Source organism: Ranitomeya imitator, chromosome 1 (genome assembly GCF_032444005.1).
Source record: "Ranitomeya imitator isolate aRanImi1 chromosome 1, aRanImi1.pri, whole genome shotgun sequence".
Taxonomy (NCBI): Eukaryota; Metazoa; Chordata; class Amphibia; order Anura; family Dendrobatidae; genus Ranitomeya; species Ranitomeya imitator.
The window spans coordinates 457,860,842-458,005,020 of record NC_091282.1 but is presented as its reverse complement, the minus strand read 5'-3'; positions in this window follow the sequence as shown (position 1 = coordinate 458,005,020).

The window sequence follows — 144,179 nt, the reverse complement described above, 5'->3', positions numbered from 1 at the left end:
GACATCCATGTTGCACATACCTGTTCTGTCTGTGTTTTTCTCAGATACAACAGGTCCCCATTATATTTTTTTCTAAATCCATTATAGTCTATGGGGCTGTTCACAAGTCTCTGATTTTCACAGACCGGGTGTCTGTGCAAAATTCAGAGACGTATCCATTTTTCTTAGATGACAAACTCCAAATTTGAGGATAGAAAAAGGCTTTGGAGGGATGCATTAATTATTAACAAATTGGGGAGAACCCCAAATAAACACTCACTATCAAGCCCTAAAATGTAACTTTTATTATATTAATGTTAAAAATTGCTTTACGGTCTAAAAATTGAGGTCCCTAGGTGCCTAATTGTGTTGTCATTAAAGTGGTCGTTGCTTGATTTCTTATACTAAATGGGTAACACCGTGGAATGCTAACACTTATTTGGCAGAATAGAACATACAAATTTATTGCACTAGTCCTCCCAACATGTTTCACCACATTTGCGATGACATCAGGGGACAATACACTGTTCCATCCCCAAAGTGGTGGCCATAATACTGTAGGACTATAACGTGGGCTGCAATATATTCTATTGGGGGGGCTGCATTGTGCTATATGAGGGGGCTGCATTATACTCTATGATGGGTCTACATTATGCCCTATGAGGTGGGCTGCATTATACCCTATGAGGGGGCTGCGTTATATTCGATGAGATGAACTGCATTATATTCTATGAGGTGGGCTGCATTATATTTTATGGGGGGCTGCATTATATTCTATAGGGACTACAATATATTTTATGGAGAGGGCTGTATACTATATGAGGGGGCTGCATTACATTCTATGGGGGGCTACATTATACTCTATTGTGGGGCTACATTATACCCTATGAGGTTGGCTGCATTATACCCTATGAAGGGGGCTGCATTATACCCTATGAGGGGGCTGTGTTTCATTCTATGAGGTGGGCTACATTATATTCTATGTGGTGGGCTGCATTACATTCTATGAGTTCGGTTGCATTATCTTCTATGAGCTGGTCTGCATGATATTCTATGTGGGGCTACATTATACTCTATGAGGTGGGCTGCATTACATTCTATAAGGTGGGCTGCATTATATTCTATGAGGGGGCTACATAATATTCCATGTGGGAGGCTACCCCAACCCCTGCTATATCATTCAGACGTGTACTACCTTATATTATAGCATAATATTAGCGTGTTTTACGGCACAATTGGTGGTCTTGCATATAGTTGCATGAAGCTACATAGTGGGCCCCAAGAATGATTTTCTCTGGTCGGCCCAAGGTGCTCTAGTCAGCTTCCTAATATAGTCATTACTTACTGTGTGTGCCACAGGTGGGGTAGTTGGCCCTGCAAGATCTGGAGTTGCAGCTGCTTTAATTCCAGATAATCAATGTTAGAGCGAGAAACTGTAATTTTGCACCATTTTGGGTATTTTGCTGGGACTGTTCTATATGTTATCATCTGTTTTGTGGTTCAGTAAAGTATGATCACACTGTTTTATCCTCATATTGTGTTGTCTTAGTAGTATTATACCTAAGGTAAAAGGAGACCTGGCATTCAGAAGGATGAGCCCTGGTCCATGCATTTTCAAGCTAGGGAGCGAGAGTACTCACTGACCCTCCAATGTCTACACATTTTGGTGGCAGCAGTGGGATACTGCTCAGCCCGGCAGATCTGGGTGAACGGCAGGGGACTGGTGTTCGTAGACACTGCCCAGGTCTCCACAACCCAGAAGGCATATAGATTGACCTAGCAGACCATAGGTGAAAGATGCATAGCAGGTTTCGGACTCCACTATGTCCAACCCCACAAACTCGGCCTTGGAAAGATGGCCAGAGTGGATTTATAACCTCAACAAGAAATGGCAACTACAAGAGCTGTGCCAGCTTCAATGAATTGAATACCAGGCCACTGACAATCAGATTTAATCCAGTAACCTCAGGATCATGTCTCTGTTTTAAGACATGTTGATGGACTGCCTCCAATAAGTGGAGAAGGATGATTGGAAGCCTATCATGACTGGCTAATTAAGATGAGGGACCAATGTGAAGACACATAAGTTAATCTTAATTATCCAGATGTCTATTTTGAGTTGGTCAATAATTATAGACTGTTGTCATATGTGTTTTAAAAGTTGATTCTTGATATGTTTGAATGGCTGCAGTTCGCCTCATATCAGCTCCAACAGCTGAATGTCTGCAAGACAAGGACACAGGATCATTGAACAATCAATGTTTGATAACATGTTGATTGACCATTGTGTGAGATCCTGTGGCTTGTTGAGTTGCAAAACAGAAGACAAACAAACTATCAAATTGATTAAATAATCAATCAATGAGAGTTAAACTCATCTCACCTTCCCCTTGACCTGTGGATGATGACCTGAAACACAGATGTGGGTATAAAAAAAGGATTTCTCTTGTTCTGCATGGAGAACCAGACAGACTTTGCAAAATCACAGCCAGGAACACTCTACAGGATAGCAGCCAGAACATCATGGTTCCATCACGAGGAACGCAGATTTGAAATTATACAGGATTCCAGCTTAGCAGATCACATCCCTGGCTGAAACATCTGCTCCATTGACCATAACTGAACCCATGAAATCGTTTGGGAAAGCCAGGATTATATTTATGTTTTTCAATCATTTTTCAAACATATTTGCTCATCTCTAGCTGTGATCCTCCAGTCACCTGGCCACGTATCTCAATAGACTGCCAGCTTCCTAAGCTTGTCATTACTTCCTTTCTGTGTGTGCCACAGATTTGGGTAGTTGGCCCTGGAAGCTTTGGAGTCTCAACTGCTTTAATCCCGGTGAATCAGCAAAAGGGTGAGACTTTGTAATTTTGCACCATCTTGGATATTTTGCTGGGACTGTTCTATATGTTATCATCTGTTTTTTGGTTCAATATAGTATTGCCACACTGTTTTACCTTCATCCTGTGTACTTATTAGTATTGTGCCCACAGTAAAAGGAGAGCTGGCATTCAGTGGGATGAGCCCTTGCCCATGCTTTTTCCGGCCAGGGATCTTTCACTGACTCCCAGTGTCTCCATTGTGGTTATAATGATTTTGGGTAGGCCTGAGTTTGGGAGAGGAAGTTGGACCCTAAAAATTCTACACAAGAGTGGCAGAAAACCTTTTCATAAAAATGTCAAGCTCTTACTAAGTACAAGAGAAAAACGCAAAAATAGTAGATGGAACCTTTAATCCTCACTATTGCATGCAATCTTTCTTTTCAGTTCCGTCTCTCTACTATGTGTCCATTCAATCTTTGACATGCAGAGCAAATTAATTCTTTATCAGAATATAATAGAGTCTGAGCATAACAATTTGTGCTAATATAGAAAGATAATTTTATTATGCCCAAGTGTTATGATATTTTGTTTTTACTGCATTGTGTCTTCTATTTTGTTTTCTTTCTTTGTTTTTACTTATTTATATGTATTTTCTGGCCTTAAGAGTAGTGTTGAGCATTTCGATAATGCAATATCGGGTATCGGCCAATTTTCGCTGTATCGGAGTTCCGATACTGAGTTCCGATACTTTTACAATATCGAATACTGGAATCGGAAGTTCCCATAATGCAATGAACAAGTTTTATTCTATTCAGCCAATGAGGATCCTAAGAAGTGTGGGCACATCCTGTTAGGCATGTTAGCCATGTTAACTAATGGCATGGCTGTGATTGGCTGCTCAAATGATGTCATGATGCACTATAATGGAGTGAGGGTGGTGCGTGGGTGGAGACTGCATGTCTGTGTGTGCAGGCGGGGTCTGTACGGGCCTCTCGGGGGTCTGTGTGGGCCTGCCAGGTGTCTGTACGGGTCTCTCGGGGGTCTGTGCGGGCCTGCTGGGGGTCTGTACGGGCCTCTCGGGGGTCTGTGCGGGCCTTCCTGGGGTCTGTATGGGCCTCTCGGGGGTCTGTGTGGGCCTGCCGGGGTTTGTACGGAACTCTCGGGGATCTGTGAGGGCCTGCCGGGGGTCTTTGTGTCTGTGTGCAGGCAAGTCCCATCGTTCTATGCCTGCTACAATGACAGTGATTGAGACATTAGCCAATGATGGGACAGTAGTAGACCCATCATCCGGTTAATGTGTTGAATGTAAAGAAAAAAAACACAAACATACATACTACATACTACTTACATACTACATACATACAACATACATACTACATACATGCATACAACATACATACTACATACATACATACAACATACTACATACATACAACATACTATATACTACATACATTCTACATACATACTACATACATACATTCATACATACTACATACATACATACAACATACATACAACATACTACAAATTTTGTTTAAATGCAGATTGCACATTTTCTGTTAGTACAATAAACCTCATTTCATGGCAGAAACATTACTGTGTCCAACAGTTATTAGCTATATGAAACTGAAATAGCTGTTGCAAAAAACAATTTTTATAAAACATTAAGCTTAAGATTAATAGGGGTGCCCAAACTTTTTCATATAACTGTACATACAACATACATACAGCATACATACTACATACATACTACATACAGTACATATTACATACATACTACATACATACTACAGACAATGGATATATGGATAGACATATGGCAAAAAACGGATGAAACATGTGCCCATCAGGCGCAATCCGGCGCTAATACAACTCTATGAGAAAAAACGGATCCAGCAGAAAAATAAAACAGATTTTTTTTTTAAAACTCGCCGGATTGTGCCTGACGGCAAAAACCTGATGTGTGAAATTAGCCAGATAGATATATGGATAGAAACATCTATGTATTTATAGATATATCTATAGATAGATATATCCATAGATAGGCCGATGTTGATAAATGAACATAAAGAAAAAAACTGGAAAAAAAGCGACATGGGCTCATGTGCAATTTTCTGCACCAGGGGGGGAAAGCCAACGGCCGGGGGCCAATATCTGTAGCCTGGGGAGAGGGTAATACCCATGGCTCCTCCCAGGCTATGATTATCAACCCGCAGCTGTCTGGTAGCCTTTACTGGCTATTAAAATAGGGGGAGCCCCAAAAAATGATGTTGGGTCCCCCTATATTTTATAGCCAGAAAGGCTACGCAGACAGCTGCAGGCTGATATTCATAGCCTAGAGAGGGGCCATGGATATTGCCCCCCCCTACAAATACCAGTCCGCAGCCACCCCAGAAATGGCGCATCTGTATGATGCGCCAATTCCGGCACTTAGCCCCTCTCTTCCCACTCCTATGTAGCGGTGGGATATGGGGTACCCTTATTAATGTCACCTTGCTATTTTAAAGTGACATTAAGCCGTGTTAATAATGGAGAGGCGTCAATAAGACGCCTATTCATTATTAATCCTACAGTAGTGAAAGAGTTAAAAAAATAAAGACACAGAAAGAAAAAAGTATTTTAATATTCTTAATTTAACCATACTTACCATACTTCAGCGCCTGCAAAAAACATAAAATAATAAACCGTATACTCCCTGTCCGACGCAGTCCAATTAATAACGAGTGTACCACGGCGATCCCCCCTATAGAACAGTGATATCGGGTGATGTCACTGCTCTATAGGACCTTCATTGACACACTGACAGGAGACAATGGCTCCTGCAGTGCATCACTGAGAGGTTACCTTAGTTCACTGGTCTCACTTTATGGCAAAAGCTGCATGGGAACTTTCTCACACAGCAATGCCAAAAGTGAGATTAGGGACTATTTTTTTACAGTGGCGGAAGAATACAGTGCGGAAGTAACTACCTCCCGTCATTGTATTCCTGGTGTCCCTAGAGAGCGGTCGCATCAGCTGATGCTGCTGTTCTCCACGGGAGATCGTCATGGGACACTGGTGGATTTCTGCAGATCAGGGCGTGTTTTGTTTGTTTGTTATTTTAATATTTTTTACAGATGACACTGGCTTCAGGGAACAAAGTGACAAGTGATGGTGAGTATGTACTCTTTATTATATGTACTGTATGTCTATATGTATGTATTGCATGTAATGCATGAATTTATTGTATGCATGTAACAACTCTGCTGGCATCACGGCATGGCCTCACCATGATGTGGTTTCTGTTTCATGCCAGCTCCATGTTCTGTGTCTCTGCTCTGTGCATGCTTCATGGCTATGTGTATAGGGGGCCGGCGCCTGAACTCTCTGGTTCTTATAGGAATCGGGTGCATCTGTCTAATCAGTTCCTGACCAATTACCAAGAGGCCTCCTGTATATAGTGCAGCTCCACCCTGTGGTCTGGGCTTGTGCAACTTACTCCCTCAGTCAGTTCTTAGCTGCTGTGGTGCCAAGTCCTGTCTCGGTTACTCTCTCTTGTCTGCCACCCAGGGGGGCGTTGTACCCTGGTCTGTGTCCTGTGTAGCCACCCAGTGGGGCTTCGTACCCTGGCCTATGTCTGCCACCCAGAGGGGCATCATACCCTGGCTTGTGTCTATGTCTCTGTGTCTTGTCTCGTTCCTGACTCTGTCTTAGTCTAGTCCTATTCCACTGTCTGTTTTTATCTGTCTTGGTTTTCCTTTTCTGCTCTGTTCGCCACTGTCTGTGGCTCTGCTTCTCTTTGCTCAGTTCTACCACAACCTGTGCTTCTGTGTCTCTCAGCTTTTCCCTCAGCTCTGCTCTCTGTAACTTTGCTCTGCACTCTGACCTTGCTTTACAATCTGTGACTTTGCTCTCAGCTCTGCACTCAGACCTTGCTCCGCACTCTGTGGCTTTGCTCTGTGGCTCCGCTCTTTGCGGTTCTACCTGGCTCCGCTCTTTGCGGTTCTACCTGGCTCCGCTCTTTGCAGTTCTACCTGGCTCCGCTCTTTGCGGTTCTACCTGGCTCCGCCTCCTGCACTTGGCTCCATCTCCGCTCTTGGCGTTGCCTCCAGCGTCTCCGCTCTTGGCGTTACCTCCAGCGTCTCCGCTCTTGGCTCCGCCTCCAGCATCTCCGATCTTGGCTCCGCCTCCAGCGTCTTGGCTCCATCATCGCTCTTGGCTCTGCCTCTTGCGGCTCCGTCCTTGGCTCTGCCTTCTCCTTCTCTTCTCTTAGTTCCACCTTCTACTCGTACTCAGCCTCCTGCGTTTCTGTTCTTGGTTCTAGCTCTTGTGCTTTCGCTCTGCATCCGCTCTTGCGGTCTTTCTCTACTTGTTACTTAGTCCTCCTGTCTGAACAGGTTCCTACCTGTTTCACATACCTGCCTGCAGACCGGTCCCTACCGGTTCTTCCTATGTTCCAGTGTCTGTGTTGTACCCGTCTGCCTGCCTGTGTCCCAGCCGTGCCCGCCTGTCAGCCAGAGTGCCAGCCGTGCCCGCTCCGTTCCTTAGTGGGATCAGCAGCCACAGCCAGACATCACCCTGGAGTGGCACCTGGTAGCTTCCTATTGCACAAGTCTGACCTCACCATCACAGGCTCCAGCGAACACTTAGGAAGCTACTTAGTTACACCCCTTCCAGGGAAGTTTGGTCTGTGGTCCAGTGGGGCCACACCCCCGTATGCCCGCGCCAACCAGTCTGGGCGCGTGCGTGACAATGCAGTATGTATGTAGTATGTATGTAGTATTTTGTATGTATGTAGTATGTATGCAGTATGTATGCAGTATGTATGTAGTATGTTGTATGGTGTATGTATGTATGTTGTAAGTATGTAGTATGTATGTAGTATGTTGTATGCATGTTGTATGTATGTAGTATGTTGTATGTTGTATGTACGTTGTATGTACGTAGTATGTACGTATTATGTTGTGTGTATGTATGTAGTATGTATGTATGTATGTAGTATGCATGTATGTAGTATGTATGTATTATGTAGGTTGTATGTATGTTGTATGCATGTAGTATGTTGTATGTATGTAGTATGTATGTTATATGTATGTAGTATGTTGTATGTTGTATGTAGCATGTATGTTTGTGTTTTGTTTTTTTACATTCAACACATTAGCTGGATGATGGGACTACTACAGTGCCATCATTGGCTAATGTGTCAATCACTGTCATTGTAGCAGGCATAGCACGATGGGACTTGTAGTCCCATCGAATGATGCCTGCACACAGACACAAAGACCCCCGAGAGGCCCGCACAGACCCCCGGCAGGCCCGCACAGACCCCCGAGAGGCACGTACAGACCTTCGGCAGGCCCGCACAGACCCCCGAGGGGCCCGTACAGACCCTCGGCAGGCCCGCACAGACCCCCGAGAGGCCCGTACAGGCCCCAGCAGGCCCACACAGACCCCCGAGAGGCACGTACAGACCCCCGGCAGGCCCACACAGACCCCCGAGGGGCCAGTACAGATCCTCGGCAGGCCCACACAGACCCCCGAGAGGCCCGTACAAGCCCCAGCAGGCCCGCACAGACCCCCGAGAGGCCCATACAGACCCCCAGCAGGCCCACACAGACCCCCGAGAGGCCCGTACAGACCTCCGGCAGGCCCGCTCTGATCCCGAGAGGCCCGTACAGGCCCCAGCAGGCCCGCACAGACCCCCGAGGGGCCCGTACACCCCCCCAGCAGGCCCGCACAGACCTCCGAGAGGCCCGTACAGACCCCGCCCACACACACAGACAAGCACAGTCTCCGCCAATGCACTGCCCACACTCTTCCCCCCTCCCGACCTAGATGTGCAAGGAAAGAAAGGGAATATTTTCATTCCAATATTTGTGTCCCTTTGACTTGCATTGGTTTCCGGTATCGGAATCGGCGATATCCGATATTTTTGGGGTATCAGTCCGATCCAATCCGATCCAATATTTCCCGATATCGGAAGGTATTGCTCAACACTACTTAAGAGAAATGTAAAAGTGTGTTTTTATTTTAAAAATCATTCAATAAAACCTGAGTTACCATAACAATAAGATTGTTTTCATTTCAGGAAAATTGTGGATAAATAATAAAAATAGCAAGTGCAACAAAATAGCATTTTCTTTAGCTTTAAATTCATGAAGACAATATGGTTTAGTTTTCGCAAAATGATTGAGCCTGCCTTATCAGATGTTGCAATGTGATAAATAGCTTTTGAATTTTGTAACTTAAAGAACTGTTGGGAGAATTTCATGCTTCCGTTTTAAGTTGAGGGCAATTGAGAAAATTCTCTAGAGTTTAAAAGGAGGATAATGGACAGTTAATTTTAGGTTAGATCCTGATAATAGGCTAATTAAACATATGTGTAGGTAATCCATCTTTTGCTGAAGATTATCTTTATTCTTCACTTAAAGAATTCCCCTCAGTTTAACTTTCTTTCATTTGTATTTTTCTTATCACCTCCAAGCAGATAACATGCATGTGCAATTCATCTTCTGCATCCAGCTTCTTCAAATCTGCAAAATTGTTGAATTCAGTAGCATCTGCAGGCAACTTTGCATTAATGAGATTGATTTTGCATTTCCATAATGTAAATTATGTTTATTGCTATATTATAAATAATAGCGATAACAACATTATTAATTGTTATTGGTATTATTGATATTACAACTATTGCATTTATATAGTGCCAACATATTCAACAGCACAGGCAGAAGTACCGGTATGTACAAAAGAATAGTTCACAGTTTAATATGTCAAGAAAGAGGCATTAGGGGCCCTGCTTGCAAGAGCTTACGATGTATAAACGTATATGGGTAACAGAAAAGTAAAAAGTGATTGTAATAGGTAGACAGGTGCAGAGCAGGACCTGGACCTGACTGTGTTGTACTTGTCTGTAGAAAGCTAAATAGACATGGTGCACAGCCCAAAGCGGAGGTTCATGCCCCCATATGTAAAAAGTGAAAGGTAATAAAGCAAACCTGACAAAAAAAGTTGGTAGAAGTGCAATATGCAGGTGTGTATTCATACTTTGGCTGCTGACAGACAAACACAACCTAGAATAAAAACAGTGAGTAGATACCATGCAGTAGCAATAAAACATGTAAAAAAACATAGGATACTAAGTTGATGCTCTTTTGATTAAGAAAGATTAAATTCACCCCATCGTGGCAAAGTGTACCCAATCAGGATGGTAATGAACTCTAGAATCTATTCTCTGGCTTACTCTCCCACAGACTGATCCACAGGGTAGATATACACACGTGGTCAAAATTGTTGGTACCCCTCGTTTAATAACAGAAAAACCCACAATAGTCACATGAATAAGTTGAATCTGACAAAAGTAATAATAACTAAAAAATGTATGAGAATGAACAAATGAAAGTCAGACCTTGCTTGTCATCCAGGCTTCCACACAATTCAAAAAAATAAAACTCATGAAATAGGCATGGACAGTTATGCATAGATGAAAAACATTCAAGCCCATTCATTTCTCCCTGGAAGGTCAACCCTTACATTCTAGCAACCCCTCAAAATATTGATTACCTGAAAGATAGTCTACAGGATTTCTTCCAGATGGAATTCCCACAAAGCATATATACAAGGTATATTTATATAACTTGGACATAGGGTCAAATAGGAGAGAGAGAGGAAATTCAGTGATTGATTGGCCCTATTTGAGTTATGTAAAATAACCTATAAGATAAAAATAAGTTAGAAGACATCAATATTAAATGAAATATTCTATAACAATCTTCCATGAAGCCCATTAAATACTGTAATCCAGGCTTACCTCTCATCTTCAAACAAGTCCGATGTAGGTTTCCTATCTTTCCCTGGAATTTTATGTTATTTTAGACATTTATAGCTGTTTGCTGGATCTTGAATTATATTTGCTTTTCCATTGGTGAAAAAAATAAATTTTGTAGGGGAACCCCATTTATATGGGATGTTGTTATGTCTTAGGATTGTAGTGAGTTCCACAAAGGATTTCTTAGCTCTTAATGTCTCCCTTAAAAAGTCTACGAACACTTTAATGGTTTCAAGAAGGCAGATTTTTGTTTCCTAAGTTAATCCAGCATTCAATCTTTATTATGTAAAAAGGGAGTGATGGCTTCTCTCTGGGATCCTTTCTGTAGGAGCTTCAATTTCTAGAGCCTGTGGGCTCTGACAATTGTCAAGTCCAAATTGTTAGACATTGAGAGGGTTTTGTGAAGTGGATCCTTAATATACGTAATTAAATCCAAAGGTGAAACACTCTTTCATATTCCTCTAAATTTTTAGTTATTGTGCCTATTACAATCTTCTTGATGAGTAAGTTTAGCTCTTAGAAATTTTACTTAGTTTTTAGCCCCTTCCCAACATGTGCTGTACATATACAGCACTGCAGGAGCTGTGTTCACTGTTATGGCTGGCAATCAGGCAACACAGCGTGCAGTAATCAGCGCACATACAGAGATCTGGCAATAACCAAAAACAATAGGACGAGCTCTGAGACGTGGAATCTCTGTAGACTGCAGTACCTGATCTATCCTCACACAACTATAAGCAGCAGTGGATTGCGCCTAACAACTACCTATGCAACTCGGCACTGCCTGAGGAGCTGACTAGCCTGAAGATAGAAATACAAGCCTGACTTACCTCAGAGAAATACCCCAAAGGAATAGGCAGCCCCCCACATATAATGACTGTTAGCAAGATGAAAAGACAAACGTAGGAATGAAATAGATTCAGCAAAGTGAGGCCCGATATTCTAGACAGAGCGAGGATAGCAAAGAGAACTATGCAGTCTACAAAAAACCCTAAAACGAAAACCACGCAAAGGGGCAAAAAGACCCACCGTGCCGAACTAACAGCACGGCAGTGCACCCCTCTGCTTCTCAGAGCTTCCAGCAAAAGACAATAGCAAGCTGGACAGAAAAAAACAGAAAACAAACTAGAAGCACTTATCTAGCAGAGCAGCAGGCCCAAGGAAAGATGCAGTAGCTCAGATCCAACACTGGAACATTGACAAGGAGCAAGGAAGACAGACTCAGGTGGAGCTAAATAGCAAGGCAGCCAACGAGCTCACCAAAACACCTGAGGGAGGAAGCCCAGAGACTGCAATACCACTTGTGACCACAGAAGTGAACTCAGCCACAGAATTCACAACAGTACCCCCCCCTTGAGGAGGGGTCACCGAACCCTCACCAGAACCCCCAGGCCGACCAGGATGAGCCACATGAAAGGCACGAACAAGATCTGGGGCATGGACATCAGAGGCAAAAACCCAGGAATTATCTTCCTGAGCATAACCCTTCCATTTGACCAGATACTGGAGTTTCCGTCTAGAGACACGAGAATCCAAAATCTTCTCCACAATATACTCCAATTCCCCCTCCACCAAAACAGGGGCAGGAGGCTCCACAGATGGAACCATAGGTGCCACGTATCTCCTCAACAACGACCTATGGAATACATTATGTATGGAAAAGGAGTCTGGGAGGGTCAGACGAAAAGACACCGGATTGAGAATCTCAGAAATCCTATACGGACCAATAAAACGAGGTTTAAATTTAGGAGAGGAAACCTTCATAGGAATATGACGAGAAGATAACCAAACCAAATCCCCAACACGAAGTCGGGGTCCCACACGGCGTCTGCGATTAGCGAAAAGCTGAGCCTTCTCCTGGGACAAGGTCAAATTGTCCACTACCTGAGTCCAGATCTGCTGCAACCTGTCCACCACAGAATCCACACCAGGACAGTCCGAAGACTCAACCTGTCCTGAAGAGAAACGAGGATGGAACCCAGAATTGCAGAAAAATGGAGAGACCAAGGTAGCCGAGCTGGCCCGATTATTAAGGGCGAACTCAGCCAACGGCAAAAATGACACCCAATCATCCTGGTCAGCGGAAACAAAACATCTCAGATATGTTTCCAAGGTCTGATTGGTTCGTTCGGTCTGGCCATTAGTCTGAGGATGGAAGGCCGAGGAGAAAGATAGGTCAATGCCCATCCTACCACAAAAGGCTCGCCAGAACCTCGAGACAAACTGGGAACCTCTGTCAGAAACAATATTCTCAGGAATGCCATGTAAACGAACCACATGCTGGAAGAACAAAGGCACCAAATCAGAGGAGGAAGGCAATTTAACCAAGGGCACCAGATGGACCATTTTAGAAAAGCGATCACAGACCACCCAAATGACCGACATTTTTTGAGAAACGGGAAGGTCAGAAATGAAATCCATCGAAATATGTGTCCAAGGCCTCTTCGGGACCGGCAAGGGCAAAAGCAACCAACTGGCACGTGAACAGCAGGGCTTAGCCCTAGCACAAATTCCACAGGACTGCACAAAAGCACGCACATCCCGTGACAGAGATGGCCACCAGAAGGATCTAGCAACCAAATCCCTGGTACCAAAGATTCCTGGATGACCGGCCAGCACCGAACAATGAAGTTCAGAGATAACTTTACTAGTCCACCTATCAGGGACGAACAGTTTCTCGGCCGGACAACGATCAGGTTTATTAGCCTGAAATTTCTGCAACACTCTCCGCAAATCAGGGGAGATGGCAGACACAATGACTCCTTCCTTGAGGATACTCGCCGGCTCAGATAACCCCGGAGAGTCGGGCACAAAACTCCTAGACAGAGCATCCGCCTTCACATTTTTAGAGCCCGGAAGGTATGAAATCACAAAATCAAAACGAGCAAAAAATAACGACCAACGGGCCTGTCTAGGATTCAAGCGCTTGGCAGACTCGAGATAAGTCAAGTTCTTATGATCAGTCAATACCACCACGCGATGCTTAGCACCCTCAAGCCAATGACGCCACTCCTCGAATGCCCACTTCATGGCCAGCAACTCTCGGTTGCCCACATCATAATTACGCTCAGCAGCAGAAAATTTCCTGGAAAAGAAAGCACATGGTTTGAACACTGAGCAACCAGAACCTCTCTGTGACAAAACCGCCCCTGCACCAATCTCAGAAGCATCAACCTCGACCTGGAACGGAAGAGAAACATCAGGTTGACACAACACAGGGGCACAGCAAAAACGACGCTTCAACTCCTGAAAAGCTTCCACGGCAGCAGAAGACCAATTAACCAAATCAGCACCCTTCTTGGTCAAATCGGTCAATGGTCTGGCAATGCTAGAAAAATTACAGATGAAGCGACGATAAAAATTAGCAAAGCCCAGGAATTTCTGCAGACTTTTTAGAGATGTCGGCTGAGTCCAATCCTGGATGGCCTGAACCTTAACCGGATCCATCTCGATAGTAGAAGGGGAAAAGATGAACCCCAAAAATGAAACTTTCTGCACACCGAAGAGACACTTTGATCCCTTCACGAACAAGGAATTAGCACGCAGTACCTGGAAAACCATTCTGACTTGCTTCACATGAGACTCCCAATCATCTGAGAAGATCAAAATGTCATCCAAGTAAACAATCAAGAATTTATCCAGATACTCACGGAAAATGTCATGCATAAAAGACTGAAAAACAGATGGAGCATTGGCAAGTCCGAACGGCATCACCAGATACTCAAAATGACCCTCGGGCGTATTAAATGCCGTTTTCCATTCATCTCCCTGCCTGATTCTCACCAGATTATACGCACCACGAAGATCAATCTTAGTAAACCAACTAGCCCCCTTAATCCGAGCAAACAAGTCAGAAATCAATGGCAAGGGATACTGAAACTTAACAGTGATCTTATTAAGAAGGCGGTAATCAATACACGGTCTTAGCGAACCATCCTTCTTGGCTACAAAAAAGAACCCTGCTCCCAATGGTGACGACGATGGGCGAATATGTCCCTTCTCCAGGGACTCCTTCACATAACTTCGCATAGCGGTGTGTTCAGGTACGGACAAATTAAATAAACGACCCTTAGGGAATTTACTACCAGGAATCAAATCGATAGCACAATCACAATTCCTATGCGGAGGTAGGGCATCAGACTTGGACTCTTCAAATACATCCTGAAAGTCCGACAAGAACTCTGGGATGTCAGAAGGAATGGATGACGAAATAGACAAAAATGGAACATCACCATGTACTCCCTGACAACCCCAGCTGGTTACCGACATAGAGTTCCAATCCAATACTGGATTATGGGTTTGTAGCCATGGCAACCCCAACACGACCACATCATGCAAATTATGCAGTACCAGAAAGCGAATAACTTCCTGATGTGCAGGAGCCATGCACATGGTCAGCTGGGCCCAGTACTGAGGCTTATTCTTGGCCAAAGGTGTAGCATCAATTCCTCTCAACGGAATAGGACACCGCAAAGGCTCCAAGAAAAATCCACAACGTTTAGCATAATCCAAATCCATCAGATTCAGGGCAGCGCCTGAATCCACAAACGCCATGACAGAATACGATGACAAAGAGCACATTAAGGTAATGGACAAAAGGAATTTGGACTGTACAGTACCAATAACGGCAGAGCTATCGAACCGCCTAGTGCGTTTAGGAAAATTAGAAATAGCATGAGTAGAATCACCACAATAGAAACACAGTCTGTTCAGACGTCTGTGTTCTTGCCGTTCTACTTTAGTCATAGTCCTGTCGCACTGCATAGGCTCAGGTTTACTCTCAGGCAGTACCGCCAGATGGTGCACAGATTTACGCTCGCGCAAGCGACGACCGATCTGAATGGCCAAGGACATAGACTCATTCAAACCAGCAGGCATAGGAAATCCCACCATTACATCCTTAAGAGCTTCAGAGAGACCCTTTCTGAACAAAGCCGCTAGTGCAGATTCATTCCACAGAGTGAGTACTGACCATTTCCTAAATTTCTGACAATATACTTCTACATCATCCTGACCCTGGCATAAAGCCAGCAGATTTTGCTCAGCCTGATCCACTGAATTAGGCTCATCGTAAAGCAATCCCAGCGCCTGGAAAAATGCATCAACATTACTCAATGCAGAATCTCATGGTGCAAGAGAAAACGCCCAGTCCTGTGGGTCGCCGCGCAAAAAAGAAATAATAATCAAAACCTGTTGAATAGGATTACCAGAAGAATGAGGTTTCAAGGCCAAAAATAGCTTACAATTATTTCTGAAGCTCAGGAACTTAGTTCTGTCACCAAAAAACAAATCAGGAATCGGAATTCTTGGTTCTAGCATCGATTTCTGATCAATAGTATCTTGAATCTTTTGTACATTTACAACGAGATTATCCATTGAGGAGCACAGAGCCTGAATATCCATGTCCACAGCTGTGTCCTGAAGCACTCTAATGTCTAGGGGAAAAAAAAAGACTGAAGACAGAGCTAAGAAAAAAAAATGATGTCAGGATTTCTTTTTTCCCTCTATTGGGAATCATTGGTGTGGCTCCTTGTACTGTTATGGCTGGCAATCAGGCAACACAGCGTGCAGTAATCAGCGCACATACAGAGATCTGGCAATAACCAAAAACAATAGGACGAGCTCCGAGACGTGGAATCTCTGTAGACTGCAGTACCTGATCTATCCTCACACAACTATAAGCAGCAGTGGATTGCGCCTAACAACTACCTATGCAACTCGGCACTGCCTGAGGAGCTGACTAGCCTGAAGATAGAAATACAAGCCTGACTTACCTCAGAGAAATACCCCAAAGGAATAGGCAGCCCCCCACATATAATGACTGTTAGCAAGATGAAAAGACAAACGTAGGAATGAAATAGATTCAGCAAAGTGAGGCCCGATATTCTAGACAGAGCGAGGATAGCAAAGAGAACTATGCAGTCTACAAAAAACCCTAAAACGAAAACCACGCAAAGGGGCAAAAAGACCCACCGTGCCGAACTAACAGCACGGCGGTGCACCCCTCTGCTTCTCAGAGCTTCCAGCAAAAGACAATAGCAAGCTGGACAGAAAAAAACAGAAAACAAACTAGAAGCACTTATCTAGCAGAGCAGCAGGCCCAAGGAAAGATGCAGTAGCTCAGATCCAACACTGGAACATTGACAAGGAGCAAGGAAGACAGACTCAGGTGGAGCTAAATAGCAAGGCAGCCAACGAGCTCACCAAAACACCTGAGGGAGGAAGCCCAGAGACTGCAATACCACTTGTGACCACAGAAGTGAACTCAGCCACAGAATTCACAACAGTTCACACAATCTGCAGTATATGTATGGTTTTGCGATCATGGAGACTTACACTGAGGGCCTCCGCAATCGAGTATGGGTGTCAGCTCTATGTGAGAGCTGATACCGTGCAGCAATGCCCATGATTGGTGCTAGCACCAATGGTCGGCGTTTAACCCCTCTGATGATGCAGTAAATAGTGACTGCAACATCGAGGACCATCGTACTGAAAGTGAGCTCCCTCTGTGCTTTCATCAGCACAATGCCGATGGTCTCCATGATAACCCTCGACCACAAGGTGGCCTCTGGATCTTTCAGGGTCCTTCAGGGAAGGTGGCTTTTGAGTGCCTACTAAGAGCAGGAGTTGACATGCCTCCTCCACTGCCTAGTAGACGCTGTTCTGATGCTCTGCAGTACAGAAGCATTGCACAGTATCAGATCAGCGATATGTCAATGTAAAAATGATGTCCCATTCTTAGACAATTTAAACAAGTTAAAAAAGTTATTAAACGTTTAACACTATGTTAGAACTGGCGGAATGCACCAAATAATAATTAGAGATGATATAAGGTCCATTCGCAGTCTGGGGTCCACCGTGCAGCTAAGACACCTGCTGCTTGGTAATGACGGACTATATGGCAGTATAATGTACACACACGGGTTAGCTTCACCCGGTATTAAGGAAGCGAACCTGTTGCATCACAGGGCCGCGATACCGCACAGAGAGCCAAAGCTACACAGAACTCTTCCCCCAGACTCAGGGTAAGAGATCCTCTAGATCTCTTGTGCTCGACACCGCTATTGTGGTGCCATGGGATCAACTAAAGTAAACATTTACCGCACCAGAGTGCGTGCAGTGCTGCTCTGGCGGACGCCACTAACCAACCTAACTAGGGTCAGGAAATAGCACTATCTGCGCACGGCGCCGCTCTGGCTGTTGCAACTAACTAGAATAAGTAACTTGTGCTAATGTACTAATGTGCTAGGTAGCTCTACCATTCGCAAGCAGGCAACAACACTGGGGATGGGAATGATTCAGAGCTTTCATCAATCGACAGGCATTCATCCACACACACAAGTTAACAAGTTTACACTAGTGCATGGCTGAGCAGTCAAACCTTTTATAGTAGTAGAGCTCCTGGACCTTTCTGATTGTCCAATAGGAGCCGCAACAGGACCTAAGCATTTGACCCCCGAGCCCAAAGCGAAGTCATCCTGTGGGCATGCTCAGTGTGGGAAAAGCAGGACTTAGTCCCTGAAATGCCTGCTCACTGCTGATAAGGGCTGGCTATAAAGGCAGAGCCTGGAAAGGCAGCAGTACCCAAGAGCACAGTATCAGCTTGAGCCAGAAGCTGAGACTGATGACTCTGCTGAGCAGGTTCCACTGCAGCTGGAGGAGAATGGGAGACCGCAGTGGACATGGTTCAAGATTGCCTCTGTGCAGCGGCGGGAATTCGGACAGCAGTGGCGGGAACTTATAACACATGGAAAAAAAAAGTCCACATACATTTTAAACCAGAAGTTTAACCCCTTTCTGACATTGGACGTACTATCCCGTCGAGGTGGGGTGGACCCGTATGACCACCGACAGGATAGTACATCATAGCAATCGGCCGCACTCACAGGGGGTGTGCGGCCGATCACAGCCAGGTGTCAGCTGCCTATCGCAGCTGACATCCGGCACTATGTGCCAGGAATGGTCACGGACGGCCCCCGGCACACTGCGATCAAACATGATTGCAGTGTGCCGGCGGTATAGTGAAGCATCGCGCAGGGAGGGGGCTCCCTGCAGGCTTAGCTGAGACCCCCCCAGCAACGCGATGTGATTGCGTTGCTGCGAGGGTCTCTTACCTCCTCCTCTCCCTTGCAGGCCCAGATCCAAGATGGCCACTGAATCCGGGTCCTGTAGGGAGGTGGCTTCACTGCGACTGCTAAATACATTTCTTTATCTAAATAAAAAAAAAACAATAAAAGTAAACAGATTTAGTATCGCCGTGTCCGTAACGACCACACCTATAAAACTATATCACTAGTTAACCACTTCAGTGAATACCGTAAAAAAAAAAAACGAGGCAAAAAACAACGCTTTATTCTCATACCTCCAAACAAAAAGTGGAATAACACGCGATCAAAAAGACAGATATAAATAACCATGGTACCGCTGAAAACGTGATCCTGTCCCGCAAAAAACGAGCTGCCATACAGCATAATCAGTGAAAAAAAATTCAGAATAAAGCGATGCAAAAATAATTTTTTTCTATAAAATAGTTTTTATCGTATAACAGCGCCAAAACATAAAAAAAGATATAAATGAGGTATTGCTGTAATCGTACTGACCCGAAGAATAAAACTGCTTTTTCAATTTTTCCAAACGCGGAACGGTATAAATGCCTCCCCCAAAAGAAATTCATGAATAGCTGGTTTTTGGTCATTCTGCCTCACAAAAATCGGAATAAAAAGCGATCAAAAAATGTCACGTGCCCGAGTATGTTACTAATAAAAACGTCAACTCGTCCCGCAAAAAACAAGACCTCACATGACTCTGTGGACTCAAATATGGAAAAATTATAGCTCTCAAAATGTGGTAACGCAAAAAATATTTTTTGCAATAAAAAGCGTCTTTAAGAGTGTGACAGCTGCCAATCATAAAAATCCGCTAAGAAACCCACTATAAAAGTAAATCAAACCCGCCTTCATCACCCCCTTAGTTAGGGAAAAATTAAAAAATTTAAAAAATGTATTTATTTCCATTTTCCCATTAGGGTTAGGGTTAGGGCTAGGGTTAGGGTTAGGGCTAGGGTTAGGGTTAGCGTTAAGACTAGGGTTAGGGTAAGAGCTAGGGTTAGGGCTAGGGTTAGGGTTAGGGCTAGGGTTAGGGTTAGGGCTAGGGTTAGGGCTAGGGTTAGGGCTAGGGTTGGGGCTAGGGTTAAGGCTACAGTTAGGGTTGGGGTTAAAGTTAGGGTTAGGGTTTGGATTACATTTACGGTTGGGAATAGGGTTGGGATTAGGGTTAGGGGTGTGTCTGGGTTAGAGGTGTGGTTATTGTTACCGTTGGGATTAGGGTTAGGGGTGTGTTTGGATTAGGGTTTCAGTTATAATTGGGGGGTTTCCACTGTTTAGGCACATCAGGGGCTCTCCAAACGCGACATGGCGTCCGATCTCAATTCCAGCCAATTCTGCGTTGAAAAAGTAAAACAGTGCTCCTTCCCTTCCGAGCTCTCCCGTGTGCCCAAACAGGGGTTTACCCCAACATATGGGGTATCAGCGTACTCAGGAAAAATTGGACAACAACATTTGGGGTCCAATTTCTCCTGTTACCCTTGGGAAAATACAAAACTGGGGACTAAAAAATAATTTTTGTGAGAAAAAAAGATTTTTTTATTTTCACAGCTCTGCGTTATAAACTGTAGTGAAACACTTGGGGGTTCAAAGTTCTCACAACACATCTAGATAAGTTCCTTGGGGGGTCTAGTTTCCAATATAGGGTTACTTGTGGGGGGTTTCTACTGTTTAGGTACAGTAGGGGCTCTGCAAACGCAATGTGACTTCTGCAGACCATTCCATCTAAGTCTGCATTCCAAATGGTGCTCCTTCACTTCCGAGCCCTCCCATGCACCCAAACGGTGGTTCCCCCCACATATGGGGTAGCAGCGTACTCAGGACAATATGGACAACAACATTTTGGGTCCAATTTCTCCTGTTACCCTTGGAAAAATACAAAACTAAGGGCTAAAATATAATTTTTGTGGAAAAAAATATTTTGTATTTGCACGGCTCTGCGTTATAAACTGTAGTGAAACACTTGGGGGTTCAAAGCTCTCACAACACATCTAGATGAGTTCCTTAGGGGGTTTACTTTAAAAATAGTGTCACTTGTGGGGGGTTTCTACTGTTTAGGTACATTAGGGGCTCTGCAAATGCAATGTGACTCCTGCAGACCATTCCATCTAAGTCTGCATTCCAAATGGTGCTCCTTCCCTTCCGAGCCCTCCCATGCACCCAAACGGTGGTTCCCCCCCACATATGGGGTATCAGTGTACTCAGGACAAATTGTACAACAACTTTTGGGGTCCAATTTCTTCTCTTACGCTTGGGAAAATAAAAAATTGTGGGCGAAAAAATAATTTTTGTGAAAAAATATGATTTTTTTATTTTTACGGTTCGGCATTATAAACTTCTATGAAGCACTTGGTGGGTCAAAGTTCTCACCACACCACTAGATAAGTGCCTTATGGGGTCTACTTTCCAAAATGATGTCACTTGTGGGGGGTTTCAATGTTTAGGCACATCAATGGCTCTCCAAACGCAACATGGCATCCCATCTCAATTCCTGTCCATTTTGCATTGAAAAGTCAAACTGCGCTACTTCCCTTACGAGCTCTCCCAGGCGCCCAAATAGTAGTTTACCCCCACAGATGGGGTATCAGCATACGCAGGACAAATTGTAGAACAACTTTTGGGGTCCAATTTTTTCTCTTACCCTTGGGAAAATAAAACATTGGGGGTGAAAAATCATTTTGTGAAAAAATATGATTTTTTATTTTTACGGCTCTGCATTATAAACTTCTGTGAAGCACTTGGTGGGTCAAAGTGCTCAACACACATCTAGATAAGTGCCTTAGGGGGTCTACTTTCCAAAATGGTATCAGTTGTGGGGGGTTTCAATGTTTAGGCACATCAGTGGCTCTCCAAACGCAACATGGCGTCCCATCTCAATTCCTGTCAATTTTGCATTGAAAAATCAAACGGCGCTCATTCCCTTCCGAGCTCTCCCTTGCGCCCAAACAGTGGTTTACCCCCACATATGGGGTATCACTGTACTCAGGACAAATTGTACAACAACTTTTGGGGTCCAATTTCTTCTCTTACCCTTGGAAAAATAAAAAATTGGGGGCGAAAACATCATTTTTGTGAAAAAATATGATTTTTATTTTTACGGCTCTGCATTATAAAATTCTGTGAATCACTTAATGGGTCAAAGTGCTCACCACACATCTAGATAAGTTCCTTAGGGGGTCTACTTTCCAAAATGGTGTCACTTGTGGGGGGTTTTCAATGTTTACGCACATCAGTGGCTCTCCAAACGCAACATGGCGTCCCTTCTCAAATTGTACAACAACTTTTGGGGTCCATTTTCTCCTGTTACCCTTGGTAAAATAAAACAAATTGGAGCTGAAATAAATTTTCTGTGAAAAAAAGTTAAATGTTCATTTTTATTTAAACATTCCAAAAATTCCTGTGAAACACCTGAAGGATTAATAAACTTCTTGAATGTGGTTTTGAGCACCTTGAGGGGTGCAGTTTTTAGAATGGTGTCACACAATGGTGTTATTTGCTATCATATAGACCCCTAAAAATGACTTCAAATGAGATGTGGTCCCTAAAAAAAATGGTGTTGTAAAAATGAGAAATTGTTGGTCAAATTTTAACCCTTATAACTCCCTAACAAAAAAATTTTTCCAAAATTCTGCTGATATAAAGTAGACATGTGGGAAATGTTACTTATTAAGTATTTTGTGTGACATATCTCTGTGATTTAATTGCATAAAAATTCAAAGTTGGAAAATTGCGAAATTTTCAAAACTTTTGGGAAAATTTCCTTTTTTTTCACAAATAAATGCAGGTAATATTAAATAAATTTTACTACTGTCATGAAGTACAATATGTCATGAGAAAACATTGTTAGAATCACCAGGATCCGTTGGAGCGATCCAGAGTTGTAACCTCATAAAGGGACAGTGGTCAGAATTGTTAAAATTGGCCTGGTCATTAACGTGCAAACCACCCTTGGGGTAAAGGGGTTAAAAACAGCCAGTGAAATATTTAACCTGACAAAAGTAATCTGTGATCCCCTGCTGTAATTTCAGCATTGTCTTTTGCTTCCTCCCCTGCCAAGGCGATGTGTAATGCTCCGTACACTGTCAAACACAGACAATTTTAAAATGAACTTTCATTCGTGGGAAAACTCCTTTAATATTACTGACTTCCTCTACCTGTAGACACATCTGCTGCTGGCATCAGCTAAATGATTTACTGCGCCTGCGTGGAATTCACACATGCACAGTAAATCAGACCACCGTCATCTTTGTGCAGACAGATAGCAGTGGTCACTTTAAAACTGCGCTTGCGCTCCTCCTGTACAAAGATGTCGTCGGTCAGTGAATTATTCGGCTGATCCCAGCATCGGCGTGTTCGCGACGGTGTTCTGCTGCTGGTACCGTGCAAGAGGCTGCATATGGCGTATACAGTGTGTATTGTGCACACGGTGTATAGTGTGTGTGTGTGTGTGTGTGTGTGGTGCATACGATATACACAGTGTGTGTTTGTGCGTGTGTGGTGAGTACGGCGTATACAGTGTGTGTTTTTGGTGCGACGGTGTTCCCCTGGTGGTACCAGGCAAGAGGCTAGTACCACCAGCAGTTTCCATATTAAGACACCCATCACTTGGGTGTCCCAATATAGCGGTCGATGAACTTCTGTCGCTTGGAATTTTGGGATCCAGACACATCTGGACAGAACAGGATGTGAAGACATTGCAAGGTAAGTATATATTAAGATTTTGTGTGACATGACTTTCTGACTTAAGAAAATAAAAATTAAAAGTTTAAAAATTGTTTTATTTTTAAAATTTCCCATTTTCTCACAAATAAACGTAAGTCATATCAAAGAAATATTAAAACTACCATGAAGTACAATATGTCACGAAAAAATATTCTCAGAATCATTAGAATCATTTGAGGCATTCTAGAGTGTGCTTTGGGTCATTGTCCATTTGGAAGACCCATTCCCTCCTAAACTTTAACTTACCGGCTGGTGTCTTGAGATGTTGATTCATTATTGCCACATAATCTTCTCATGATGGCATCAATTTTGTGACAGTGGTCGGAATGGAAAAAACTGGCTTGGTCAGGAAGGTGAAAACAGGGTTTGGGTTGAAGTGGTAAAGAGATGTATCATCCTTTTCCTGAGAGTTTTGTTTTAAGGAAACAGCTTCCACATTTTTATCAGTAGCACTTATTTTGTGGTTCATTTTTTCATGAAGTTTGCAGGTTATCAAACCTTTTATTGATATTAATGTCCAATTGTTGGATTGAAGAGATGAATAATTCAGATAATATTTCTCAGATGCTGTCAGATTTCCTGTTTGCCAAGCTAAATTAGCATAAGATATGTCCATATCCATTAGATTTGGTCTCTGTAAGGGTACCGTCACACAGTGGCACTTTGATCGCTAGGACTGCACGATCCGTGACGTTCCAGCGATATCGTTATGATCTCGCTGTGTCTGACACGCTACTGCGATCAGGGACCCCACTGAGAATTCGACGTCGTAGCAGATCGTCTGAAACTTTATTTCGTCGCTGGATCTCCCGCTGACATTGCTGAATCGGCGTGTGTGTGTGTAATCCGATATTTACCCTGGTTACCAGTGTAAACATAAAAAAAACAAACACTACATACTTACCTTCAGCTGCGATGTGCTTCTCTGCACTCCTCCTGCATCCTGTGTCAGCGCCAGCCAGCCAGAAAGCACAGCGGTGACGTCACCGCTCTGCTTTCCGGCTGACCGGCGCTGACAGTGCAGAGGAAAGCAGAGCGCCGAAGGACAGACACGGAATGTAAGTATGTAATGTTTGTTTTTTTTACGTTTACGCTGGTAACCAGGGTAAACATCGGGTTACTAAGCGCGGCCCTGCGCTTAGTAACCTGATGTTTACCCTGGTTACCCGGGGACTTCGGGATCGTTGGTCGCTGGAGAGCTGTCTGTGTGACAGCTCTCCAGCGACCAAACAGCGACGCCGCAGTGATCGACATCGTTGTCGTATCGCTGCAGCATCGTTTCAGTGTGACGGTACCCTTAGGGAAGACTCAAAACTCCAGTCTGGGTTGTTGTTTGTGAAGGGTTAATTTAGGTGAATAGTCATTTGAGACTTCATCTGACTCAGACTGAAAAGATGCTGCAGCCTCTGTAACATCCTGTTATTAGCTAGACTCTTCCTATTGTTTTGCATAGTGGGTTATTCATGTAAAATGGATGATCTATTGGAATCCATATCTTTAGGTGCCTCGTTAGGAGCCTTCTTTGTATATGAAGGCATTTAATCTAGCCCTGGTATTATCCTCTATGTCACTATGTGCTCGGGGATCTGCTGCAGTCTGTGTCAGTGAGGTATAGCACTTGCGAATCACTGAGTCCTTTCTGCTTAACGGTATTTCCCAGAAACAGGGAATTTTCCAAACACTGAGGGGATTCCTTCTTGTGAGAGACAGAAGAGCCACCGGTATGAAACCCAGGACATCACTCTGTCTCACTGCCAGTGCGAGCGGAGCTGCTTTGAGGCAAAACAATTTTATGTATGTTTGCGGCGTCTTCAGCTCCTCCGGCAGTTACAGGATATTTCTTCTGAGGTAATGACTCTTTCTACCTGACAACTGCAGGAGTAAGTGGCCACTGGGTAAGTTGCTGAATATTCCTGGCTGTCTGAACATCTTTTTGAAGATGTCGCAGGCTTGAGAGGAGAGGTGGCTCTTGCGTAACTGCGCTCCTTCAGCGGCGATGTCTGCCGGGAACCAGGCTCATCTTCTTTTTTCCTATTATTAGGCATTATTGTGAAATTGATCCAAAGAAGTTCTTGAAAGCTTCCAAGAAGAAAATTTGCTTCCAAGACTTCCTTTTTCTTCTATAAATCTTTTTACAAACTCAAGCAGGTAGAGCTTCAGAAGGATGTGACCATCATGCTACTACTTCAGGCCATGCCCTCTATTCTCTTTTAGAAGCTAATCAAATTAGTCTAACAGGATTGATCCCTCATAAACCCATGTTGATGTTTTGTCATTAAGTTAATATTTATTTACACACTTCAAGATAGCTACTCATAGAAAAACCTCAATGATTTTTCCCACAATAGTGACTAAACTTACCTGCCTAACTCTTCCATGCTCAGTTTTTGCCTCATTTTTGAATACTGTTAGCACATTTATTATATCAGTCCTGTGATATGGACCCTATTGTTAAGGAATCCTTGAATTTTAGAAATAATGGTGCCTACGTACTGCACTACTATGGGGTTTATGCAATCCAGGAATGTTGATTTAGCTATTTGTGCTTTTGATGTGACACTAATTATTGCTAGAAAGAGATGGGCGGATACCTGGATGTTCGGGTCCAGTGGGTTCACCTGAACAGTTACAAAAAGTTCTGGTTCAGGTCCCAGAACAGTACCCGGACCCAAACCTGAACACGGACCCCATTCACTTGATGGGGAGGCCCGAACATCCAGTGTTTGCTGCGCTGTCATTTGCATGACAGAGTGGCAAACACCGCTTCTGATCAGGGGTGAAACCATCCCCGCTGGTCAGAGAGCCATGGTCCTCATGCTGTCGAAAAGGGCTCAACTGTAATTGGAGGTATAAAGTTTACCTCCGGTCACTGGTGTCAGCTGATGGGACAACTGCTTCCATCATCTGACACCTGCTGATGCTAATAACAGCAAGAGCAGGAGTGGCTGATAAGAGTATTCATTAGCCTGCTCTTGCACTGTAAATAAATAATTTTTAAAAAACCTGGCATGGTTTTCCCTATATTTTTGTTATTCAGCCAGGCAAAACTTACAGCTGGGTGCTGCAACCCTCAGCTATCAGCTTCAGCAAGGCTAGTTATCAAGAAAAGAAGGGTCCCCACGTCATATTTTTTAATTATTTAAATAAATAATTAAAAAAATAGCGTTGGGTGTCCCCCATTTTTGACAACCAGCCTTGCTAAATCAGACAGATGGGGACTGATATTCACAGGCTGGTAAGGGGCTATGGATATTTCCCCCATCCTAAAATTACAAGCCCACTGCTGCCCAGAAAAGGCACATCTACTAGATGTGCCAATTCTGGTGCTTTGTCCGGCTCTTCTCACTTGCCCTGTATTGGTGGCAAGTGGGGTTAATATTTGTGAGGTTGATGTCACCTTTGTATTTTCAAACTGTATTGGAAAACTGTGTTTTGCTTTATTTCCAATAAAGGACTTTATTGTCTGTGTATTGGCTGTGTATTTATTTGCCATGTAACTATAAGATTAGTAATGGATAGGTGTCTTGCAGACGCCTCTCCATTAATAAGCCGAGGGCTTGATGACACCTGACAATGCAAAGGTGACATCAAAGGTGACATCAACCCCAAAAATATTAACCTCACTTGCCAGCACTACAGGGCAAGTGGGAAGACATGGACAAAGTGCCAGAATTGGCGCATCTCATAGAAGTGCCTTTTCTGGGCAGCTGCAGGCTGCTAGTTGTAGCCTGGGGGGGGAAGCAATATCCATGGCTCCTTAGCAGCCTGAGAATACCAGCCCCCTGCTGTCTAATTTAACAAGGCTGGTTGTAAAAAATTAGGGGAACAAATTCCATTTTTTAATTATTTAAATAATTAAAAAGTACGTCGGGGGACCGCTCTTGTCTTGATAACTAGCCTTGCTGAAGTTGGCAGCTGAGGGTTGCAGCCCTTAGCTGTGAGTTTTGCTTGGCTGGTTTGCAAAAATATAGGAACTCATTCTATTTTTTTAAATTATTTACGGCACAGGTGCCGGCTAATGAATACTCTCATCAGCTGCTCCTGCTCTTGTTGTTATCAGTGTCAGCAGATGTCGGATGATGGTAGTAGTTCCAACAGCTGACACCAGTGAATGGAGGTAAACTTAATACCTCTCAACTTAATACCTCTGATCACAGTTCAAATGACAGCATGGGAACTGTGTCTCTCTGACAGGCAGGGATGGTTTCACCACTGATCAGAAGTGGTGTTTGCCACGCTGCCATGCACAGACAGTGCAACAAACACCCAGTGTTCGGGCAGCCAAACCCGAACAGTAACACAGACTTCCGGATGAAGTCCGTGTTCAGTATCCGTGCCCTAATAGTCAAACTTTACTATTCAGATTCGACCATCTCTAATGCTGGGTTAAGAATGTGACATGTATTGGAAAATGTATTGTATTTCTTATACTGTATATAGTATCCCATATAGTAAAAAAAGAAAGTGGTTAGTAAATTAGCCTTTCCTTTATTCTCTTCCACCATTTCATCCAGATTATTTTTGAGGAGTACTACTACATAATTTTTGAATTTCCTATTATTTATGTAAATTAAGAATATGTTTTTATTATTTTGACTTTCATGAGCAATTAGTCTATCTACCTCAGTCTTTGCTGTATTGATTTGTATTTTTTTATATATACAGTGAGTACGGAGAGTATTCAAACCCTTTTAAATGTTTCACTCTTTGTTTCATTGCAGCCATTTGGTAAATTGAAAAATGTTCATTTTTTTACATTAATGTACACTCTGCACCGCATCTTGACTGAAAAAAAAGTAGTAATTTTTGCAAATTTATTAAAAAAGAAAAACTGAAATTTCACATGGTCATAAGTATTCAGACCCTTTGCTCAGTATTGAGTAGAAGCACCTATTTGACCTAGTACAGCCATGAGTCTTCTATGGAATGATGCAACAAATTTTTCACACCCGGATTTGGGGATCCTCTTCCATTCTTCCTTGCAGATTTTCTCCAGTTCCGTCAGGTTGGATGGTGAACGTTGGTGGACAGACATTTTCAGGTCTCTCTAGAGATGCTCAACTGGGTATAGGCCAGGATTCTGGCTGGACCAGTCAAGAATGGTCACGGAGTTGTTCAGAAGCCACTGCTTTATTATTTTAGCAGCGTGCTTAGGGTCATTGTCTTGTTGGAAGGTGAACCTTCAGCCAAGTCTGAGGTCCAGAGCACTCTGGAAGAGGTTTTGATCCAGGCCATATCTGTACCTGGCCACATTCATGTTTCCTTCAATGACAACCAGTCATCCTGTCCCTGCAGCTGAAAAACACCCCCATAGCATGATGCTGCCACCACCATTTTTCACTGTTGTGATTGTATTGGAAAGAAGATGGGCAGGGCCTGGTTTTCTCCACACATACCGCTTAGAATTATCACCAAAAAGGTCTATATTCATCTTATTAGACCAGAGAATCTTATTTCTCATAGTCTGGGAGTCCTTCATGTGTTTTTTAGCAAACTCTATGTGGACTTTCATATGTCTTGCACTGAGGATAGGTTTCCATCAGGCCAATTTGCCATAAAGGCCCAACTGGTGGAGGGCTGCAGTGATTGTTGACTTTGTGGTACTTTCTCCCATCTCCCTACTGCATCTCTAGAGCTCAGCCTTAGTTATCTTAGGGTTTTCTTTACCTTTCTCACCAAGGCTCTTCTTCTACGATTGCTCCGTTTAGCTGGATGGCTAGGTCTAGGAAGACTTCTGGTGGTCCAAAACTTCTTGCATTTAAGGATTATGGAGGACCCTGTGCTCTTAGGAACCTTGAGTACTGCAGAAATTCTGTTGTAACCTTGGCCAGATTTGTGTCTTGCCACAATTCTGTCTCTGAGCTCCTTGGCCAGTTCCTTTGACCTCATGATTCTCATTTGGTCTAACATGCACTGTGAGCTGTGAGCTCAAGTTCTATTAGTTTAAATAAACACAGCTGGACTTCAATGAAGGAGTAGAACCATCTCAAGGAGGATCACAAGGAAATGGAAGGCATGAAACTTAAATATGAGTGTCTGAGCAAAGGGTCTGAATACATATGACCATGTGATATTTCAGTTTTTCTTTTTTAATAAATTTGCAAAAAATTCAACATTTCTGGGCTTTTTTTCAGTCAAGATGGCATGCAGAGTGTACATTAATGTGAAAAAAAATTAACTTTTTTGAATTAACCAAATAGCTGCAATGAAACAAAGAGTGAAAAATGTAAATGGGTCTGAATACTGAATACTTTCCATCCCTAATGTACATTTAAAATATGTTTTTACTGGCTTGTCACTGCCTTATTGCTTTAGTTTTCTAATTGTTTTCCTTTTTGACAAATATTGTACCGCTAAGAGCTATTTAGATTTAGATTTGCTGGCTCATCTATTTGCTCTATGAGAATATTTTCTTCTTCTTCCATTACACTTGAAGACATAAACCCCTATCAGTATTTCATTATTCTTTCTCTCTCTGCTTATTTTTGCCCAAAGGGACTTTACATTTTTATCGGACTCACATATATTATCATGTTGGATGGGTTTTAGTGAAGATTTACCACATTTGCAAACCCTTTTCCCTCCCTTACTTGTATGGTCTCCGTTACCTAATTATGTCACCATTTTCTTTTCAAAATTATTAAATCTAATTTCTTCATATTGTTTTTGAAGTTTCTCACAGTAATGTGCAAAAGCTTTTTACTTTTTGCGTAACATAGTAACATAGTAACATAGTTAGTAAGGCCGAAAAAAGACATTTGTCCATCCAGTTCAGCCTATATTCCATCATAATAAATACCCAGATCTACGTCCTTCTACAGAACCTAATAATTGTATGATACAATATTGTTCTGCTCCAGGAAGACATCCAGGCCTCTCTTGAACCCCTCGACTGAGTTCGCCATCACCACCTCCTCAGGCAAGCAATTCCAGATTCTCACTGCCCTAACAGTAAAGAATCCTCTTCTATGTTGGTGGAAAAACCTTCTCTCCTCCAGACGCAAAGAATGCCCCCTTGTGCCCGTCACCTTCCTTGGTATAAACAGATCCTCAGCGAGATATTTGTATTGTCCCCTTATATACTTATACATGGTTATTAGATCGCCCCTCAGTCGTCTTTTTTCTAGACTAAATAATCCTAATTTCGCTAATCTATCTGGGTATTGTAGTTCTCCCATCCCCTTTATTAATTTTGTTGCCCTCCTTTGTACTCTCTCTAGTTCCATTATATCCTTCCTGAGCACCGGTGCCCAAAACTGGACACAGTACTCCATGTGCGGTCTAACTAGGGATTTGTACAGAGGCAGTATAATGCTCTCATCATGTGTATCCAGACCTCTTTTAATGCACCCCATGATCCTGTTTGCCTTGGCAGCTGCTGCCTGGCACTGGCTGCTCCAGGTAAGTTTATCATTAACTAGGATTCCCAAGTCCTTCTCCCTGTCAGATTTACCTAGTGGTTTCCCGTTCAGTGTGTAATGGTGATATTGATTCCCTCTTCCCATGTGTATAACCTTACATTTATCATTGTTAAACCTCATCTGCCACCTTTCAGCCCAAGTTTCCAACTTATCCAGATCCATCTGTAGCAGAATACTATCTTCTCTTGTATTAACTGCTTTACATAGTTTTGTATCATCTGCAAATATCGATATTTTACTGTGTAAACCTTCTACCAGATCATTAATGAATATGTTGAAGAGAACAGGTCCCAATACCGACCCCTGCGGTACCCCACTGGTCACTTCGACCCAGTTAGAGACTATACCATTTATAACCACCCTCTGCTTTCTATCACTAAGCCAGTTACTAACCCATTTACACACATTTTCCCCCAGACCAAGCATTCTCATTTTGTGTACCAACCTCTTGTGCGGCACGGTATCAAACGCTTTGGAAAAATCGAGATATACCACGTCCAATGACTCACCGTGGTCCAGTCTATAGCTTACCTCTTCATAAAAACTGATTAGATTGGTTTGACAGGAGCGATTTCTCATAAACCCATGCTGATATGGAGTTAAACAGTTATTCTCATTGAGATAATCCAGAATAACATCCCTCAGAAACCCTTCAAATATTTTACCAACAATAGAGGTTAGACTTACTGGCCTATAATTTCCAGGTTCACTTTTAGAGCCCTTTTTGAATATTGGCACCACATTTGCTATGCGCCAGTCCTGCGGAACAGACCCTGTTGCTATAGAGTCACTAAAAATAAGAAATAATGGTTTCTTATGGTAGCTCTAGCTATGGTAGCTCTTATGGTAGCTCTAATCCTTTTGTCTGTAATGCATTTTCTAACTCCTCCCTACATGCCACCCCCATTTTCACCTTGGCCCAGATCACTATTTACATTATCTTGACCTCTTGTGCAGTAATTGCCCACTTCACAGCTTAGTTTAAATACCCCTCCAACTTTCTTCTCCAGCCTTAAGGTACCGTCACACTAGACGATATCGCTAGCGATCCGTGACGTTGCAGCGTCCTCGCTAGCGATATCGTCCAGTGTGACAGGCAGCAGCGATCAGGCCCCTGCTGTGCTGTCGCTGGTCGGGGAAGAAAGTCCAGAACTTTATTTGGTCGCTGGACTCCCCGCAGACATCGCTGAATCGGCGTGTGTGACACCGATTCAGTGATGTCTTCACTGGTAACCAGGGTAAACATCGGGTAACTAAGCGCAGGGCCGCGCTTAGTAACCCGATGTTTACCCTGGTTACCATCCTAAAAGTAAAAAAAACCAAACACTACATACTTACCTACAGCCGTCTGAGCTCCAGCGCTGTGCTCTGCACTCCTCCTGCTCTGGCTGTGAGCGTCGGTCAGCCGGAAAGCAGAGCGGTGACGTCACCGCTCTGCTTTCCAGCCGCTGTGCTCACAGTCAGTACAGGAGGAGTGCAGAGCACAGCGCTGGAGGACAGACAGCTGTAGGTAAGTATGTAGTGTTTGTTTTTTTTTACTTTTAGGATGGTAACCAGGGTAAACATCGGGTTACTAAGCGCGGCCCTGCGCTTAGTTACCCGATGTTTACCCTGGGTACCGGCATCGTTGGTCGCTGGAGAGCTGTCTGTGTGACAGCTCTCCAGCGACCAAACAGCGACGCTGCAGCGATCCGGATCGTTGTCGGTATCGCTGCAGCGTCGCTAAGTGTGACGGTACCTTTACTTTTCCACAGAGCAGCTGCCTCTTCACTATTGAGACAAAGACCTAGGACCAAGAACCCACCATACTACATCAATTCTTGAGTCACCTATTTACCTCTCTAGTATTAAGCTGCTTCTCAGGTGTGGCATGTGATAAAGGCAGTGCTAACCTTAAGGTCCCTACCTTAAGCTCATGGACTAATTAGATGTGCCAAATAAGGACCAACCTTTGTGAGACAGTTTCCTCTATCCCCTCTATCCCAACTTCTAACTGTCAATGAGCTAACTGGCTTATTGTGCTAGAGCTCTATATTAGTGTCCTCTTCAATATCTACCCAAGCGATCAACTGCTCATTGAGCAGCAAACTCCTTTCCATATTATCAATAGATCTCAAAGTTGCAAGTTGCTCATTTAGATCCAGTATTTAGGCTTCCAAATGTTCAATCTGCACACATCTAGCACAGCAGTATGCACACTCATTCATCTGATCAAGGATTGCATATATGCGACAAGATGTAAACTGGATGGCCTTGTCAAAAATAGAGCACATTTCACTGATGGGGATTGCACAAACACAGGAATATACACAAGTAAATAGAAACAGTAGATTAGTACAAGATACTCACTTCTGAATTCCCTGAATCAAAAGTCCCTGAATATCAAGTCATGGTAAAAGGAGAAACTCCTTCTCATACCCCATGCTTAGCCTGATATAAAAAAAAATTATACTAACCTTGCATGCCGACACAGTTTCCAAAGTGTTAGCACTTGCTGGCATAGGAGGTGAGTGTAAGCTTTTTTATAAGCGTGGGGTATGACAAGGTGCTATCCAAGTAGTGGACAACTTCTTTAAAGGGAACCTGTCACCTGAATTTGGCGGGACTGGTTTTGGGTCATATGGGCGGAGTTTTCGGGTGTTTGATTCACCCTTTCCTTAGCCGCTGGCTGCATGCTGGCTGCAATATTGGATTGAAGTTCATTCTCTGTCCTCCATAGTACACGCCTGCACAAGGCAAGATTGCCTTGCACAGGCATGTACTATGGAGGACAGAGAATGAACTTCAATCCAATATTGCAGCCAGCATGCAGCCAGCGGGTAAAGAAAGGGTGAATCAAACACCCAAAAACTCCGCCCATATGACCCAAAACCAGTCCCGCCAAATTCAGGTGACAGAGTCCCTTTAAGCCAAACTCATCTGTAATAATTAGCTCTGTCACACACTTGAAGTTGATCCCTCTATAGTAAGTGTTTGTGATAACACCTCTCACTACCTATATATCACTTAAACACTTTCATCAAGATTTACAATGTTCATGCTGTTCTTGATGAACAAGCATGCTGGAGTCAAATGGTCTTTATCAATTAAGAGGCACATTTTGTGCTCTTAGCTACAGTAAAATAAAAGGCTGTTGTGACTTGTAGAGAGAAAAAATAGATAAAAATAAATACCAAAGTACAATTAAATTTAACGGTTACGTAGTTAGAGATGTGCTCATAAATGTGAACAGGTACAGTATTTATTTCAGGATTCACACATATCTCTTTCCTTGAAGTCCACAGAACTTGTTCATAGCTGTCCTTAGAAATAGTTACTAATTATTTTACAGTGCAGTGTGTACTTTTGTATATGTTTATAAATACTTTTACTGTCATTGTTTAATTATGTCTGGCACAGCTATTACTGTATATTCTTTACTTCTGTCTTTTGGTCCTTCTTTTAAGAAAAAATGATAATTGCAAACACACATCTATGAATGTATAGACACATAGACAAAAAGAAAGACAGAGGTCTTTATTTAGTCTTTTATTTGAAGTGGCTTTCATCACATAGCATGTCATTACTTGTGAACTTGCTAAATTGTTTTGTATTCTGATTTAATGCATAACAAATCTGGTTTTCAACTTGTCAACAGTTACAGAAATTCAATACTGAGAATATCATGGCACTAGACTGGATAATTTCCTTTCCATTATGCAAACATTTCTGAATGTTACTACATTAGATCAAAAACACAGAGGGTGTTTTTCATTCACAGCTTTATCACAATCCCAAGACATGTACATGGCAATGGGGCCAAGTATTAAACATTAATGAGATATTTTGAACTTTAACCCCCTCCCGACTAAGCAATTTTCAGGATTTCTGTTTTCATTTTTTTCCTTTCCTTCTTCCAAGAACCATAACGTTTTAATTTCCCATTGATATAGACATATGTGGGCTGGTTTATTATGGGACAAGTTATTCTTTTGAATAATCCTATCCATTTTATCAAGTGATATACTGAAAAGAAGGAAAAAAAGTCACAAAAGTGACCCAAAGTGTCATGACCATGCGGGCCCCCCGAGGAAGCTGTGGACGAAACGCGCGTAGGGACGCGTGTTGGCACTAATGGAGAAAGAGAAGGGTAAGACTACATTATGGGACTATTAGTCCCTTTTGCATTTGTGACTCTTTTGGTCACTGGACCATAGGGTATATCCCTCCTACATCTATGCAATAGTGGGTCTTTGTAGTTGCTTAGGGACTTATTGTGCACTGGCACTTTATCATGTTATAATGGGTGACTACTAGAACTCATTTTTGTCAGAATTTATGCCCCTCTCTGTTTCCATGGTGCAACACTGATTATTTTTGGTGCACCCATATTTGATATTCAAATAACTCTGTATGTTATATCTCTTTTTTTAAAATATTATTGGATTATAGTTTGTACTTTTTAGTGTTAAATAAATATATCTTTTTATACTAATTTTGTGAGCTGCTATACTTCATTTTCTGTGGTTATCACCTAATGGGGATGCTGCATTTTATGTAAGATGCCTCCCAGATATTGGCTGGAGACATTTTTGCAGGTACGCATGGCAGTGTGCGCACTAGGCGTGCCACAGGAAGCCTGTGTGGTGTGCACAGGGGAATGAGGGAGAGGAATACAAGGACACTGCTACGGCCGGGGTGGTGTGTATGTTGGCGTCTCTGCATGGAGAGAGCAGGACAACCATGCGAGTGCGCAGGCAATGGACATTACAGAAAGGGAACACTAAAATACCACATCCTAGATATCAAGGAATTAAAGGGAACCTGTCACCCTCAAAATACCTTTAAATTATCTAGTTGCAAATCTTTATTCATTACATAGAGGAATGTGTTGAGAACAATGCAACATTAAAATTATCATTGTCAATGAAAATTAATATTCCATGGAGGTCTGGATTTGGAATAATGCTCAAAGTCAAAGTGGAAAATCAAATTACAAGCTGATCCAACTTAAGTTTAAATGCCTCATGACAAAAAATGATGCTAAGTAGTGTGCGTGGCCTCCACTTTCTTGCATGACATTCCCTAAAACACCTGGGCATGCTACAGATGATGTGGCAAATGTTCTCCTGAGGGATCTCCTCCAAGACCTGGTTTACAGCATCAGTCAGCTCCTGGACAATCTATGGTGCAACATGGTATTGGTGAATGGACATGATTCAGGTCTGGAGAATGGGCAGGCCAGTCTATAGGTTCAATGTCTTCTTCATGCAAGAACTGCTGACACACTTCAGTCACACGAGGCCTAGCATTGTCAAGCATCAGAAGGAAAGGAACCCAGAGCCCACTGCACCTGTATATGGTCTCACAATGGATATGAGGATCTTACCAAGATACCTAATGGCAGTCATGGTACCTCTGGCTAGCACATGGAGGGTTGTGTGGCCCTCCAAAGAAAAGCCTTCCCATCCCATTGACCCACTGACAAACCGGTCATGTTGGAGGATGTTGCATGCAGCAGAATGCTCTCCATGGCGTCTCCGGACTCTGCTACGTCTGTCACATGTGCTCAGAGTGAACCTGCTCTTATCCATGAAGAGCACAGGGCACCAATGTCGAATCTGCCAATGTTGGTGTTCTCTGGCAAATGCCAATCATGCTGCATGGTTTTGGGCTGTAAGCGTAACACCCACTTGTGGACATCGGGCCCTCATACTACCACAACTGACTCTATTTCTGACAGTTTGAGCAGACATATTAATGTTAGTGGCCTACTAGCAGTCATTTTGCAGGGTTCTGGCACTGGTCCTCCATTTTTGCACAAAGGAGGAGGTAGCAGTCATGCTGCTGGGTTGTTGCCCTCCTACATCCCCCTCCCCATCACGTTACATGTAGGGGAGAGAGCAATGAAAAAATGCAAAAGTGACCAAACCAACAACCAAACAGGATGATAACAGATAAATGGTCTGTGGTCACCATGTGTAGAACCACTCCTTTATATATATATATATATAATATACTAGCTATTGAACCCGTTCTATGCCCGGGTGGCGAGCATTTATAATGGTATATGGTCTCCATCCTGGTATGTGCTGCTCCATCCTGTGTCCCCATCCTGTCATGTGCTGCTCCATCCTGCGTCCCCGTCCTGTCATGTGCTGCTCCATCCTGCGTCCCCATCCTGTCATGTGTTGCACCCATCCTGCGTCCCCATCCTGTCATGTGCTGCACCCATCCTGCGTCCCCATCCTGTCATGTGCTGCACCCATCCTGCGTCCCCATCCTGTCATGTGCTGCACCCATCCTGCGTCCCCATCCTGTCATGTGCTGCTCCCATCCTGTGCCCCCATCCTGTCATGTGTTGCTCCCATCCTGCGCCCCCATTCTGTCATGTACTGCTTCTATCCTGCGCCCCCATTCTGTCATGTGCTGCTCCCATCCTGCGCCCCCGTTCTGTCATGTGCTGCTCCCATCCTGCGCCCCCGTTCTGTCATGTGCTGCTCCCATCCTGCGCCACCGTTCTTTAATTTGTTGCTCCCATTCATATGCCCCATACGCTGCTCCATAAAGGTTTATGGCCCCCATAAAATTCTCCATAGTATATGCCCCGTACACTGCTCCATAAAGGTTGATGGCCCCCATAAGATGCTCCATAGTATATGCCCCCGTACACTGCTCCATAAAGGTTTATGGCCCCCATAAGATGCTCCATAGTGTATGCCCCGTACGCTGTTCCATAAAGGTTTATGGCCCCGATAAGATGCTCCATGGTATATGCCCCCATACACTGCTCCATTATGGTTTATGGCCCCATAAGATGCTCCATTGTATATGCCCCCGTACACTGCTCCATTATGGTTTATGGCCCCCATAAGATGCTCCATAGTGTATGCCCCGTACGCTGTTCCATAAAGGTTTATGGCCCCATAAGATGCTCCATACTATATACCCCGTACACTGCTCCATTATGGTTTATGGCCCCATAAGATGCTCCATACTCTATGCCCCCGTACACTGCCCCATTATGGTTTATGGCCTCATAAGATGCTCCATACTCTATGCCCCCGTGCACTGCTCCATTATGGTTGATGGCCCCCTTAACATGCTCTATTCAATATGCCCCCGTACACTGCTCCATTATGGTTGATGGCCCCCTTAACATGCTCCATTCTATATGCCCTCGTATGCTGCTGCAATATATAAAAAAAAAAAACATACTCACCTATCGTTGCTGGGCGCCTGAGCAGGCGGGGACACCAGCGCGCTGTGGGGGTCAGGTGCCGATATTGCTGCCAGCTCTGGCCCCCCAGCACTTATTATTATTATTATTATTATTATTTATTATTATAACGCCATTTATTCCATGGCGCATTACATGTGAGGAGGGGTATACATAATAAAACAAGTACAATAATCTTGAAAAATACAAGTCACAACTGGTACAGGAGGAGAGAGGACCCTGCCCGCGAGGGCTCACAATCTACAAGGGATGGGTGAGGATACAGTAGGTGAGGGTAGAGCTGGCCGTGCAGCGGTTTGGTCAATCGGTGGTTACTGCAGGTTGTAGGCTATATACTTACTATATTCACCTGTCCTCCATTCCACCGCTGCGCACCGCCATCTTCCCGGTCCTCTGACTGTGACTGGTCAGTCAGAGGGCGGCGCCGGCACGCATTAAGCGCGTCATCGCGCCCTCTGAACTGAAGGTCACAGGCCGACGACCGGGAAGATAGCAGCACGCAGCGGTGGAACGGAGGACAGGTGAATATAGCCGATACTCACCCTCCTGGCGGTCCCTGCTTCTCTGTTGGAGATCGCGGTGTGCGTTCAGTGTTAACGCATACCGCAATCTCCCGGGAGCGTCACTCTGTGAGGCCCAGACTGCGCCGGCGCTTGCGCTTGCACAGTCTATAAAGGCTTCGGACAGAGTGATGCTCCCAGCGTTATATTATAGATATATACTGCTCAAAAAAATAAAGGGAACACTTAGACAACAGAAAATTACTCAAAGCAAGTCAAACTTCTGTGAAATCCAACTGTCCACTTAGGAAGCAACACTGTTTGACAATCAATTTAACATGCTGTTGCATAAATGGAATAGAAAACAGATGGAAATTATTGCCAATTTTCAAGACACACTCAATAAAGGAGTGGTTCTGCAAGTGGGAATTACAGACCACATCTCAGTACCAATGCTTTCTCGCTAATGGTTTGGCCACTTTTGAATGTTGGTTGTTCTTTCACATTCGTGATAGCATGAGATGGACTCTACAAACCACACAAGTGGCTCAGGTAGTGCAGCTCATCCAGGATGGCACATCATTGCGAGCTCTGGCAAGAAGGTTTGCTGTACTTGTCAGCGTAGTGTCCAGAGGCTGGAGGCACTACCAGGAGACAGGCCAGTACACCAGGAGATGTGGAGGGGGCCGTAGGAGGGCAACAACCCAGCAGCAGGACCACTACCTCAACCTTTGTGCGAGGAGGAACAGGAGGAGCTCTGCCAGAGCCCTGCAAAATGAACTCAAGCAGGCCAAAAATGTGCATGTGTCTGCACAAACGGTTAGAAACTGACTCCGTGAGGATGGTCTGAGTGCCCGACATCCACAGATGGGGGTTGTGCCCACAGCCCATTACCGTGCAGGACGATTGGCTTTTACCACAGAACACAAGGATTGGCCAATTTGCCACTGTCACTCTGTGCTCTTCACAGATGAAAGCAGGTTCACATTGAGCACATGTGACAGACGTGACAGAGTCTGGAGACGCCATGGAGAGCGATTTGCTGCCTGCAATATCCTTCAGCATGACCGGTTTGGCAGTGAGTCAGTATTGGTGTAGGGAGGCCTTTCTTTTGAGGGCCGCACAGCGCTCCATGTGCTCGCTGGTGCAGTTGGCCCTGAGTTTCTTCTAATGCAGGACAATGCCAGACCTCCTATAGCTGGAGTCTGTCAGCAGTTCCTGCAAGATGAAGGCATTGAAGCTATGGACTGGCCCACCCGTTCCCCAGACCTGAATCCAATTGAACACATCTGGAACATCATGTCTCGCACCATCCACGAATGTCACGTTGACCAACAGACTTTCTAGGAGTTGGCGGATGCTTTAGTCCAGATCTGAGAGGAGATCCCTTAGGAGACCATCCACCACCTCATTAGCAGCATGCCCAGGAGTTGTAGGGAGATAATACAGGCACATGGAGGCAACACACATAACAGAACATAATTTCCTTGTCTTGAGGCATTTCCACTGAAGATGAATCAGCCAGTAATTTGATTTTCCATTTTGATTTTGAGTATCATTCCAAATCCAGACCTCCAAGGGATATTCATTTTGATCTACATTGATCATTTTTATGTTTTACTGTTCTCAACACATTCCACTATGTAATGAATAGATTTGCAACTTAAATATTTCATTCAGTGTTATCTACAATGTGATATTTTAGTGTCCCCTCTATTTTTAGATTTTTAGAGCAGTGTATATATATATATATATATATATATATATATATATATATATATACATATATACACACACTACTGTTCAAAAGTTTAGGGTCACCCAGACAATTTTGTGTTTTCCATGAAAACTCAAACTTTTATTAATCAAATGAGTTGCCAAATGAATTTAAAATCTAGTCCAGACATTGACAGGGTTTGATAAAAAGATTTTTATTTGAAATAGTAATTTTCTCCTTCAAACGTTGCTTTCGTCAAAGATTGCTCCCTTTGCAGCAATTACAGCATTGCTGACCTTTGGAATTCTAGCAGTTAATTTGCTGAGGTAATCTGGAGAAATTTCACCCCATGCTTCCAGAAGTCACTCCCACAAGTTTGTTTAGCTTGATGGGCATTTTTTGCGTACCATACGGTCAAGCTGCTTTCACAACAGCTCAATGGGGTTGAGATCTGATGACTGTGCTGGCCACTCCATTACAGATAGAATACCAGCTGCCTGCTTTTTCCCTAAATAGTTTTTGCATAATTTGGAGGTGTGAATTGGGTCATTGTCCTGTTGTAGGATGAAATTGGCTCCAATCAAGCGCTGTCCACAGGGTATGGCATGGCGTTGGAAAATGGAGTGACAGCCTTCCCTATTCAATAACCCTTTTACCTTGTACAAATCTCCCACTTTACCAGCACCAATGCAACCCCAGTTCATCACATTACCTCCACCACGCTTGACAGATGGCATCAGACACTCATCTTTTCAGTTGTTCTGCTTCTCACAAATGTTCTTCTGTGTGATCCAAACACATCAAACTTGGATTCGTCTGTCCATAACACTTTTTTCCAATCTTCCTCTATCCAATGTCTATGTGTTCTTTTGCCCAAATTAATATTTTCCTTTTATTAGCCAGTCTCAGATATGACTTTTTCTTTGCCACTCTGCCCTGAAGGCCAGCATCTCGGAGTCGCCTCTTCACTGTAGATGTTGACACTGGCATTTTGCGTGTACTATTTCATGAAGCTGCCAGTTGAGAACCTGTGAGGTGTAGATTTCTCAAACTACATACTCTAATGTACTTGTCTTTTGCTCAGTTGTGTAGCAAGGCCTCCCAATGGTCCTTCTACTCTGGTTAGAGCCTGTTTGTGCTCTCCTCTGAAGGGAGAAGTACACACCATTGTAGAAAATCTTCAGTTTCTTGGCAATTTCTCGCATGGAATAGCCTTCATTTCTAAGAACAAGAATAGACAGTCGAGTTTCACATGAAAGTTCTTTTTTTCTTGCCATTTTGATAGTTTAATGGAACCAATAAATGCCTGGCTCCAGATTCAGATTCACAACTAGCTCAAAGGAAGGTCAGGCTTATAGGTTCTCTAAAAAGCCAAACTGTTTTCAGCTGTGCTAACATACTTGCACAAGGGATTTCAAGGGTATTCTTACCATCCAATAGCCTTCTTACACAGTTAGCAAACACAAAGTACCATAAGAACACTGGAGTGATGGTTCTTGGAAATGGGCCTCTATACACCTATGATGATATTGCATTACAAACCAGACGTTTGCAGCTAGAATAGTTATTTACCACATTAACAATGTATAGAGTGTATTTCTGGTTAAAACCCCACCAAGGACAACATCTGCAAAGAGTTTGTATGTTCTCTCTGTGTTTGCATGGGTTTCCTCCGGGTACTCTAGTTTCCTCCCACATTCCAAAGACATACTGATAGGGAATTTAAATTGTGAGCCCCGTCGGGGACAGCGATGATAATGTGTGCAAACTGTAAAGCGCTGCGGAATATGTTAGCGCTATATAAAAATAAAAATAAAGATTATTAATATTAGTTGTCCTTCGCTGAAAAAAGCTATACCGCCTGTGTACTCCTCTTACCAATTTTGATCTGCATTTAGCCTACTTTTTTATTTTAGGCCTACTAAGTCTGTGTGAGCCTCTCATAACAGTTGTCTTCCGTCTGCTGAAAAAAGCTATGCCACCTGGTTAGTCCTGTTACCAATTTTGAACTGCATTTAGCCTTTTTTTTTATTTTAGGCCTACTAAGTCTGTGTGAGCCTCTCATAACAGTTGTCCTCCTCCACTGAAAAAAGCTATGCCGCCTGTGTACTCCTCTTACCAATTTTGAACTACATTTAGCCTACTTTTTTTATTTTAGGCCTACTAAGTCTGTGTGAGCCTCTCATAACAGTTGTCCTCCTCTGCTGAAAAAAGCTATGCTGCCTGTGTACTCCTCTTACCAATTTTGAACTACATTTAGCCTATTTTTTTTTAGTTTAGGCCTACTAAGTCTGTGTGAGCCTCTCATAACAGTTGTCCTCCTCTGCTGAAAAGAGCTATGCTGCCTGTGTACTCCTCTTACCAATTTTGAACTGCATTTAGCCTACTTTTTTATTTTAGGCCTACTAAGTCTGTCTGCACCACTCATTACATATGTTCTCCATTGAACACAGCTATGCCGCCTGTGTACTCCAGTTACCAATTTTGAACTGCATTTAGCCTACTTACTAATTTAGGCCTAATAACTGTGTCTGCCCCCATTACAGTTGTCCTCCACTGAACAAAGCTGAGCCTCAATTTTCACCATTTCAGATATTAAACTGCATTTGGCCGACTTGTTTGTTTGGGCCTACTAACGGTGTCTGCCGCTCCTTGTTGTTCTCCTCCACTGAACAAAGATGAGCCTCAATTTTCACCGTTTCAGATATTAAACTGCATTTGGCCTACTTGTTTGGTTGGGTCTACTAACGGTGTCTGCTGCTCCTTGCTTTACTCCTCCACTGAACAAAGCTGAGCCTCAATTTTCACCGTTTCAGATACTAAACTGCATTTGGCCTACTTGTTTGGTTAGGCCTACTAACAGTGTCTGCCGCTCCTTGCTTTTCGCCTCCACAGAACAAAGCAATGCCGCCTGTCTACTCCTTTTACCAATTTTGAACTGTATTTAGCCTACTTACTTATTTGGGCCTAGTAACTGTGTCAGCCACTCCTTACAGTTGTCCTCCACTGAACAAAGCAATGCCGCCTGTTTACTCCTGTCACCAATTTTGAACTGCTTTTAGCCTACTTTTTTATTTTGGGCCTATATCTGTGTTTCCTCCTCATCCTGCCCATTGCCCAGCCACTGCTAAATGAGTCTGCTGGTACATTGACCCAGACCACTACATTCCCCTTGCACTCTACACAGCCAGAATCTGACCCTGCTGAAAGTCAGGTTCCCCTTCCCGCATACTATACCACCTTACACGGGGACAAAGAGGAAGGTGCAGATGAAATTGCAGGTTCCTTCATCAGGTGAGGGGCATACTCGTTGGCACTGGCACAGGGCCCCGCATAGTATGCAAAGTGTCTCTGGCAGTGGGAGGCACCGCCTGCCATCAAACACACCGCCGTACTATGAGGGGCCCTGTGCCAGTGCCAACTAGTGCCCCCCCTGCTTGCTCAGGATCGCAGCACTTGCAAAGTTCCAAGGAGACAATGAGGGTCTCTGCCAATGCACATCAGCGCCCCGCTCCGACCTTTGCTCCTGGCGATTTAGTGTGGCTCTCCGCTCGTAACATCAGGCTGCTAGTTGAGTCCACTAAGTTTGCAACTTGCTACTTGGGTCTATTCAAGGTCTTAGAACAGGTTAACCCTGTGGTCTACCATCTGGCCCTTCCTCCACGCCTAGGCATCACCGACACTTTCATGTGTCCCTCTTAAACCCCGTTCACATGTCCAGGTTTTCTGAGTCATCTGCTGGGACATCAGGTTCATCTATGGACAATTATGAGGTGAACGCCATCATTGGGTGTAAGGTAATACGTGGCAAAAAGTACCATCTGGTGGACTGGAAGGGTCATGGCCCAGAGGACTGAACCTGGGAACCTGTGGAGCACATTCGGGCTCTGCAGCTCGTTGCAGCCTTTGAAACTAGCAGGGCCCTAGGAGGGGGGTAATGCTAGGTGTCGAGTTCCCACCACTGCACAGGGGGAATCTCGAACCATGTCTACTGCGGTCTCCAATTCTTCTCCAGCCACAGTGGAGCCTGCTCAGCAGAGACGTCGGTCCCAGCGTCTGGCTCAGGCAGATACTGTGCGCTTAGTTACTGCTGCCTTTCCAGGTCCAGCCATTGTAACCAGCACTGATCAGCGGCCAGCAGATACTCCTGGGATTAAATCCTGCTTTTTCTCTACTGAGCATGCCCAAGGGACGACCTCTCATTGGAGGTCGGGGGTCACATTCTCAGGTTCTGTAGCAGTTCCTATTGGATCACTAGGAAGGTCCCGGAGAGCTTCCGCTATAAAATGTTCACATGGCTGCACAGCCATGCACTAGTATAAACTTGATAACGTGTGTGTGTAGATGAATGACTGTCGATGGATGAAAGCTCCTTAATCATTCCCATTCCTTGTGTTGTTGACTGCTCGCGAATGGTGGAAGCTATCTAGCACCTGACAGTGCTACCTGCACACATAGCACACATTACAGTGCCTTTTTGTAGTGCCCGTCTGTACGGCACCATGCGCAACCAATGCGCTTTCCTGATAGCCTGTCAGTGTAGGGTGGAAATTCCCACTTGGACTCTGCATCTGACTCGGGGCGTCCTCAGGCGTGGGCTCAAAAGCCACCGAGGGTCAGAGCAAGTCCAATCACCAGTTTAGTGGGGGTGATTCATAGGGATCCCACTAGTGTCTTGCAGCTGCACCCTGTGACTGCTAACAGTACGCAGTGTATTTTGGCGAATCTGTGAAGCAACAGAGTTCGCCTCCATTCTCAATGGGTGAAGCCTAACCATCAGCCATTACTCAGCTGCAGGTACCATCTCTGCACGGTGGACCACGGGCTGCGAACGCAGCTCATATCTACTTCTTTACTATTTGGTGCATTTCACTAGCCCTAACAGTGTGGGAATCTCAATGCACTAAAATGCAACTTTCCAACCATCAGCCGTCCCATTAACCACATCTGCTTCTTCCTCCTCAGTCAAAGTACAAATTCTTCCCACAGAGATCTCTGGCCACAGAAACTCTAGCTGAGTACCTTCTACAGTCGATGTAAGTGAGAGCAAAATCAACTGTTATGGATGTGGACATGAATTTTGTGTCACCTAACACAACCCATCTTTCTTAATCCACCATAATATCTCCACCTGCACCTCACTCATAGTCCAGCAGTTTGTCCTGTGTTTCGTACTCCACCCTCTCTCAGCACAGCAGTCAGCCATTGGTTCCCCAGTTGTTGCTAAAAGAATGTTTCCTCCTACACATGAACTCTATTATATCCATTCTGTTGGCCATGGAAATGCTGCCTTTATGCCTAGTGGATATAGACAGCTTTTCCATGAAAAAAATCTATGTCTGCCAGGGTGTATTTCACCACTGACACCTGGACGAGCAAACATGGGCAGGGGCATTGCATCTCATTGACTGGGCACTTAGTGACTCTGGTGGCTGTGGGGGAAGGCGGTCAAGGGGTTGCTCCACAAGTCTTTAAATCTCCAAGGCTTGCTGGATAAACCTAACCTCTGTATCTAACAGTTACTTCACTGCTTCTGGCTCCTCTACCTACTCTAGGGGCTCCACTTGTGCTTTCAACCTGGCCCTTCAACAGACGTGTTCCAAAAGTGCAGATAGAATACCCCACTTTCATACTGTGCAGCCAGGGCTCACTGCAATTAGACAACCAAAAAGAAACGCAATATCCTAAAAAAAAAAATACTTTATTAATAATATCTAAAATTCTACAATTAAATGTACTTAAATGTATGCTACCAACATCAACCACCTGGGTTCGGGTAGGCTAGGAAAAATTCAGGAAGTAGTAACAAATGTATTCCTGACACAGTCCCTGTTAGGTGGCCCTATAATAGCTTTCACCTACCTAGCAGCGGAGGTTGGCACCCTAAATTTCGATGTGGCGCCCCCGCTCCATGTCGACTGTCCCTTCTTGCCCTACTAGGCCCTACCAACTACCCACGCCCAGGTCCCCACAGACGTACACACAAATTGACCAAAAGGTCACACTAACCAAAAACGTGAAAAAAGTGTAAAAAAAGTGAAAAAGTGTAACAAAACATACTAAAAACAACGCAGCAAAAAATAGTGCTGCGTAAAAGTCCACTAAATTACATGTACCCCAAAGCTATATCAGCAAAAAATGGTATAGATATGATGAAAAAATGTTCTTAAAATATGAGTAATGATACACAAGCAATGATCAAAAAATCAAAATTATGGGGTACAGTAGAGTACAGATATAATGTGCTTATAAATACTCAGAGGTCATGAGGAATAGAAACCTCTAGTATATGTACCAATGTGTCACTGTCTTTGTTAGCACATCATTACCTACATGTCATTAAAGGCAGACCTATACATAGGACCCATACAAAAAGCAGATACCTAGACAGGGTGTCTCAAATCCGGAATAGCAGATATATCAGATCACTCAGTAGGTGTTCATATGTTTGGGTGATATATAAGTTTACACCCTGGATACCATACGGATTCAGCATAAGATGTCAAAGATAAAAAATGAGCAGAATATTCAACAAAACAAGAAAAAAATCATAAAACACAACTGAAAGGATGTCTGCTATACCAGGTATCACATATAGTGTCTCTCATTTAGATTGGGCCAATGCACCAAGGAGCCCGATATAGCTGAGGCCAATCCCTCATTACCTTCTCATAAATAAATGCTATGCTCAATCTTATGCGAGCTCGTTTGTCTGGGTGATATATAAGTTTACACCCTAAATACCATACAAATTCAGTATCATGTATCAGAAATAAAAAATAAGCAAAATATTCAACAGAACAAGAAAAAATAAACAAACACAAATGAAAAAATGTTTGCTATATCTGGTATCGCATATGGTGTCTCTCATTTAGATTGGGCCAATACATAACAGATCCCAACACACCTGAGGCCAATCCCTCATTCTTTTCATATATATAAATGCTATGCTTGGTCCTATGAGAGCTCGTTTATATGGGTGATATATAAGTTTACACCCTGAATACCATGCAAGCTCAGCATCAGATATCGGAGATAAAAAATGAGCAAAATATGAAACAAAACAAGAAAAAAATAATAAAAAACAAATGAAAAAATGTCTGCTATATCATGTATCACATATAGCGTCTCTCATTTAGATTGGGCCAATGCATATACGAGCCCAAGGCAGCTGAGGCCAATCCCTCATTACTTTCTTATAGATGAGTGCTATGCTCGGTCTGCCGTGACAGATAAAAAGAAAAACTTATCTGAGTATGTGACATAGTTCGTCCCAGCTCGCCATCCCTACGCGTTTCGCCCCTTCCCAGTATAGGGGCTCATCAGGGGATAAATTAGGGTGTAGCAGCAATGGCTCAGGAAGTTGTTTATTCACTGCAATTAGGCAATGTTCAAATAAATATACCTTGGAGATCGCAGTCACACAGCTCAAGAGGTTTGGACAGATATCCAGGCCAAGTTAGAGCACTTGCTGTCTCCATTGAACCGGGGGCCATAGAAAGCCATGTGCGGTAATGGTGCAAACCTGGGGACGACCCTACTTCGGGGCAACCTCACACATGTGCCTAGCATGGCTCTCATCCTCAACGTGGTAGTAAAGCAATCTCTACACTACAATCCTGGCCTGGATGCCTGCTGTAGAAAGCACAGTTGCTGTATACTGACATCCAACGACCGCACCCTGCAGATCATCTCATCAGCTTGCATCACTACAGAGGTCTTTCGGCCTACCAGTTAATCATTTGATTTGCGTTGTTCCAACACAGTTGAGATCCACTCTGCACATGTTGCAATGACTGTGGCATCAGCGATGATTCCTGGTGCAGTATGTCCTTTGCATAGCCTTGGCCAATGCAGTACGATCGTGGTGCAAATCATGTTTGCGGAGTGGGCACAGATGAAGGACCTCTGCATCCTTCTGTACAGTTTTAAAATGGCTACTAAGTTGGTTAGCACTAACGAAGCCATCAGCTCTGATTACCATGGAATAAAATATGTGAACAGCTCTGCAGAATGGTTTTCCACATTTCATTATTAAGTGGAAATATGACCATCTGATTTGCCACTGAAACACTGTTTTATCACAAATGATTTGAATTAGCTAATTAGCACATCAGGCTGCACCACTATATTAGGCCTAAAGATTTTTAAGTGGAAATCTGGCCTTCTGATTTGCCACTGAAACACAGTTTTAGCACAATTGATTTAGAATAGCTAATTGGGCCTCATGGCTGCACCATTATATTAGCCCTAATGATATTTACATGAAAAATTGAATACACCATAATTTGACACAAAGCACGATGGACCGTATGGATGATTATTTAAATCCATAGAAAAATTTGGAAGGGTTTTTCTGAGTTTTATATACCACCGTAAAGTAATAAGAATGACATTAAACTGTATGAATGACTAAATGAATCCATAATATCTGTGTTATATGAAAATGAAATTTAACACAAAGCACATAATACTGTATGGATGAGTAATTGATTACAGATAAAAATTTTTACACTTTTTTGGAGTATTATATACCATCAAAATTTAACACAAAACACGTCATTGGATGACTAATTCAATCCAGACAAAACTTTCAATGCTTTTTTGGAGTGTTATATAAAAAAAGAAATGTACCACAAAGCACAATTTACTATATGGATGTCTAACTGAATCCAGAAAAATCTTTCAACTCTTTTTTTGGTGATGTATAACACAGAAATGTATCACAAAGCTTGTAATACTGTATGGATGAGAATGAGCTTGTAATACTGTATGGATGAGCTTGTAATAATGTATGGATCCCCTCTTTGCAAATCCTTTCACTGGCTCCCAATTTCCAAGCGTATCCAGTTTAAACTACTAACAATGACCTACAAAGCCATCCATAACCTTTCTCCTCCGTATATTTCCCTCACGTAATCTCCAGTCCTCCCAAGACCTTCTTCTCTCCTCCATACTTATTTGCTCCTCACCCAATCGCATCCAAGACTTCTCCCGAATATCCCCCATCACTGGAATTCTGTGCCCCAACACGTCCAGTTATCTGCCTCATTTCAATCCTTCAAACGGAACCTGAAAACCCATCTCTTCAGAGAAGCTTACAACCTGTAATGACCACACGACCACCTCAACACCATCAAAGCTACCGCAACCCCAACCTACTGTCTCCATCCCCACAATCCTGTAGAATGTAAGCCCGCAAGGGCAGGGTCATCTCCCCTCTGTATCATTCTGTCATTGGTATTTTTGTTTACTGTAAGTGATATTCGTATTTTGATGTAACCCCGTCTCATGTACAGCACCATGAAATTAATGGTGCTATATAAATAAATAATAATAATAATAAATTGAATCCAGAAAAAAAAGTCAACACTTATACTTATATACACCATGTTCCAAATTATTATGCAAATTGGATTTAAGTGTCATAAAGATTTAAGGCTGGACTTTGTAGATGGGTCCTTCAGAACTGACTCACCACGTTACCCGGTATGGTGTTTTCTCCCATTGATAGTCAAGTTTATCTCAGGGGTGCTTCTCTCGTACAGACACCCGGTCTCCAGCCTGTAAAGCTGTCCCTTGTAGAGGAGTTTTCTCAGAATGCTCCAACTCCTGAAACCGGGTCTGCACCAGGCGATGTAGTGTTTGCAGCCAATGGCGATGTTCCCGTACCCAGGTGGACACCCCGTCCATGGGTTGTCCTCCTCTGGGTCCAGCTCAGCTCTGTGATCTCTTTGCCTGGTCTGCCAAAGAGCAGGGGGTGTACCCTGTGGTGCAATGTACGCGGTTCTTGTATACCCACACCAGTTCTGCTATGAATTCAGGCCAGCGCATCTTACGATCTTCCTGCAGCATTCTCAACATCTGACTGAGAGTCCGGTTGAATCGTTCACATGCTCCATTACCCTGTGGATGACAGGGTGTCATTCAAGACTTCCCAATTTGGTACATAAGTTGTAGTTCCGTCATCAATCGTCCAAGAAAACAGGCCCCCTGGTCCAAGTGTATCCTCTTCGGACAGCCGTACACATGGATAAAGTTTTTACAGATGGCATAGGCCACGGACTCCACAGTTTGGTCTCGGGTAGGAGTCACAACAGCAAATTTAGTGAAATGATCCACCATTACCAAGCAGTGTTCATACCCTTGATGGGCCGGCCCAATTGTCACATAGTCAATCATCAAGACCTCCAGTGGGGCCAAGGTCATAATTGTTTGCGTGGGGGCCCTCTGTTCTGGGGGTTTGGACAATTGACAGCTTCTACAATGTTGACACACTTCTTCTACCTTCGCCCTCAATAAGGTATGATAAACTAATTTCTGAAGCCATTGATGAGTCTTATCTTGGCTGAAATGTGCTCCTTTTTTGTGTGCCTCCACGGCCACTTTGTGCAACAGTTAAGTAAATAAGGCAGCACACTGCAGCGCTAGAACATACAAACTTGAAAAACGAAATTTGAACTGCATTACTGCACTAGAAATATGAAAAATGAGAGCGTTTAGCGCATAAAAATGGCCAATTTTATGTGTACCTGGTAGCCCCTTTACGGCATTTCTCTTATACCAGGTCCTACAAATGCCTTACCTCGCTGAGAATAAACGTCTCCATCTGAATGGGTACATGTGAAACCTCTTCCTAGACCAAAATTCTCTCTCTCTGTGGAGGGGTATCGGACCTGCTGTAATTAAAACACCTGTGGCTAGGAGGCGGAGTGCACGATCAGAAGGCTAGAGAATACATTTCAAAAACCTGACCGGCACATCCAAACATAGACTCAGTGTGAACAGGTGCTGAACCTAGAGTCGCCAACTCGTATATAGTTAAGTAAATAAGGCAGCACACTGCAGCGCTAGAACATACAAACTTGAAAAACGAAATTTGAACTGCATTACTGCACTAGAAATATGAAAAATGAGAGCGTTTAGTGCTTAAAAATGGCATATTTTAGAGAGATGCCGTAAAGGGGCTACCAGGTACACATAAAATTGGCCATTTTTATGTGCTAAACGCTCTCATTTTTCATATTTCTATTGCAATAATGCAGTTCAAATTTCGTTTTTCAAGTTTGTATGTTCTAGCGCTGCAGTGTGCTGCCTTATTTACTTAACTATATACGAGTTGGCGACTCTAGGTTCAGCACCTGTTCACACTGAGTCTATGTTTGGATGTGCCGGTCAGGTTTTTGAAATGTATTCTCTAGCCTTCTGATCGTGCACTCCGCCTCCTAGCCACAGGTGTTTTAATTACAGCAGGTCCGATACCCCTCCACAGAGAGAGAGAATTTTGGTCTAGGAAGAGGTTTCACATGTACCCATTCAGATGGAGACGTTTATTCTCAGCGAGGTAAGGCAAGTGTAGGACCTGGTATAAGAGAGATGCCGTAAAGGGGCTACCAGGTACATATAAAATTGGCCATTTTTATGCGCTAAACGCTCTCATTTTTCATATTTCTAGTGCAGTAATGCAGTTAAAATTTCGTTTTTCAAGTTTGTATGTTCTAGCGCTGCAGTGTGCTGCCTTATTTACTTAACTATATACGAGTTGGCGACTCTAGGTTCAGCACCTGTTCACACTGAGTCTATGTTTGGATGTGCCGGTCAAGTTTTTGAAATGTACTTTGTGCAACAGGGCCTCGGGAACCCCCACCTGCCAAGTGATGGATAGGGCTCGCTGTAGTTGAATTTTCCTGTACAACAGCCCATTCTTTAGGTGTAATCTTTCCCATTGTCGAAGAGTTTGTAGGGCCCCAAGAGACAGGGCCTCTCTCTCATTTTTGCTAGGCAGATGTTTGTGGGTCACCCACTGTTAAATTTGTTCAAGCTCTCCATCTTCCTGTTGAATCTGCACCCACTCATCCTGAAGCTGTCCCAATAAATTTTCCTGGGGCTCCGCTTCTGCCAGTTCCTGCATGACTGCCAGTGTACTGGCAGGACTCTGAAACCCAGGGACCTCGTCAGCCTCAAGTTTTTCATCTCAGCTAAGACCATGCTTCTCATATGTCACTCTGGGCAACACATCGGCGTGAGTGTTTTCAGCTCCCGTTCTGTAGGCAATCTTATACCAATATTTAGTCATTCTTGCCACCGACCGTTGTTCCAGGGCCCCTAACTTGGCATTTTCCAGGTGGGCCAGTGGGTTGTTGTCGGTGCGCACTAGAACTTCAGACCCTGACCGGTATTCCACGTACTTCTATGTCATAGCCCACACTAACGCCAGCAGCTCCAACTTGAATAAACTGTAGTTGTCCGTATTCCGTTCGGATTCATGAAGACAATGACTGGCGTAAGCAATCACTTGCTCCTTCCCATCCTGAACCTGGGACAACACAGCTCCTAGTCCATGGAAGCTTCCATCAGTATGTAGAATGAAGGGCCGAGAGAAGTCAGTGTAGGCCAGAGCTTCTGTTATAGCCACTTTCAAGGGTTGAAATGCTTTCTCCTGCCATTCTCTCCACTGGATTTCCTGGTTTTTGGCTGCTGACGGAACTCCTCTCAGTAGCTCCCATAACGGATTTGCGATGCAAGTGAAATCTTTCACGAACCATCGCTAGTACCCGAATATTCCCAGAAAAGCCCGGACATCCTTGCCAGTCTTCGGGGTGGGCCAATATTGCACTGCTGCAATATTTTCACGGGACGGACGTACTCCTTCCGCAGAGACCACATGTCCTAGGTATTCGATTTGGGTGTAGAACAAATGGCACTTGGAAAGTTTTACCTTCAATCCATGTCTCTGGAGCTGGCTCAGTACTTGCTCCAAATTCTGCAGGTGTTCTTCGAAGGTGGCGGCATACACAATTATATCTTCTAGATAGATCAAAGTGGCTTCGAAATTCAGGTCACCCAAGCACCTCTCCATCAGTCGCTGAAAAGTTCCAGGAGGGTTGGCCAGCCCAAACGGCATTCTGTTAAACTCAAACAGGCCCATAGGTAGTATGAAGGCCATCTTTGCTCAGTTGTGTTTGAACATAAGCACTTGCCAATAACAACTGTCCAGATCTAGGGTAGAGAAGTGTCTTGCTTGTCCCAGGGCGGATAAAGATTCTTCAATCCGTGGTACCGGGAATGAATTCCGCACAGTGCAGGCATTTATCTTGCGATAGTCTAGACAAAACCTCAGAGTGACATCTTTTTTTCGTACTAGGACGATAGGAGCAGCCCATGGGCTTTGACTTTCCAGGATGACACCGTTCTGTAACATCTGTGAGAGCATTCCTTCTACCTCCTGGTACTGCTGTGGAGGAATTTGATGGTAGCATTCTCTTATGGGTGCACCATTACCCATTGGGATCTCATGAGCGATTGCAGTGATAGAGCCAAAATTGTCCTCATGATGAGAAAATAGCGTCCGAGTACATCTTCCACCTGCTATATCTGCTGCGGTGTGAGCTCTGTTAGTTCAGCCCACATTTGTTCTAAGATTCTTTGCCCTTTTCTTTTCCGTGGAGGTTCCGACATTGAATCAGTTTCCACTGTTTGAGTCCAAGGGTCTCCTTTTCTTGCCGTCAACTGTGTGGATTGTGATGGTATCAGCACCTCCGGCATGCCCACTGTTTGTGCTATTTCATGCTTGGAGAAAAGTGTCAGTGTGTCCTCTCTTAAATTGACACATCTCACGGGCACATTCCCATCTCATATGGTTGTCAATGTTCGGGCAATTAGGAGTTTGGGTGGTAGATCCTCTATAGCAGCTGGTTCTAGTTGTAGTTACCTGGTAGTTGGAGAGATAGTAGTGAGTCCGTCTATGGGCGTGTATGGCAAAACTGGGATTGCTCGTATGCAGGGACTGGAACCCTGATGAAGGAAACCGAAGCATTTCCGAAACGCGTTGGTTTTGGCTCCCACAGCGCACCGTAGCACCACTAGGGGCACCACGTGACGAACGAGCACGTGACCCGAACGTCACCACAGGTCCTGCACAGCATCGTATAGGACTCTACACAGGCCGCACGAGCGCTCGTCACCGGCCGGGACGGCCCCTGCATTAGCCGCCTGAGGACTTCTAAAGACAACGCTTACCTAAGCTAAGTAAAATGCTTTTGTCTGCTACTATTACCTAGAAGTTACGGACATCTTAAGTGCAACTTTACCTGTTTTCTCCCCAATGGTTATTTACATGACAGGTACTGGATCCTCACTTGCTATGTATCTAATGCACTAACTGGAGACACATATATACAGTATATATATATATATATATATATATATATTACTTATGTCAGGTTGTGCACTGTCCAGGGTGTTAGTTCACTAGCCCCCCCCCCTGTTTTATAGCTCTATATAAGTGATCCACTATATAAGTACTTATTAGTCCCGTATAGTTCACTTTATTTTGCTTTTGCTTTTATTGACATTATTTTATTTCTAGTGGCCCACTACTTGTGATCTTATCTATATATTTTGATATTGTTACCCATTTGTGTACTGTTTCCCATTCCAGTCCCTGCATACGAGCAATCCCAGTTTTGCCATATACGCCCATAGATGGACTCACTACTATCTCTCCACCTACCAGGTAATCACCCATCGTGTATGTTTACTATAGTATCCTGTTAGGCTAAGCGCAGGTACAAATATTGCAATACATATTTTCACTGTCTATAGCTCCTTCTTCTCCTCTGTGTGGTGAGGAGCAGTACCCGCAGCTACCCCATCCATCCCACAAGCGCCGCTAGTTCATATACCAGTGTATCCTGGTTCTAGTTGTACTTCTACTCCTTCCAGAGGGGTGCAGGCCCAGACAGGGACAGAGAGCACGGTCTACCCCAGAGGTATTTCAAGACTTTTTGCAGCCGGAATGACTACTCTGCCCAGCACTTTTCCATCGAAGGAGATTTCTTGCGCCTGAGCCGTCCAAATCAACTGTTGATATACAGTGGGGCAAAAAAGTATTTAGTCAGTCAGCAATAGTGCAAGTTCCACCACTTAAAAAGATGAGAGGCGTCTGTAATTTACATCATAGGTAGACCTCAACTATAGGAGACAAACTGAGAAAAAAAAATCCAGAAAATCACATTGTCTGTTTTTTTAACATTTTATTTGCATATTATGGTGGAAAATAAGTATTTGGTCAGAAACAAAATTTCATCTCAATACTTTGTAATATATCCTTTGTTGGCAATGACAGAGGTCAAACGTTTTCTGTAAGTCTTCACAAGGTTGCCACACACTGTTGTTGGTATGTTGGCCCATTCCTCCATGCAGATCTCCTCTAGAGCAGTGATGTTTTTGGCTTTTCGCTTGGCAACACGGACTTTCAACTCCCTCCAAAGGTTTTCTATAGGGTTGAGATTTGGAGACTGGCTAGGCCACTCCAGGACCTTGAAATGCTTCTTACGAAGCCACTCCTTCGTTGCCCTGGCGGTGTGCTTTGGATCAATGTAATGTTGAAAGACCCAGCCACGTTTCATCTTCAATACCCTTGCTGATGGAAGGAGGTTTGCACTCAAAATCTCACGATACATGGCCCCATTCATTCTTTCATGTACCTGGATCAGTCGTCCTGGCCCCTTTGCAGAGAAACAGCCCCAAAGCATGATGTTTCCACCACCATGCTTTACAGTAGGTATGGTGTTTGATGGATGCAACTCAGTATTCTTTTTCCTCCAAACACAACAAGTTGTGTTTCTACCAAACAGTTCCAGTTTGGTTTCATCAGACCATAGGACATTCTCCCAAAACTCCTCTGGATCATCCAAATGCTCTCTAGCAAACTTCAGATGGGCCTGGACATGTACTGGCTTAAGCAGTGGGACACGTCTGGCACTGCAGGATCTGAGTCCATGGTGGCGTAGTGTGTTACTTATGGTAGGCCTTGTTACATTGGTCCCAGCTCTCTGCATTTCATTCACTAGGTCCCCCCGCGTGGTTCTGGGATTTTTGCTCACCGTTCTTGTGATCATTCTGACCCCATGGGGTGAGATTTTGCGTGGAGCCCCAGATCGAGGGAGATTATCAGTGGTCTTGTATGTCTTCCATTTTCTAATTATTGCTCCCACTGTTGATTTCTTCACTCCAAGCTGGTTGGCTATTGCAGATTCAGTCTTCCCAGCCTGGTGCAGGGCTACAATTTTGTTTCTGGTGTCCTTTGACAGCTCTTTGGTCTTCACCATAGTGGAGTTTGGAGTCAGACTGTTTGAGGGTGTGCCCAGGTGTCTTTTTATACTGATAACAAGTTTAAACAGGTGCCATTACTACAGGTAATGAGTGGAGGAAAGAGGAGACTCTTAAAGAAGAAGTTACAGGTCTGTGAGAGCCAGAAATGTTGATTGTTTGTTTCTGACCAAATACTTATTTTCCACCATAATATGCAAATAAATTGTTAAAAAAACAGACAATGTGATTTTCTGGATTTTTTTTTCTCAGTTTGTCTCCCATAGTTGAGGTCTACCTATGATGTAAATTACAGACGCCTCTCATCTTTTTAAGTGGTGGAACTTGCACTATTGCTGACTGACTAAATACTTTTTTGCCCCACTGTATTTTCCTTTGAGGTGTTCGGGTGCGCCATTGTCTCAGAAACAGGTCTGAGGACTCAATGATAAGCAAACTTCTGAACTCCTTAAGCATATTCATCGTTAGGGTAACAGTATATCCACGCTCAGTGTCACCCGAAGTTAGTACCACACCTCGGTGGCCCAAATCTTTGCAGCAGACTTTAATTTGCATCCATGCCACCCCTGCGACCGGGATGGGGAGCTGACTGGCTGCCGTCAACTTTATAACCTGTCCCCACTCAGGCCTCATCGCTTCAGGGAAATGATTTCTGAAATACTTCTCTGGCATCATGGTTACCTGGGAGTGGGTATCTACCAGACAGTGTATGGCCCATCCATCTATTTCTGCCCAGACTAACGGACACCTTGAAACAAAATTGGTGGGACTTCTTGCTCTTCTTACTGGCTGTTCTGGCTCCGGGCAGTGTTCCCCAGCCTCGGGGCCTCTTAGTTTAATGGGCAATGCTAGAGAGGCTGCCCAAGCTCTCCACAGAGGAAGCAGTTAAGAAGTTCCTCCCGTCTAGACACTCGTCTGTCCCGTTGTGGTTCTGAGAAAGCTCTACTCCCAGATGAGCTCAGCGAGGTCACCTTCTTTTTAGTTTCTGTCAAGTCTTCCGTCATCTCTTGGATTTCCCTCAACAAATATTCCACCCATCCGGGTGCAGCCACTGCATTCATGGCCACCTCTCCGCTCCGGACCTTCACCACCGGAACTGTCACCCCCTGTTCTTGCTCGTGTGTGCATGCCTCACTTCCAACTTCTGCAAAAGTCATGAGTGGGTTTGCACGCAAGCACTCCTGCAGGGCCTATTTCAGCAGCGCTTCTCTCAACCCAGTCATTAACTGATCATGCAGCACCACGTCAATCAACCCTACCTGCACACTGTCTTTCTGGGATATGGCAGTGTGTATTTCCTGCAATACGTTCATGAACTGTGTCACTGTCTCCCATTCTTTTTGAATCTGGCTAAACAGTCGCATGCAAAGCTATCATATATCTGTGGGTTATCCATGTGTTTCCTCCAGTATACATAACACCTTGTCAAGCATATCCTGCTGCCTGGGGGCCGTAGCATCACTGAATTCCTCGCCTCCACTTCCAGTGCCATCATGGCGACCTCCGCCTGTAGGGCAGGTATTATAGAGTGCTTTGTCATCATCCCTTTAGTACAATAAGTCCAGCTCCGCAACATGGTGTTACTCCCATTAAATTTAGGTAGGTTCTTTAACATTGCCCCCCAGGGAAATGCTGGACCTAGGGCTCTCCCCAGATGCTTGGTCTGCCCACTCCGTGCCATTAGACTGCATCCTGCTTCCTACGCCAAGTGTGAGCAGGTAGGAAGATGCAGCAAAGGGTCAGAGGCAGAGCAAGTGTTAATGTGGGATTTAATTTAACAGGTATATACTCCTCGCAGGGAGAAAACAGATAAAACAATAAAATGTAACACAGGGGACGTAACTCAAGGGAAGCGGGTGGGAAGCATAGGGTAGGAAGTTCAAAGATAGCAAACGTATCAGCCTGACGACTTCAGAATGTGGTTAGTTCAGGATTTGAATGTTGGCGGCAAAGCAGTGGTGCATAAGGGGTCCAGTATGGTCCTGAAAAAGATGACGTCCTGGATCCTGGTGGCGACGGTGATTCCTCGTGGTCCAGTGTAGTCCTGGAAAAGATGACATCTTGACTCCTGGCGGCGACAGTGATTCCTTGTGGTCCGGTCAGTGATCGGTGTGTCAGGAAAGGATTAGCTGGACAGAGCACAGGCTTTCCCCCTGTCAGCATACAGGGACAACGAGCAACTCGTTTCAGGTACAAAAGGAAACCCCTCACAGCGGGTGTCCCAATTCTCCCGTCGGTGCATGAGCAGGCTTATGTCCTGACTGAACATCCGGACTCTCATGGTCAGCGATGTCAGCATGGACCAGGTTCATCATTTTTGGCAGTCTCTGTTAACAGCTTTTTGCCTCTGCTGGCTTTTGCCTGCTCTGGCAGTTGGCCCCTCACAGAAGCCCTGACACTGCCCTCCTGCGCAATGCATGTTCCCACGGCAACTAACTGATTTGTCGGGTGCTATGGCCCTTTTATCTTAGCCACACCCCCTACTCCTAGGTGCAGAGGTCAGTTCGGAGCTTTAAGCTTTTCCCCATGAAACCTGGGTGACAGCTGTGACAACTCCGGATCCGTCGCGGAGTATGTAGGCCTGGTCCGGGTCTTCTCCTTACATTTACACCAAGCCATTGTGTAATAGATGCTAAATCATTTAGACAGCCAGAAGCAATTAAACTGAAGTTGTGTTAAGGATGAGAGGACACTACATGTAATGACTTAGTATTTTATTAGTCCTGAGTCAATTTGTTGTAGCATAGGGATGTAAAGAGTGTTTGCAATGGGTTATAGATCAAGATGTGAGATAAGATTCTAGTGTTCATTATTGGAAAGTTAACAATTTTATTATAATAAGACTTTATGCTCCTATTTGCAAAATAATATTTTGTGAATCTGTCATACTGTGTCGTGGTCCAGAGAAATGCTTACCGATGGGTGTACTCATATTCTTTTGTATTGTATCTGAATAGATCCATCTGACGTTTCTGCTTAATCTCTAGTATTGATTCTCTCATTTTGGTTGCTTATATGTGGAGTCTCTGACAGCGGGATATAAGACGCTCAGACAAGCCACCCATCAGCGTTTCTGTCATTTGAAACCTGAGCGCCGATGGGTTGTCTGACTGCTGGGGGTCTGCAGAAGATTTACATGCCTGTCATCAAGATGCAGCTGGAGTTCATAATTTCTGTTATACATTTATAGCACTGCTATGTATAGCACAGGATATTGGGCAACTGCAGCTTACAGTCTCCTAAGTAAAAAGTTAAAAAATATGTTTACAATAAGAAAAAATCTAAAAACCATTACCTTTCAAATCACCCCTCTTTTGCCCCTTAAAAACAGATTAAAGAATACACATATTTGGTATCACTGCATTCAGAAATGTCTGATCTATCAAGATACATTATAAATTAATTAGATTGGTAAACAGCATCACGAGAAAAAAATCAAATTGTTAAATTTACATTTTTTTAGTTGCCTCAATATATAAAAAGTCACTTGAAGGTTCATGGCGTGAAAGAGTTAACCCCTTTAACCCCAAGGGTGGTTTGCACGTTAATGACCGGGCCAATTTTTACAATTCTGACCACTGTCCCTTTATGAGGTTATAACTCTGGAACGCTTCAATGGATCCTGGTGATTCTGACACAGTTTTCTCGTGACATATTGTACTTCATGACAATGGTAAAAATTCTTTGATAGTACCTGCGTTTATTTGTGAAAAAAACAGAAATTTGGCGAAAATTATGAAAATTTCGCAATTTTCCAACTTTGAATTTTTATGCAATTAAATCACAGAGATATGTCACACAAAATACTTAATAAGTAACATTTCCCACATGTCTACTTTACATCAGCACAATTTTGGAACCAAAATTTTTTTTTGTTAGGGAGTTATAAGGGTTAAAAGTTGACCAGCAATTTCTCATTTCTACAACACCATTTTATTTTAGGGACCACATCTCATTTGAAGTCATTTTGAGGGGTCTATATGATAGAAAATACCCAAGTGTGACACCATTCTAAACACTACACCCCTCAAGGTGCTCAAAACAATATTCAAGAAGTTTATTAACCCTTCTGGTGCTTCACAGGAATTTTTTGAATGTTTAAATAAAAATGAACATTTAACTTTTTTTCACAAAAAATTTACTTCAGCTCCAATTTGTTTTATTTTACCAAGGGTAACAGGAGAAAATGGACCCCAAACATTGTTGTACAATTTGTCCTGAGTATGCCAATACCCCACATGTGGGGGTAAACCACTGTTTGGGCGCATGGCAGAGCTCGGAAGCGAAGGAGTGCCATTTGACTTTTCAATGCAAAATTGACTGGAATTGAGATGGGACGCCATGTTTCGTTTGGAGAGCCCCTGATGTGGCTAAACATTGAAACCCCCCACAAGTGACACCATTTTGGAAAATAGACCCCCTAAGGAACTTATCTAGAGGTGTGGTGAGCACTTTGACCCACCAAGTGCTTCACAGAAGTTTATAATGTAGAACCGTAGAAATAAAAAATCATATTTTTTCACAAAAATTATCTTTTCGCCCCCAATTTTTTATTTTCCCAAGGGTAAGAGAAGAAATTGGACCCCAAAAGTTGTTGTACAATTTGTCCTGAGTACGCTGATAGCCCATATGTGGGGGTAAACCACTGTTTGGGCGGATGGGAGAGCTCGGAAGGGAAGGAGCGCCATTTGACTTTTCAATGCAAAATTGACAGGAATTGAGATGGGACGCCATGTTGCGTTTGAAGAGCCACTGATGTGCCTAAACATTGAAACCCCCCACAAGTGACACCATTTTGGAAAGTAGACCCCCTAAGGAACTTATCTAGAGGTGTGGTGAGCACTTTGACCCACCAAGTGCTTCACAGAAGTTTATAATGCAGAGCCGTAAAAATAAAACAAAAATTTTTTCCCACAAAAATTATTTTTTAGCCCCCAGTTTTGTATTTTCCCGAGGGTAACAGGAGAAATTCGACCCCACAATTTGTTGTCCAATTTGTCCTGAGTGCGCTGATACCCCATATGTGGGGGGGAACCACTGTTTGGGCGCATGGGAGGGCTCGGAAGGGAAGGAGCTCCATTTGGTGTCACATTGCATTTGCAGAGCCCCTAATGTACCTAAACAGTAGAAACCTCCCACAAATGACACCATTTTGGAAACTAGACCCCCTAAGGAACTCATCTAGATGTGTTCTGATAGCTTTGAACCCCAAAAGCTATAACTTTCACTACAGTTTGTAACGCAGAGCCGTGAAAATTAAAAAAAAAAATCTTTCCCCCCAAAATTATTTTTTAGCCCCCAGTTTTGTATTTTCCCGAGGGTAAGAGGAGAAATTCGACCCCAAAAGTTGTTGTCCAATTTGTCTTGAGTACGCTGATACCCCATATGTTGGGGGAAACCACCGTTTGAGCGCATGGCAGAGCTCGGAAGGGAAGGAGCGCCATTTGGAATGCAGACTTAGATGGAATGGTCTGCAGACGTCACATTGCGTTTGCAGAACCCCTAATGTACCTAAACAGTAGAAACCCCCCACAAGTGACCCCATATTGGAAACTAGACCCCCCAGGGAACTAATCTAGATGTGTTGTGAGAACTTTGAACCCCCAAGTGTTTCACTACAGTTTATAACGCAGAGCTGTGAAAATAAAAAATCTTTTTTTCCCACAAAAAATATGTTTTAGCCCCGAGTTTTGTATTTTCCCAAGGGTAACAAGAGAAATTGGACCCCAAAAGTTGTTGTCCTATTTGTCCTGAGTACGCTGATACCCCATATGTTGGGGTAAACCCCTGTTTGGGCACACGGGAGAGCTCGGAAGGGAAGAAGCACTGTTTTACTTTTTCAACGCAGAATTGGCTGGAATTGAGATCGGACGCCATGTCGCGTTTGGAGAGCCCCTGATGTGCTTAAACAGTGGAAACCCCACAATTATAACTGAAACCCTAATCCAAACACATCCCTAACCCTAATCCCAACAGTAACCCTAACCACACCTCTAACCCAGACACACCCCTAACCCTAATCCCAACCCTATTCCCAACCGTAAATGTAATCTAAACCCTAACTGTAACTTTAGCCCCAACCCAAACTGTAGCCCTAGCCCTAATCCTAACCCTAGCCCTAACCCTAGCCCTAACCCTAACCCTAACCCTAGCCCTAGCCCTAACCCTAACCCTAGCCCTAACCCTAGCCCTAACCCTAACTCTAGCCCTAACCCTAACCCTAGCCCTAACCCTAACCCTAGCCCTAACCCTAGCCCTAACCCTAACCCTAACCCTAGCCCTAGCCCTAACCCTAGCCCTAACCCTAACCCTAGCCCTAACTCTAACCCTAGCCCTAATGGGAAAATGGAAATAAATACATTTTTTTAATTTTTCCCTAACTAAGGGGGTGATGAAGGGGGGTTTGATTTACTTTTATAGCGGTTTTTTTAGCGGATTTTTATGATTGGCAGCCGTCACACACTGAAAGACGCTTTTTATTGCAAAAAATATTTTTTGCGTTACCATATTTTGAGAGCTATAATTTTTCTATATTTTGGTCCACAGAGTCATGTGAGGTCTTGTTTTTTGCGGGACGAGTTGACGTTTTTATTGGTAACATTTTTGGGCACGTGACATTTTTTGATCGCTTTTTATTCCGATTTTTGTGAGGCAGAATGACCAAAAACCAGCTATTCATGAATTTCTTTTGGGGGAGGCGTTTATACCGTTCCGCGTTTGGTAAAATTGATAAAGCAGTTTTATTCTTCGGGTCAGTATGATTACAGCGACACCTCATTTATATCATTTTTTTATGTTTTGGCGCTTTTATACGATAAAAACTATTTTATAGAAAAAATAATTATTTTGGCATCGCTTTATTCTCAGGACTATAACTTTTTTATTTTTTTGCTGATGATGCTGTATGGCGGCTCGTTTTTTGCGGGACAAGATGACGTTTTCAGCGGTACCATGGTTATTTATATCTGTCTTTTTGATCGCGTGTTATTCCACTTTTTGTTCGGCGGTATGATAATAAAGCGTTGTTTTTTGCCTCGTTTTTTTCTTTTTTTTTCTTACGGTGTTTACTGAAGTGGTTAACTAGTGGGCCAGTTTTATAGGTCGGGCCGTTACGGACGCGGCGATACTAAATATGTGTACTTTTATTGTTTTGTTTTTTTTATTTAGATAAAGAAATGTATTTATGGGAATAATATTTTTTTTTTTTTTCATTATTTTGGAATATTTTTTTTTATTTTTTTTTACACATTTGAAAATTTTTTTTTTACTTTTTTACTTTGTCCCAGTGGGGGGACATCACAGATCGGTGATCTGACAGTTTGCACAGCACTCTGTCAGATCACCGATCTGATATCAGTGCAGGCTGCTTCACAGTGCCTGCTCTGAGCAGGCTTCTGTGAAGCCACCTCCCTCCCTGCAGGACCCGGATCCGCGGCCATCTTGGATCCGGGGCTCGAGCAGGGAGGGAGGGAGGTAAGACCCTCGCAGCAACGCGATCACATCGCGTTGCTGCGGGGGGCTCAGGGAAGCCCGCAGGGAGCCCCCTCCCTGCGCGGTGCTTCCCTGCACCGCCGGCACATCGCGATCATCTTTGATCGCGGTGTGCCAGGGGTTAATGTGCCAGGGGCGGTCCGTGACCGCTCCTGGCACATAGTGCCGGATGTCAGCTGCGATAGGCAGCTGACACCCGGCCGCGATCGGCGGCGCTCCCCCCGTGAGCGCCGCCGATCTCGCTGGACGTACTATCCCGTCCATGGTCATAGGGGCTCACCCCACATGGACGGGATAGTACGTCCGATGTCAGAAAGGGGTTAAGGAGGACCTTTTACCAGTTTAAGCATGGTAAACTTGCCACCTCATGGAATAGTGACTGCAAAGCTGGGTAAAACATAGTTTTTACTGTGTAATTCCTCTTCTCCATCGTGAAGATATTACTTTGTAAACTGTAAGTTATTATTTATGTAATAGCTCAACTAGGTCTCACCAGAGTTTTATCTATGGGGCCGTGTACTATTTTTCCTTGGATGAACCTAACCAGTCATAAGCAGAAGACATTATGCAGGGGAGAAAATAACACCTTCTCTTCTCACTGACCTCTGACCTTATTGTCAAGAGGTACAGAAGATCTCAGTTACGTATTGTTACAATCACTTCCAGATTTCGTCTCACAGTGCAGTAAGCTGTCACCATTTCCCAACATGATGAGATCTGGAAAGTTTTGTAATGACACATAGCACAGCTCTTATGCATCTCTACACAGTAACTGCAGATATCAGTAAGGTGAAGTTGGCTTTTCTTCCCTGGATGATGCTGCCTGCCTATGATTGTTCAACTTAAAAGAAAGAAAATAATTTATCAAATAAAATCACTGCTTTTATACCCTTTGTTTGGGAGTCCCATCCTATTAATATGAAAATTGATCAAATTTTCAAAAACAAATTGGCACATTTTACATCAAGCATATCCCAAGGTGTTTGTTAGGGGCTGGCGGAACGCACCGAGTAAATAGTGAGATGATATTTGGTGCATTCGCAGCCTGGTGTCCACCGTGCAGGAGAGAACCTGCTGCTGGCAAATGGCAGCACTATATGGCGGTACAAGTGAACTCTGTTTCTTCACAGAGTCGGCTATAAAAAAAAGCACAGTGTCCTGTTTAGCTCACAGGAGTACACAGCGACTGCCGAGCAGATAGCAGTCTGTGGTAACACAGTCAAGAGGCACTCATACAATCTCCTCACCGGAGGAGCCGGTATTCTAGTGGCTTATTTCAGCCGGGGCCCTGAATACCCACATATATGACCACATTGGCGCAAAACTCATGACATGAATTGATTCTAGTGCATGGCCGTCCAGTCATGCAAACATTTTATAGCTGCAGCAAGTACAAGACCTTCCCAGAAGGACCAATGGGGGGTTGCCACAGAACTTGAGCAACTTCAGGACCTTCCTAGAGGACCAATGGGATTTGCTGCAGTATCTAAGCATGCGACCCTTGATGTCCAATGAGAGATCTTACCCTGGACATGCTCAGAAGGGGAAAAGTAGGACTTAGTCCCAAAAGCGTCTGCTCATCGCCGCCCAGTACTGGCTACAACGGCAGAAGCTGGAAAGGCAGCAGCAACCCTTTGCACAGTGTCGGGCTGAGCAAGACGCTGGGACTGATGTCTCCGCTGGGCAGGCTCCACTGCAGCAGGAGAAGAATGGGAGACCGCAGCGGAGATGGCCCAAGATTCCCCCTGTGCAGAAGCAGGAACTTGACCCCTAACAGTATTAGAATTTAAAAATCCACCTTTAATATGCATTAAGAAATTACCTAAAAGTAGGATTCAATTAGTACATAGGTAGTGATATTAAGATACTGAGACAGACTTTTTTCCATCACATTTTAAAGAAAAAAGACATACTATTGGCCAATTAAAATATCAAGTACTGGAATAAGTTAAGACTCCGAGGAGGGGATTTTTAAAAAATCCTTCTTCGTAGAGAAGCTTAATGGATACATACCTTGAACACGTTATCCCCGAATAGTCTGAATAAAGACTGTGAGATTAGTTGCATTATTCTTCTATAAATCATGTTTCTTTTATTCTTTAGACATCCCACATTGCATTAATTCCTGAAAAGCCCCTGAAGGGCTAATAAACTATCTGAAAGCAATTTTGAATATGCTGAGGGGTGCTATTTTTCACTTTTATCACTTTTGGGGGATTCCAATATATAGGACCGCCAAAGTCATTTCAAATCTGAATTGGTCCCTAAAAAAGTTTTGTAAACTTCCTTGAAAAAATTAAACATTACTGCTACAATTTTAGACCTTTTAAAATGGCAGCAAAATAAAACAACATTTTTTCAAATTGTGCTGATGTAAATCAGATATGAGGGAAATGTTATTCACTATTGTTTTTCTGTGGAGTTAAAAATTGGCAACCCCCACACTTATGCTGGCTAACAGATGTAGATCATTCAGCTGCGGCAAGAAAAACTAAAACTCTGAGCACTAAAAGATACGATACTCGGAGGACCCCCGAGCATGCTCGGGAAATCTCGAGTGCTGAGTATGTTCACTCATCACTACTTATGATTATTCTGAATAAGTGAAATGAAATGTTTTTTCATTTAGTATTATTCTTTTTTACATAAAAAATTATAGAATTAGGCTAGGTTCACATTGCGTTAGTGCAGTCCATTCAACACATACGTTAAACAGACTGCGCTGACGCAATTGCCGACTTTGCACAGCGCTAGCGCAGATGGAGCATCTGCTAGCTGCATTTGCTCTAGCGGTGACGGACCCGGAAACGCTGCAGCCCACGTCTCGGGTCCGTCACTCAATGTCGAACGCATCGCTAGCGCACGCCCATTGTGGGCGTGCGCTAGCGATGCGTCTGACATTGCATTCAATGGCGCATTTAACGGACTACGTTACACTGCGCTATGCCGCGGTGTAACATAGTCCGTTAAATGGAGACACTGAACGCAATGTGAACCTAGCCTTAGAGAATCATAGTATCCTTTTTAAAAGCATTTTTTATATATTTGGAATAATTTGTAAATAATTGAATTATGGATTGGTTTGGGTATTATTATAACTTGCATTAATTGTATATATTTATAATTTTTATATACATAGTTTTTGCATTATTTTACATGCTAACTATTGTAATGTCATTTTTTTAAGTGCTTCTATATATCAACAACATTGTATGGCTGTTCCATTATTGACAAAAGCCTGGGATGTTTGGATTTCACTGGATTCAATAAGCTATTATTCTACATGTGAGTCTCGGGATTTCTTTTCACATTTCTCCCCTGCATGACGCTGTCTGCCTATGATTGGTCAACTTCATGCAGATGAGAAAATGCATCCTCATAGAAACAAATTTCTGGAAAAATCCATTTAAACTATAACAGAAATTTTAACCTAAGCAACACTAATATCTCTGCAATGGAGATGACAAATGAAAACAAAACAATGTTTTGCAAACCTCTTAATTCATTATAATATGATGTAACCAGTTTAATATGCTCAAACTGGGGAATGGTCTTTTTTTAAGATAAGGTCACAAATTCTGATCTTTAGTTTTTTGCAAGCAAATAAGCCAAGACCCCTCTAGCAATTAAATATCTTAAAGCAAACCTGCCACCAGTTTTATGCAGTACTCCGACTCAGCTTGCAAAAAACTGGTAGAAGAAACCCAGAATGTAGCAATAGATCACCTGGTAGGTTGCATCCAGCTGTTTTTTTTAATAGTTTTCTTCTGAAATATTCAGTTCCACTATTCAAGAGCTGAAGCTTCCCCTGCCCTACTATAGACGATTGACTGTTTTCTCTGCACATTGAGAAACATATGAATTAGAGGTGAATGGGCAGTTTTAGTGCTATTGGTTGAAATCTGGCCCGTAATATAGGGTTATGTGATGGGTCTCTGACATTAGTTTCATGTTACTCTTAGAGATAGCAATGTTAAATGATGGCAAAATGTATTGGCTGCATCGATTAGAACAGATAAATCTGGGAACATTTCACATTGTTTTGTGAAATACTTAAGTACCCTGTGCTCAGCTGTTTTTGTCAATGCCATAGACTTTGAATAGAGCAGTAGGGAGGCTGCGCAGCTGCCAGTGCATTTAACCTCTTAGTGATGGAACTAATTTTGACCTTAATTACCAGACCAAATTTTTGAAATTTGACCAGTTTCACTTTATGAGGTTATAACTCTAGAATACTTCAAGGGATCCCACAATTAAGAGATTGTTTTTTGTATCATATTGTATTTCAAGTTGGTGGTAAATTTTAGTCTACATGATTTGCGCATATTTATGAAAATATCAAAAATTTGGAAAAAAAAAATTGAAAATGTTGCAATTTTCAAACTTTAAATGTGTATGCCCTTCAATCAGAGATATATAGAGCACAAAATAATTAATAAATAACATTTCCCACATGTTTACCTTTACATCAGCACAATTTGTGAAACACAATTTTTTTGTTAGGAAGTAAGAAGGGTTAAAAGTTATCCAGCAATTTCTCAATTTTCCAAAAATGACACCATTCTAACACTTGTACCCCTCAACGTCCTCAAATCCACATTTAAGAACTTTATTAACCCTTCAGGTTCTTGATAGGAATTAACTGAATGTGGAAGGAAAAAATATAGTAAATTTCAAAGTGAAGATTTTTAATCCAATGGTGCTGCACAGAATTTGATAACATTAGGAAGTCATATTGAATATGTCGTCATTAGTGTTGAGTGCTTGATTCTTGAGTTTGCACTTGGGTGCTCAGGTTTGCACCAAGTATCGCAGGTATTCAACTGACCCTGATGCAATCTCGATTAGCAATTGTTTTCAACATTAGTCATCATATCGAGATGATGTTTTTTTTAATTTTTGAAAAATCCTAACCCAATGCTAATTCTTACCCTAGGATTAGCTCAACCATAACTGTAGCCCTAGACTGACTAACCCCAACTCTATCACTATCCTAATTCTAACCCCAACTCTAACCCTAATGGCAAAGAATGAACAAAATAAAAATTCTAAAATAAATAAAATAACCTAAGGGGATGACACAGGGGGGATGACAAACTAATTATTGGCTTTTGATCACTGTGAACAAAATTAACTAAAAATAAAAATTCTTTGCTGTTGCCAGATGGCTAACAGGAGATATCCTGCTATTTTATTTTCTAGAAAAGAGTTGGCCGAGGGCCAGGGATCTAGCTGGAGGAATCAGGGGATGGGGGATGTACCAGGAGGGGGCTTCTTGACCTATTATTCTTTTCTCTGACTTGTATATCAAGTTAGAAGAAAGAGAAATGTTTTTAATAGTGAGCACACTTTTTCTTTACATGAGCTTCGTCAATCATGGTGATCACATGATTGTGGACTGAAAAATCCAGGCCTGATCATGTTCTCCAGGGTCGCAGCTACCTCGGTAATGGAAACCCAGGAGATTTTCCAACGTTGGGGGGCGCTATATTCTTATTATCGACCATCATTATAAAACATCAATGAGGTAATAATGCCCCTTAATGGCCACCGTTTTATTGCATATCAGAGGTGGATATGTGGTTAAATTATTCCTATCCACTGTGTTGCAGTTGTAGTAAATGTCTATTTCAAAATGTGTTGGGACAGGCCAAAGACAATCAATCATTTGCTGCCTCGTATAAGACAACATTGCATTCATTCTCAGTGGGTTCAGATATATTTATTTTTTTCCTAATACAAATTGTAATTTATTAAAGTATAAGAGTAGCTGTCATTAATTGATATACTACCTTGTGAAAACTAGTCAATTTATACAATGCTGGGTAACTTGTACAGACAAAATATATTAAAACCATCTACTTCATCTGTACAAGATGCACTGCCAAAAACTGCATTGCAAAGAAATTGCATTTGCTACAAGGAAAATCGACCATGTGACACACTACCACCCCCACGGACATAATTTTTAAACATAGTTGGGTTAAACATATTTAATCCCTTAAAGACTGCCAATATGCCTTTTAAAGGCGGTAGTTAAGGGTACTTAAACCACAGTGCTGTTAATTAATGGTGCTTTGGAAAAAGAGTATAGCGCTCCCCCAGTGTCAGATTTTCTCCGAGGTCTCAGCTGCCGAAGGTAGCCCAAAGAACATGATTCGGGTCAGTTTTTACCGACCCCGGGTTGTGATCGCCATTATTATCCATATAACGGCAACCGCAAAAAAAGAAAGCGCGATTTGCCATTTAATTTCTCTGTCCTCCGATGTATCCTGTTACCCTTGTGAAAATAAAAAATTGAGGGCTAAAAATCATTTTTGAGGAAAAAAATATTTTTTTATTTTCATGGCTCTATGTTATAAACTTCTGTGAAGCACTTGAGGGTTCAAAGTGCTCACCACACATCGAGATAAGTTCCTTAAGCGGTCTAATTTCCAAAATGGTGTCACTTTTGGGGGGTTTCCACTGTTTAAGCACATCAGGGGCTCTCCAAATGCAACATGGTGTCTGATCTCAATTCCATCTAATTCTGCATTGAAAAAGTCAAACGGCACTACTTCCCTTCCAAGCTTTGGCGTGCGCCCAAACAGTGGTTAACCCCCACATATGGGGTATCAGCATACTCAGAACTAGAATTGAGCGACTTTTACTTTTTTTGGATCGAGTCAGGTTTCGCGAAACCCGACTTTGTCAAAAGTCAGGTCGGGTGAAATCGGCCGATTATTCCGAAAAGACGTTGGCCGATTGAAACACAAAACCCAAAGCAAGTCAATGGGGAATCAAAGTTGGCAGTGAGTGGAGGACAGGAAAACACCTACAGTGCCCATTTTAATGCCAAAAACATCAATTCTTATTACTTAAGCTTGTCAATCTTAATTTACTTTATAATAATAGTTAGGCATTGAAAACTGGGGGTCATTTGGCTAAAGTTATGGGGGGTAGGGCTGGCTCAAGATTTTCGTGGGCCCAGGAAATGCGGAATACATCACGACGGTGGAGCAGGGAGAGGTAAGTATTTCAGCTTTGCAAGTGCTGTGATCCTGAGCAAGCAGGGGGGGGCCCACTCCTTGGCACTGGCACAGGGCCCCTCATAGTATGGCGGCGTGTTTGATGGCGGGTGGCGCCTCCCACTGGCAGAGACACTTTTGCGTAATATGAGGGGCCCTGTGCCAGTGACATCGCCAACGAGTATGCCCCCCACCTGATGAAGGAACCTGCACTTTCATCTGCACCTTCCTCTTTGTCCCCGTGTAAGGTAGTATAGTATGCGGGAAGGGGAACCTGACTTTCAGCAGGGTCAGATTCTGGCTGTGTAGTGTGCAAGGGGAATGTAGTGGTCTGGGTCAGTGTACTAGCAGACTCATCTAGCAGTGGCAGGGCAATGGGCAGAATGAGGATGAAACACAGATATAGGCCCAAATAATAAAGTAGGCTAAGTGCAGTTCAAAATTGGTAACAGGACTAAACAGGCGGCATTGCTTTGTTCAAAGGAGGAAAACTGTAATGAGTGGCAGACACAGTTAGTAGGCCCAAATACTAAAGTAGGCTTAATGCAGTTCAAAATTGGTAACAGGACTAAACAGGCGGCATTGCTTTGTTCAGTGGAGGAAAACTGTAATGAGTGGCAGACACAGTTGGTAGGCCCAAATAATAAAGTGGGCTAAATGTCTGCCAAAAAATTGTTCATAAATAAACAGGCGACATTGCTTTGGTCAGTGTAGGAAAAATGTAATGAGTAGCAGACTAAGTTAGTAGGCCCAAATAATAATGTGGGCTAAATGTCTGCCAAAAAATTGTTCATAAATAAACAGGTGGCATAGCTAGGTACAAGGGTGGGCTCTTCTGCTGAGAAGCAGAGAGTGGTAGTAGGCGCAAAGTACTAACTGGTCTAAATGGAGGCCAGGGCCCATGTATATTTTAACTATCATCTATCATTTCAACAAATTTGTATTGGCAGTGCCATTGAAGGATTTAACAGCACAGACTACACATTGGTGGAGCAGGGAGAGGTAAGTATTGCAAGTGATAGAGCACTGTTCGAGCTGGGGGGAACACTCTCTCGTGGGCGGCGGTACTGGCACAGGGCCCCTCATATTATGACAGTGTGTCTGACATTGGTTGTGCACCACCACTGTCAGAGACACTTCATTGTACTATGAGGTACCCTGTGCCAGTGCCAGTGCCGTCGCCCAAGAGTGGGCCCACCCACCTGTCCAGGCAAACGCCACTCGCACCGGTTCTTGCGTCAGGTGGTGACCACGGCCCTATAAGGGGAGTCAGCCCATTTAGGGAGGTATAAAAATGGCCTATGGTGGACATTCAGCAGCTGCAAATGGAGGAATTGGAGAAGTCAGTAAGAGGAGGCCAAAAGCAAGACATTTTTCAGGCAAGCTATGTGTTAGCAGGGGAAGGTGGGGCAAAATAATTTGAAATCCATGATTGGTTCATTTTAATGAAGGTTAGATCATCAATATTCTGGGTAGCTAGACGTGTCCTTTTTTTGGTCAGTATTGAACCAGCAGCACTGAAGACTCTTTCTGATAGCACACTAGCAGCAGGGAAAGCGAGCTGCTGTAATGTATATTCTGCCAATTCTGGCCAGGTGTCTATTTTAGATGCCCAATAACCAAAGGGGAATGACCTGTGAGGGAGAACATCAATAAGGGAGGAAAAGTAGTTCGCAACCATACTGGACAAATGCTGTCTCCTGTCACTTTGAATCGATGCAGCAGTACCTGTCGTGTCAGCAGTCATTGCGAAATCACTCCACAACCTGGTCATAAAACCCCTCTAACACCTCTGCCATGTTGCCCTATACGGATCGTGTGAGAACCATCACTGTTGTGAATTCTGTTATCGAACTCCCTCCTGTGGTCATGAATGGTACTTTGGCGAGTTCTGTCCATGGACTCCCTCTGGTGGTTGTGAGTGGAGCTGCTAATTCTGAGGTTCCTTCCACAGGTGACGTAGTTTATTCTTTGGCTGGCTGCTCTATTTAACTCCACTCAGATCGTTACTCTATGCCAGCTGTCAATGTTCTTGTACTGGTTCAGTTCGCTCTTGGATCTTTCGGGTGACCTGTCTACTCCAGCAGAAGCTAAGTCCCTGCTAGTTTATTATTTGTTCATTGTTTTCTTGTCCAGCTTGCTATCATGATTTTGCCTTGCTAGCTGGAAGCTCTGGGATGCAGAGTGGCACCTCCGCACCGTGAGTCGGTGCGGAGGTCTTTTTGCACACTCTGCGTGGTCTTTTTGTAGTTTTTTGTGCTGACCGCAAAGATACCTTTCCTATCCTCAGTCTGTTTAGTTAGTCTGGCCTCCCTTTGCTGAAACTTGTTTCATCTTAACTCACAGTCAATATATGTGGGGGGCTGCCTTTTCCTTTGGGGAATTTCTCTGAGGCAAGATAGGCTTTATTTTCTATCTCTAGGGCTAGTTAGCTCTTAGGCTGTGAAGAGGCGTCTAGGCCATGTTAGGTACGCTCCACGGCTATTTCTAGTGTGTGTGATAGCATTAGGGGTTGCGGTCAGCAGAGCTCCCACTTCCCAGAGCTTGTTCTGTGTTAGTTTAATCATCAGGTCGTTCCAGGTGCTCCTAACCACCAGGTCCATAACACATCACCGCCGCTGTGTGCTGGGAATGCCTGAACCAAACGGTCTACAAGAGTTGCTTGTTTGGTAGCCAATGTTTGCTCAAGGTTCTCATGTGGCATGATATTTTGTTATTTTCCTTTATATCGTGGATCCAGGAGGCAGGCCAACCAGTAATCGTCATCGGTCATCATTTTGATACTGCGAGGGTCCCTTTTTAGGATATGCAAGGCATACTCAGCCATGTGGGCCAATGTTCCAGGTGTCAATTCACTGCTTGTGCTGGGTTGAGGAGCACTATCTTGCAAATCAACATCACTTGTGTCCCGCAAAAACCCTGTAACTGAAATTGCAACGCCACCAGCTTCTATTGCCCCCTGAGGAGCATCCTCCTCCCATAAACATTCATCCCCATCGTCCTCCTCCTCCTCCTCTTCTTCCGCCACCTCGTCCAGGAGAGTTCCCTGAGCAGACAATGGCTGACTATTATCAAGGCTTCCCTCCTCCTCGGCTGCAGACGCTAGCTCCTTAATGTGCAACAAACTTTGCATCAGCGGATGCAATAGTGGGATGCTCATGCTTATGATGGCATCATCTGCACTTACCAGCCATGCGCATTCCTCAAAACACTGAAGGACTTGACAGAGGTCTTGTAGCTTTGACCACTGCACACCAGACAACTCCATGTCTGCCATCCAAGTGCCTGCCCGTGTATGTGTATCCTCCCACAAATTAATTACAGCACGCCTCTGTTCGCACAGCCTCTGAGCCATGTGCAGTGTGGAGTTCCACCTTGTTGCAACGTCAATTATTAGGCAGTGCTGGGGAAGATTCAGCGATCGCTGATGGTTCAGCATACAGCTGGAGTGTACGGGTGACCGGCGGATGTGCGAGCAAAGTCTTCGCACCTTCAGGAGCAGGGCTGGTAACTCCGTATAATTTTTGAGGAAGCACTGCACCACCAGGTTCAAGGTGTGAGCCAGGCAAGGTATGTGTTTAAGTTCTGAAAGGGCTATGGCAGCCATAAAATTCCTTCCATTATTACTGACCACCTTGCCTGCCTCAAGATGTACACTGCCCAGCCATGACTGAGTTTGTTGCTGCAAGTACTCGGCCAGTACTTCCGCGGTGTGTCTGTTGTCGCCCAAACACTTCATTTGTAACACAGCCTGCTGATGCTTACCACTAGCTGTTCGATAATGGGACACCTCGTGGGCAACACTGGCAGCTGCGGATGGAGTGGTCGTGCGACTGCGCTCTGTGGATGAGCTTTCGCTTCTGGAGGAGGAGGAAGAGGAGGGTTGGCTAACGCCTACAGCCAACTGTTTCCTAGACCGTGGGCTAGGCAGAACTGTCCCACTATGGCTGTCCCCTGTGAACCCTGGATCCACCACATTAACCCAGTGCGCCCTGATGGACACGTAATGTCCCTGGCCATGCATACTGATCCATGCATCTGATGTGAGGTGCACCTTTCTACTGACTGATTGCCTCAGGTACATGGACAATGCGGTCTTTGACATGCTGGTGGAGGGCTGGGATGGCTTTTCTCGCAAAGAAGTGTCAACTGGGTAGGTCATAGCGTGGTACTGCGTAGGCCATCAGGGCTTTGAAAGCTTCGCTTTCAAACAACCGGTAGGGCATCATCTCTAACGAGATTAGTCTAGCAATGTGGGCGTTCAAACCCTGTGTACGCGGTTGACAGGATGAGTACTTTCTTTTCCTAATGAGAGTCTCTTGTAGGGTAAGCTAAACTGGAGAGCTGCATATGGTGGAACTAGCGGTGGTGGTGGTAAACATGGCGGATTGAGAGAGGGTTGGTGATGGTATTCTTGATGTTAGCCTACATACAATGATTCCTACCAATAAACTTGTGATTCCCTGACTGCTTTGACCTTGCGACGATACCTCCACATTTGCTGCTGGTGGTGTCCTAACCGGGGGGCTTACAGTGAGGGAAGCAATGTTCCGTTGCTGACTACCTTTATTCTGAGCAGGTGCACCAATGGTACGGGACGTTTGGTAGTTAGTCCAGGCTTGCAAGTGCATGCTGGTAAATGTCTAAGCATGCACGTTGTATTTAAATGTTGAAGATTCTTCCCTCTGCTAAAGGTCTTTGAGCATTTCTTACACATAACTTTTGACTGATCATTCGGATCTTGGTTAAAAAATTGCCACACTACATTCTTCCTACTATGGAATACATTTTCAGGCATTGCACGCTGTGCTACTTTCACCAGATAGCCAGGTTGTCCTAAAAGTGTTTTTGTTTTTGACAAACATTTTTGGCCTGATACGGGCCTGCCAGATGACAGCTGTTGCGATGTAGATGGCTGCTGCGCATCATCCTCCTCCACTTCTGAGCTACTGGCAGCGGCACCCTCTTCCCCAATGTCTGCCAATCTGGGTCAACAACTGGGTCATCTATCACCTCCTCTTCAATGTCATGTACACCTTCCTCTGTGTCACCGTTTAAGGTGCTATAACGTTCGGGACGGGGCACCATAGTCTCATCAGGGTCAGATTCTGGCTCAGTTCACTGCAAGGGCAATGTAGTGATCTCAGTCAATGGAACAGCATAATAGTCTAGCTGTGGCTGTGTATCAGTGCACTCCATGTCCGATTCATCTTGTAACGGGCAGTTAATAATTTCCCGTTCTAACCCAGGCACGGTATGTGTAAAGAGCTCCATGGAGTAACCTGTAGTGTCGCCTGACGCATCCTTCACTTTTGGTTTGGGTGAAGGACACAAGAAAATGTCTTGTTCCTGACCGGGAGCATCCACTGTTGACTCGCTACTTTTATATTTGGAACTTTCTGAAGAGGAGGCAAAAGAGCTAGAGGCTGAGTCAGCAAGGAAAGCCAAAACTTTTTCCTGCTGCTCCGGCTTTAAAAGCTGTTTTCCTACTCCCAGATAAGGGAGCCTTCGAGGCCTTGTGTAGCCAGATTATGACACTGGCTCAACACCTTCAGCCTTAGGTGCTATTGTGCTTTTCCCACTACCACCAGATGCACCACCACCACCATCAGTACCAGCTGGCAACCACCGCCCATGGGCTCTTCCACCAGACTTCCTAATTTTTTGGAAAATCTAACCAAAATAACAATCGTTATATGATACTGTAAAACAAGGTAGGAGGTGTATATAAACTTGTTGAGAATTTAAATCTTCCTTTTGTTTTTGGAGACTGAACCAAAACTCAGGCCCAGTGTATATAACAATGCGATCTAAGTGGCAGAAAGTGGCAGTATGTCCAAAGACATACTGATAGGGATTCTAGATTGTGAGCCCCATCGGGAACAGTGATGATAATGTGTGCAAAAATTGTAAAGCGCTGCGGAATATGTTAGCGCTATATAAAAATAAAGATTATTATTATTATTATTATTATTATTATTATTATTATCTAAGTGGCAGAAAGTGGCTGGCTGACATACGACAAACTAACAGGACTGAAGTATATCCACTTTGTGAGAATTTGAATCTCACTTTTTTGGGGGGAGAATGAACCAAAACTCAGGCACTGTGCCTAAAATAACACAATGTAAGTGGCAGAAAGTGGCTGGCTGACATACGACAAACTAACAGGACTGAAGTATATCCACTTTGTGAGAATTTGAATCTCCCTTTTTTTGGAGACTGAAAGAAAACTCAGGCCCAGTGTAAATAACAACACTATCTAAGTGGCAGAAAGTGGCTGGCTGACATATGACAAACTAACAGGACTGAAGTATATCCACTTTGTGAGAATTTGAATCTCACTTTTTTTGGGGAGACTGAACCAAAACTCAGGCCCAGTGCATAAAACAACACAATGTAAGTGGCAGAAAGTGGCTGGCTGATATACGACAATCTAACAGAACTGAAGCATATCCACTTTATGATAATTTGAATCTCCCTTTTTTTGGGGGAGACTGAACCAAAACTCAGGCCCAGTGTATATAACAACACAATTTAAGTGGCAGAAAGTGGCTGGCTGACATACGACTAACTAACAGGACTGAAGTATATCCACTTTGTGAGAATTTGAATCTCCCTTTTTTGGGGGGAGACTGAACCAAAACTCAGGCCGAGTGTATAAAACAACACAATGTAAGTGGCAGGAAGTGGCTGGAAGATATATGAAAAAATACAAGGACTGTAGTACAATTTCAATCTCCCTAAAATAATCTCAGGACAAGTATGGCAGCAATAAAAAGGACTGCTGTACACAAAAGTTTGGACAAATAAACAAGATAACTGTGCAGAAAGGAGCAACAGGATTTTTGCTTTTAAAAAAGCAGTTGGTTTGCACAGCAGTGTGCAAATAGCAATGCAGCTATCAGGGAGCCTTATAAGGCAGCCTAATAAGCTACAGAGCTGATGCACAAAAATATAGCCTCCACTGTCCCTGCAAAAAAATGGTGGTGTTGGACAGTGGAAATTGCTACAGCACAAGCAGTTTCGGGGCTTAATCTTCCCTCCCTAACTATATCCCTTCTTCTGATGAAGCTGCAGCAACCTCTCCCTATGCTAAGATTGGCAGAAGTAAGATGGCGGTCGGCGTGCACGCCCCTTTATAGCCACAGAAAGCAAGCCAATCACTGTCATGCCCTTCTCTAAGATAGTGGGGACCGAGACCTATGTCATCACGCTGCCCAAACTCTGCGTCCTCCTTAATTGGCTGAAAAATGGCCCTGAAAGCGTCATATGAAACGCAACGTTTGCGCGCAGATCGGCGACCTCATGGCCGATCCCACACTAGGATCGGGTCGGGTTTCATGAAACCCGACTTTGCCGAAAGTCGGCGATTTTTGAATTTGTCCGATCTGTTTCGCTCAACCCTACTCAGAACAATTTGCACAGCTTTGGTTAACTAATTTCTCCTTTTACCCTTGTGAAAATAAACATTTTGGGGAAAAATATCATTTGAGTGGAAAAAATACGATTTTTTTATTTTCACGGCTCCACATTATAAACTTCTGTGAAGCACTTGGGGCACTAGTTTCCAAAATGGTGTCACTTGTGGGGGATTTTTACTGTTTAGGCACAACAGGGGCTCTCCTGATGCGGCATGGTGTCCGATCTCAATTCCAGTCAATTCTGCATTGAAAAAGTCAAACTGCACTCCTTCCCTTCCGAGCTCTGCCATGCAACAGTGGATTATCCCCACATATGGGATATCGACATACTCAGGACAAATTGCACAACTACTTTTGGCATCTAATTTCTCCTGTTATCCTTGTGAAAATAAAAATTTGGGGAGAAAAAATAATTTTTGTGGAAAAAACACAATTTTTTATTTTCACAGCTCTACGTTATAAATTTCTGTGAAGCACTTGGTGGTTCAAAGTGCTCAGCACACATCTAGATACGTTCCTTAAGGGGTCTAGTTTCCAAAATGGTGTCATGTGTGAGGGGTTTCCACTGTTTAACCCCTTCACCCCAAAGCCTGTTTTCACCTAAGTGACAGGGCCAATTTTTACAATTCTGACCACTGTCACTTTATGAGGTCATAACTCTGAAACGCTTCAACGGATCCTGGTGATTCTGACACTGTTTTCTCGTGACATATTGTACTTCATGATAGTGGTAAAACTTCTTCGATATGACTTGCATTTATTTGTGAAAAAAACAAAAATTTGTCGGAAATTATGAAAATTTAGCAATTTTTAAACTCTTAGTTTTTATGCCCTTAAATTAGAGAGTTATATCACATAATATAGTTAATAAACAACATTTCCCACATGTCTGCTTTACATCAGCACAATTTTGGAAACATAATTTTTTTTTGTTAGGACGTTATAAGGGTTAAAAGTTGACCAGCAATTTCTCATTTTTGCAACAAAATTTGCAAAACCATTTTTTACGGACCACCTCACACTTGAAGTGACTTTGAAGGGTCTATATGACAGAAAATGCCCAAAAGTGACACCATTCTAAAAACTGCACCCCTCAAGGTACTCAAAACCACATTCAAAAAGTTTATTAACCCTTCAGGTGCTTCACAGGAATTTGTTTCATTTTACCAAGGGTAACAGGAGAAATTGGACCACAAAAGTCGTTGTACAATTTGTCCTGAGTACGCCGATACCCCATATGTGGGGGTAAACCACTGTTTGGGCACATGGCAGAGCTCGGAAGGGAAGGAGCGCCATTTGACTTTTCAATGCAAGATTTGCTGGAATTGAGATCGGAGCCCATGTCACGATTGGAGAGCCCCTGATGTGCCTAAACAGTGGAAACCCCCACAAGTGACACCATTTTGGAAAGTAGACCCCCTAAGGAACTAATCTAGATGTGTGGTGAGCACTTTGAACCTCCAAGTGCTTCACAGAAGTTTATAATGTAGAGCCGTAAAAAAAATTTATATTAATTTTCACAAAAAATGATCTTTTTGCCCCAAATTTTTTATTTTCCCAAGGGTAACAGGATAAATTGGACCCCAATAGTTTTTGTGCAATTTGTCCTGAGTACGTCGATACTTCATATATGGGGATAAACCACTGTTTGAGCGCATGGCAGAGCTCGGAAGGGAAGGAGTGCCATTTGACTTTTCAATGCAAAATTGGCTGGAATTGAGATCGGACGCCATGTCGCATTTGGAGAGCCCCTGACGTGCCTTAACAGTGGAAACCCCCCACAAGTGACCCCATTTTGGAAAGAAGACCCCCTAACGAACTTATCTAGATGAGTGGTGAGCACTTTTAACCCCCAATTGTTTCACTAAAGTTTAGAATGTAGCATTGTGAAAATTAAAAAAATCATTTTTTCTTTCCACAAAATGATGTTTTAGCCCGCAATTTTTTTTCCCAAGGGTAACAGGAGAAGTTGGACCACAAATGTTATTGTCCAATTTGTCCTGAGTACGCTGATACCCCACATGTGGGGGGGAACCACCGTTTGAGTGCATGGCAGAGCTCGGAAGGGAAGGAGCACCGTTTGAAATGCAGACTTAGATGGAATGGACTGCAGGTGTCATGTTGCATTTGCAGAGCCCCTGATGTACCTAAACAGTAGAAACCCACCACAAGTGACCCCATATTGGAAACTAGACCCCCCAAGGAACTTATCTAGATGTGTTGTGAGAGCTTTGAACCAACAAGTGTTTCACTACAGTTTATAACGCAGAGCCGTGAAAATAAAAAATTTTTTTTTCCACGAAAATGATATTTTATCCCCTATGTTTTTATTTTCCCAAGGGTAACAGGACAAATTGGACCCCAAAAGTTGTTGTCCAACTTGTCCTGAGAACGCTGATACCCCATATGTTGGGGGGAACCACTGTTTGGGCACACAGGAGAACTCGGAAGGGAAGGAGCCCTGTTTTACTTTTTCAAAGCAGAATTGGCTGGAATTGAGATCGGACGCCATGTCGCGTTTGGAGAGCCCCTGATGTGCCTAAACAGTGGAAACCCCCAATTATAACTGAAACCCTAACCCCAACCCTAACCCTAGCCCTAACCCTAGCCCTAGCCCTAACCCTAGCCCTAACCCTAATCCCAACCCTAGCCCTAACCCTAGCCCTAACCCTAGCCCTAACCCTAATGGGAAAATGGAAATAAATACATTTTTTTACATTTTATTATTTTTCCCTAACTAAGGGGGTGATGAAGGGGGGTTTGATTTACTTTTATAGGGTTTTTTTGGTGGATTTTTATGATTGGCAGCCGACACACACTAAAAGACGCTTTTTATTGCAAAAAATAGTTTTTGCATCACCACATTTTGAGAGCTATAATTTATCCATATTTTGGCCCACAGAGTCATATGAGGTCTTGTTTTTTGCGGGACGAGTTGACGTTTTTATTGGTAATATTTTCGGGCAGATGACATTTTTTGATCGCTTTTTATTCCGATTTTTGGGAGGCGGAATGAACAAACACCAGCAATTCCTGAATTTCTTTTAGGGGGGGCGTTTAAACCGTTCCACGTGTGGTAAAATGGATAAAGCAGTTTTATTCTTCAGGTCAGTACGATTACAGCGATACCTCATTTATGTAATTTTTTTTATGTTTTGGCGCTTTTACACAATAAAAACTATTTTATATAAAAAAAATAATTGTTTTTGCATCGCATTATTCTGAGAGCTATAACTTTTTTATTTTTCTGCTGATGATGCTGTATGGCGGCTTTTTTTTTGCGGGACAAGATGACGTTTTCAGCGGTGCCATGGTTATTTATATCCGTCGTTTTGATCGCGTGTTATTCCACTTTTTGTTCACCTGTATGATAATAAAGCAATGTTTTTTGCTTTGTTTTTTTTTTTTTTTTTTGCGGTGTTCACTGAAGGGGTTAACTAGTGGGATAGTTTTATAGAGCGGGTCGTTACGGACGCGGCGATACCAAATATGTGTACAATTATAGTTTTTTTTTTTTTACATAAATAAATGGATTTATTGGGAAATGTTTTTTTTTTTTATTTGGGGATTTTTTTATTTTTTTTTTACACATTCTATTTTTTTTTTTGAACTTTCTAACATTGTCCCAGGGTGGGACATCTGTGTATTAGATCAGATCGTTGATCTGACACTGTGCATAGCACTCTGTCAGATCAACGATCTGACATGCAGTTTAGCTGGCTTTCCAGCGCCTGCTCTCAGCAGGCGCCGGCTAGCCAGGTCACTTCATGACCCGGAAGGAGTCCGGCGGCCATCTTGGATCCAGGGACTCCTTCCGGGTCACCGGAGCAACGGGATCTCATTGCGTTGCTCCGGTGGGAGAGCGCAGGGAGCCCCCGTCCCTGCGCGATCCCCCTCTATGCCGCTGTCACTACTGACAGCGGCATCAGAGGGGTTAAATGCCCGCGATCGGCGATAGCGCCGATCGTGGGCATTGCTGCGGGGTGTCAGCTGTCATATACAGCTGACACCCGCACCCGATCACCGCGGCGCTCAGCGCGAGACCGCGGTGATCGGTGCCCCGTACTAGTACTGCTGCTGGCACAAATGCAGTGCCGGCAGCGCAGTACTAGTACGGTGCATGGCGCGAAGGGGTTAATCACATCAGGGGCTCTCCAAATGCAACATTGTGTCCGATCTCAATTCCAGCCAATTCTACATTGAAAAAGTCAAACGGCACTCCTTCTCTTCCAAGCTCTGTCGTGCGACCAAACAATGGTTTACCCCCACATATGGGATATCGACGTATTCAGAAAAAATAGCATAACAAACTTTGTGGTTCATATTCTCTTTTTACACTTGTGAAAATAAAAAAAATGGTTCTGAAGTAAAATGTTTGTAAAAAAAAGTTAACTGTTAACTTTTTCCTTCCACATTGCCTCAGGTCCTATGAAGCAAGTAAAGGGTTAATAAACTTCTTGAATGTGGTATTGAGCACCTTGCGGGGTGCAGTTTTTAGAATGATGTCAATTTTGGGTATTTTCTGTCATGAACACCTGTCAAAGTGACTTTAAATGTGAAATGGTCCCTAAAAAATGGTTTTGTGAATTTTGTTGTAAAAATTAGAAATTGCTGGTCAATTTTTAACCCTTATAACTTCCTAAGAAAATAAAATTGTGTTTCCAAAATTGTGCTGATGTAAAGTAGACATGTGGGAAATGTTATTTATTAACTATTTTGTGTGACATATCTCTCTGATTTAAGGGCATAAAATTTAAAGTTTGAAAATTGCAAAATTTTAAATTTTTTCAGCATATTTCCATTTTTTTAATAAATGCATGTAATATTGTGGACATTTTACCACCATCATGAAGTAAAATATGTCATGAAAAAGCAGTCTCAGAATCAGCATGATCTGTAAAATCGTTCCAGAGTGATAACCTCATAAAGTGACAGTCATCAGAATTGTAAAAATTGGCTTGGTCATTAAGCTGCAAATTGGCTCCGTCACTAAGGGGTTAATATTTGCCAGACCTATAACCTTTATTATTATTTCAGTCTGGAACATTGCTAACTTCAGGCATCTATGCAGGCAGCCCACTTTCTTGTCTCTAGCAATCACAGCATGCAAACATAAGTGTTGTAAACATTCTATAACTTAATTCAGAGCAAGGTCAACCCTTAATCCTCAAAATCCCTAAACTGCTCTTGTTCTGAATTGAACACCTGAACTAAAGAGAATGAGCACAATGAAAGGATGATAATTGTAAACTGTATGTTCCAGGTTTACTTCCATCTGGGCTAGATGTGTCTGCAAGATATTGCTGGTACTTCAGAAAGGCACAAGGGAGTGAATGAGTAAAATGAACTGTGACAACACTATATTCAACAAACACAAGAAACATGAAACAAATTCATTGAATTCTGCAGCCCTAATAAATTTGTTTTCTGAAAACTGCACAGCATTGCCTGCATGTAATGGAATCAAAGGGGTTCAGTTTTCCTTTCATTGGCAAATAAGGCTATGATATTAAAAGGTGTCATCTGTCAAACATAATGCAGATAAAGTAACATATAATGTTAATGGAAATAAATAAATGTCGAACTACATGTTGAAATGCAATTCCTGGAATGATGGGTGTCATGAATATAAAAATACAGTGAAATGCTGCACAAAGCAAAGAGGTATAAATCAATTTGAAATATTATATGAAGAATTTAGCTAGTCCATCATTAATTAGGCTATTCTATCAACAAGAAAGGGAAAAAGTGGTCATTACTAAGGTTGAGCGACTTTTACTTTTTTAGGGTCGAGTCGGGTTTTGCGAAACCCGACTATCTCAAAAGTCGAGTCGAGTGAAATCGGCCGATTATCGCGAAAAGTCGGGGATCGACCGAAACAGTCGGGGATCGACCGAAACAGTCGGGGATCAACCGAAAGACGAAACCCAATGCAAGTCATGGGGGAGCATAGTCGGCAGTGAGTGGAGGCCAGGAAAACACCTACAGTGCCCATTTTAATGGCAAAAACATCCATTCTTGGTACTGAAGCTTGTCAATCTTAATTTACCTTATAATAATAGTTAGGCATTGGACATTTGGGGCCATTTGGCTAAAGTTGTGGGGGGTATGGCTGGGTCAAGAATTTAGTGGGCCCAGGAAATGTGGACCACTTCACGGCAGTGGAGCAGGGAGAGTTAAGTATTTCAACTTTGCAAGTGCTGTGATCCTGAGCAAGCAGGGGTGGCCCACTCGTTCGCATTGGCACTGGCTAATGGCCCCTCAAAGTACGGCGGTGTGTTTGCACGGCGGGGGCGCCTCCCACCGGCAGCGACACTTTTGCGTACTATGAGGGGCCCTGTGCCAGTGACATCGCCAACGAGTTTCCCCCCCACCTGATGAAGGAACCTGCACTTTCATCTGCACCTTCCTCTTTGTCCCTGTGTAAGGTGGTATAGTATGCGAGAAGGGGAACCTCACTTTCAGCAGGGTCAGAATCTGGCTGTGTAGCGTGCAAGGGGAATGTAGCTGTCTGGGTCAATGTACCAGCAGAGTCATCTAGCACTGGCTGGGCAATGGGCAGGATGAGGAGGAAACAAATATAGTCCCAAATACAAAAGTAGGCTAAAAGCAGTTCAAAATTGGTAACAGGACTAAACAGGCGGCATTGCTTTGTTCAGTGGAAAACAACTGTAATGAGAGGCTGACACAGTGAGTAGGCCTAAATCAGTAAGTAGTCTAAATGCAGTTCAAAATTGGTAACAGTAGTAAACAGGCGGCACTGCTTTGTTCAGTGGATAACAGCAAGGAGCGGCAGACACCGTTAGTAGGCCCCAACCAAACTAGTAGGCCAAATGCAGTGTTATATTAACAACTACTTAATGAGAGCATGAAGATCGAAGTTCAGGACAGGAAACCAGGAGAACAGCAAGGAGCGGCAGACACCGTTAGTAGGCCCCAACCAAACTAGTAGCCCCACTGCATTTGTTCCATTAAACAACTATTTAACAAGAGCCTGAAGATAGAAGCTCAGGAAAGGCAACCAGGAGAACACCTTGGAGCGGCAGTAACTGTTAGTAGGCCCCAACCAAACTAGTAGCCCCACTGCAGTTTTAAAATTCCAATAGGCTGAAAACCTGACAATTGCAGGTCATTTTTTTTAAGAGGACAGCTGTATTGAGTGGCACAGACAGACACTGCTAGTAGGCCTTACACCACGAAGTTGGCTCGATGCAGGTTTAAAAAAGGTTACATGGGTACACAGGCAGCATTTGTGTGGTCAGTGGAGGACTATTGGAAAGAGGGACCGCAGACAGACTTAGTAAGCCTAAAATAAAAAAGTAGGCTCTATGCACTTTTAATTAGGTTCCAGGAGTACACAGGCAGCATTGTGGTGGTCAGCGGAGGACTATTGGAAGGAGGGACCGCAGACAGACTTAGTAGGCCTAACATAAAAAAGGTGGCTCTATGCACTTTTAAATAGGTTCCAGGGGTACACAGGCAGCATTGGTGTGGTCAGCGAAGCAATATTGGAAGGAGGGACCGCAGACAGACTTAGTAGGCCTAACATAAAAAAAGTAGGCTCAATGCAGTTTCAATTATCTTGCAGGGGTACACAGGCAGCATTGGTGTGGTCAGTGGAGGACTAATGGAAGGAGGTACCGCAGACAGACTTAGTAGGCCTAAAATAAAAAACTAGGCTCTATGCACTTTTAATTAGGTTCCAGGAGTACACAGGCAGCATTGTTGTGGTCAGCGGAGGACTATTGGAAGGAGGGACCGCAGACAGACTTAGTAGGCCTAAAATAAAAAAAGTAGGCTCTATGCACTTTTAATTAGGTTCCAGGGGTACACAGGCAGAATTGTTGTGGTCAGCGGAGGACTATTGGAAGGAAGGACCGCAGACAGACTTAGTAGGCCTAACATAAAAAAAGGTGGCTCTATGCACTTTTAAATAGGTTCCAGGGGTACACAGGCAGCATTGGTGTGGTCAGCGAAGGAATATTGGAAGGAGGGACCGCAGACAGACTTAGTAGGACTAACATAAAAAAGTAGGCTCAATGCAGTTTCAATTATCTTGCAGGGGTACACAGGCAGCATTGGTGTGGTCAGTGGAGGACAATTGGAAGGAGGGACCGCAGACAGACTTAGTAGGCCTAAAATAAAATAATAGGCTCTATGCACTTTTAAATAGGTTCCAGGGGTACACAGGCAGCATTGGTGTGGTCAGCGGAGAAATATTGGAAGGAGGCACCGCAGACAGACTTAGTAGGCCTAACAAAAAAAGGTGGCTCTATGCACTTTTAAATAGGTTCCAGGGGTACAAAGGCAGCATTGGTGTGGTCAGCGGAGGACTATTGGAAGGAGGGACCACAGACAGACTTAGTAGGCCTAACATAAAAAAGGTGGCTCTATGCACTTTTAAATAGGTTCCAGGGGTACACAAGCAGCATTGGTGTGGCCAGCGGAGGACTATTGGAAGGAGGGACCGCAGACAGACTTAGTAGGCCTAACATAAAAAAGGTGGCTCTATGCACTTTTAAATAGGTTCCAGGAGTACAAAGGCAACATTGGTGTGGTCAGCGGAGGTCTATTGGAAGGAGGGACCGCAGAAAGACTTAGTAGGCCTAACATAAAAAGGTGGCTCTATGCACTTTTAAATAGGTTCCAGGGGTATACAGGCAGCATTGGTGTGGTCAGTGGAGGACTACTAGAAGGAGGGACCGCAGACAGACTTAGTAGGCCTAAAATATAAAAAGTAGGCTCTATTCACTTTTAATTAGGTTCCAGGTGTACACAGGCAGCATTGGTGTGGTCAGCGGAGGACTATTGGAAGGAGGGACCGCAGACAGACATAGTAGACCTAGTATTAAAAAAAGTAGGCTTTATGCACTTTTAATTAGGTTCCAGGGGTACACAGGCAGCATTGGTGTGGTCAGTGGAGGAGTATTGGAAGGAGGGACCGCAGACAGACTTAGTAGGCCTAAAATTAAAAAAAAATTAGGCTCTATGCACTTTTAAATAGGTTCTAGGGGTACACAGGCAGCATTGGTGTTGTCAGCGGAGGACTATTGGAAGGAGGGACCGCAGACAGACTTAGTAGGCCTAACATAAAACAAGTAGTCTCAATGCAGTTTCAATTATCTTGCAGGGGTACACAGGCAGCATTGGTGTGGTCAGCAGAGGACAATTGGAAGGAGTGTCTGACACAGTTAGTACTCCAAAATAATACATAGATGTTAATGTCTAGCAAAAAAATAAAACAAACAAAAGGGTGGCATACTTAGGTACAGGGGTGGGCTCCTCTGATGACTTTCAGACATTGTTATTTGGCACAAAGTATTTACTGGTGTAAATGTAGGACAGGGCCACTGAATATTTTAAGTAGAATCATACATGTCAACAAATTGGTATTGTCAGTGCTAGGCATTGAAGGATTTCACCGCATAGACTAAACAGCGGTGGAGCAGTGACAGATAATTTTGCAAGTGGTAGAGCACAGTTTGAGCTGGGGGGGCACTCTCTCATGCCCGGCGGTACTGGCCCAAGGCCCCTCATGTTACAACGGTGTGTCTGACATTGGGTACTCGCCACCACTGCCAGAGACACTTCATTGTACTATGAGGGTCCCGGTGCCAGTGCCGTCAACCAAAAGTGGGCACACCCACCTCTTCAGAAAAAAAGGCACTCTCATGGGTGCTTCTGCCAAGTGGCGAGACCACGGCCACGTGGGAGGGTCAGCCCATTTAGGGAGGTGTAAACATGTCGTATGCTGGACATACAGCAGCTGCAAATGGAGAAATTGGAACACTCAGTAAGACCCGTCCAAAAGCAAGACCTTTTTAAAGGAAAGCTAGGTGTCTGCCAGGAAAGGTGGGGCAAAATAATTAGAAATTCATGAGTGGTTAATTTTAATGAAGGTTAGATCATCAACATTTTGGGTAGCCAGACGAGTCCATTTTTTGGTCAGTATTGAACCAGCAGCACTGAATACTCTTTCTGATAGCACACTAGCTGCTGGGCAAGCGAGCTCCTGCAATGCATATTTGGACAATTCAGGCCAGGTGTCTATTTTGGATGCCCAGTAATCAAATGGTAATGACGGGTGAGGGAGAACATCGATAGGGGAGGAAAAATAGTTAGTAACCATACTGGACAAATGTTGTCTCCTGTCACTTTGAATTGATGCTGTAACACCTCTGCCCTGTTGCCCACTGCAACTCTTGTGAGAACCATCACCGGCGCTGTGTGCTGGGAATGCCTGAATCAAACGGTCAACAAGAGTTGCTTGTTTGGTTGCCAATATTTGTTCAACGTTCTCATGTGGCATGATGTTTTGCAGTTTCCCCTTATAGCGTGGATCCAGGAGGCAGGCCAACCAGTAATAGTCATCGGTCATCATTTTTATAATGCAGGGGTCCCTTTTTAGGATACGCAAGGCATAATCCGCCATTAGGGCCAATGTTCCAGTTGTCAATTCACTGCTTGTACTGGGTTGAGGAGCACTTTCGGGCAAATCAACATCACTTGACTCCCTCAAAAACCCAGAACCTGGCCTTGCAACGCCACCAGTTTCTATTGCCCCCTGAGAAGCTTCCTCATCCAAAAAATACTCATACCATCATCCTCCTCGTCCTCCTCCTCTTTGCCCGCCACCTAGTCCAGTAGACTTCCCTGACCAGACAATGGCTGACTGTCATCATGGCTTCCTCGTCCTCGGCTGCAGACGCCTGCTCCTTTCTGTGCGTCAAACTTTGCATCAGCAGACGCATTAGGGGGATGCTCATGCTTATTATGGCATTGTCTGCACTAACCAGCCGTGTGCATTCCTCAAAACACTGAAGGACTTGACAGAGGTCTTGTAGCTTCGACCACTGCACACCTGACAACTCCATGTCTGCCATCCAACTGCCTGCCCGTGTTTGTGTATCCTCCCACAAATACATAACAGCACGCCTCTGTTCGCACAGTCTCTGAAGCATGTGCAGTGTGGAGTTCCACCTTGTTTCAACGTCGATGATTAGGCGATGCTGGGGAAGGTTCAAAGATCGCTGATGGTTCTGCATACGGCTGGAGTGTACGGGCGAATGGCGGATGTGCGAGCAAAGTCTGCGCACCTTCAGGAGCAGGTCGGGTAACCCCGCATAACTTTTCAGGAAGCACTGCACCACCAGGTTTAAGGTGTGAGCCAGGCAAGGAATGTGTTTCAGTTGTGAAAGGGCTATGGCAGCCATAAAATTCCTTCCGTTATCACTGACTACCTTGCCTGCCTCAAGATGTACACTGCCCAGCCATGACTGAGTTTCTTGCTGCAAGAACTCGGACAGAACTTCCGCGGTGTGCCTGTTGTCGCCCAAACACTTCATTGCCAATACAGCCTGCTGACGCTTGCCACTAGCTGTTCCATAATGGGACACCTCGTGTGCAACAGTGGCAGCTGTGGATGGAGTGGTCGTGGGACTGCGGTCTGTGGACGAGCTGTCGCTTCTGCTGGAGGACTAGGAGGAGGAGGTGGGGTGGTGAACACCGACAGCCAACTGTTTCCTAGACTGTGGGCTAGGCAGAACTGTCCCAATATTGCTGTCCCCGTGGACCCTGCATCCACCACATTAACCCAGTGTGCCGTGATGGACACGTAACGCCCCTGGCCATGCCTACTGGTCCATGCATCTGTTGTCAGGTGCACCGTTCTACTCACAGATTGCCTGAGTGCATGGAGAATGCGGTCTTTTGCATGCTGGTGGAGGGCTGGGATGGCTTTTCTCGAAAAGAAGTGTCGACTGGGTAGCTCGTAGCGTGGTACAGCGCAGTCCATCAGGGCTTTGAAAGCTTTGCTTTCAACTAACCAGTAGGGCATCATCTCTAACGAGATCAGTCTAGCTATGTGGGCGTTCAAACCCTGTGTACGTGGATGAGACGATGAGTACTTCCTTTTCCTAATGAGAGTCTCTTGTAGGGTGAGCCGGACTGGAGAGCTGCATATGGTGGTACTAGCGGGGGTGCCGGTGGACATGGCAGACTGAGAGAGGGTTGGTGATGGTATTCTTGCTTTTGGCCTGCGTACAGTGTTTCCTACCAAGAACCTGGTGATTCCCTGACTGATTTGGCCTTGCGACGAAACCTCCACATTTGCTGCAGGTTGTGTGGTAAATGTTGGGCTTACAGTGAGGAAAGGGATGCAGCGATGCTGACTAGCTTCATTGTGAGAGGGTGCAACAACGTTAAGGGACGTTTGGTAGTTAGTCCAGGCTTGCAAGTGCATGGTGTTTAAATGTCTACGCCTGCAACTTGTATTTAGATTTTTAACATTCTGACCTCTGCTGAAGGTCCTTGAGCATTTCTTACAGGTGACTTTGCACTGATCATTTGGATGTTGGTTAAAAAAATGCCAGACTGCACTCTTCCTACTATCGGATACCTTTTCAGGCATTGCACACTGAGCTACTTTAACCGGATTAACACGTTGTCCTACAACTGGTTTTGGTTTTGCCACACGTTTTTGGCCAGATACGGGCCTGCCAGATGGAACCTGTTGTGATGTTGATGCCTGCTGCGGCTCCTCCTCCTCCCCTTCAGAGCTACTGCCGGCTGCACCCTGTTCCCCCAATGGCTGCCAATCGGGGTCAACAACTGGGTCATCTATGAGCTCCTCTTCTATGTCCTGTGCACCTTCCTCTGTGTCACCGTGTAAGCCGGTGCTATAGCGTTCGTGACGGGGCTCCATAGTCTCATCTGGGTCAGATTCTGGATCAGTACACTGCGAGGGCAATGTTGTGATCTGAGTCAAAGGTGTTATGAAGGCAATCCAGTAACACAGTGTGCCAGTAATCAGAGCACATACAGTGATCTGACAAGAACCCAAAAACAATAGAACGAGCTCTGAGACGTGGAATCTCTGTAGACCGCAATACCTGAACCTATCCTACACACAACTAAAGGCAGCTGTGGATTGCGCCTGACACTACCTATGCAACTCGGCACAGCCTGAGGAACTGACTAGCCTGAAGATAGAAATACAAGCCTGACTTGCCTCAGAGAAATACCCCAAAGGAAAAGGCAGCCCCCCACATATAATGACTGTTAGCAAGATGAAAAGACAAAACGTAGGGATGAAATAGATTCAGCAAAGTGAGGCCCGATATTCTAGATAGAGCGAGGATAGCAAAGAGAACTTTGCAGTCTACAAAAAACCCTAAAGCAAAAAACCACGCAAAGGGGGCAAAAAGACCCACCGTGCCGAACTAACGGCACGGCGGTACACCCTTTGCGTCTCAGAGCTTCCAGCAAAAACGAATAGACAAGCTGGACAGAAAAAACAGCAACAAAAGCAAAGAAGCACTTATCTAAGCAGAGCAGCAGGCCACAGGAAAGATCCATAAGCTCAGATCCAACACTGGAACATAGACAAGGAGCAAGGAAGACAGAATCAGGTGGAGTTAAATAACAAGGCAGCCAACGAGCTCACCAGAACACCTGAGGGAGGAAGCCCAGAAGCTGCAGTACCACTTGTGACCACAGGAGTGAATTCAGCCACAGAATTCACAACACAAAGGAACAGCATAATAATCTGGCTGTGGCTGTGCATCTGTGCACTCCATGTCTGATTCATCTTGTAATGGGCATGGCCTGTTAACAATTTCCCTTTCTAACCCAGGAACGGTATGTGTAAAGAGCTCCATGGAGTAACCCGTTGTGTCGCCTGACGCATCCTTCTCTGTTGTTCTGGGTGAAGAACGCAAGGAAGCGACTTGTCCCTGACTGGGAACATCCACTGACGACGCGCTGCTTTTACATTTTGCACTTTCCAAAGAGGAGGCGAAAGAGCTCGAGGCAGTTCCTCAAGGAAAGCCAAAACTTGTTCCTGCTGCTCCGGCTTTAAAAGCGGTTTTCCTACTCCCAGAGAAGGGAGCATTCGAGGCCTTGCGTAGCCAGACAATGACGGTGGCTGAACAACTCGAGACTTAGGTGCTATATTGCTTTTCCCATGACCAACTGATGCTCCACCACCACTACCATCATTGCCAGCTGGCAATGACCGCCCATGGCCACGACCTCTTCCACCAGACTTCCTCATTCTTGGAAATATGTAACCAAACTAGCAAACGGTATTTGGTACTGTAAAACCAGTTACAAGGTGGACGCAAAATTATTGTGACTTTAAATCTCCCTTTATAGGTGTGTGAGAGTGCAGGGAAAATGAGGCCCACTTACAGTACACAGTTTCAGTGGCAGACAGTGGCTGACAGATATGCCACTAACAATACTGATGCAGATGCACACACTGGAAATAAAAATCTCCCCTTCTTTTTTTTATATGGAAGACTAGTGAATAAATTTGGCCCACTGTTTTACAGTATATTTTCTGTGGCAGAAAATGACAGACAGATACCACAGACTGGACTGGCACAGATGCACAGATTTGCCAATATTAATCTCCCATTCTTTTTATTTTTTTGATGGGAGACTAGTGAATAAATCTGGCCCACAGTTTTACAGTAGTGTTTCAGTGGCACAAAATGACAGACCGATACAACAGACTGGACTGGCACAGATGCACAGATTTGCCAATATTAAACTCCCCTTCTTTTTTTTTTTTATGGGAGACTAGTGAATAAATCTGGCCCACAGTTTTACAGTAGTGTTTCAGTGGCACAAAATGACAGACCGATACCACAGACTGGACTGGCACAGATGCACAGATTTGCCAATATTAATCTCCCCTTCTTTTTTTTTTTGATGGGAGACTAGTGAATAAATCTGGCCCACAGTTTTACAGTAGTGTTTCAGTGGCACAAAATGACAGACCGATACCACAGACTGGACTGGCACAGATGCACAGATTTGCCAATATTAATCTCCCCTTCTTTTTTTTGATGGGAGACTAGTGAATAAATCTGGCCCCACAGTTTTACAGTAGTGTTTCAGTGGCACAAAATGACAGACCGATACCACAGACTGGACTGGCACAGATGCACAGATTTGCCAATATTAATCTCCCCTTCTTTTTTTTTGATGGGAGACTAGTGAATAAATCTGGCCCCACAGTTTTACAGTAGTGTTTCAGTGGCACAAAATGACAGACCGATACCACAGACTGGACTGGCACAGATGCACAGATTTGCCAATATTAATCTCCCCTTCTTTTTTTTTTTGATGGGAGACTAGTGAATAAATCTGGCCCACAGTTTTACAGTAGTGTTTCAGTGGCACAAAATGACAGACCGATACCACAGACTGGACTGGCACAGATGCACAGATTTGCCAATATTAATCTCCCCTTCTTTTTTTTTTTGATGGGAAACTAGTGAATAAATCTGGCCCACAGTTTTACAGTAGTGTTTCAGTGGCACAAAATGACAGACCGATACCACAAACTGGACTGGCACAGATGCACAGATTTGCCAATATTAATCTCCCCTTCTTTTTTTTTTGATGGGAGACTAGTGAATAAATCTGGCCCACAGTTTTACAGTAGTGTTTCAGTGGCACAAAATGACAGACCAATACCACAGTCTGGACTGGCACAGATGCACAGATTTGCCAATATTAATCTCCCCTTTTTGTTTTTATATGGAAGACTAGTGAATAAATCTCGCCCACTCTTTTACATTATTGTTTCTGTGGCACAAAATGACTGACAGATACAACAGACTGGACTGGCACAGATGCACTGATTGGCAATATAAATCTCCCTTCTTAGGTGTAGGACAGTGCAGAAAAATGCAGGCCCACTGTTTCACACTACACAGTTTCAGGGGCAGAAAGTGGCTTGAAGATATACATATAAAAAAGGGACTGTACTACAACTACTATCTCCCTATAGTAATCTCAGAAAAGTATGGCAGGCAGCAATTAAAAGGACTGCTGCACACCACAAAAGTGTGGACAAACAAACAAGATAGCTGTGCAGAAAGGAAGGAACAACAGGATTTGTGCTTTGAAAAAAGCAGTTGGTTCGCACAGCGGCGTACAAAAAGCAATGCAGCTATCAGGGAGCCTTATAAGGCAGCCTAATAAGCTACAGAGCTGATGCAGTGAAATCTAGAGTCCACTGTCCCTGCAAGGAAAAGGTGGTGTTGGACAGTGGAAATCGCTACAGCACAAGCGGTTTGGGGGTTAATGTACCCTGCCTAATGCTATCCCTGCTTCTGACAAAGCGGCAGCAACCTTTCCCTATGCTCAGATCAGCAGCAGTAAGATGGTGGTCGGCGTGCACGCCCCTTCATAGCCCCTGTGACGCCACAGAAAGCAAGCCAATCACTGCAATGCCCTTCTCTAAGATGGTGGGGACCGAAAACTATGTCATCACGCTGCCCACACTCTGCGTCCTCCTTCATTGGCTGAGAAATGGTGCTGAATGCGTCATATGAAACGCGACTTTGGTGCGAAGGTCGCGTACCGCATGGCCGACCTTACACAGGGATCGGGTCAGGTTTCATGAAACACGACTTTGCCAAAAGTCGGCGACTTATGAAAATGACCGATCCGTTTCGCTCAACCCTAGTCATTACACTATCAATTAACTAGTTTAAGTCATTAATTGAATAATTAAAATAAAGATTTTTTGCAAAGTGATAATATTTGGCAGAAACTATGACTTAAATCTAATTTAGATTACATAGTATAAAAGATTTTCAACATATTAAGGTTTGAAAGCTAATCTTTCCCTAATAATGTTTGGATTTGCTTAACATGGTACTTTTGGCAAAAATGAAAATGTTAACACATTTTCAGAAAATATCGCTGCCTATGATGCATTTGCTGCTAAGCAATATTGCCGCTACTTCAACAGCGATGATCATACTATTCAAAATGTCAGATGTGCAATAATAACTTTTTTACACTACCAATATTTTAATATTGGAAACAGTTACTTAATTAATTATAGCAATGCAAGTTAGGGCCGGGTAGAGGGAAGAGTGCCAGTACAGGGGTAGCACTGCTGCAGCAAGGCATGTCCTCTGAAAGCCGGAGGAGGGACTGCTCCACTGCTCCAGTAAGGAGGGAAATAGGAGAGCAGGGCAGGCCCGACAGGTGCTGGTAGTGGAGGACTCAATTATTAAGGGAACAGATAGGGCAATCTGTTACAAAGACAGGGATCATCGAACGTTGTGCTGCCTACAGGGCCGGCGTCAGCACCCGGCGCACCTGGGCAAATGCCGGGGCCCTAGAGAGAGAGGCGGGCCCACTCACGCTGTCATAGATACAGCTGGGAGAGCAGAGCAGGAGAACATGCTCTCTCCACCCACAAAGTCACTGCTGGCTGCGTTCTCTTAACCCCTATGTGCCAGGTCTGACACAAGCATCTTCTCACTCAGTCAGTGCAGCCAGGCAGGCACACATAGGGGTTAAGAGAAGGCAGCCAGTGTGACATTGTTTGTGGGCGGAGAGAGCATGTTCTCCTGCTCTGACCTCCGCCCCTGGCTGGCTGCAGTGCTGCTGAAGGCAGATTCCGGAGGAGCTCCTACCAGTGCCTGAGTGAGCGGCACTGCTATATACTACATGGGCAGCTGGGCTGCTATATACTACGTGGGCTGGGCTGCTATATACTACATGAGCTGGGCTGCTATATACTACGTGGGCTGGGCTGCTATATACTACGTGGGCTGCTATATACTACATGGGCTGCGCTGCTATATACTACGTGGGCTGGGCTGCTATATACTACGTGGGCTGCTATATACTACGTGGGCTGCTATATACTACGTGGGCTGGGCTGCTATATACTACGTGGGCTGCTATATACTACATGGGCTGCTATATACTACATGGGCAGCTGGGCTGCTATATACTACGTGGGCCAGGCTGCTATATATTACGTGGGCTGGACTGCTATATACTACGTGGGCTGCTATATACTACGGTGGCTGTGTTATATACTACGTGGGCAGTGTTATATACTACGTTGGCACTGCTATATACTATGTGGGCAGTGCTGTATACTACTATGTGGGCAGTGCTGTATACTACTGAGTGGCTGTGCTATATACTACTATGTGGGCAGTGCTGTATACTACTATATGGGCAGTGCTGTATACTACTGAGTGGCTGTGCTATATACTACTATGTGGGCAGTGCTGTATACTACTATGTGGGCAGTGCTGTATACTATTGTGTGGGCTGTGCTATATACTACTGTGTGGGCTGTGCTATATACTACTGTGTGGGCTGTGCTGAATACTACTGTGTGGGCAGTGCTGTATACTACTATGTGGGCTGTGCTGTATACTACATGGCTGTTCTATAAACTACGTGGGCCGTGTCATATACTATGTAGCTGTGCTAGATACTATATGGGCTGTTATATGATACGTGGGCTGTGCTATATACTACGTGGCTGTGTTATATGCTACGTGAACTGTTATATACTACATGGCTGTGTTATATACTACATGGGCTGTGTTATATACTACATGGCTGTGTTTATATGCGATCATGAATCGTGGTATGTTTTAAAGGGGGGGCCCACTGAGACTCTTTCGCCCGGGGCCCTCAAAAACCTGGAGCCGGCCCTGGCTGCCTACCTGGCGCTCGAGTCTGACACAACGCTGATCAGGTGGACAGATTACTGGTGGGGGGCTTGTGGGGACCCAGCAGTCATGGTGCACATAGGCACAAATGACAAAGTTAGAGGTAGGTAAAAGGTCCTTAAAAACGATTTCGGGGAATTAGGCTGCAAGCTGAAAGCAAGGACCTCCAACGTGGTATTTTCCAAAATACTGCCTGTACCACGTGCCACGCCAGAGAGGCAACGGGAGATTAGGGAGTTTAATAAGTGGCTCAAGATTTGGTGTAGGAAGGAGGGGTTTGGGTTCCTGCAGAACTGGGCTTACTTCTCAGTTGGCTACAGGTTCTACCATAGGGATGGGCTGCATCTCAATGGGGAAGGTGCAGCTGTGCTGGGGGAGAGAATGGCTAGAAGGTTGGAGGAGTGTTTAAACTAGGGAATGGAGGGAGGGTCTTCATTTTATAGGAGGGGAAAATAGTGCAGATAGAGACCTGGGCACAAATAAGGAAGTTGGGGGTGGTGGTGGCATGGGGGGGTAGAGTTAGATCAATTAATAATTTAAGAAAGAATAGAGGTGCAGAGAGATATATAAAATGTATGTATACTAATGCTAGAAGCCTTGCCAACAAAATGGATGAATTAGAATTAATGGTGTTGGAGCATAGTTATGACATGGTGGGGATATCTGAGACAAGGCTGGATGAGAGCCATGACTGGGCTGTTAACTTGCAGGGTTATAGTCTGTTCCGAAATGACTGAACAGACAAGCGAGGGGGAGGGGTGTGTCTATATGTAAAATCATCCTTAAAGCCTATCCTGCGTGATAATATTGGTGAATCTAATGAAAATGTAGAGTCCCTGTGGGTGGAGATAAGGGGAGAGGGAAAAAATAATAAACTAGAAGGGCATTTGCTGAAGGAAATACATGGTGCTTGAACAGCGCTGCCAGCTTTACAGCAGTGTATCAGGTGTCGACTGTAAGAAAGTAAAGTTAGATTAGAAGGTGACTAGCAGATTAGGAAGAACAGGCCTCACACAGTTAAACTGCCTGGCAGAAAACTCTGTCAACCAATCAGAGGTCAGCTTTCATTTTACCTCAGCCATTTCAAATATGAAAGCTGACCTCTGGCTGGTATGGACAACCAAAATGGTTTTACTCTGAGGCAATTTTTATTAATCAGGCCATTAACATTTGTTATAGAAATCACGGAACCTTGTCGCATACATTTGTTATATTAGTGCAGTGGTCCCTATTTACTCAATAAAACTGAACAATTAGTGGACTAGTAAGTCCTTAAGGTCCCTTCACACTGAATGATACCGCTGACGAGTCGGGTGTCGGAGTGTTGGGTGTTGGAGTGTCGGTTGTCAGGTGTCATAGACGGGTGTCGGGTGTCATAGTCGGGTGTCGGAATGTCGGAGTGTCGGGTGTCAGAGTGTCAGAGTGTCGGAGTGTCGGATGTCGGGGTGTCAGAGTGTCGGGGTGTCGAGTGTCAGAATGTCGGGTGTCAGAGTGTCAGATGTCAGGGTGTCGGGTGTCAGAGTGTCGGGTGTCAGTGTCGGAGTGTTGGGTGTCGGAGTGTCAAGGTGTCGGAGTGTCGGGGGTCAGAGTGTTGGAGTGTCGGAGTGTCGGGGTGTCAGAGTGTCAGGGTGTTAGGGTGTCAGGGTGTCAGAGTGTTGGAGTGTCAGTGTGTTGGAGTGTCGGGGTGTCGGAGTGTCGGAGTGTCGGGGTGTCGGAGTGTTGGGGTGTCAGGGTGTCAGAGTGTCAGGGTGTCGGGGTGTCAGAGTGTCGGGGTGTCAGAGTGTCCGGGTGTCAGGGTGTCAGAGTGTCGGGGTGTCGGAGTGTCAGGGTGTCGGAGGGTCAGGGTGTCAGAGTGTCAGGGTGTCGGAGTGTTGGGGTGTTGGAGTGTCGGGGTGTCAGAGTGTTGGGGTGTCGGAGTGTCGGGGTGTCAGAGTGTCGGGGTGTCGGAGTGTTGGGGTGTCGGGGTGTTGGAGTGTCGGAGTGTTGGGGTGTCGGAGTGTCGGGGTGTCGGAGTGTTGAGGTGTCATAGTGTCAGGGTGTTGGGGTGTAGGAGTGTCGGGGTGTCAGAATGTCGAGGTGTCGGAGTGTCGGAGTGTCAGAGTGTCAGAGTGTCAGGGTGTCGGGGTGTCTGAGTGTCGGGGTGCTGAAGTGTCGGAATGTCGGGGTGTCGGGTGTCAGGTGTCAGAGTGTCGGGTGTCAGAGTCGGGTGTCGGGTGTCATAGTCGAGTGTCGGGTGTCGGGTGTCATAGTCATTTTATTCTGATGTTTGACTTTGATAAATGATCATGTCCTAAAATGGACACCGTACATTTGCATAGCTGCCATCTTTGGAAGGTCAAGTTGGGGGTCATGGAAAAGTAGCCATTAATTCCTATGGGAATTTTTTTTTTTAAATGGGATTTTTTTTAAAAATCTGCAAAATCGGATCGACTCCAAAAATACATAGCACACATGTCCTCACCGAGGGCTTTGAAACGCCGCCTGAATGGGGTCTCTGCGCCGAGCGGTTTGGGCAGCATAAATTGCGGAATACATTTTAAAAAACTGACCGTCACATCCAAACATAGACTAAGTGTGAACTGGTGCTGAACCTAGAGTAACCAACTCATATATAGTCAAGTAAATAAGGCAGCACACTGCAGCGCTAAAACATGCAAACATGAAACACGAAAATTGAACTGCATTACTGCACTAGAAATATGAAAAATGAGAGCGTTTAGCGTATAAAAATGGCCAATTTTATGTGTACCTGGTAGCCACTTTACGGCATCTCTCTTATACCAGGTCCTACACTTGCCTAAGGCTCTCATTTTTCATATTTCTAGTGCAGTAATGCAGTTCAATTTTTGTGTTTAATGTTTGCATGTTTTAGCAAAGGAGAATATCCTCGTAAAGCAAATAGATGAAGCTTCGACTCAAGGGGAAGTCATTATTATGGGGGACTTCTACTACCCTGAAATAGATTGGGGAACAGAAACCTGCAGTTCAAGCAAAGGTAATCGGTTTTTGACAACTATGAGAGACAATTACCTTTCACAACTGGTTTAGGATCCAACAAGAAGGGGGGCACTGGTGGACCTAATATTAACCAACAGGCCAGACCGCATAGCAAATATAAGGGTTGGGGATCACTAGAGGAATAGTGATCACAAAATAATAAGTTTTCATGTATCCTTTAATAAGATGAATAGTAGAGGGGTTACAAGGACACTAAACTTCAGGAGGGCAAATTTCCAACGGATGAGAGATGATCTTAGTGCAATTAACTGGGACGATATCCTGAGACATAAAAATACACAAAGAAAATGGGAGACGTTTATTAGCATCCTGGATAGGACCTGTGCACAGTATATACCGTATGGGAATAAACATACTAGAAATAGGAGGAAACCAATATGGCTAAATAGAGCTGTAAGGGGTGCAATAAGTGACAAAAAGAAAGCATTTAGAGAATGAAAGGAAGTAGGTAGTCATGAGGCATTAAATAAATACCGAAAATTAAATAAATTCTGTAAAAAGCAAATCAAGGCAGCTAAGATTGGGACAGAGAGACTCATTGCCAGGTAGAGTAAAAATAATCCCAAAATATTCTTTAACTGCGTAAATAGTAAGAAATTAAAAAATTATAGTGTTGGCCCCCTTAAAAATAGTCTGGGTGAAATGATGGATGAGGATGAGGAAAAAGCCAATATGCTAAATCACTTTTTTTCATCAGTATTTATACAAGCAAATTCCATGGCAGACAATATGATCAGTGATAACAAAAATTTCCCATTAAGTGTCACCTGCTTAACCCATCAGGAAGTATGTCAGCGTCTAAAAATCACTAAAATTGATAAATCTCCGGGCCGGGATGGAATACACCCACGAGTACTGCAGGAATTAAGTATAGTCATTGATAGACCATTATTTTTAATATTTAAAGAGTCCATAATAACAGGGTCTGTACCACAGGACTGGCGTATAGCAAATGTGGTGCCATTATTCAAAAAGGGGACAAAAACTGAACTCGGAAATTATAGGGCATTCTAAGGGATGCTATGCTGGAGTATCTGAAGAGGAATAACCTCATGACCCAATACCAACATGGGTTTACTAGGGACCGTTCCTGTTAGACTAATCTGATCAATTTCTATGAAGAGGTAAGTTCCGTCTGGACCAAGGGAACCCAGTGGACGTAGTGTATATGGACTTTTCAAAAGCTTTTGATACGGTGCCACACAAAAGGTTGATACATAAAATGAGAATAATGGGGATAGGGGAAAATATGTGTAAGTGGGATAAGAGCTGGCTCAGGGATAGGAAACAAAGGGTGGTTATTAATGGAGCACACTCGGACTGGGTTGTGGTTAGCAGTGGGGTACCACAGGGGTCAGTATTGGGCCCTCTTTTTTAACATAATTATTAATGATCTTGTAGGGGGCATACAGGGTGGAATTTCAATATTTGCAGATGACACTAAACTCTGCAGGGTAATCAATACAGAGGAGGACAATTTTATATTACAGGATGATTTATGTAAACTAGAAGCTTTGGCTGATAAATGGCAAATGAGCTTTAATGGAAATAAATGTAAGGTCATGCACTTGGGTAGAAGTAATAAGATGTATAACTATGTGCTTAATTCTAACTCCCAATGAAAAAGACCTGGGAGTTTGGGTGGATGACAAACTCACATTTAGTGGCCAGTGTCAGGCAGGTGCCACAAAGGCAAGTAAAATAATGGGATGCATTAAAAGAGGCATAGATGCTCATGAGGGGAACATAATTTTACCTCTACACAAGTCACTAGTTCGACCACACTTAGAGTACTGTGTACAGTTCTGGTCTCCGGTGTATAAGAAAGACATAGCTGAACTGGAGCGGGTGCAGAGAAGAGTGACCAAGGTTATAAGAGGACTGGGGGTCTGCAATACCAAGATAGGTTATTACACTTGGGGCTGTTTAGTTTGGAAAAAACAAAGGCTAAGGGGTGATCTTATGGTAATGTATAATATATGAGGGGACAATACAAAGACCTTTCTGATGATCTTTTTAATCATAGACCTGAGACAGGGACAATGGGGCATCCTCTACGTCTGGAGGAAAGAAGGTTGAGACATAATAACAGATGCGGATTCTTTACTGTAAAAGCAGTGCGACTATGGAACTCTCTGCTGTATGATGTTGTAATGAGTGATTCATTACTTAAATTTAAGAGTGGACTGGATACCTTTCTTGAAAAGTATAATGTTACAGGGTATATATACTAGATTCCTTGTTAGAGTGTTGATCCAGGGAACTAGTCGGATTGTCGTATGTGGAGTTGGAAAGGAATTTTTTTCCCCATTGTGGAGCTTACTCTTTGCCACATGGTTTTTTTTGCCTTCCTCTGGATCAACATGTTAGGGCATGTTAGGTTAGGGTTGAACTAGATGGACTTAAAGTATCACTTCAACCTTAATACCTATGCAAATTATACTATGTGGAGGACTATAGGGTGTGCATCATACTATATGGAGGGCTATGGGGTGCATTATACTATATGGAGGTCTATGGGGTGCATTATACTGAACGAGCAATATGCATCAAGTGATTGGATTGTTTATGCGAGGAACAAAAATCACTGTTCTCAGCACATCGCCCCGAGTAAACTGCAGAGGTGCTGATGATAACATGATATGTATGGGGACAGATTAATCTACTAATAATCATTCTGTTCCCATTATTCTTCCTCAGCCCATGTAAAGAGGCTGGGAAACGAGTGTCAAACTAATTAAATATTTTCATTTAAGCTCGTTTAATGGCCTCAACTCAGCACATGTAAATGCATCCAAAATGTTTCTGTGATGGTGCAATATGTTAGCATTTGGGGCCCCACATTAAACTTTTTCTCAGGACCCTACTTTGTCTAAAACTGGCCCTAATTGCTGATAAGAAGGACTATGTTGCACCAGTTTGCAGCCACCAGATGCCTAAGGCTCCCACCCCTGCAGTAGTCAGTTGCATTTATAAAACTAGATAGCAAGCCGGCTTAAAACATATTGTTTATAAACTGTTCAGCTATTTGTCACATGTAATTCTGTATTACCTGTATACATGTACTAATTCCTTGTTATTTTATTGCTCCTAGCTTGACCAAATACATTTATTAACGTTCAATAAACAGCATTGTCTTCAGGAACCAGTCTTCATATTGGACTACAGTAGATCAGTTTAGCTGCATGTCAGACTATGCAAACACCTCAGGGCACCATGTCTTGAGGACAGGACAAAGATAAATAAATAAAAATAAAAAAATAGACCCCTTTTTGCTCACCTCTTTGGTGACTCTGCTGCTTGTTGCCAACTGTCCAGTCTTCTGCTTTCCGCCATTATGTGCGAGACCTGGTCTATGGTGAATATGTCAGAGATGCATCATGCGACAGCAGAAAGTAAAGGACCGGGTGGTAGGCAGCCATCAGCAGGGGGGCTGATGGGGTGAGTGGTGATGTGAACACTGGGGGAGGGGGGTTGCTAGTCCAGTACATGCTTGTTTTTTTTCTAAGATCCTTCTTATCGATTTTCCCATGTAGACAAAAATATTACAAAAAGAAGGAAAAGTAAATCACATTGTTATTTGTGACATAGGGGTTGTTGTCAAACTTGAAAAATCCAGCTACGGTGGTCATAGTTGTTCGTATTTACCATACACTTCTTTCTAAATTTTGAGCAGGAAAATTCTCTCTCTCCCTCTGTCTCTCTCTTACCCTGGATTTGTCCAATATGAGCGCTGAACTTAACTCTACATGCAGGGATTATACAATAAACACTCAATATCAGTTTTTCGAAATGTGTCAGTTATCAATTGCGCTACATAACCAAGTCTACATGACTTAGAATCTCTAGATATTTTAATATAAAATGCCTTATCTTATCAATTCAATACTCCTGAATCCAATACCTAAGAAGGTTTTGGGCAATCTCACAGTATATGGATTAAGACAGCTTGATACAAACAACATTTAGGACAAAAAATTGATCTGCAGAAATTAAAAAAATATATATTTTGTTCTGTATAATCTGTGTATAAAGACTTTTGAGTGTGTTGTGTCTTCGCACAAAGACAATGTTGGCAGAGATTCAAGGATATCACTCCACTGATCCAGTGTTATAGTAACTATGTCTCTTTCCCATTTATCTATATTTACCAGTGGATATTTAGCCATGTAACTGCAGAGTAAAAGTTTGTATATATATGAGATAATCCCAGTCTGTTTAGTTGGTATGATAGAGAGCATGGCACCCTTTTGTATTCTTATAGGTTTATGTCTATGTTGAGACTCCTATTGATAGAATGTTTTGTTTGGTAACTGGTATTTTTCTTGAAGTTTATTAAATAATACTAAGGTACTACTTGACAACAATTGGGCTACTTTCTTTATACCTCTGTATTTTCAGTAGTTTAACACCCAGTTTAACAAAATCTGGATGATCCGGATTCTGCCAGACTAGTGTAAACTTTGTGTACTCATTAATACGCCATATCTGTTTAATCTTCACTTATACAAAACTCAATAGAGCCAAAATGGGTAAGCCTCCCCATTTCTTACTTTTCATATCTAGGGTAGATAGCAAATTCTCACTTCTGAGATATTTCAGTATGCCTCCATAACATTTTCAATAACAGAATCACCGTATCCCTTTATACAATGTGATTTTCTGGATTTTATTTGTGATATTCTATCTCTCAATGTTAAAATTAACCTACCCTTAAAATTATAGACTCTTCTCATCTTTGTCAGTGGGCAAACATACAAAATCAGCAAGGAATCAAATGCTTATTTATGCCACTGTAGTAGAGCAAAACTAGGACTACAATACATGGACAGATACAATAGCTAATCAGCAGACAGTCAACAAATTGCAGCCACTGAACATTAAATCTATGACAATAAGGGTCAACAGTCAATCTCACATTAACTCTAGCTCATGTCCTTGGGCCTACTGAAATAATAGTTGTCTAGTTAATTAAGATACAGTGCTGTGTCTTCACAGCCAGTAAGGGCAATAATGCCCTTAAGGTGGCCCTGGGAAGATGAAACCTTCAGGTTAGAAAAAGCAGGCACCTTAATGTGATCATCACGACTGCAGTTGCGGTGCTGCATTTCAGTCATAATGTACCCAGTACATCTAAGGTCAAGAAGTCACTCCCTTCCATGATGTACTGGGTATGCCAAAGCTCTTGAAGGGGTTAAATCCCTAGGAAAGATATGTATTGCAAATGAGTGAATATGTGCGTATGTATGGGAGAATACACTGCAATACAATAATTGGATATTTATTTTATAATTTTTGTCATAATAATTGTCCACTAGAGAAAACATAGTTTGTTATATAGTACATCATATTAAGTGTATTATGTTCAGGCAAAGAGGAATTCTGTTAGATGATTGGCTCCGGTCTTAATTTTAATTTTTGACAAGTGTTTGGCAAGGATGTTGATATAAAGTCTATTACAATCAATATCGAGCAATTGCACCTTATTTTCTATCAGTCAGCACGCTGAAACCTTGACAGGATAACTAGGAAGCTAATCAATATCTAAGTGTGAGTTTGATTTCATATCCTTCTATTGGCATAATTGAAATACAGTGGTAAAATATGACTCAACTTCTTTAATGAAATTGTAGCCATAAGAGGTAAAGTAAAACTACACAGAAAATATATAAATGCTGTCAATATCACTGGGAAGGAAGACATTCAGCCAGAGATACATTTCTTTGCCAGCTTACACAACAGGAAAGTGAAGAACTTCTCTTCATTAAACCCAAGGGAGAAACCATTTGCAATAGATGCTCTTCAGATTTCTTGTAGATTCAGGATTGCTTATGCCTTCCCTTCAATAGCAATGATTCCAACAGTCGTGATGAAGATCAGGGAGGATCAGGCGAGGGTGATTTTCATCGCTCCATTCTGGCTGAAGAGACCATGGTATTCTATTCTAAGGTTGATGTTCATGCCCAATCCATGGTTCCTGCCTGAGATTCCAGATCTTCTCACCCAGGGGCCAGTATGCCACCCTCAAGTGAATGGCTTCCATCAAAAAGCATGGAAATTGAGAGGGCATTACTGGATCGGCAGGTTTCTCACCAGGGCTAGTCTCCATCCTGTTGAAGCTTGGAAACTGATTACATCAAGGATTTATAGCAGGACATGGAAGATATTTCTGGAATTTTCAGGACAGTCCCCAGGGAATGAGGCCCTAGTGGGGTCATTTGTATTGTTTCTGCAATTGGGGTTGGAACTAGGGTTAGCAATTAACACTCTCAAGGTACAGATTTTGTCCCTGAATGCCTTATGTAATTATATTCTTGTGGTAAATAGATGGGTGTCTTGATTTAAACTGTAATATCCTATGGTAGGTCCAGACTGGTTTCATTCCCAAAAATTCCACCATGGGACCTGAACCTAGTTTTAGAGGCACTAACTAAAGACCCATTTAAGCCCTTACAGAATTTATCTGCAAAATTCCTCACACTTAAGACTTTACTAGTGGCTCTGACATTGGCTCGCAGGGTTAGCGATAAACAAGTCCACAAGTTCCCCTACACACAGGTTTATGACAATAGAATTGTTTTAAGTCCCAACCTGGCCTATCTTCTCAAAGTTGCTCTTAAGTTCCATAGGAGCCAAGAGATTACTTTGACCTCCTTTTGTAGCAACCCTAAAAATCCAGGCGAGGACAATTTCCATAGCTAGATGTAAGGAGGTCCATGCTGGAGTATATGTCCATAACCAGTCAGTGGAAGAAAGATCAATCCCTATTTGTAGCCTTTCAGAGTATCAGAAAAGGGTATATTGTATTCAAGGGTACTATTGCCAGGTGGATCAGGGAGGTCATTAGTTTATCTTATGTGACGACTGATGCTCCTGAAGGAATGAAGGCTTATGCCACCAGATCCATGGCAACCTCCCGAGTAGGAAAGGCAGAGGTATCAAATGATCAGGTCTATAAGGCCGCTTCATTGTTCTCACAATCTACTTTCTTTAAGCACTACAGACTGAATAAGCACTGCTGTTATTGGTTCTTCCAATTGTGAACCACCACAACACACTCACGTGTCTCTCCCTCTGGGAATGAACCAACGGATAACCCATAGAATAGGACCTCCACACAATTTCAAGAATTATGGAACTTTATGGGTCTCTCTCAACTAACCATTCATGATAACACTCTTTCTTCACAGCCAACTTTAATGACAAATCTTTCACCCACTTTACCTAATCTTTGGATGTCTTTGGATGTCTCCATACCCCCAACTCCAGAAATTGTAACAATAGAATCGGTTAGTCAGCCACCAAATAATTTGATGGTCTCATCTTCAATTGACACTCTAGTTCCCTGTTCTGCGCCATTTAATGGTTCCGATTCTTTACCTTTGGTCAGTTCTTCAAAGAACGCCAAGATTACCCAGTTTTTTTTTATTGCTCCAGGCCGGCCACCAAATAAAAAAGAAAAAGAGGAAGCAAGGTTGTAGAGGTGGAGAAAAATGCTATAAAAAACCCTGTTATATTGGCAGAACATTTGATGAAGAAAACAAAAGCAAATTGAGTACTACCACCAATTCAAACATTTCCCATCCCATAATTTCTGTTATTTTTAGCCTGTCCAGTTATATTTTAACTAATGAGGAGAGATCACTTTTGGAACACGGTCTATCGTTTTGTCCGGACTCCCCATTATATATGTTTAATCTATACATAGATCTTAATGAATTTGTGTGCAAATTGACCGTACAATGTCACTTTTTATTAGAAGAAAAGAATAAGACTCTTAATCATGTTTCTTCTTGATCTGATAACATTGAGGAACCTTTTTTACATGTTAATACACAAGCACCATCCAGCTAATTTTATCCCCTTCACCATATGGATTCACACATCAACACTTTTCAACACCTTATTCTTTGGTTAAATATATTTTTATTAAAGAGAAGAGAATTTTACAAGAAAAACAGTAGTTGAAAACTACGTCGTCAATCATCAAAGTACTTTTTCTTATAATATACAATTCGAGAAGAGTAACACAAAAAACACTCGTTCACAAACCTTGCATAAATCTTACATAAAAGAGAGAAAGAATAAAAAAAAAAAAATTAGGGGGAGTAAACCCTCTAGAATGACTACGGTATCTTTAACATATAAGCAATAACTCCTTGCCCCCGCAACAGGCGAGGACTTTCCTTACCGTGAATAAAATAAAGCATACCTAAAATCAGTTCGCCCATGTCCCCTAGAGCGAGACATGCACGCAAATAGTATCATTATAAAAGTATCTGATAAATCATGGTATAGACCTATCACACCGAGCTGGTGGAAGGTGAGCAGCTCACCCAGGGGGGAGATTGAAAGAAGAGGAAATAGAGGTGGGAGCCCGAATAAGTGGGGCTCAAGAAAATAAATATAAAATGAGAACACGAAAAGAAAGGAAGAGTAGCATAGTAATCGACTGTAGAATAGACAGGTGTATTCAGGTAAACAGGTCAGGGAAACGAGCAGAATCTTTAAATAGAATCCATTCAGTCCAGATACCTAAAATGGAGACCCTTGTCTGTGAAAGGTCTGAATCAATTTCCTCCATCCTAAAGATGGTTTCAAATTCTGAAAACCACTCCACAAAATCGGAGGGAACCGGGTCTCGCCATCGGCGGGGGATCACCGTTCTAGCAGCCGCTAGACAAAATTTGAGGATGTCCTTTTTTTGGGATCTCACCGAACCGGGAATCATGGAGAGCAATGCCATCTCCGGAGTACCGGTGATGTGCTTGCTTGTGATCAAACCATAATTTCTGAACACTTGGTCCCAGAATGTTCTAATCAAGGGGCAGCCCCACCAGATATGCAAAAGGGAGCCAATGCCATTTCCACACCTCCAACAGCAGTTTGAAATTGTGGGAGAAAATTTGTGCAACCTGTCAGGTGTGAGGTACCACCTATATTGCAGTTTATACCCCTTCTCCGAGGCCTCACTGGAACTCGGGAGATTATGGTTCATCAGGAAGCAACGCTCCCATTCCTCATCCGACAGAATTCGCCCTAAATCCTTCTCCCAAGCAGACTGGAAATAGAGCCTTGCGTCAGAGACAGGTGTTGAAAAAATTAATTAGAGGGAAGAGATTCCCCTGCTCGGGGCGTCACCACCGGCAAACAACAGTTCCAAGGGAGAGAGTCTACAGTTCGAACCCCTTGGCAAATTCAAAGAGTACATGAAAGACCGGACCTGTAAGTACTCCCACCATAGAAGTTTAGTGGAGGGAGATTGGGTTTGGAGGGAACAGAAGGTGGGAATCTCGCCACGCTGAAAGATATCACCAACCCGTATGTCATCCTCGTATTTCCATCCCATGAAGGCTTTCCTGTGAATGCCCGGAGGAAATGCCGGGTTGCAAAAAATAGGTGTAAGAAGGCTGGCCCCAGCAGGAGCGGACCCCTTCACACCACTGCAGTGCCATGCCCTCATAGCCTCTGAGGTTAGGAAGGAAAATCTCCCCCGTTGAAGAGCATATTGCTTTGGGATCCACTGAAGATAATGAAGAGGCAAATCGGACCATTCTTGTTCCAACTCTATCCATTTTTTAAATTTAATTTTATATTTCCAGTCCAAGAGGCGAACTAATATGGCCGCCCTGCAATAGTTTCGGAGGTTGGGTAGACCAACCCCACCAAACTGGCGTGGCCTAGATAAAACCTTGTAACTCACCCTCGGTGTTTTCCCCTTCCAGATAAAACGGGAAATCAAGGACTGTATTTTAATAAAAAATGATTTATGTGGCCAAATGGGAATCGCCTGAAAGATATAAAGAAATCTCGGCAGGATATCCATCTTAACCACCTGAATCCTACCGAGCCACGACAGCCTCAATGGGCCGTAAGACTCCAGAAGGGATCCCACCTTGTTCAAAATGACCTGATGGTTCAAAGAAAATAATTGAAGAGGATCCAACGTGAGGTTCACTCCGAGATATGAAATCTCATCCTGTTGCCATCTGAAGGGGAAGGTCTGCTTCAAGGAAGCCACCACGGAAGAAGATAGAGAAATGTTTAGGACCTCCGTTTTGGAGTAATTAATCTTGAAGTTACATAAATCCCCGAAGTATTCGAACTCCTTCATATGCACTGGAAAAGCGACGACTGGGTTAGAGACGAAGAGGAGGATGTCGTCGGCAAATAGGGCCGTTTTATGGTTAGAGTTTCCAACCTGAATCTCTGAGATACTGTCATTAACTCGGATAGCCTTAGCCAAATGTTCAATAACTAAAACATATAAAAGGGGCGACAACGGGCAGCCTTGTCTAGTACCGTTCTGGATATAAAAACGATCGGACAAAGATCCATTGACTCTAACACAAGCTGAGGGTTTTGAATATAATGACATAATTTTCCCCAGGAAATTGGATTGTAAGCCAATATGGGTCAGGGTCTCCCGTAAAAAATCCCAATGGACTCTATCAAAGGCCTTTTCCGCGTCAATCGACAGAAGACAAAGAGGGGACTTTTGCATCTTGGTCCTCTCAATAAGGAGAAGAGACTGATAATGCTGTCCCGCGCCTCCCGGCCTCTGACAAAGCCCACCTGATCAAGTCAATAATAGATGGGAGAAGTCCCGACAATCTGTCAGCCAATACCTTAGCAAATAATTTTACATCGACATTGATCAGGGAGATTGGCCTATAACTCCCTGCCAGCAGGGGATCTTTATTAGGCTTTGGCAGAACAGAAATATGAGCCTCTAGGGACTGGGGGGTAAAACTATTCTCCTCAGAAATCGCATTAAAGGTGAGGACCATTTGGGGAAGCAAGTCAGATAGAAAGGATTTATAGAATAAGGGAGTGAACCCATCCGGCCCAGGACATTTAGAGGTGGACGTGGATTTAACAGCTTCTGCCAGCTCCTCAGGGGTTACGTCCTTTTCCAGGACCGCCAAATCCGCCTCAAGAAGGGACGGGACCTTGATCCTATTCATATAAGATTTAATTTTATTTTTCAACGTGGTGGGATCCAAATCAGCGAACCTGCCCCTAATGTTGTATAGGGATTTATAGAACTTTTGAAAGACCTCTAGGATCTCCTCATTACTATGGACCAGTTGGCCCTTATCATTTTTGTGGGATGAGATAAGGGTGGGACCCGATCTGGGATGAAGCAGTCATGCTAGAGGGCGCCCACAAACATTAGCTCTTTTGTAGAAAAACCCTTTAGTTCTTTCCTTGTCACCCGAAAAACGGCTATCCAGCAGGCCTTTAAGTTCCAGCCTTTTTGTAGTAAGCTCGACCAAAGTCTCAGAGGATCTCGAATTCTTATGCCTGCTTTCCAGGGTCTGAATTTGTGACAGCAAAGTGTCTATTTCCTCAGTCTGGAGTTTTTTGATTCTAGCCCCATGTTTGATTAAGGTGCCTCTCATGACGCACTTCAATGCTTCCCATTTAATTGCCTGAGGTGTGGGATCTGTCGCATGAGTATGGGCAAACGCTGCAATGTCAGATTTCAAATCACTCAAACAGGTGGTGTCTCGTAAAAGGTTGCCATTCAATTTCCATGAGAATTATTTCATAGCCAGCCCGGGTATCTCCAAGGACAGAAAAATAGGGCAATGATCCGACTGAACCATATTACCAATCTTGGCATCAGGCCTCCAAGATAAGACTCCCCTGCTGACCAGAAAAAGGTCAAGTCTGCTGTAGGAGTTATGTGGAGTAGAATAGAAAGTATAATCCTTACCTCTAGGATTGAGGATTCTCCAGACATCTATCTATCTATCTATCTCCTCGTGTTCTCTCCTTCTACTAACCTACCTTTGCCTGACATTGCCGTCTCCGTGTGCGGTTCCACCATTACTCCAAAGCAACATGCCCGCTGCCTTGGGGTCATCCTTGATTCTGACCTTTCATTCACCCCCCACATCCGATCACTGGCTCGCTCTTCTTACCTGCATCTCAAAAACATTTCTAGAATTCGCCCTTTTCTTACTTTCGACTCTGCAAAAACTCTTACTGTTTCACTTATTCATTCTCGTCTGGACTATTGTAACTCTCTACTAATCGGCCTCCCTCTTACCAAACTTTCCCCTCTCCAAGCTGTCCTGAATGCTGCTGCCAGGATCATATTCCTCACCAACCGTTACACCGATGCCTCTACCTTGTGCCAGTCATTACACTGGCTACCCATCCACTCCAGAATCCAGTACAAAACTACTACCCTCATCCACAAAGCACTCCATGGCTCAGCACCACCCTACATCTCCTCCCTGGTATCAGTCTACCACCCTACCCGTGCCCTCCGCTCTGCTAATGACCTCAGGTTAGCATCCTCAATAATCAGAACCTCCCACTCCCGTCTCCAAGACTTTACACGTGCTGTGCCGATTCTTTGGAATGCACTACCTAGGTTAATACGATTAATCCCCAATCCCCACAGTTTTAAGCGTACCCTAAAAACTCATTTGTTCAGACTAGCCTACCGCCTCAATGCATTAACCTAACGATCCCTGTGTGGCCTATTTATAAAAAAAAAAAAAATCAGGTTCCTCGCATCATGTTCTCATTCACTTTATGCAGTTAATAGCCCTCTGTGTCTGTACTGCTACATACTTAGGCAGTTAACTGGTTCATGCAGCTTTACATGAACACCCGAGCCTTACACTATGGCTGGTCCGAATAACTAAAGCAATTGTTACCATCCACCTCTCGTGTCTCCCCTTTTCCTCATAGTTTGTAAGCTTGCGAGCAGGGTCCTCATTCCTCCTGGTATCTGTTTTGAACTGTATTTCTGTTATGCTGTAATGTCTATTGTCTGTACAAGTCCCCTCTATAATTTGTAAAGCGCTGCAAAATATGTTGGCGCTATATAAATAAAAATTATTATTATATTATTATTATCAGATGTAGTTTAAGTAAGAATTTTTGTAGGGCTCTCACCTTTCTCGATGGGACCGCCCCCCGACCAGAGGAGGTATCTATTTTGGGATCAAAGACAAAGTTAAAATCTCCACCTATCACAACCTGACCCTCCGCAAATGAAGACAGTTTCAGCAATAGAGACTTGCAGACCTTAGGCTGTTCCCGATTCGGGAGATACCAGTTAACTAGGGTCAGGATCCGTTCAGCAACTTTAACTTTCATAAAAATATAGCGTCCCCCTTCATCTATGACCGTGTCTATCAATATGATATTTAAATTCTTACAAAAGGCTATTGAGACACCTTTTGTCCTCGAATCAGGGTTGGAACTATGGGACCATCTATCATAAAGTCTACCCCCGACAACTGGTATCCGGTCAGTTCTAAAATGAGTTTCTTGAAGAAAAAGTATCTGAACCCCTAGCTTGTGCATAACTGAAAGTACGTGATTTCGTTTTTGGGGAGTATTGAATCCCCCTACATTTAGGGAACCAAATTTTAAGGAACCCATTTTTCAATAGAACGTCGAGTACCCAACCGTTAGGCCCCAAAAAGGGGGTTATCCTGCCACCTGAGAGATGAGAGCAGAAAACAAGACGCAGCAAATTAGAAGAAAAGGAAAAGAAAAAGAGTAGGCAAATATAGAAAAAAAAAAGGGAATGTAGCAGTAAATTGTACCCCTGGGGGAGCTGAAAATTAAAAACTCTTACTTAAGATATGGGGTATAGTCGTTTCACGAATATCACGGTTTGGACCAACCATATAACCCCTTAATGGGTCGTGTCCTTTCCACTGAAGAAAGGAAGAAAGTCAAAACAATATATAACAAAATAAATCGTATACCGACGGATTCGATAAACAATATATCTGTATATCACACTATGTTCCCTGGCGAACTTCCCTGAGACAAAGAAAATACACAAAATTACCCAGTACAACCAAACCACCAGAGGGGGAGGAAAAGGGAGAAGAAAAAAAGGGGGGGGGGAAGGGGTAATCAAAGGAGAGGAAAGGGAGGGGGAAGAATATGAAGGGGGAAGGAAGAGAATGGAATAGTGGAGAGGGAAGGGAAAATGATCAAGGGAAAAGAGCAAAGCATATATCAACACGGCCATTACTGCCTAAAGCTAGACCAAAGACCTAAGGGTCCACAACCGACTGAACAAAAAACACTGGACGCTTGCATATCAGCCGTCTTCAGATACATCATTACAGTTCTGTCCTCTACCACGAGATCTGGTGCGGCCTCTTCCACGGTTGCGACGCGCCCTCTTTCGGCGCTGTGGCATAGGGCCCATATCCTGACCAACGGGATAAGGCCAGTCAGGGAATTGTAGGCCCGGATCCTCGAGGTTCAGAAGGGAGAGAAATGAACGATGCTCCCTGGGGTGAGCTAAGGAAACCATCTGGGTTCCCAGCCGAACCTGAAGGTGGAACGGATATCCCCAAGAATAGGGGATCTGGCTCTGGCGAAGGAGGTTAAGTAGAGGTCGCTGAGCTCTCCTCTTTTGGAGGGTTCTCCGTGACAGATCCGAGAGGAACTGTAATTGGTAATCTTGGAATCGGATCTCCTGGGTCTTTCTGGAACAGTTGAGGATTTCTTCCTTCACTTGGTACCTATGAAAATGACAAATCACGTCTCTAGGCAGACCTCCATCCTCAGGGGGAGGACCCAGCGACCTATGAGCTCTGTCAAATTCAATACCCAACTCTGGGGCAGGATTCCTAATGGAATTGAACAAAGCTTGAAGAGTCGCAGTTAAGTCACAGGCTTGGACTGATTCCGGTAGACCCCTCACTCTCAGATTTTGCCTTCTCTCCCGATTCTCCAAGTCCTCCATATGGTCTAGAAAGCTCTCAAAGGTGGACATCTGGGCTGACAGTTTATCCTCAAGGGCTAGGATCTTGCTGGAGAGATTTTCCACAGCAGTGTCAGTAAGTGTGACTCTGCCCGCCAGAGCTGAGACATCCCCTCTCAGGGCCATTGTTTCAGCTTTAAAGGAGTTCTCCACCCTGGAGATAAAGCCCTCAAGTTCCTCTTTAGTTGGAACGTTGCTAATACGGGCCTTAAAAGCTTCCCACAAGTCTGGGTCAGGGCTATCTTGTGGCCGCATATTTGGTAGAATAGGGGAACCACTGGAGCCTCCACTGATGGTCAGCTCCACTCGTCGCTCACCCCCTGTGGCTTCTGTGGGGTGGTTTAGTAGAGGGGGAGATAACTCCCAAGGGTGGCTTGCACGTTAATGACCAAGACAATTTTTACAATTCTGACCACTGTCCTTTTATGAGGTTATAACTCTGGAACGCTTCAACGGATCCTAATGATTCTGAAATTGTTTTCTCATGACTAGTGTTGAGCATTCCGATACCGCAAGTATCGGGTATCGGCCGATACTTGCGGTATCGGAATTCCGATACCGAGATCCGATATTTTTGTGATATCGGGTATCGGTATCGAATCAATAGGGATGTGTAAAATAAAGAATTAAAATAAAAAATATTGATATGCTCACCTCTCCGGCGGCCCCTGGACTTCACACTGCTAACCGGGAGGCTTCTTTGTTTAAAAAGCGCGCCTTTCGGACCTGTGAATGACGTCCCGGCTTCTGATTGGTCGCATGCCGCCCATGTGACCGGCACACGACCAATCAGAGGCCGCGACGTCATTCGCAGGTCCTCAATTCCTAGAATTAGCAGTTTTGTGAATGAGAATGACGTCGCGGCTTCTCATTGGCTGCGTGCCGGTCACATGGGCGGCACGCGGCCAATCAGAAGCCGCGACGTCATTCTCATTCACAAAACTGCTAATTCTAGGAATTGAGGACCTGCGAATGACGTCGCGGCCTCTGATTGGTCGCGTGCCGGTCACATGGGCGGCACGCGACCAATCAGAAGCCGGGACGTCATTCACAGGTCCGAAAGGCGCGCTTTTTAAACAAAGAAGCCTCCCGGTTAGCAGCGTGAAGTCCAGGGGCCGCCGGAGAGGTGAGCATATCAATATTTTTTATTTTAATTCTTTATTTTACACATCCCTATGGATTCCAGGGCCTGAAGGAGAGTTCCCTCTCCTTCAGACCCTGGGAACCATGAGAATACCTTCCGATACTTGATGTCCCATTGACTTGTATTGGTATCGGATATCGGTATCGGCGATATCCGATATTTTTCGGGTATCGGCCGATACTATCCGATACCGATACTTTCAAGTATCGGACGGTATCGCTCAACACTACTCATGACATATTGTACTTCATGACAGTGATAAAGTTTCTTTGATATTACCTGCGTTTATTTGTGAAAAAAATGGAAATTTGGCCAAAATTTTGTAAATTTCACAATTTTCCAACTTTGAATTTTTATGCCCTTAATAATACTTAATAAGAAACATTTCCACATGTCTACTTTACATCAGCACAATTTTGGAACCAAAATTTTGTTTGTTAGTGAGTTATAAGGGTTAAAATTGACCTGCAATTTCTCATTTTTACAACAGCATTTTTTTAGGGACTACATCACATTTGAAGTCACTTTGAGGGGTCTATATGATAGAAAATAACCAAGTGTGACACCATTCTAAAAACTGCACCCCTCAAGGTGCTCAAAACCATATTCAAGAAGTTTAGTAACCCTTCAGGTGTTTCACAGGAATTTTTGGAATGTTTAAAAAATAAATGAACATTTAACTTTTTTTCACAAAAAATTTAATTCAGCTAGAATTTGTTATATTTTACCAAGGGTAACAGGAGAAATTGGACCCTGAAAGTTGTTGTACAATTTGTCCTGAGTACGCTGATACTCCGTAGAGCTCCTGATGTGCCTAAACATTGAAACCCCAATGACACCATTTTGGAAAGTAGACCCCCTAAAGAAATTATCTAGATGTGTGGTGAGCACTAGGGTTGAGCAACTTTTCCTTTTTTCGGATCGAGTCGGGTTTCGCGAAACCGACTTTGTCAAAAGTCGGGTGGGGTGAAATCGGCCGATTATTGCGAAAAGTCGGAGATCGACCGAAACATGAAACCCAATGTAAGTCAAAGGGGAATCAAAGTAGGCAGTGAATGGAGGACAGGAAAACACCTACAGTGCCCATTTTAATGTCAAAGACATCAATTCTTGTTACTTAAGCTTGTCAATCTTAATTTACTTTATAATAATAGTTAGGCATTGAAAACAGTGGCTCATTTGGCTAAAGTTGTGGGGGGTAGGGCTGGTTCAAGTTTTTTGTGGGCCCAGGTATCACGGACTACGTCATGGCGGTGGAGCAGGGAGAGGTAAGTATTTCATCTTTGCAAGTGCTGTGATCCTGAGCAAGCAGGGGGGCCCACTCATTTGCATTGGCTCTGGCACAGGGCCCCTCAAAGTACAGCGGTGTGTTTGATGGCGGGGGTGCCTCCCACCAGCAGAGACACTTTTGCGTACTATGAGGGGCCCTGTGCCAGTGACGTCACCAACGAGTATGCCCCCCACCTGATAAAGGAACCTGCACTTTCATCTGCACCTTCCTCTTTGTCCCCGTGTAAGGTGATATAGTATGCGGGAAGGGGAACCTGACTTTCAGCAGGGTCAGATTCTGGCTGTGTAGAGTGCAAGGGGAATGTAGTGGTCTGGGTCAATGTACCAGCAGACTCATCTAGCTGTGGCTGGGCAATGGGCAGGATGAGCAGGAAACACCGATATAGGCCCAAATAATAAAGTAGGCTAAATGCAGTTCAAAATTGGTAACAGGACTAAACAGGCAGCATTGCTTTGTTCAGTGGAAGACAACTGTAATGAGTGGCAGACACAGTTAGTAGGCCTGAAATAAAAAAGTAGTCTAAATGCAGTTCAAAATTGGTAACAGGAGTAAACAGGCGGCACTGCTTTGTTCAGTGGAGGAGAACAAGAAGCAGCAGCAGACACCGTTAGTAGGCCCAGCCAAACAAGTAGGCCAAATGCAGTTTAACATCCGAAACAGGATGAAAATTGAATCTCAGCTTTGTTCAGTGGAAGAGAAATGCAAGGAGCGGCAGACAAAGTCAGTAGGCGTAACCAAACCAGTAGGTCAAATGCAGTGTAATATCCTAAACAGGATGAAAATTGAAGCTCAGCTTTGTTCAGTGGAGGAGAAATCAAAGGAGCGGCAGACAACGTTAGTAGGCGTAACCAAACCAGTAGGCCAATTGCAGTGTAATATCCTAACCAGGATGAAAATTGAAGCTCAGCTTTGTTCAGTGGAGGAGAAAGGCAAAGAGCGGCAGACACCATTAGTAGGCGTAACCAAACCAGTAGGCCAAATGCAGTGTAATATCCTAACCAGGATGAACATTGAAGCTCAGCAGTGTACAGTGGAGGAGAAAGGCAAGGAGCGGCAGACACCGTTAGTAGGCGTAACCAAACCAGTAGGCCAAATGCAGTGTAATATCCTAACCAGTATGAAAATTGAAGCTCAGCTTTGTTCAGTGGAGGAGAAAGGCAAGGAGCGGCAGACACTGTTAGTAGGCGTAACCAAACCAGTAGGCCAAATGTAGTGTAATATCAGACACCGGATGAAAATTGAGGCTCAGCTTTATTCAGTGGAGAACACCAAGCAGCAGCACACAACATTTGTAGGCCCCACCAAAGAAGTAGGCCAAATGCAGTTTAATATCTGATACGGATGAAAATTGAGGCTCAGCTTTGTTCAGTGGAGGACAACTGTGATGGGAGGCAGACACAGTTAGTAGGCTTAAATAAGTAAGTAGACAAAATGCAGTTCAAAATTGGTAAGTGGAGTACACAGGCGGCATAGCTTTGTTCATCGGAGAACAACTGTAATAAGTGGCTCAGACAGACAGAGTAGGCCTAAAATAAAAAAAGGTGGCTAATTGCAGTTCAAAATTTGTAAGAGGAGTACACAGGCAGCATAGCGTGGTTCAGCGGAGGAGGACAAGTGTGATTAGTGGCTCTGACACACAGAGTAGGCCTGAAATAAAAAAGAAGGCTATATTCAGTTCACAATTGGTAAGAGGAGTACACAGGCGGCATAGCTGGGTTCAGCGGTGGAGGACAACTGTTGTGAGAGTCTGACACAGTTACTAGGCCCAAATAAGTAAGTAGGCTAAATGCTGTTCTAAATTGGTAAGAGGAGTACACAGGCGGCATAGCTTGGTTCAGCGGAGGACAGTTGTAATGTGTAGCGCAGACAGACAGACAGAGGCCTAAAATAAAAAAGGTGGCTAAATGCAGTTCAAAACTGCTAGCAGGAATAACCAGGCGGCCTAGCTTGTTTCAGCGGGGGACAGTTGTAATGTGTGGTGCAGACAGAAAGACAGACAGACAGACAAAAGCCTAACATAAAAAGGTGGCTAAATGCAGTTCAAAACTGCTAGCAGGACTAACCAGGTAGCCTAGCTTGTTTCAGCGGGGGACAGTTGTAATGTGTGGCACAGACAGACAGACAGACAGAGGCCTAACATAAAAAAGGTGGCTTCATGCAGTTCCAAACTGCTAGCTGGAATAACCAGGTGGCCTAGCTTTTTCAAGCGGGGGACAGTTGTAATGTGTGGCGCAGACAGACAGACAGAGGCCTACCATAAAAAAGGTGGCTAAATGCAGTTCAAAACTGCTAGCAGGACTAACCAGGCAGCCTAGCTTGTTTCAGCGGGGGACAGTTGTAATGTGTGTCGCGGACAGATAGACACACAGACAGAGGCCTAACATTAAAAAAGGTGGCTAAATGCAGTTCAAAACTGCTAGCAGGACTAACCAGGCGGCCTAGCTTGTTTCAGCGGGGGACAGTTGTAATGTGTGGCGCAGACAGACAGACAGACAGAGGCCTAAAATAAATAATGGTGGCTAAATGCAGTTCGAAACTGCTAGCACGAATAACAAGGTGGCCTAGGTTGTTTCAGCGGGGGACAGTTGTAATGTGTGGCGCAGACAGACAGACAGAGGCCTAACATAAAAAAAGGTGGCTGCATGCAGTTCAAAACTGCTAGCAGGAATAACCAGCTGGCCTACCTTGGTTTAGCGTGGGAGGACAACTGTTATGAGAGGCTGACACAGTTACTAGGCACAAATAAGTAAATAGGCTACATGCAGTTCACAATTGGTAACAGGAGTACACAGGTGGCATAGCTTTGTTCAGCGGCGGACAACTGTTATAAGTGGCTTACACAGTTAGTAGGCCAAAATACTAAAGTGGGCTAAATGTCTGCCAATGAATTGTTCATAAATAAACTGGTGGCATAGCGAGGTACAGGGGTGGGCTCCTCTGCAGAGTTGCAGACAGTGGTAGTTGGCGCAAAGAATTAACTGGTCTAAATGGAGGCCAGGGTCCCTGTATATTTTTACTATCATCTATCATTGCAACAAATTTGTAATGGTAGTGCCATTTAAGGATTTAACAGCACAGACTCCACAGTGGTGGGGCAGGGAGAGGTAAGTTTTGCAAGTGGTAGAGCACATTTCGAACTGGGGGGAACACTCTCTCGTGTGCGGTGGTACTGGCACATATTACGACGATGTGTTTGATGTTGGGTGTGCACCACCACTGTCAGAGACACTTCATTGTACTATGAGGGACCCTGTGCCAGTGGCGTCGCCCCAGAGTGGGCACACTCACCTGTCCAGGCAAACGGCACTCGCACAGGTGCTTGCGCCAAGTTGTGACCACGGTCTTGTGGGGGGAGTCAGCCCATTTAGGGAGCTATACAAATGGCCTATGGTGAACATTCGGTACCTGCAAATGGCGGAATTGGAGCAGTCAGTAAGAGGAGGCCAAAAACAAGAAATTTTTCAGGCAAGCTACGTGTCAGCAGAGGAAGGTGATTGGTTAATTTTAATGAAGGTTAGATCATCAACATTTCGGGGAGCCAGACGTGTCCTTTTTTCAGTCAGTATTGAACCAGCAGCACTGAAGACTCTTTCTGAGAGCACACTAGCAGCTGGGCAAGCGAGCTCCTGTAATGCATATTCTGCCAATTCGGGCCAGGTGTCTAGTTTAGATGCCCAGTAATAAAAGGGGAATGACCTGTGAGGGAGAACATTGATAATGGCGGAAAAATAGTTGGAAACCATACTGGACAAATGCTGTCTCCTGTCACTTTGAATCGATGCAGCAGTACCTGTCGTGTCTGCGGTCATTGCGAAATCACTCTACAACCTGGTCATAAATCCCCTCTGTCCAACGCCACTTCGGCTTTGTGCACCTCTAACACCTCTGCCATGTTGCCCCCTACAGCTCATGTGTGAACCATCACCGCCGCTGTGTGCTGGGAATGCCTGAACCAAACGGTCTACAAGAGTTGCTTGTTTGGTAGCCAATATTTGCTCAAGGTTCTCATGTGGCATGATATTTTTTCATTATCCTTTGTATCATGGATCCAGGAGGCCGGCCAACCAGTAACCATCATCGGTCATCATTTTGATAATGCGGGGGTCCCGTTTTAGGATACGAAAGGCATACTCTGCCATGTGGGCAAAAGTTCCAGGTATCAAGTCACTGCTTGTGCTGGGTTGAGGAGCACTTTCTTGACAATCTATATCACTTGTGGCCCGCAAAAACCCTGTATCTGACCTTGCAATGCCACCAGTTTCTATTGCCCTCTGAGAAGCATCCTCCTCCCATAAATATTCATCCCCATCATCCTCCTCCTCCTCTTCATCCGCCACCTCATCCCGGAGACTTCCCTGAGCAGACAATGGCTGACTGTCATCAAGGCTTCCCTCCTCCTCCACAGACACCTGCTCCTTGACGTTCGTCAAACTTTCCATCAGCAGACGCATTAGTGAGGGGCTCATGCTTATGATGGCGTCGTCTGCATTGACCAGCCATGTGCATTCCTCAAAACACTGAAGGACTTGACATAGGTTTTGGAGCCTCGACCACTGCACACCAGACAACTCCATGTCTGCCATCCAACTGCCTGCCCGTGTATGTGTATCCTCCCACAAATACATGACAGCACGCCTCTGTTCGCACAGCCTCTGAAGCATGTGCAGTGTGGAGTTCCACCTTGTTGCAACGTTGATTATTAGGCGGTGCTGGGGAAGATTCAGCGATCGCTGATGGTTCAGCATACAGCTGGAGTGTACGGGCGACCGGTGGATGTGCGAGCAAAGTCTTCGCACCTTCAGGTGCAAGGCTGGTAACTCTGGATAATTTTTCAGGAAGCACTGCACCACCAGGTTCAAGGTGTGAGCCAGGCAAGGTAAGTGTTTCAGTTCGGAAAGGGCTATGGCAGCCATAAAATTCCTTCCGTTATCACTGACTACCTTGCCTGCCTCAAGATTTACACTGCCCAGCCATGACTCAGTTTCTTGCTTCAAGTACTCGGCCAGTACTTCCGCGGTGTGTGTGTTGTCGCCCAAACACTTCATTTGCAGCACAGCCTGCTGACGCTTACCACAAGCTGTTCGATAATAGGACACCTCGGGTGCAAGACTGGCAGCAGCGGATGGAGTGGTTGTGCGACTGAGCCCTGTGGACAAGCTTTCGCTTCTGGAGGAGTAGAAGGGGGGGCGAACTCCTACTGCCAACTGTTTCCTAGACCGTGGGCTAGGCAGAACTGTCTCACTATGGCTGTTCCCTGTGGACCCTGCATCCACCACATTAACCCAGTGTGCCGTGATGGACGCATAACGTCCCTGGCCATGCCTACTGGTCCATCCATCTGTTGTGAGGTGCGCCTTTCTACTGACCGATTGCCTCAGTGCATGGACGATGCGTTCTTTTACATGTTGGTGGAGTGCTGGGATGGCTTTTCTCGCAAAGAAGTGTCGACTGGGTAGGTCATAGCGTGGTACTGCGTAGGCCATCAGGGCTTTGAAAGCTTTGCTTTCAACCAACCGGTAGGGCATCATCTCTAACGAGAGTAGTCAAGCAATGTAGCCGTTCAAACCCTGTGTATGCGGATGAGAGGAGGAGTACTTTCTTTTCCTTTCGAGAGTCTCTTGTAGGCTGAGCTGGACTGGAGAGCTGCATATGGTGGAAATACCGGTGGTGGTGGACATGGCAGATTGAGAGAGGCTTGGTGATGGTAATCTTGATGTGGGCCTACCTACAGTGTTTCCAAGCAAGAACCTTGTGATTCCCTGACTGCTTTGGCCTTGCGACAATACCTCCACATTTGCTACTGGTGGTGTCATAACCGGTGGGCTTCCAGTGAGGGAAGCAATGTTGCGTTGCTGACTAGCTTCAATATGAGCAGGTGCACCAATGGTACGGGATGTTTGGTAGTTAGTCCATGCTTCCAAGTGCCTGCTGGTTAAATGTCTATGCATGCACGCAATTAAATTTTGAACATTCTTCCCTCTGCTAAAGGTCTTGGAGCATTTCTTACATATAACTTTGGACTGATCATTTGGATCTTGGTTAAAAAATTGCCACACTGCACTCATCCTACTGTGGAATACCTTTTCAGGCTTTGCACGCTGTGCTACTGTCACCGGATGGCCACACTGTCCTACACCTGTTGTGGTATTTGACACACGTTTTTGGCCTGATACGGGCCTGCCAGATGACAGCTTTTGCGATGTAGATGGCTGCTGCAGATCATCCGACTCCGCTTCTGAGCTATTGGCAGTGGCACCCTCTTCCCCCAATGGCTGCCAATCTGGGTCAACAACTGGGTCATCTATCACCTCCTCTTCAATGTCATGTGCACCGTCCTCTGTGTCACCGTGTAAGGTGCTATAGCGTTCGGGACAGCGCACCATAGTCTCATCAGGGTCAGATTCTGGCTCAGTACACTGCAAGGGCAATGTAGTGATCTGACTCAATGGAACAGCATAATAGTCTAGCTGTGGCTGTGCATCAGTTCAGTCCACTCCATGTCCGATTCATCTTGTAATGGGCAGTTAACAATTTCCCATTCTAACCCAGACACGGTATTTGTAAAGAGCTCCATGGAGTAAAGTGTAGTGTTGCCTGCTGCATCCTTCACTTTTGTTTTGGGTGAAGGACACAAGGAAGCTACTTTTTCCGGACCAGGAGCAGCCACTGACGACTCGCTGCTTTTAGATTTCGAACTTCCTGAAGAGGAGGCGAAAGAGCTAGAGGCTGAGTCAGCAAGGAAAGCCAAAACTTGTTCCTGCTGCTCCGGCTTTAAAAGCAGTTTTCCAACTCCAAGATATGGGAGCCTTCGAAGCCTTATGTAGCCAGACGATGACGCTGGCTCAACACCTCGATCCTTTGGTACTATCTTGCTTTTCCCAGTACCACCAGATGCTCCACTACCACCACTTCCTCATTTTTTGGGGAAATGTTACCAAAATAACAACTCTTCTATGGTACTGTTAAACAAGGTAGAAGGTGTATATTAACTTTTGGAGAATTTATATCTCCCTTTTTTTGGCGGAAAGACTGCAGCAAAAAACAGGCCCTGTGTATTACACTACACAATGTAAGTGGCACAACGTGGCTGGCAGATATACGACAAACAGAACTGACGTATAGAAACTTGTGGGCAATTTAAATCTCCATTTTTTTGGGGGGAGAATGTAGCAATAAACAGGCCCAGTGTATTACACTACACAAAGTAAGTGGCAGAACGTGGCTGCCAGATATACGACCAACAAAACTGACCTATAGAAACTTTTTGGCAATTTAAATCTCCCTTTTATGGGGGAGAGAATGCAACAAAAAACAGGCCCAGTGTATTACACTACACAATGTCAGTGGCAGAACGTGGCTGGAAGATATATTAAAAAATACAAGGGCTGTAGTACATTTTCAATCTCCCTACAATGATCAAAGGACAAGTATGGCAGCAATAAACAGGACTGCTGCACACAAAAGAGTGTGGACAAAGAAACAAGAGAACTGTGCAGAAAGGAGCAACAGGATTTTCGCTTTTAAAAAAGCAGTTGGTTTGCACAGCAGCGTACAAACAGCAATGCAGCTATCAGTGAGCGTTATAAGGCAGCCTAATAAGCTACAGAGCTGATGCACCAAAAAAAAACTCCACTGTCCCTGCAAAGAAAAGGTGGTGTTGGACAGTGGAAATCGCTACAGCACAAGCAGTTTTGGGGTTAATATTCCCTCCCTAACTATATCCCTTCTTCTGATGAAGCTGCAGCAACCCCTCCCTATGCTAAGATCGGCAGAATTAAGATGGCGGTCGGCATGCACGCCCCTTTATAGTCCCTTTGACACCGCAGAAAGCAAGCCAATCAATGTAATGCCCTTCTCTAAGACGGTGGGGACCGAGACCTATGTCATCACGCTGCCCACACTCTGTGTGCTTCTTCATTGGCTGAGAAATGGCACTTAAAGCATCATACGAAATGCGACTTAGGCGCGCAGATCGCCGACCTCACGGCCGATCCCACAGTGGGATCGGGTCGGGTTTCACAAAAAAAGTCGGCAATTTTTTAAATTGTCCGATCCGTTTTGCTCAACCCTAGTTATGAGGGTTTGTAAGTTGTCCCGGTAGCGAGGATCTAGGAGGGTGTACACCCAATAATCAGCCGTGTTGAGAATATGGGCGATGCGGCAGTCGTTTCTCAGGCACTGCAGCATGAAATCAACCATGTGCTGCAGACTGCCAACTGGCCAAGAAACGCTGTTCCCTGCTTGAAGCGTGATCTCTGCCTGCTCTGCATCACCCCAACCTCACTCTACACACTGACTACTTGAGAATTGTGTAACTCCCTCCTCTGGACCGATGTCTTCCTCCTCCATTGACTCCTCCACATCCTCCTCACAAAGTGTCCCCTGCCTAGGCCTTTGTGAGGAACCACGTTGCGCTGACTGTCCAGAAGCAGATGGAATTGGTGACTCCTCATCCTCCACCTCTTCCACAACATCATCCCTTAGCGCTTTCAGTGATTTTTTTTAAGCAGGCAGATAAGGGGGACAGTCATGCTGACTAGTGCATGATCTGCACTCGCCATCCACGTGGAATCATCGAAGGCACGCAAAAACTGGCAGACTTCCTTCATAGTGGCTCACTCAGTGGTTGTGAAGTCTGAATGGCGCGCAGTGCGACTTCTTTGCGCCTGATGCAGCTGGTACTCCATTACTGCTTGCTGCTGCTCACACAACCACTGCAACATATGTAACGTGGAATTCCACCTGGTGGGTAGGTCACATATGATGCGATGTTCCAGAAGGAAGAATCCGCGCTGCAGAGCTGCAATGCGCGATCTTGCCATGCTGGAACGCCACAAGTGAGCACACTCTAGGCGGGCCTTGTGCAGCAGTGCATCAAGATCCGGATAGTCCCTCAAAAAACTCTGCACGACCAAGTTGAGCACATGTGCCAGACATGGGATGTGAGTGAGGTTGCTTAGGGCCAGAGCTGCCACCAGATTTTGGCTATTGTCACACACTACCATGCCTGGCTGGAGATTCGCTGACACAAACCACATGTCGCTCTCCTGCTTGATGGCATTCCAGAGCTCCTGAGCTGTGTGGCTTCGATTCCCCAAAGAAATTAATTTCAGTACGGCCTGTTGACGTTTGGCCATGGCTGTGCTCATATCGGTCGTAACAGGTAAGCGTTCACGGGTCAAGGTGGAGGTAGACCGCGACGGCTCCTGCAGCGATGATTCAGAGGAACTGGAGTATGAGGAGGAGGCAATGTGTACAGACTGGATTCCTGCAATCCTTGGAGTTAGCAGAACACGTCCTGCGTCACTCGCATGATCTGTACCCAGCTCCACAACATTAACCCAATGGGCAATGAGGGAAAGGTATTGCCCCTGTCCATGGTGGCTGGTACACACATCGGTGGTGAGGTGGACCTTGCTACTGACGGCGTTCAGTAGCGCGTGTTTTATGTGTCCCTCTACATGCTTTTGCAGGGCAGGGACAGCTTCCCTGCTGAAATAAAAGCGGCTGGGCACATTGTATTGTGGGACTGCCAATGCAATCAAGTTACGGAAGGTGTCAGTCTCCACCAGCCTGAATAACAGCATTTCAAAGGACAGTAGATTTGCAATGCCAGCATTCAGAGCCTGTGCTCGGGGGTGGTTTGCCGAGAATGGCCGCCTTTTCTCCCATGCCTGTGCTACCGATGGCTGTAGACTGGGCTGGGAGTGTGAGGATGACTGGAAACATGGTGATGTGGGTGGAATTACACTGGGTCTCTGGACAACAGTGCCAGAGGTTCTTCCATGGCGATCCTGTGAGGAAGCCGAACCAGCTGTGTGTGAGCTGGAGGAGGAGGCAACAACACGAGCTGAAGAGGTGGTAAGTGCCGCTGTAGGTTGGCCTAGGTCTTCAGTGTGTTTTTGTAACTCCACTGCGTGCTTGGTCCGCATATGTTTCCACATATTTATGGTATTGAGCTTGCTGACACTTTTCCCTCTTTTGACTTTTTGATGACACAGCTTGCATTTGACTAAGCAAATGTCATCTGCAACTGTGTCAAAAAAGGACCAGGCACTGCAAGTCTTGGGAGTGCCCGTTTTTGCTTTTGGAAGAGCCATGCTCTGAATGGGTGCCGAAGTGGCGGCTACAGGCACCGCAGTCTTTCCCCTCCCTCTCCCTCTTTGGGCCGTTCGGGGAATCTCTTCCTCAGAGCTGCTCCCACCACCTTCTTGTACCTCACACCACGATTGGTCAAGGACCTCATCATCTACACTACCCTCTTCCACCAACTGCTTCTCCTGGGTAGTCTCGGCAGCACAGTACGCACTAGAAAGTGGCACCTGAGTCTCATCACCAGCTGCGTACTGAGGTGTGCTGAATGGAGGCACTGGCCCACCCGCCTCTTCAGAATCAGAGCGACAAAGCTGTTGGGCATCACTGCATACTGCCTCTTCTTCCATTTCTCCAATGCTGCTTGGCTGGCCCCCTCTTTCCAAGCCAAGAGATTCAGAGAACAGAAGTAGAGATGGCTCCTGTCCTGGGCTCTCTGACTGCCTGGGCAATTTGGCAGGTGGTGAAGAGACAGATGGGTGCTCTCCAGTGCTCTGTGCCTGAGAGGATGTGGCACTAATTGAAGTCGATGCGCTAGCTGCCATCCATCCGACAATGGCTTCAATTTGTTCTTCCTGCAGCAGCGGGGTACGGCGATCTTCTACAAAGCTGGGCATGAAGGACTGTTCCATGCTGAAACTGGGTGATGCTCCTCTATGTAATCCTATATAGTGTTTTTCCACAATCTAGCAGGATACGTATGGAAAGCCACTAATAGGATAAATTTGAAAAAATGTGCAGCAGGCTGCACTAATTGCAAAAAAGGACATTGGATTGAACAGTATGAGGCAGTGACACACCCTGAGCTGACTACAACCAGCGGTGGCTGAGGACAGACTACAGAGTGAGCTGCACTCACACACACAGAGACCTTGCAGACAGCTGTGAACAGCGCTGCAATGCAAAAGCAAGGTTCTCACACAGCGGTTGCTAAATTAGCCTGGGTAAAGCACAATGAAGCAAATCGCTATCTCTAAACTGGCCCTCAGTCAGAACACAGCGTCCTGTCCCTAACTGAATTCACAGCAGAGTGAGCCCAAAATGGCGGCCGTGACTTTTATAGAGCATCATAACATCATTTCAGCAGCCAATCACAGCCATGCCGGTAGTTGCATGCCTACCATGCAGAACAGGATGTGCCCACACTTCTAATCATTCCTCATTGGCTAAATTCGGGCTCTTAGAATTATGGGAACTTCCGATTCAGGTATCCGATATACTGAAAGCATCGGAACTCAAAATCGGAATTCCGATACCGTAAATATCGGCCGATACCCGATACTAGCAGTATCGGAATGCTCAACACTATTGGTGGTATGATAATAAAGGGTTGTTTTTTTGCCTGTTTTTTTTAACGGTGTTCACTGAAGGGGTTAACTAGTGGGATAGTTTTATAGGTCGGATCGTTACGGATGAATCAATACTAAATATGTGTACTTTCATTGTTTTTTTAATTTAGATATAGAAATGTATTTATTGGAACAATATTTTTTTTTCTTTATTTAGGATTTTTTTTTACTTTATAACATTTCCCCAGGGGGGGACATCACTATAAATTATCAGATCGTTGATCTGACACTTTACAGTGCACTGTGTCAGATCAGCGATCTGACAGGCACTGTAGGGAGGCTTGCTGATGCCTGCTCTGAGCAGGCGCTTTCAAGTCACCTCCCTGCAGGACCTGGAAGGAGCCCTGTGGCCATTTTTGATCCGGGGCCTGCAGGGAGGAGGAGATAGGAGACCCTCTGAACAATGCGATCACATCGCGTTGTTCCGAAGATCTCAGGGCAGCACGCAGGGAGCCCCCTCCCTGCGAGATGCTTCCCTATGCCACCAGAATGCTGCGATCATGTTAGATCACAGTGTTTTGGGGGTTAATGTGCCTGGAGCAGTCCGTGACCGCTCCTGGCACATAGTGTCGGATGTCAGCTGTAATAATCAGCTGACACCCTGCGCCGATCGGCCACGCTCCCCCCGTGAGCACGGCTGATCGACTATGACGTACTATCCCGTCACTGGGAATTAAGTCCCAGGTCATCTCGTCGGGGTAGTACATCATATGGGATTAAGGGGTTAAGGTCCCTTACTTTAATTTTCTTCCCAAGATCCATAAAACCACCTGAACTCCCCCGATCGACCCATCATCTTGGGTATCAGATCCATAACTAGTAAGCTTTCTCATTAATTGGACCTTTTCCTCCAGAAATATGTCATGAAGTTAGACTCCTACCTTAAAGACTGTTCCCAATTAATTGATCATCTCCACACCCTGTCCATCCTCACCAATTGTATTATTCTAACGATGGACGTTCAGGCTCTCTATAGTAATATACCTCATGATTATGGGTTGGAAACAATTAACCTTTTTTTACACCTAGATGCGGAGAAGCCACACACCCAGAAAGAATTCCTACTTAGTGCTATTAAATTTATTTTAAACAACAATGTTTTTTCATTTGAGAATCTCAGCTACAGACAGTTGAAAGGCTGTGCAAATTAAGACGAGATTTGCCCCAAGTTACGCAAACCTTTTCATGGTGGTTTTTGAGGCACTTTTCATTCACCTTTTATCCACTCTCGGGGGAAAAATAGTCCTTTACCACTGCTTCATTGACGATTTGTTTTTTGTGTGGACTGGCTCTCAGAATGAAGCTTCTGACTTCATCCAAACATTAAATAATAATTCATGGGGCCTCTCGTTTACAGCAGAAATGTCCAATACCAACATACAATTTCTTGATTTGATGATACATGTTGACTAGTTGACTGTTATGTCAGACTGGGTCCTGGTGCATCTGTAGAAAAATCAGTTTGTCAGGCACACATAGCATAGTTATGTGTTAGGGCTAGTGGAACGCACCGAGTAAATATAGATGTTTTATTGTAATTGATGCGTTCGCATCCCGGGGTCCACCGTGCAGGAGAACCTGCTGCTAGCAAACGGCGGCACTATATGGCGGTATGAACTAGCTCTGTTATTTCACAGAGTAGCCGTGAAAGCAAAGCACTGTGCCCTGTTAGACTTCACAGACGCACAGGCTAACTACCCAAATGAGAGCAGTCAGTGGTCATGCATGCACACAAAACTCCTCACCGAAGGTGCCAGCATTCTAGGGGCTTATTTCAGCCAGGTCCCTCAATACATACAAACACAATCTCCTCACCGGAGGTGCCAGCATTCTAGGGGCTTATTTCAGCCGGGTCCATGAACACAATCTTACATGACCACACAGGCGCAAAGCACATAACTTAGAAAGATACTAGTGCATGGCCGTGCGGCCACGCGAACCTTAAATAGTTGCAGCATGGACAGGACCTTCCTAGAAGGACCAATGAGAAGCTGCTACAGAGCCTGAGCACCTACAGGACCTTCCTGGAGGACCAATGGATTTAGCTGCAGTATCTGAACATGTGACCCTTGATCTCCACTGAGAGATCTTACTCTGGGCATGCTCAGAACGAGAAAAGCAGGACTTAGTCCTAGAAGCGTCTGCTCGCCGCTGCCCAGCACTGACTTCAATGGCAGAAGCAGGAAAAGCAGCAGTAACTCTTTGTACAGAGTCAGACCTAGCGAGACGCTGGGACTGATGTCTCTGCTGAGCAGGCTCCACTGCGACAGGAGAAGAATTGGAGACCACAGCAGAGACGGCCCGAGAATCCCCCTGTGCAGAGGCGGGAACTCGACCCCTAACATTTATGTGTGCTAGCCTTGTTCTATAATTTTTTTATTTTATAAATTCACTCAAAAGCCCCCACCCCCCCCCAGGCTAAATCCTGGTGTTTTTTTATTCCTATTTCTGCAGTAGCATAGTTCTGTGTGGGAGGCTAGTACAACTTTTTTTATTGTTTTAACCCCTTTCTGCCATTGGACGTACTATTCCGTCCATGTGGGGTGGACCCTACTTCCCAGGGATGGAATAGTACGTCCAGAGCGATCAGCCGCACTCACAGGTGTAGCGCAGCCGATCGCAGCTGGGTGTCAGCTAACTATTGCAGCTGACATCCGGCACTATGTGCCAGGAGTTGTCACGGACCACCCCCGACACATTAACTCCCGGCACACTGTGATCAAACATGATCGCAGTGTTCCGGCGGTATAAGGAAGCATCGCGCAGGGAGAGGGCTCCCTGCATGCTTCCATGAGACCCTCGGAGCAATGTGAGGGTCTCTTACCTCCTCCTCCCTGCAGGCCTGGATCCAAAGTGGCCGCGGGGCTGCATCCGGGTCCTGCAGGGAGGTGGATTACCAGCGCTTACTTGTGTGAAAAAAAATTCTTAAATAAATTATAATAAAAAAATATATTGTTCCAATAGTATCGCCGCGTCCGTAACGACCCGACCTATAAAACTGTTCCACTAGTTAACCCCTTCAGTGAACACCGTAAAAAAAAACAAGGCAAAAAACAACGCTTTATTATCATACCGCCAAACAAAAAGTGGAATAACACGCGATCAAAAAGACGGATATAAATAAACATGGTACCGCTCAAAACGTCATTTTGTCCCGCCAAAAACGAGCTGCCATAAAGCATTATCAGCAAAAAAATAAAAAAGTTACAGTCTTCAGAGTAAAGCGATAGAAAAATAATTATTTTTTCTATAAAATAGTTTTTATCGTATAAAAGCGCCAAAACATAAAAAAATTATATAAATGAGGTATCTCTGTAATCGTACAGACCCAAAGAATAAAACTGCTTTATCCATTTTACCAAACGTGGAACATTATAAACGCCCCCCCAAAAGAAATTCATGAATAGCTGGTTTTTGGTCATTCTGCTTCACAAAAATCGGAATAAAAAGCGGTCAAAAAATGTCACGTGCCCGAAAATGTTACCAATAAAAACGTCAACTCGTGCAACAAAAAAGAAGACTTCACATGACTCTGTGGACCAAATATGGAAAAATTATAGCTCTCAAAATGTGTTAACGCAAAAAATATTTTTTGCAATAAAAAGCATCTTTTAGTGTGACGGCTGCCAGCCATAAAAATCTGATAAAAACCCGCTATATAAATAGTAAATCAAACCCCCCATCATCACCCCTTTAGTTAGGGAAAAATAAAAAAATTATGTATTTATTATGTATTTATTTCCATTTTAACATTAGGGTTAGGGCCAGAGTTGGGGCTAGGGTTAAGGTTAGGGTTAGAGTTAGAGCTAGGGTTAGGGTTAGGGCTAGGGTTAGGACTAGGGTTAGGGTTAGGGCTAGAGTTAGGGCTAGGGTTAGGGTTAGGGCTAGCTAGGGTTAGGGCTAGGGTTAGGGTTAGGGCTAGGGTTAGGGCTAGGGTTAGAGCTAGGGTTAAGGCTAGGGTTAGGGCTAGGGTTAAGGCTAGGGTTAGGGCTAGGGTTAGGGATAGGGTTAGGGTTAGGGCTAGGGTTAGGGCTACGGTTAGGGTTGGGGCTAAAGTTAGGGTTAGGTTTGGGGCTAAAGTTAGGGTTTGGATTACATTTACTGTTGGGAATAGGGTTGAGATTAGGGTTAGGGGTGTGTCATGGTTAGGGGTCTGGTTAGGGTTACCATTGAAATTAGGGTTAGGGGTGTGTTTGAATTAGGGTTTCAGTTTTATTTGGGGGTTTTCACTGTTTAGGCACATCAGGGGCTCTCCAAATGCGACATTGCGTCCAATTTCAATTCCAGCCAATTCTGCGTTGAAAAAGTAAAACAGTGCTCCTTCCCTTCCGAGCTCTCCCGTGCGCCCAAACAGGGGTTTACCCCAACATATGGGGTATCAGCGTACTCAGGACACATAGGACAACAACTTTTCGGGTCCAATTCCTGTTACCCTTGGGAAAATACAAAACTGGGGGCTAAAAAATAATTTTTGTGGAAAAAAAAGATTTATTTTCACGGCTCTATGTTATAAACTGTAGTGAAACACTTGGGGTTTAAAGTTCTCAGATCACATCTAGATAAGTTCCTTGGGGGGTCTAGTTTCCAGTATGGGGTCATTTGTGGGGGGTTTCTACTGTTTAGTTACATGAGGGGCTCTGCAACATGATGCCTGCAGACCAATCCATCTAAGGCTTGTTTCACACGTCAGTGGCTCCGGTATGTGAGGTGACAGTTTCCTCACGTACCAGAGACACTGACTCACGTAGACACATTGAAATCAATGTGACTCTGCACATGTCAGCGTGTTTTCACGGACCGTGTGTCCGTGTGCAAAACACGGAGACATGTCAGTGTTCGTGGGAGCGCACGGATTACACAGACCCATTAAAGTCAATGGGTCCGTGTAAAACATGTACCGCACACGGACGTTGTTCGTGTGCAGTCCGTGTGCCTTGTAGGAGACAGCGCTACAGTAAGCGCTGTCCCCCCCACGTGGTGCTGAAGCCGCCATTCATATCTTCTCTCCAGCAGCGTTTGCTGTAGAGAAGATATGAAAAATCCTTTTTTTTTTGTTTGTGTTTAAAATAAAGATCCCTGTGGGGGGTTTCAATGCACATCAGTGGCTCTCCAAACGCAACATGGAGTCCCATCTCAATTCCTGTCAATTTTGCATTGAAAGGTCAAACGGTGCTCCTTCCATTCCGAGCTCTCCCTTGCTCCCAAATAGTGGTTTACCCCACATATGGGGTATCAGCATACTCAGGACAAATTGTATGACAACTATTGGGGTCCATTTTCTCCTGTTACCCTTGGCAAAATAAAACAATTTGGAGCTGAGGTAAATTTTTTGTGAAAAAAAGTTAAATGTTCATTTTTATTTAAACATTCCAAATATTACTGTGAAACACCAGAAGGGTTAATAAACTTCTTGAATCTGGTTTTGAGCACCTTGAGGGGTGCAGTTTTTATAAATGGTGAATAGTGTCACACTTGGTTCGTTTCTATCATATAGACCCCTAAAAATGACTTCAAATGAGATGTGGTCCCTAAAAATCAATGGTGTTGCAAAAATGAGAAATTGCTGGTCAAATTTTAACCCTTATAACTCCCTAAGAAAAAAAATTTGGTTCCAAAATTGTGCTGATGCAAAGTAGACATGTGGGAAATATTACTTATTAAGTATTTTGTGTGATATATCTCTGTAATTTAATTGCATAAAAATTCAAATTTGGAAAATTGCAAAATTTTCAAAATTTTCGCCAAATTTCCATTTTTTTTTCACAAATAAACGCAGGTAATAATAAAGAAATTTTACCACTATCATGAAGTACAATATGTCTCGAGAAAACAATGTCAGAATCACTGGGATTCGTTGGAGCGTTCCAGAGTTATAACCTCATAAAGGGACAGTGGTCAGAATTGTAAAAATTGGCCCGGTAATTAACGTGCAAACCACCCTTGGGGGTAAAGGGGTTAAATTCACCAAAAAACAAAAAAGGCCTCATATATCATCATTCTCCAAGTTAGTGCATTTTAGGCCAGTTTTCCACTGTTTTTGCTGTCTGTGACTCTCCTTAGCTACAGCACTATTTTGCAGACCCCCCAAAAAATACAGGCCACATATTTGGCAGTGTGATATTTCCATGACAGGCCTCATGTATCTGCGTGCTCCAAGTTTGGGCATTATAGGCAGGTTTCCCACTTTTTTTGCTATCTGTTACTCTACTTATATACAGCACTATTTTGCATGAAAAAAATACAGGCCACATATTTGGCAGTGTGGTATTTCCGTGACAGGCCTTCTATATCTGGGTGCTCCAAATTTGGCCATTGTAGGCCGTTTCTCACTTTTTTTACTGCCTGTTCCTCTACTTATATACAGCACTGTTTTGCATTGCAAAAAATACAGGCCACATATTTGGCAGTGTGGTATTTCCGTGACAGGCCTCATATATCTGCGTGCTCAAAGTTTGGCCATTGTAGGCTGAGTTCCCACTGTTTTTGCTTTCTGTGACTCTACTTATAGACAGCACCATTTTGCATTAATAAAAATGCCGGCCACATATTTGGCAGTGTGGTAATTCTGTGACAGGTCTTATATATTTGCGTGCTCAAAGTTTGGGCATTGTAGGCCAGTTATCCACTTTTTTCCTGTCTGTTACTCTACATATATAAAGTACTATTTTGCATAACAAAAAATACAGGCCACATATATGGCAGTGTGGTATTTCCGTGACAGGCCTCATATATCTGCGTGCTCCAAGTTTGGGCATTGTAGGACTGTTTCTCACTTTTTTTTGCTGTCTGTTACTCTACTTATATACAGCAATGTTTTGCATTAAACTAAAAATGCAGGCCACATATTTTGCAGTGTGGTATTTCCGTGACAGGCCTCATATATCTGCATGCTCCAAGTTTTGGCACTGTAGGCCGGTTTCCCACTTTTTTTGCTGTCTTTTACTCTACTTATATACAGCGCTGTTTTGCATTATAAAAAATACAGGCCACATATTTGGCAGCGTGGTATTTCCGTGATATGCCTCACATATTTGCATGCTCCAAGTTTGGGCATTGCAGGCCAGTTAACAACTTCTTTCCTGTCTTTTACTTTACTTATATACAGCACTATTTTGCATAACAAAAAATACAGGCAACATATATGGCAGTGTGTTATTTCCGTGACAGGCCTCACATATCTGCGTGCTCCAAGTTTGGGCATTGTAGGCTGGTTTCCCACTGTTTTTGCTTTCTGTGACTCTACTTATGTACAGCACTACTTTGCGTTACAAAAAAAGCAGGTCACATATTTGGCAGTGTGGTATTTCTGTTACAGACCTCCTATATCTGTGTGCTCCAAGTTTGGGCATTGTAGGCCGGTTTCCCACTGTTTTAGCTGGCTGTGACTCTACTTATATACATCATTATTTTGCATTGAAAAAAATTCTACCAAACCCCAAACAACATTTAATACAGTCTCTAAGGTCAGGCTGAGGCCTGTTGTTTGTGTTTGAAAAATCGTAGCTTAGCAGGCATATTGGTCAGATATAATTTAGCTCCAAATAAATTCATTTGTGTTGAGCTTTAGAAATAGTGCAGTAGTCCATTTAAAATGGGCAAGGCAAGGGACAGGGAAATGGACGTGATGCTATTGGTGCATGGAGAGGACGAAGCCGTGGCCAAGGTGAAAATGGGCCACACCAAAGACCCACATCTTCTCGCTCGACCTTCCTGTCCCAGTTTCTAGGTGACCGAAGCACACCACTATTGAAGCCAGAGCAGTGTGAAACGGTTATTGGTTCGATAGCAGATAATGCTTCCAGTCACTCAGCCACCCCCACCATCATCAACACACATATTCATTTGTGAGACTATCACAAAAGAAAAATGAAGTGAAGACAGTGGAATAGTATTAAAAAATAAGATATTTATTAACAATGATTAAAACGGTACACTGAGGTACACCAAAAAATGGGGGAAATGACAGGGGGGGGGGGTTTAACCACGAGACAAAGTCAGGGGAGACGGATCTGCACCATACCACCAAGGGTTAACACAGTGGGATTAACCCAAATATCACATATAGTTGGATTGATGGTGATATAGAAGTACTGAGCGGCAAAGCAAGGCACACAAAACTCATTTGTACATACCCACGGAAAATTAACCAAAATGTATCCAGTTTAAGAGTATCCTATGTATATGGTATGTACTAAGGCAGTGAGTGCATATATTGCCAGTGGTGCAGCATAGTTGCTAACAAACCGGGAGGTAAACCCACTCCAAATAGTCAGAGAGAACAGAAGTTCCAACCAGAAGGAAATCTCATGCAAATGGTTAATTTCCTGTGGTATAGATGAAAGTGCAAATAGTGCCTGACGCTGGTGGTAAAGAGCAGGTGCGGTTCCCCGGCGCCCGACAAGCGCTGTTTTGCCGTAGCTTCTTCCAATAGGGGGCGAGGCAAAGGTGAAAATGGGCCACACCAAAGACCCACATCTTCTCGCTCGACCTTCCTGTCCCAATTTCTAGGTGACCGCAGCACACCATTATTGAAGCCAGAGCAGTGTGAAACGGTTATTGGTTGGAGAGCAGATAATGCTTCCAGTCACTCAGCCACCCCCACCATCATGTCTTCCACACGGTCAAGTCTGAGTAGCCATGAGTGTGGCCCGGATATTCATCTCCCCGATCCTCCTTCCTCCCACCATGCCAAGTGCCCTAAGGCAACTGATCCCACACTTGGAAACTCCGAAGAGCTGTTCAATTTTACATTTCAAGATTCCAGACTCTCGGCCGGTCAACTTGAAGTGGGGCCAGATGAGATCACATGTAGCAACGCCCAAAGCTTTCACCAGCCATGGTCACACGTAGGTGATGGTGGGAAAGTAACATAGTAACATTGTTAACAAGGTTGAAGGAAGACTTACAGTCCATCTAGTTCAACCCATAGCCTAACCTAACATGCCCTAACATGTTGATCCAGAGGAAGGCAAAAAAAAACATGTGGCAAAGAGTAAGCTCCACATAGGGAAAAAAAATTCCTTCCTGACTCCACATACGGCAATCAGACTAGTTCCCTGGATCAACACCCTATCAAGGAATCTAGTATATAACCTGTAACATTATACTTTCAAGAAAGGCATCCCGTCCCCTCTTAAATTTAAGTAATGAATCACTCATTACAACATCATATGGCAGAGAGTTCCATAGTCTCACTGCTCTTACAGAAAAGAATGCGCGTCTGTTATTATACTTAAACCTTCTTTCCTCCAGAAATAGAGGATGCCCCCTTATCCCTGTCTCAGGTCTATGATTAAAAAGATCATCAGAAAGGTCGTTGCACTGTCCCCTCATATATTTATACATTAAAATAAGATTAACCTTTAGCCTTCATTTTTCCAAACTAAAAAGCCCCAAGTGTAATAACATATCTTGGTATTGCAGACCCCCCAGTCCTCTAATAACCTTGGCCGCTCTTCTCTGCACCCACTCCAGTTCAGCTATGTCTTTCTAATACACCGGAGACCAGAACTGCACGCACTATTCTAAGTGTGGTCAAACTAGTGACTTGTATAGAGGTACAATTATGTTCTCCTCATGAGCATCTATGCCCCTTTTAATGCATCCCATTATTTTATTTGCCTTTGTAGCAGCTGCCTGACATTGGCCAATAAATGTGAGTTTGTCATCCACCCATACACCCAGGTCTTTTTCATTGACGGTTTTGCCCAGAGTTTTAGAATTAAGCACATAGTTATACATCTTAATACTTCTACCCAAGTGCATGACCTTACATTTATCCCCATTAAAGCTCATTTGCCATTTATCAGCCCAAGCTTCTAGTTTACATAAATCATCCTGTAATAATTGTCCTCCTCTGTATTGATTACCCTGCAGAGTATAGTGTCATCTGCAAATTTTGAAATTCTGCTCTGTATGCCCCCTACAAGGTCATTAATAAATATGTTAAAAAGAAAAGGGGCCAATACTGACCCCTGTGGTTCCCCACTGCTAACCGCTACCCAGTCCGAGTGTGCTCCATTAATAAACACCCTTTGTTTCCTATCCTTGAGCCAGCTCTCAACCCACTTACACATATTTTCCCCTATCCCCATTATTCTCATTTTATGTATCAACCTTTTGTGTGGCACCGTATCAAAAGCTTTTGAACAGTCCATATACACTACATCCACTGGGTTCCTTTGGTCCATTCTGGAACTTACTTCTTCATAGAAATTGATCAGATTAGTCTGACAGGAACGGTCCCTAGTAAACCCATGCTGATATTAGGTTATAAGGTTATTCCTCGTCAGATACTCCAGCATAGCATCCCTTAGAATGCCCTCCAGGATGTTACCCACAGTAGAGGTTAAGCTTACTGGCCTATAATTTCCGAGTTCAGTTTTTGTCCCCTTTTGAATATTGGCACCACATTTGCTATAGGCTAGTCCTGTGGTACAGACCCTGTTATTATGGAGTCTTTAAAGATTAAAAATAATGGTCTATCAATGACTGTACTTAATTCCTGCATTACTCAGGGGTGTATCCCATCCGGGCCAAGAGATTTGTCAATTTTAGTGATTTTTAGACGCCGCCGTACTTCCTGCTGGGTTAAGCAGGTGACATTTAATGGGGAATTTTTGTTATTACTGATCATATTGTCTGCCATGGGATTTTCTTGTGTAAATACTGATGAAAAAAGTCATTTAGCATATTATTTTTTTTTCCTGATCCTCATCCACCATTTTACCCACACTATGTTTAAAGGGGCCAACACTATTATTTTTTAGTTTCTTACTATTTACGTTGTTAAAGAATATTTTGAGATTATTTTTACTCTCTCTGGCAATGAGTCTCTCTGTCTCAATTTTTGCTGCCTTTATTTGCATTTTACAGAATTTATTTAATTTTCTGCATTTATTTAATGCCTCATCACTACCTACTTCCTTTAATTCTCTAAATGATTTCTTTTTGTCACTTATTGCATCCTCTTACAGCTCAATTTAGCCATATTGTTTTCCTCCTATTTCTAGTATGTTTATTCCCATACGGTATATACTAAGTGTTACAAGAGGTGGATGATGATAAGACACAATTGCCAGAAATTCAGGAGTAGGAGCAGGGTGTGGATATGGAAAACCAGGTGGTGGATGACATAGTGACTTACCCAACCTGGCAGGAGGACATGCAGAGGGAGGGCAGCAGCACACATGGGGAAGGAGGCATATCCCCCCAACAAGCAGGAAGAAGCAGTGTGGTGGCCACAGACAGAAGGCATGCATCCTTTCCCCCAACATTAACATGAGGTTGCCATTCCAACTGTTAGAGCTTCCCGAGTATGGTTAGTTTTTAAAGACTCTGCTGATAACCCCAAACAGGCCATTTGCAGCACCTGCCATGCCCGCATCAGCAGGGATAGCAAAACAATGAGCCTGACTACCACCAGCATGATCAGTCACATGGCAGGAAAGCACTCGACTTTGTGGGCCGAACCCCAGGCTCCAGGAACACTGTTTGCAGGTGACACCACTGCTTCTTCCACTGTTTTGTGTAGAAAGCGAAGCCAATCCCCAGTCCACTGTACATGTGAAAATGCCGCTAGCCCTGCACCTGTTGTGGCCCACAGTCAAGCAGCAAAATCATCAAGCCTGTCCACGTCCTTGTCCCAGCACAGCCTTCAGTTTTCCCAGTCTTTGGAACGCAAGCGGAAATACCCAACCAATGCCCCACGTGCCACAGTCCTAAATTCTAACATTTCTCTTCTGCTTGCACTAGAAATGTTGCCTTTTAGGCCCATTGAGACAGAAGCTTTTCACAATCTGATGGTGGTGGCCGTCCCAAGGTACTTGGTTTCCAGTCACCACTATTTCCCCCGGTGTGCCATACCGTCTTTACACCAGCATGTGTCCCACAACATTACCGTGCCCTCAATATTGCTGTTACAGGGAACGTCCACCTAACCACAGACACGTGGACAAGTGCTTGCGGGCAGGGACATTACATCTCACTGATGACGCACTGGGTTAACATAGAGGAAGCCAGGACACAATCAGACCTTGGGATGGAAAACATCCTCCCCATGCCGAGGATTGCTGGCCCTTTGTTAATCAGGGTTGCCCCAACAGTCTACAGCTTCTGCACCTCCTCCTTCTCTTCATCCTCCATCTCTGAAATCAACACATCAGTCAGAAGCTGGAAGCACTGCAGCACTGCCTCAGTCAAGTGGCAATAGGCTGTGCTGAAGCTAATCTGCATACGTGACAAACTGCCCAATGCAGAAGAGTTGTGGACAGCTCTGAAAGAGCAGTCAGATATTTCAATGACACCGCTGAACCTACAGCCAGGCATGGTCGTGTGTGACAATGGCGAAGCCTATTGGCGGCTCTGAGGCAAGGTGAGCTCACACACGTGCCTTGCATGGCCCATGTGCTTAACCTCATGGTTCAACATTTTCTGAAAAGCTACCCGGAGCTGCCAGATCTGTTAGTGAATGTACGCCATCTGTCTGCCCATTTTAGAATATCAGCTGCAGCTTCAGTCGCCCTTGCCGTGCTTCAGGGCATTACACTCAGCCCAGCCTCATGTCTTCTCAACGTGGATTGGTAGTCAATGAGGAGGAGGAGGAAGAACAGGAGCTACTTTCATGCGCTATAGACGGTACTACAAACACAGCTGTCCTACTATCTGTTTAGCGGAGATGGCCTGAGGACAGGGAGGAGGAGGATTAGGAGGACAGCATGGTCAGTTATACTGTTGGTGAGGACATGGAAGTCTTCCTTGTTAGCCGTCTGGCATGCATGGCTGACTTTATATATGCGTTTCACGTGAGCCTTGCAATATAAACATTTTGGGTGACTCTCATTGGTTGGTGACACTTTTAGACCCACACTGCAATGAGAACTTTCAATCTCTTCTGCCAGAGGCAGAGAGGTGTACTAAAATGTTGCAGTACCAGAGGGCCCTTGTAGCAGAACGACTTATAAAATTCCCATGTGAGAACACTGGCAGCAGATGTCAGAGTTTGTTGTACAAACAAGGAGTATAAGCAAGAAAGACAGAAGTACAATCCAGCTCAGGCAGGGGAACAATGGCAAAGTTCTGAGACAGTTTTCTCAGACCCTCCCATCGTCTATGGACAGAGACAAGGGGTGCTGTCACAAAAAGTGCAATGTTTGGGAAGATGCTGAGGGAGTACCTTGCAGATCATACAAACGTCCTCTGAGATTCCTCTGTGCCATTTAATTATTGGGTATCGAAGCTTGACACATGGCATGAACTGGCTCTCTACGCCTTGTGGGTCCTGGCCTGCTCTGCTACTAGCGTTCTGTCAAATACAAAAACAGGAGAACAACAAAAAATATTTATACAAAGTTTATTAGAAAAATTCAGTGAACTTTACACACTTAAAAAACACCAAATGAAGACACCATAAGATAACATCAGTACCCATATCCATGCTGGAACCAATTACCACATCACAGGATTTTATCATATAACAATAAATAAATAAAGGATCTGTAACCTCCAAAGACCCCCCCAAAACTGAGCTGTAAAGCCTACAACTACAACCCATATATCAAAATCATGCCCAATCTGGCTTTGTCTATGAGGGTCTGGCTAATTAACAGCCCGGGATGGGGGTTAATCTATGGAGTCTCCCTAGAGAGGCATAAGTGAAAAGCCTAATGGCGTCAGAAAACACCCCACCAGGACACAACCCATAGAAAGATCTTACCAAGATACTGAGGAACCCTTGAATTGGGCAATAACCACGACACGCGTTTCGGTGCAAATCTGCTCGCTTTTTCAAGGGGAGGTGTTTCTTTCAGTCCAGCCAGGACCTTTTATCCCAAAAATCCCCGGTCACGTGAGCATCACCTGACTGGGTGGCTTCAGGGCTGTGTCTGAACGGCGCATGCGCCCGCGGATGTCCACCCCGCCACCCCCGATCCAGCCAGTGCTCGGAGCCAAGCGAGAAGGCGCATGGCGTTGCCATGACAACCCGGTCGCCAGCCACAGAGGCACAGCGGCCGAACACAGGAGGCGCAGGGAGGGAAGCAAGTGGGCGCATGCGCACCACAGCCCGAGCTCCCGAGACCAACGTGATCATGTATTCTTGGTACGGCCACTACATTGATAACATCTATAATCATAATAAATGAACATACATATATACAAATAACATGAATGTAGAAGTCGTCCATAGTCCATAACAGTTGCTGGTAGTGGAAGTATCTTGAAGTATTTAATGCTCCCGTTGTTCTTCTGTTTTTTGCATTTGACGTATTGGGAGTTGTAGATATAGGGGCCGGGATATATTCCTTGGCCACCTTTCACTATGAGTCTTAGGTGTAGCGTTCTGTCAGAGTGGGTTTTTAGTGCCGCTGGTGGAATTATAATAGATAAGCGCATCCGCCTGTCAACTGATAATGCTGACAGGATGACTCTTATAAAAATGAACAAGGGCTGGATTGGGAAAGACTTCTGTACACCACCAAGTGAAAACTGCGAAACATAACCTCAAACACATTCTCTGCTTTGGGGAGGTGTATTCTCATGCACCTCTTCACTACCACGTATGGGTATACTCTTCCAGATTTGGTCTGTTTGTTGTTATCCTCCTTATCCTAATCCTCATCCTCATCAGCCACAACCAGTAGAGCACCAGAGTGAACGGATTCCATGATGTCAAAGTCACAATTTTTGGGGAGCATGGGTGTAACTATTATCTCCCTAACTAATTGGAAACCAAAACAAATGTTATTCCCACAGGGGGAAATGTCATAAAAAGAGATGTAAGTCTATTATTCCCATTTATTCTTATATTTTTCATTTTCTCAATCTCTTGACAGTCCTCTAATGAGGTAGTGTATACCTCTACAATATAAAATTATTCAAAGACTTTTACATTATATTTCTATTTTTAGCCCTGTCTCTGAGCAGTTCCTAAGGACAAACATATCTTTTTGGACACATTCAGGCTTCAAATCTATGAACCTGTGTTTGCCCCTCCCTTTTGTTATTTACTTTCATTGGTGGATTAACATTATTTATTTATTTGTTTTATTTCATTATGATTTATCTTTATGTCTCCTCATTCACCACCACTAGATCACCAGGCTTATTGGCTTCTGTGCCGCTACAGGCAGTCAATTTTTTGGCAAGTGTGTCTAGGATGCCCATAGTATGTTTTTAATAAATGTATCCCCTTGCGGAAAAGTTTGTCAGCCTATACACTAAGTGTATGGGCATTACAAGTGTTCGAGGCACAATCCTTTACATTGGGCCTAGGTTTTAATGAGCAATGTTTCAGCAATGTTTCCTCATTCTCCCCCACTAGATCACCAGGGTTCACGTGTTCCGTGCTGCTACAGATAGTCAATTTTTTGGAAACGGTGTCTATGATCCACATTAATTTTTTTTTTTTTTAAATTACCCCCCCCCCCCCATGAGCAAATTCTTGTCAGGCTAGGCACTCCATTACAAGTCTCAGAGACCCGCACCCCTACATTGGGCCTACTCTGTCTCCTGCAATGTCTCTTCTTTACCTGCCACTAGATGACCAGGGTGATCATGCTCTAAACTGTTATAGGCCAGTAAATTTTGGGCAAGGGTGCTGTGATGGCACTATTTTATTTATTAAAAAAGGACCCCCATTGGCCAATTGTTTGTCAGCTCATGCACTCCATTACATGTCACAGAGACTCAC